Raw genomic sequence first — 144,179 nt, 5'->3', positions numbered from 1 at the left:
ACTTGACATAATCAAGAGCCGCTGCTCTGGGAGCTGGGGAAAAGAGTATAGCTGGCCTCTTCCACAGGAAATCTATTGAATTTTAAATGAATGGACACATGGCAAAGGGAAAATTCAGAACTTAATACAGAGTGCCAAGACCATATGAGGCATCTTGTTAGTGCTGCAAGAGACGCAGCAGTGAAACAGGATGTTATAATCTAGTGGATGGAAGAGACAATTACAAAAAGTGAAATGAGGATGTGAGGGGACAGAATGAGTGACAGAGAGGCTGGGAAGGAATTGGAGAGGCCAAGGGAACCAGCAGAGCTTTGAGTGAGGAACTGGCACATTAAAGAGTGTCTAAAGAAATGAGGATTCTAGCGAGATGCGCAGCCTGGTCTGTAGGCTAAGAGTCGAAGCTGTGAATTCAGCTGCAAATTTCATTTTAACCATACTCTACCAGTGTTCTTGGCTTCCTGCCCATCAAGTCTCAGTGTTCTTGTTTGCGTGATGGAAGGACCAGTGAGAAGAGAGGTTTACATGGAGTCATATATCAGTGATTTGTACACTCTGCAGACCCACTAAGTGCTTACTGCTGTTTATGTTTTAAAAATTCTAATGCCAGGTACATTCATTTTTTTATTTTATGTGTGTGTATGTAAGTGCACTGTGTATATACATGCCTGGGGCCTAGGATGTCAGAGGGTGCAGGATTCCCTAAAACTGGAGTTACTTGCTATCTTAGTTAGGATTTCTATTGCTGTAAAGAGACACCGTGACCACTGCAATTATTATAAAGGAAAACATTTAGTTGAGGCTGGCTTACGGTTCAAAGGTTAAGTTTATTATCATCATGGCAAGAAGCATGGCTGCATGCAGGCAGACATGGTGCTGGGGAGGTAGCTGAGAGTTCTCCATCTTGATTTGCAGGCAGCAGGAAGAGACAGTGAGCTACCAGGCCTGGCTTGAGCTTCTAAGAGTCAAAGCCCACCCCCAGTGACACACTTCCTCCAACAACACCACAAGCACTCCAACAAGATCACACTTCCTAATAGTGCCATTCCCCGGTAACCAACCATTTAAATACATGAGTCTATGGGGGCCTTTCCTGTTCAAGCCACCATACTTGTGGACTTCTGAAGGCTGCCATGTGGATGCTAGGAACTGAAGAACTCAGGTTCTCTGAAAGAGTAACAAGTGCTCTAAACCGTTGTACCATCTTTTCAGCTCCAAGCTACCCTGTGTATAAAATTTTTGGGTAATGACACTGTTCCAGAAAAACAAGGCAAACTTTTTCGTCAAGTGTAGTTCTGAGTGTGAAGATGTTGAATTCCAGAGGGACCTGTCACTATAAACTCTCTCACTGCTCCAGATGCTAATATCTCAGCAGGCATTGGTACAGCCTGACTTCCTTGGCATTTGGCTTAGTGAGAGGTGGGATGGGACTTGCATCATTTGAAATACAAGAAAGAGTGTAATAAGGCTTTGTAAAAGAGGTAAGAAAATGTCATGAGAGAGTAGAAGCAGCAGTGATCAATTTCACATAGAGATTTTATCTTTTTCTCATTTAGTTATTTTATTCACTTTACATCCTTGTAGCCTCTTTCCTCCTCCCCTCCCAGGCCCACCCTTTCTCCCTCCTCCCACTCCCCTTTTCCTCAGAAAAAGGGAGCTCCCTTTCCCATCCACCCCAACTCAACAAGTTGCATCAGGACTGAGTATGTCCTCTTCTCCTGTGTCCCATCAAGGCAGTCCTGCCAGGGGAAAGTGATTAAAAGCTAGCATTATTTAGAGACTTTAAAAAGAGGTGACGTTACATTGCATGTATAAAAATAGTTATCAAAGATGAGGCAAAACTTGTTTCTGATTCTAGAAATGCCACCACTTTACTGGTCCTGACATCTGGGCGAGTTATTTAACCTCCATAAACCTTAGCTTTCTTATCTATCAAACAGGGATAATATGGTACCTATTGCTTAGAGCTATAGTAGGATTTATGGAAGATAATCCATGTAAAGGGGCTTAGCCAGCACAATTCCAGACAGCTGGTTCAATAAATCACTGCTATTTGTCATTATTACTTAAAGACTTATTTTATTGTATTATTGTTGTTATTTTGAGACAGGGTCTCACTATGTAGCCTAGGCTGGCCTTGAGCTTGTGATCCTTTTGCCCCACCTTTAGAGTGGCAAGATGACAGGCATGTGCCACCATGCCTGGGTCAAGACTGTTTTATAGATTGTTTGTTTGTTCCAAGCGTTATCCTCCTAACATTGGCAAGGCTCGCAGATGCCCTTCGTCTTTGCTGAGGAAACTGAGACAAGGATTCCTCAGATAACAAGCAACTGGGGTGGGTCAGGCAGGACTTCATCTGTGATTCTGTCCTTCTGGGGACTCTCTCTTTCCTTCAAATGCAGTTTCAGAGGAACCTTGAGATGGGCAGCAGTAATAAACAAGCTGCTCTGTTTAAGCTGCCCTTTCTCCTCCTCAGGTCCCCATGGAACACAACTTAATGAAACGTGAGTGAACAGAGCCAAAAGGAATGGGTTTGGAGTTGCAGAAAACAGTGTAAGGAAGGGTTTGGCAATAGGTTGTGGGTTTTTTTGTGAGCTTCTGATTGGTTTCTTGTTTAACCCTTGGCTGGACCAACTTGTGAGAGGCAGCGTGGCTGTGCGTGAGCATGGAGGCCCTGGTCTTAGGGAGTAACTGTGCTCCTGAGGTTGCTGACTTTGGAATTTTTCTTTGAAATCTTCCTGGCTCCTTTCCTTCATCCACCTCACGAAGATAATCACATCATTTACCTATGGTTTGTTGTGAGATGTAAATCTGCTAACAAGCTTGTAGCATGACAAGTGCTCAGTAATCATTCACTGTAAATAATTTCATCTTTCTGGGCCTTGCTTTTCTCTTCAATGGAGTAAGAATAATAAGATGCTGAGAGGTTTTTTTTTTGTTTTTTTGTCATACTTAAATGGTGTAATACACAAAAAATGGTTGGCACATCACTTTAAATGAGAGTCACAATAACAATGGCAATGTGATAAGGACAATGGTGATGAAATTGATGAAACTGAAGTTTAGGGGTGATTTCACTTTTTCATTGGAACCCCAGCTTTCTCCATAAAAGCCAGTCCTCTGCTAGGTTTTCAGTTTCTTCTTCCCCGCCTGCTGCCCCTTCTACACATGAAAACCTTTCCTGTTTCTGACGTCAGTGCCTGGACCCTTCCAGAGGGAAGACTCATGTCTTCCAATTAGGCCAGTACCAATTGACCAGGGCCCTTCAGCAATCCTGGTGCCTTCCACATTAATTTGACATCTGCACTTCACCTTGAAAATATGCTAATTGCGTCAGGGATCTGAAGGCTGCCCCAAACACAGGTTTGCAAGTCTACAGTCTGGTAAGAATAATTGCAAATTTAACTCCCTTTGAGAAGATGTACAAAACCCTGACCACTCCCCTTAGTCCAGAAGAAATTAGAATCTCCGAAATCAAGTGAAATGAACCAAATGAAAGGAGAAAAGATTTCACTTTTAAGGAAAAATGCTCTCAGCTTTATTATGCAAAATCTCCTTGAAAAAGTTTGGTTCAGAGGCGATGATTTCTGTGCATTCATTTATGTGAGGTAATTAATTTTTCAGAATTAATACTGTGAAAAATAACTGGTCCAATTCTGTTTTCAGAGATGAGAGTCATTTAAAAATAGAATTAAAAATAAAGGAGAATGGTAGACTGAAAAAAAAAAAAAACAACCAAAAACAAAAACCAAACACAAAAACCCCCCACTGTTTTAGTATCAGCAGAGGGGTACTAAGCTGGGCCTGCACTATCATTGCATAAGAGAACACATGCTCTTAAATTTGAAAAATAACTTTATTGAGGTATGTTTTATGTATCATAAAAGTCTCCTATTTCGAGAGTACAATTCAATGGTTTTTAGTAACTTTATTGTTTAGTACAACCACCACCTTAAATCAGTTTTATATTACTTCCATTCTTCTAGAAAAATTCTCTCATGTTCACTTGCAATGAATCCCCATTCTTACCCCGGACATTGGCAGCTGCTTTCTCTGGAGATTTTCCTTGTGTAGACATTTTCTATAAATGGGCTCATATGGTACATGGCGTCTTGTATGTGGCTGCCATAACTTAGGGTAATGTTTCTCAAGTTCACTCATCACGTTCATGCTCTAGATTCTTTCTTGTGTTGTTGCATGGTCTTTCATTATATTGGCAAACCGCGTGTCGATCTTTCCACACACATATGGCTGCACAGATGATGGCATCTAGGTTGTGCCTCTGTTTTGCTTGTTCTGATAAAACCTAGTTTTTACAAGATGAAATGTGTTGGACAGTTGCATACCCTATTGGTTACCTTCTGAGCCCTAAAGACACAGGAGCTTGTGTAATGGAGTACAAGAACCATTCTGAAATGCCTATTAACCCCCCCCTTTTGTTAGTATATTGCATTATTGTGGCATTTTCATCCATGTGCATGACATGGAGCACACCAGTTCCCCTCCTCAGCTCCCCTCCTCACTGATGGCTCTATTTGAAGTCTCTGTCTTCCTCAGATGTCTCTGATCCACTCTGACACTTCGCTTCTGAAGATGAGCAAATTTTCTGCCCAGTTCAGGTTCACAACTAACAGAGGACATATTATTTTTAACAGGCAGTAGGGAAGGGAGCCTGGAAAACATTCTACAGTGTGATCCCGAGTATTAAACTCCCAGCTCTGCCCCCTCCTGCATACTCTGTTCAAAACCTCTCTTGTCAACATTCCCTTCTCAGCTCAATTGAGGCAACACATCCCAAGGGAATGGATGAAGGACCTCTAGCTAGTGCTACTCATTCCATGCCTTCTTGCCTACATTCTGAATGTAAGTGTGACATTATCATAAAGAGTACAAAAGCTGAGCAGGCTGCAGCTTCATAGTCTCCACTTTGTGGAAATATTACCCACGTTGCACAGATTGGGCAAGAGTATATTTAGGGCCCCAAATGGTTCCTACAGCTCTCAGACAACAAAATGTGGGAGGGAGGAATTGATTGAGAGTAGGGGAGGGGATGGGAGGCAGGGAAAAATAGGGAAGGAGGAGGGAGAGATTGAAAAGTCAAAGAACCAGAACTTATTCACTTCCAGATATTTGGATTTGCATAGCATGCGTCTCATTGATTCCATTTTCTCTTGAACAGCCAGCCTTTGCCAAGTGACTACAGCATGCTGAGTGCAGAATCCTTAACTGTTAGCTGGAGACACAGAGATAAAATTTATCCTCGTCTGTTTGATCATTAACAGTATTTACTGAGCAACAATTTGGTGCATGCATCCGAGGTACTAGAGATTTACAAGCGGTGCACGCCTGGTGGAACCAGCAGCCAATAGGGAGAGCGACAAAGGCAGGAAAACAAAGAGCTACACAAAACGTGGAGAAGGAGGGAGAAGCTGGGTGGGACGAAGGCACTGCTGAGGAGGAGTATAAGGAGGGGCTATTTTAGACCTCTCAGGTGACCGTTAAACTGAATCCTAGAGGAGAGGAAGGAAGAGGAAAGCAGTGGAGAGGAGAGCAGTCTAGGCAGGGACAAAAGCAAGGGCTCAAGGTGGGACGGGACAGCTTAGTTCCTGCCCTCAGGGATGTCAAGTGTTGCTGGGGAAGACAGACATGGCATCAAGCATAAACAATCTCGTTTTGGAAGTAAAGCACACAAAAGATTCACAGATATTCCGTGGCTAAAGAGACAGAGCTCCGAATGATTGTTTGCATGTAGCAGAAAAACAAAGGCTCAGTGACTGAGCTGGTAAATAAACTTTAGAATGGGCAGACGGATAGATGAGTGACAGGCTGACAGGGTGCAGGAATGAGTGAATGGGAAGGTGGACTTTCTGATAGGCAAAGGTGGTCAGTTACCACACACATTTTACAACCGAAGGGCTGTGTAAGAGTGAGCTCTCAGAACGAGGACAGAGGAGGTGGCCGAGAACATTTTCTATCTAGCCTTATGTGTGTTATTTCTCCTCCTTTAGGGGCCAGCTCCAAGTGATCTTTTGAATTCTAATTCGAGAAACCCTTCCTTACACAATTTAGGCATAAAACCAGAGCATCTTCCATTTCTATGACAGCTGCCTGGAGAGCAGAGAAAAATTAATGAACTGGCGCGAATGGCCTGTAGGTCAGATTTTCCACACAAATGACGCATGAAGTACTTGTATCTTTTAAGACGAGATTCTTGAGAAGCAGAGGAGGCAAGATATGTGACCTAAAGTCACCGAGGGAAAACTATCTTTAGCTACCAAGTCACTTAGAACCCAAACATACAACACACAAATATATTTGTTGCCTTTTTTTCTTCTTTAGAGCAAAACGTCCTCTTAGAGGATTAAAGAGAGACGGTGGAACTTACCTGGGCCTCAACCAGGTTGCAACACTGTCCAGTTATGCCATGTGGCAGTCCCGAAGGTTGTGTGCATTATGTAGCAGTGTCAAAGGTTAAAGTCAAATAGACATTACTATGAAAAAAAAATAGTCATACCATGCACAACTGGCCGGTTTCCAACCTGATGGAGTCTCTAGACATCAAGAGAATAAACAAGGGTGGTCCTGTTAGCCTGAACTTTTCCATTTCCTTCCAGAATTATTTACTTTTGTTCCAGGAGGAAATGAATACATTTCATCAATGTAGGAGCCCCAGAGAGCAAACACAATTTCCCAGAGCTCAGGCAGCGACTCCAGAAAAGGCCCTTAAGCTCCCTGCTCATGACCAGTAAAGTCCTTTTTTTGGTCTGATAGCATTAATAAAAATGACACATGGAGCCTTTGCTCAAGTGGCCAAGTGGGACATTCCTGGTTCTAACCTTTGTTTAAATCATTCTCCTGATATATTTTTCTTTCATTTCAAAGTGGAATTAACATACCTGGAGGCTACAGGGAGGCAGTTACCATAACAGGCCACAGCCCCAAATGGCTTTAATAAGCTCTCTGTGGGAAGAGAGCAATTGCTTTCCACCAGGCAGAGCCTTCTGGGTAGACTGTGCTGGTGGCTGGTCCTGACTGCAAAGAAGACACCAAACTGTGAAGTAAAGCAACGCTATAAAAGTTAAGCTTTTGTTTCTTTGAATGGCCATTCTTCATTCAGTGGTGTCATTGGGAAACACAGGAAAGTGTCTTTTCAATTCTTTCTGTACTGAAAACCCTGGAGTCACTTTAAAGAAATCTTACACTTATTACTATTGCATTATGTGTTTAACGAATCTATACCTTGAAATTATTATTTTGGTCTGTCATTTGGGCTTAGTGATATGTAACAGTGGAGTTAGTAGGCAGATAAATGTTTAAGGATGTCTCAGAATTTGTCTTTCTGCCAGGAATTTTCTGGAATCTAAAATCTTTTTTTTCTTACTCTCATTCTCTCTTGGTCTATATTAAGTTAGCTGCATATCTGATATTTCTTTAGCTCATGCCCTGTGAAAACTCTCATCATGTAGGAATTCTATATCCCTTGCCCAGATTCCTATAGCTGGCACAGTGCTGTTAGGCTTTATGTAAGTTTCTCTCGATTTCCAACTGCAGGGAAATGAACATTCCTAAAACACTACTCCATTTCCTGCTTTACACAAAATAAGGAGTCAGCACAATAGCTTAGCATGTCTGCGCCAAGCCTGGAAACCCAAGTTCAATCCCTGGGACCCACATGGTGGAAGGAGAGAACTGACATCTGCAATTTGTCCTTTGACCTAGACTTGTGTATGTCCTATGACCTAGCCATGGCACATACACACTCATAATACAATAAATAATTAAAAATGCAAGAGAAAACCAAAAGAAAAACAAAATTAAAATTTAACAAGTGAATCTTTACCTTTTTATCTTTTGTAAAGATGTTAACTCAGGTTCCATGAATGAATGGACAGTATGAAATTGGGTTTAACATTTGAGCCTTCTCTCTGTCTCTGTCTCTGTCTCTGTCGCCCCTCTCTGCTTCCTGACCACCATGATGTGTGCTAGGTTACTCCGCCACACTCTTCCTTCAATGAAGGATTTAAATCACAAAAATCATGAAGGAAAAAAAAATCATCTTTCTTTCTTTAAGTGTTTCAGTTATTAGGTCAGAGCAATGAGAAATTCTAAGGCAAAAATTGGTACCAGACAAGTAGGGTCATAGCTGTGACTTCCTGAAATATGGTTCAGAAGCCTTTGGAACTGAATTCGGTTGCCTGTTCTTTGATCACTTACCCCTGGTGATGTGGCCTTGCCAGGCCACAGAGGAAGAGGATCCAGGCAGTCCTGATGAGACTTGATAAGTTAGGGGCAGATGGCAGGGGTCTAGGGGAAGGAGATAGGAGGCAAGAGGGGAAGAGGGTAGGACTGGAGGAGTTGAGGGAGGGGGACACAGCTGGGATATAAAATGAATAAATTATAAACAACAACAACAAAAACCAAAAATGAAATTTGGAAGCATTTGGAGATACAAGCTAGAGAAGCCTTGAAAATGCTATAAGCTGAGCATCATGGGTGATTATGATAGGAACCGAGAGGCTAGATTGCCAATAGATGTGCGGGTCAGTAAAGGCTGTGCTCATGAGGTTTCTGATGGGAACAAGGACTTTATTGGGAAATGGACTAGAGAACACTCATTACATTCTGGTAAAACATTTGTTGACTTTTTGTTTAAGTCTCACGACTATGTGGGAGGTTGAGTTTAAAGGTGACAGGTTAATTAGTCTGGTATAGGCATTTCCAAGGCATTCTGGTTCTCAGGCTGTGGCATGCTTTACTGGCTATGTTTAGACAGCTTTACAATGAGCATCCAGAGTCAAAAGAAGAGTATAAAGACTTGAGAAGCTTGCAGTTTGGTTTGCAAAGCCTGTGTAAAGTGAGGGATAAGGGAGACATAGTTTCTGAAGAGATTAACACCATTAAACGAAAGCCAGGCACTTTGCATTGGCGCAGTAGGAAAGATGGCTGGAGGGCTTTTGAGGAATTGGCCAGATCCCCATGTGTTGCAGGCTCAGTGCTATGAAAATGTAAAATCATTTTGAGATTTTCCCATGAGAAGAGAGTGCCTCTGAGGCATCCTCCCCACCCAGGGCTGCACCAGCTGCTGTTTCCTCAGTATTGCTTCACTATGCTCAACTCTTCAGGTGCTCAGATGGCAGTGGTCTAAGGGGGTCGCGGGCAAACCTTGGTATTGCCCACACGATATTAATTTTCTAGTTACAGAAATTGTGGGGTCTCTGGAAACTTCCACCATATTTCAAAAGAAATCTTCAGAGGTTAGACAATGGGTTGATGGGTTAGAACCACTGTAGGCCTCCCTCAAAAGGGTGATCAAGAAAGCTGTGGGGGTGAGGCCTAAGCTTCAATAGAGGCCTCAGTATGTTGGAGATGACAGGAATGTCTTCAAAGGAGCTCTGTGAGCAAGAGTGGTGCCATCCCATGAGAGAGGTAATATGAACTACAAATGACAAGGCCGTAGGGTGGGGCTACCCTAGCTTGCGGAGGTTCATATCATCTTATGTGCCCTTCTAAGCTGATGATGGAGCTTCAGGATTTACCTGTCACTGCTGTCAGTCTGACTTTGGACTAATCTTTCATTGCTATCCAATCCATCTCTTTTGAAATGAGAATGTGTATACTATGCCACTGTATATTGAAAGTATACAGTTTATTTCTGTCTGTACTGAGGCACTCACAGCTATTGTTTGGTCTTGAGTTTCAGAGGAGACTTTGAACTTGGATTCTTAAACAGTGTTGAAACTGTTAAGACCGTAAAGACCTTTGCAAGTGGATTGGGTGCGTTTTGCTTTATGTGATAGGCATGAGCTTTTTCGATGCAGAGTGGAGCAGAGTGTTACGCGTTACAGAGATGTGTTTGGATGTCACATTGACTTGTGTCGGTCAGTCTTGGCTGTCAGCTCTATTAGACTGAGGTGTACCTAGCAGATTGGTAAAGCATACACCTGAGTGTGTCTGTGGGACATTGCCAGAGATAATGGAGTGAGGAAAGAAGACCTCTTCACATAGGTGGGGCCATGCCCTAGGCTTGGGGCCCAGAGGGAATAAAAGAAGAAGAAAGCTAAGGCAGCTAGTCCAGCCATTCACTGTCTGCTTCTTGGCTTCTGTAGTCTAACTATTCTGCTTTGTTATGCTTTCAACCACGAGGGCCCGAAACCTCTTAGGTCCTCAAAAAGATTCCAGTCCCCCTCACTAGCTTCATACTCCATTGGCTGTGTGAAGAGGAATTAAATTTATCAGAGTCTCAGTTTGTCCATACAAATAGGTATAATACTAATAGCTGTGTTTCAGATGAAATGCAGCCATGCATGTATAAATATATAAAGCTGAATTCTTGGCATTTCATGGTTAATGTGTAATCATTCATTTCATTGCTTATCTACTATCCTTTCTCCTGAACTCTTTTCTTTCTTTCCCTTATACTTTAAATTCATTCATTCAACTATAACTTCATTCAATTGCAACTTGTTAGAGAAAAAAAAATTAGAATTTTCCACCAAGTGAGAAATGTAAAACAAGTTATTTAGAAATTAAGGTGTTGGCAGGATATAGAATTTGTGTTCTTGTTAATTATTATTATTAGTTTTAAGACTTTTTTACTTTTTTTAAAATGTGTATGTGTGTTTTGACCACATGTATGTCTGTGTACCAGGTGTGCGCAGTGCCTGTGGATGTCAAAAGAAATTACAGGATCTCCTGTAACTGGAGTTACAGAAAGTTGTGAGTTGCCTTGTAGGTGCTGGGAATAGAACCTGGGTCTTCTGGAAGAGCAGCCAGTGTTCCTTTACCACTGAGTCGTCTCTACACTCTTGGTAATTATTGTGCTGTCTGTATGGAGAAAATGTATAAAGGCCAGCACAATCGTATTATGGAGCACACAGATCATGCTTAGACACAAGCAGTAGTGGTCTGAATAGGCAGGGCCTTTGTAGGCCCGTAGAGAATGGCCCTATTAGGAGGCGTGGCCTTGTTGGAGGAAGTGTGACACTGCGGGGAGGGCTTTGAGATTTCAGATGCTCAAGCCAGGCCCAGTCTCACTCTCTTTTCCTGCTGCCTTCAGGTCCGAATGCAGAACTTTCAGCTACTTCTTCTGTACTATGTCTGCCTGCACGCCACCATGCCTCCTGCCATGATGACAATGGACTAAACCCCTGAAACTGTAAGCTAGCCCTAATTAAACGTTTTCCTTTATAAGAGTTGGCCTGGTCATGGTGTCTCTTCACAGCAATAGAAACCCAGACTAAGACACCAGAAAAGAGTAGGCGGATCTGTAGGCAAGCTGTTAAGGATATGCTGTGATGTCAGGGGTTGAGATTTAGTATGCTGACTCAGAGTTGTCAGGCTTGCCTGTTCCAATTTCACGTTTTGTATTCCTTCCCAAAGCAGGATGTGCTGTTTTGTAAAACATTTGATCCTGCTGGCATCATTTTGGGGTTCCAAGAGTTCCCACTGACTCGGATACAACAGTACATTGTTTTCATTCTTCCTACCAGCCGGTGATCTTTGCGTCACAGGCCTGCTGAGTGTCCATCACAAAAGATGAATGACAAATGTGGAGAAGGGTATCATGGGAGGAGGGAAACAGATGATTTATGGTTTTTTATTTTAATATGATATATGTACCTGGTCTTCAGAAATTGTCATTTCCAACTCCCTTTACAGTGTTGTGATGATACAATAACCTACCTTCAACAACTTAATGAGTGTAAGTCATGTTTTTTTCTCTCATGAATCAACACATATTGTTCATTTCCTGATTTTCATAGCAATATCCCCTGATTTGCCCTGATTCTTTATGTATAGACACAAAACCACTTACAGCCATAACTGGACAGATGCCTATTACATGTTGGAGGAGCAAGAGAATATTGTCAGTATTAGAGAAATGATTTCAGTGCAGAGCCAAACAAGTTTGGTTGAACAAGTTATTTTACCTGATCCTGAGGTCTAGAATGGGTCCATATCCAAGAGCCTTTAATGTGAATGAGATCAGTGTGGTTGGGGCTTTGATGCTAGTTCTATTGCATGATCTGAAGTTGGTCTGCTCTTCTCTACACTATACCATCACAACGTACATTGCAGGGAACAGCCTTTCAATAGGTGGAACCTTTATCACGTAGTATTTCCTTTGTCACTCTCAAGGCAAGCGGTGACTGTCTTCACACACCAGCAGACTTTGTTTCATTGGGAGGGTCTGAGTCTTGTCAGCTCACCCAGGGACTGTCCATTCTTGGGAAAGGCATAGAGACGGAAGGGGAACAGCTTCCTCACTGTTCCACCTTAGGAGGGCAGGACTCATAGGTAGTTGTCACATGAGGCCCTTTGCAGCTTCATCCTCCTATGAAGACATGTCCCAGGGCACCTTGTCACCTCCCAATCCCACCCTCCCCCACTCTTCTCCACCCATGCCCCTCCCCCAGTCCTCTGATAGGGGAGGTCCTCCTCCCCTTCCATCTCACCCTAGCCTATCAGGTCTCATCAGGACTGGCTGCATTATCTCCCTCTCTGGCCTGGAAAGGCTGCACCTCCCCACCCCCAAGGAGAGGTGATCAAAGAGCCTTCCACTGAGGTCATGTCAGACATAACCCCTGCTCCTCTTACTAGGGAGCCCACTTGGAGACTGAACCGATGAGCTACCTCTGTACTGGGTTTTCAGGTCCTCTCCATGCATGGGTCCTTGGTTGGGGTATCAGTCTCTGCAGGGACCCCAGGGCCCAGTTTCTTTTGGCTTTGTTAGTCTCTTTTTGGAGCTCCTGTCTTCTCCAGGTCTTTCTGTCTTCCCCTTTTTTCATAAAACTCCATGCATTCTGTCCAAAGTTTGGCTATGAGTCTCAGCTTCTGCTTTGACATCCCGATTAGTAGAGTCTTTCAGAGAAAGGGTATGGCCCTTTTTGATGACTTTTTTTTTTTCTTTTTCTGTTTAGGGAGATGGGCACTCTAGGTTGACTTTGAACTTAAGATTTTTGTACTTTGCCTTTGGAATTCTGGGATTACTGATATGCCCAACTCTGGTGATTTTTTTTTTTAAATTTAAATTATTTGCACTCCTGTACTTTAGTAAAAAAAATAAATGAATATTTCATGAAAGGGAAAAAGAATGTGGACTGTGAAACTTGGAGTGTGATTTTGTCATGTACACACCTTAAAACACATTTGGATGACTACTAGGTATGTGGCCAGATAGGTACATTTGATGTGACCTATCTGGTAGCATCCATGTTTTACTGTGACATTGGAGGGTGGGAATGAGTAGGGGTGGGAGGCATGAATATGTGTGTGTGCATAATAGAATTCCTGTACTCTGTGTTGTACATGTGCTTTTGTTCTGTGTGTTTACTTGTGATCGACAAGTGGAGCTGTGAGTTTGGCAACACATGCGGTGTCTTCACCCTTCCCTTTACCTATTATATTTGTATATTTCAATTGCAGAGCTTAAATATTCTATAGCTCAGAATTGTTCCCATAGACAACAACATTTGAATTCAGAATTTAACTATACGGAATCATACTCCACTTCTGTTAGGCTGTCCTGATGGAGGTGAGACTTTGGGGAGGTCTCCACATGATCTGGAGGTGTGCGGAGACTTACCTTACAGATCAACATGCTTCTAAGATCTTACTGTTCCGTGTTAATCTCGTTCTCTCCTCTGCCTTCTGACTTTATTTTTTGCCCTCTAACAACAGAATCACTAGATTCCCATTTTAGCCTTTTATTGACTCACAAGCCCCAACTTTCATAATTTTCCAGGAGGATTAGAGGCTTGACAGCAATTAGGGACCCTTTGAAAACGCTGCAGCCGGCTTAAATGTATTTTCTCATGAATAATGCGTCCTGTTAATCTCATGAATAATGCGTCCTGTTAATTTGAGGGTCTGTTCTGCCCACAGCTTTGTACCTGGTTCACAGTGAACTGCTTCATGCCTCTGCAGGGAGGGGATCTTTGTGAAATGTTCTCATTAATCTCTTTAAGAAGGCTGCTTGCCACAGCATCACCGTACCTCACTGTGACCAACTACAGGGGCTTGGGATGGCACCTTTCCACGAGTTTTCCTTGCCCACATTGGGGGTGGAGATGGAATCTCTTGTCTTTGAGGTCTTTGTTTTTTACTTTAATAGCCAGACATATGGCAGGTCAACCCAAACTTATAGTGTGGTACAAAGCCTTTTCCATCAAATGCTGAGGTATCTGAAAGCTAGGCTCAAGAGTTCTTGTCTCTGGTTGCTAGGCACTGTTCATTCTTTGCCCAAGAAGAGGAAATATTGGACTTAGGGAAGGAGGAAGGAAAAAAGGAAAGGCTTAGAGATCATAAACACATTTCTCTATGCTATTTACTCTGAGTGCTTTACATGATAGCTGTACTTGATCCATTCACCAACTCCATTTCTAGGTTCTATCATCCCCCCCAGGTTACACTGAGCAAACAGGTACTGAAAGGTCACAGGCTTAGCCCAGCATCACTCAGTTTATTAATGGGGGGCGGGATGTAGTAGACCCAAGAAATCAACCTAGATGTGAGTTAGGCTTATTTTTCTCTTGTCTCTACAGGCTCTGCAGTCTTCTGCTTCTGTAGGTATGTGTTGCTATGCAGCACAGGAAAGACTGACTTCAATCAGTCCATGTCATTTATCATAACTACATGTTTCTTCTTTTCATTCTATATTAGTAAATATATTTCTGGTAGCAAATGTATATCACACCCCAGCTTCACTATACTGAAAGGGAATTCATGGGATTATAAATATTGCCATCCACGTGTAAGGTAAGGTTCATGTATGGCCGGGATTTCATCATGCTATCTGCAATCTGTCTATTCCACCTTCAAATATTGCTCTCTTCTTAGGTAATTCATTTTCAGGGGGGCTTTGGACAGAGCAGAGCTAAGATGGATTCAAGCAGCTCTGGAGACAGATTGTTGAAGCGCAGCAATTCCAGTGGCAAGGAGGAGGGGCTTCTCTCCCTGATGGTTCCTATGAAAGTCTTTGGTATCGTTCTCATGGTTTTGGCTTGGTGCACATGCACATTGAACTCATCATTGTGTGGGGTTGATGGTGTGTTCAGCCTAGCAGGGCTGGCCTTGTTTTCCTTCTGCTATAATGGCAGGTGAGGGGGTGTCCCTCAAACCATTGGGGCTGAGGGTGAGGAAACAGTGATCCCTAAAGACACAATGGGTAAAAGCAGCACGAGTCCGACCTCACTCAAACTCTTCCATGTCTTGTCTTTCTGCCTTAATGTGCACAAGCAAGGGTGGAGCTGCAGCTATTTTGACATAAGGAGATCTACACTATTTTTAATACTTGAGGGACTAGAAAACCACAAAGGTAAAAGCATGCTCATCACATACAGATTTCTCATGTTAACCCCCGCCAGTGTCTCCCCTTGGGCCAGAGATGAATGCATTTAATGACATCTTTATGCTATTAAAAAGAAGGTCTATTTGAATTTATGATGAGGAATAGAACTATAACTCTGGATGTATTCAGAGGGAAAAATCTTTGGGGGGTTCTGTTTATGATACAAGAAGAGATGGCTTAGCAGGAATCTGTTAAATGCAAACAAAACCAAATGAACAGAAATAGCTTGGGTTTGTTAAAGGAGAAATAAGTAATTTACAATATAAGAATAAGGAAGCATTTAAAAGCATATAATGTTTGCAATCAATTATTAATAAAAGAAAACTAAAAATATGAACAGTATTTTAGAAGTACCATCTCTCTTCTGATAGTCTACACATGCACCCTAGGGTGGGTCCTATAATTTAGGTTTAATCCCTTTTCCCCAGGCTCCATAGTTTCTCATTCCTTACCAGATAAAATTTCAAAAGTGTAGAGATTGAAAACAATGAAAGTATTATGGTACATTGAAGTAGAAGTTTCTGGTTTTTTTGAAGACTGAGTTTTGTCATGTGATGTTTTGCTGCATGCTGAACACATGATGTTTTGCCCAAGTTGGCTTGTGAGAGGGCATGTGATGTTTTGCTGTGAGTTCTCTCTTGCGAGGGACATTACTTTGGCCAGCTGAGAACATCCGTGCATAGACTCCAAGGAGAGGACATATACAGAGGCCCATGTGCAGTGAGACAATGCTTTTTGGATCAACATCGCTGTGCTGATCTTTGTGCTTTGACACTTGACTTCACAGAGAGAAATGTTCCAGAGAGCTTCTCTGGGCAAACCAAATGAGTCTTGTGGCTTTTGCTGACTTCGTGTTGCTGCATGGTGTTGGCCTTTGGGCCAGACTGCTGGTAACCTGATGACTGAGTCTGGTAATCCCTCAGGAGCCATTAACTTGAATCAGCAGGAAGTAGATAAAAGAGGACTACAGCCCTTTCCCTACTAGTCTCCTACCTAAGGTTGTGTGTGTGTGCGAGTTTTGGAAGGGAGGTGAAGGTGCTTAAGAACCCTAAATAAAGTAGGTTTGGTGAAAAAAAATCTAAGCCTAGAGTACATAGTTCCTATTTAACAAAGATGAAAACTATGCTAAACTGAAAAAGTTGTGAGTTTCCCTATGACGACTATAAATGGATTCTACTTATTGTTATAATGTAAGGTTTTCCTTGCTAAGTTTGATAGATTGTCTGTGAAACCTTAACGCCCATGTCAATTGCATGGGTCTTTTGTTAATATGCCAATTCTCAGGAATTCTGGGGTGGAGCCCAGAAATTTCTAAAAAAATCATTTTATTTAATCAACATATGCTTATAATGTGTTTTGATCAAATTTACCCCCCACTTCCTCCCTTCTAATTCCTCCCCCAAGGCCCTGTACATTCCCCTGTCCAAACTTTATGTGTCTTGCTCTCCTTTTCCTTGTTGATTTAATGCTGCTTGCATGAGCATGGGTGTGGGACCATGTACTGAAGCATGGTTAGCCTCTCAGGGCCAGCAGTTGCAAATAGCTCCTTAGAGAGGGGTGAGACTTCATGAAATCCTCCATTCCTGTTGGGATTTTGGTTGGCTTTATCTCATACAGATCATATGCATGCAGTGATAGCCACTGTGAGCTCATACATACAATGGCCCTGTCATGTCCAATAAGTACTACTTTGCTGTCGATGCCCATCACTGTCAGCTTTTACAGTCTTTTTAGTGCTTTTTCTGTTATTGTCTCTGAGCCTTACAAGGTGAGGGTTGGATATAGACATCATGTTTAGAGCCGAGCATCATGGTTTTTATTCTCTACACATTACATGCCCAAAGTTATGGGTCTCTGCCTTAATTGTCAAGCAATTAGAAGCTTCTTTGATGAGGGATAAGAGATGCACTAATCTATAGATATAAAGAAAAGAACTTAGGGGACAGTTTAATACTTTGTCAGCCTAGCAAAAATAATAGTTCTAGGTCTCACTTAGGGCCTGTGACCTAGCCAGCCAAGGATTTTTGGCTTAATTAAAAGTGCCAGGTATGGGTTCCATCATGTGGAATGGCTTTAAAAGGCCAAGCAGAAATTGGTTGGTTATTTCCATAATATTATTGCCACGATTGCACCATCAGGCATACCTTGTGTGTGGTTTGAATAGGTGTGGCCCCCATAAACTCATGTGCTTTGAATGCTTGGCCCATGGGGAGTACTAACTAACTACAATTAGTAGTTGTAGCCTTGTTGGAGTAGGTATGGTCTTGGTGGAGGAAGTATGTTCAAGCTCCACCCAGTGGATCAAAATGTAGACAGAACTCTCAGCTCTTCCTCTAGCACCATGTCTGCCTGGACAGTACCATGCTTCCCACCATGTTGATAATGGATGAAACTTCTCAAACTGTAAGCCAGTCCCAATTGAATGTTTTCCTTTCTAAGAGTTTCTATGCCCGTGCTGTCTCTTCACAGGAATGAGACCCTAACTAAGACACCTTGTCAGTCTGGTTGTTAATGTAGCTTGCAAGGTTGACTACTGGGTGGACTGTTGATGGCTTTTCTCCCTTGGTCACATACATGGAAGTTCCCAGCATGCCCCTTATACATGTGCGTGGATACATTTTAGAATGGCCCTACAGTAGGAGGTTTGTACGGGGCATTTTCAAAAGTCTTTATTGTTACTTATCCTTCCCCACAGTCCTTCCTCTACCCTGCTCTCCCATGCTCAGGTGATGCTCAGGTGCTGTACACAGACCTTTCCCTACCATCCTCTATGTTTTCACTCAGGGTCTCATTGACCTTGAATTTATCAAACCCACTCATGGCCTCTGCTCAGATACTTTTCTCCACTGCCATCCACTTCCCCCTTTACCCGTCAAATTCCTGCTACAGCTATAAGAGTAAATGGAATCAGTTTGATCATTGGTCTCCAAACTTGGCTAGTGAAAGTGGAAAGCTTTGAAACCTCAAAGCCTGGCGATTCTTAGTCAGCAGGCATCCAGGAACCTGCCTTTGATAGACAATTCAGCTGAGTTTGATTCACCAAACGTAGAAATCAATGAATGAGTGAGTTCATTTGTTTTTTTTTTTTTCAGCCACAGCTGTGATAACAAATAGCCTTGCAATCAAGCAGCTTTACACTCCAAAGTTTTATTTCTTTCTATCCAGTGTGGGTTAGAAGAATCAGAATGGAGGAGTCTCTGTTCCATGTAATTTATCAGGGTCCCAGGCTATCTCCAATGGTTCTGTCTATCACTAAGTTTCTACAGAATCTAGAATAAGAGTGTGGATTGAGCCTGGCAGGCAGGAGATGGCTCATCATGGCTTGTGAGAGCCATCTGCTAAATTTTTAGAAATTTTGTGAGTTGGTTATGAAATAAGATTATGAAAGTTAGATTATATGAATTTATAATTAAATAATATAAAAACAGAACATCAATTCTTATTTACATTACTTCATTTTGCTACTATCTTTACCTTTCAAGTTATTTCTAAATTTCTATTGCATCTCAACCCCACATTCAGTGACCTTATGTTGGTACATCAAATTTGGAAGACAAGCATGCGTATTTACACTACAGGATTTGGTAAACGCAGCATACAAGGAATTCTTTTGCTTGTGCCTTCTTCCAATGACCAATTTTAGGTGTCTAGACCTGGAAGTAGCATATACATCTTTGATTGGCCAAGACTCAGTCATATGACATCACCTAGAAGCACAGGTTTAGTAGACTCCTAAGAACCAGTTTGCAGCCCTGTCAGAAAAGAGAACTGTCATTGAAACAATTTCTCTTAAGGACAAGACTGTTAATAAATTGTGTGTGTGTGGCCATTTGTGAAAATTCACAAGACTCTTCTTGTACAATATTACAGTCAGGGTACATTATAAAATTCTAATCATGGCTTAATGTGTTTATTAGTATTTTTATTTATCATGTACAATGTTCCTGTAAAAATTTTTCTTTTCTCAAGGCCTGATATTGATCTTACATTCGTGAATCAAGGTACAGTATGCCAATGAGAACACCTGCCTTGGAGGATAAACATATTTAAATATCAACCTTTTACTCTGATTGGTTTTGAAAGTTGGACTGATTAGATACTGGTATTTTAAATCATAATTTCTAAAGAAGAAGCTGTCAAAATCAGTTATATAATTAATTTTCAAATATGTCATTCATCAGAATTTTCAGAGTTCTGGGATTGTAGCAACACATGTGTGCAAACTGAACTGAGTCTCAGATGGCCTCACACATACAATATTTAAGTATTCAACATAGATTGGATACTTTATAGTATTAATGTTCTGCACGTTGTATTGGTATGTTATTTCTATACGAAGTCTTATGTCCTCGTTTGGCTAATATTATAGGATGGAATTGAATCTTCCCCAAGTTCCTATGGAGGCAGTGAGCACAGTGAACACTAGTGAATAGAAACACAGATTTGAATTGCATGTAAAGCTTAAGTGAGACTGTGTTTCCCTAAATCCAAGTCTAGACCAAAACCTCGTTGTGCAGGGTACCCAGTGAGGCATGACGAGGTTCCGCCCAGTCAGAATGGCTGCCACCAAGAGGACAAAATCAACCAACGCTGACGAGGATGCAGAGGAGACGAAGGACCCTTGTATACCACTGGTGTGGATGGAAGTTCACCACTATTGACATCAGTGCGGACACTGCTCAGGAACGCTTACCTTAAAACTGCCATGGGATCTGTATGAAAATGTTATAATGAAATTCACTGTTGATAGATTTAATATGCATTAAATAAACACACACACAATTTTGATGACTGAACCTTGAATTGCTGAGTTCCCAATACGGTCATGCTGAGAGGGGAGGGCGAGTCACAGCTGTGTGGGTAACTGCTTAATGCAATAGTCATCCTGCCTATTAATAAACACAGAACACCAATTTGTTTCTTGGACATTGACGAAATGCTTTAATAGCCTTTCTCCTTGCAAAGGAGCTGGGAGAGAAGCTGTTTCACTCAATCATCACTGTTTCAAAGAACAGGTCTTATCAAATACAGTAGTTGAGACTATGAGTAAATGAGGATATTTCCTCCATGGAGAACTTACTAATTGTTGTGGAATGGCTTTTCACAGTAATTATCTGAATAACAAGGAAAGTTCTCTTTAAAAATTGGGAGCTTCCATTTTATCCCTGGTGGCAGCCATGGTGTGGAGGTTTGCAGATCTCCTGATGTAACTGGCCAAGAGCACCTGCGCTCATTCAGGTCCATGACAGCCGTGTGTCCAATTGATGTTTCCCGTCAGCTTCTTCCAGCCACAGAGTGAGTGTGGCAGAGGATACTGAGATAAAACCATTTCGAGAGAAGGGGATTCTCTGAGGTGACTTTGGTTTGGGGGCTTATTTTTAGTTTTGCCCCATCTTCAGAAGAGTTCATGCTGTCTAGGTAGCCTGAGGACCGCATCCCTCCCACTCGTCATTTGGGACCAGACTGTTCAGTGTTCTGGCCTCTCAGGCTCTCAGGCTCCTTCCTCATTTTCTCTCATATAGGTTTTCCTCTTCATAGCATCATTGAACATCTAGTCTTAGATTAACACATTCTTTTTTGATACAATTTAAATCTATTTAAACAGATATAAGCCACTTGATTACACATATTTCATTTTATTTTAAAAATGAAATTTATCTCTCCGGTAATTAACAACATAATGATGATATATATATATATATATATATATCCTCACATAATGTATATAAACAATGTATACACTGTATAATGTTTAAACCAGGTTAAACACATCTAATTTCACAACATTTACCCAGCCTGTGTGGTGAAAACATTGGAAATCATTTCTCACCTTTTGAAATACATTATCACTATCTGTCATCAGTCTACTGTGCACACCGGGACTTTTATTCCTATCTAACTGTAATTTATGATGGTTTTCATGCAGAATACCTTTAACCTGAGAATTTAAGAAGGACTTGCAAAAAAGCAATTTTAATAATTTTATTTAAAAATGCATAATTTATGATGCCCTTAAGAAAGATTAATGAAAAATGCCTAATTTTCCTTGTGGGTTTGTCCTATTATTTAGCTTTAATTTTTCCACATTTAAGGAAGCTGTTTTACCCTAAACCTGTTAAGTTTAATGAGTTTCCTTCAAGGACTGTCCCATTTAAGCTTTATTGATTGAAAATACATCTTCCCCAGAGGCCATGCTTTTCAAGAACTCACTTATCTGCTGTATGCTTTTACCATATCATAGCTGAGAATCAGTAGGTAAAATTTTACAAGGCATGGGCAATTTATCAGTTAGCAAATCTCTCTCTCACCTCATCTTTCTCTCTTGCTCACATACACATGCATGCACACATTTCTTTTTTATTAATTAAATTTTACGTACATATGTGACGCACACTGACAACGCTCATCCTCCGCTTCCGTACCACCTCTGCTTAACCCCTTTCTCATGCATCTCTCACATTCGTGTCTATTCATTTTGTTCGGTAACCCACTGAGATCAGCCAGAGCAGTCTGTATTTCAGAGAGTTTGGAGCTGCCCATTGGAGCTCGGTGGTTTCAGTCATGGGAACACAGCCAAAGGTAGTGGTTCTTTTTATCCCAGATTTTCATCGATAGCCAATAGTTCCAAAGTAAAGGCTAGGGTCCCATGAACCTCTTCTCCTTCCTTAACTCATGACTGATCTGCCAGTCTTGTGTGGGTCCAGATTGATGGTTTGATTGATACCATCTGGCAAAGTTTCTAGCATCAGTTGGTTATCTTGATTTGGGATGATATATAAGCCCGAGTAGCTGAGGAAAATTTTATTCCACCTTCCAAGTTCTGTGATTACAAGCATGTACCACACCACACTCAGTTTACCAGGCTCTGGGCATCAAACACACGGCTTAGTGTATGCCAGACAAGCTCTCTGCCAACTAAGCTACATCCATTTCCCTTCCACTGACTTATTTCAAACACAGACCCATGGGATCACGGGAATGGGTGCTGCTGTCATAACTTCCTGCACAAAAATTGGTTCATAGTGAGTAAGTTCTTGGCTGGGGTGTGTCCCTCTCTTGGGTGGTCTGCTAGGCATGTTTCTAACGAAGCTTGAAATTACCATGGCTCTGTTGATTCTTCTGGAGTCTTAGCAGCACAGTCCTGTGGATATTTAATAAGGAAGCAGTTCATTGCTGGCAATGTGTCTTGCTGTGAATTTTGTCAGGAGAAAAATTATCAGCAGTATAGTTATCTTAGCATTGTTGTCAGCTTGTAAATTTTTAGTGAATGAGTATCAATGTGTGTGTATATGTCTGTGTGTGTGTGTTGACACGTGATAGCTCTTCCTGTAGCTGCATCTCAATAAATATTAAGTTGATGACAACCATGATAGTCTATACATTATGTCAGAATTCATAAGCAGTACGTAGATGCATTGTGAAGTTTAATCCTACACGTTATTCGGAGAGGAACATGAAATCATTTCTAGCTCATAAATAAGGGGATTGATGAGCAGAGGTTAAACTAGCTAAGAGATGTTACAGTGCGTAAGAGAATGTAGGCTGGGAGCTGTGGTAGCACTTCTGTATGCTCATCAGCGTACATCACCTCTTCTTTGATGTGTTTTTGCTCGCATATTCACATGTTAAAATACTTAAATAAGTCTTCTATAACTTTGAATGACCAATAATCATCATAAAGTTTGAAAGGCTATCCTTCTTTGTGTGTGTGTGTCAGGATGCACACGGAGGTCAACGGATAACCTGGGGTGTCAGTCCTTGCCATCCGCCTTGCTTGGGACAGGGTCTCTTGTTCTCTGCTAAGAGCCAGCATGACAGGCCATCTTGTGAGCTTCCTGTGTCTGCCTTCTCTCTCCTCATGAGAGCACTGGTGTGTTACTACATCCTGCTTTCCTGTGAGTTCTGGGGATCCAAACTTGGGTCCTCAAGCTTGTGGTGCAAGCATTTATCGAGCCATCTCCCCAGCTCTCATTCTTTTTCTCTTGAAGGGTAAAGAAAAGCAATGTTTTTGTGAGTTTATAAAATGGCCAGGCAATGGTTAGTCATTTTCATATTTGTGATCTTGCTTGCTCTCTGTGATAACAGTGTAAGAACAAACAATTTCTATTGCTACAAACAGCAGGAGGTTTTCTAGAAATAAGCTTCCTTTTAGTGTTTTCTGAGAATGTTAAGAAGAAAGGACAAATTGTTGTGGAGGACTAAATTCTTGTCAATTTGTATAATGCAGGTAATTTTATCTGTTTTCTCATTTGATCCCTTTAATCTGACAAGGTAGGCAGGACGGGTCATAACAGCCTCAGCTTTGGAGACATGGAAGTGAAGTGTGAAAGAGGCGGTATCCACCCAAGGTCCCTGCCTACAGGTGGTAAGAAGCGACTCTGGCTAACTAACAAAGAAATGATTACTAGCATCAGGGTAATGAGTATCTGCAAGCTTCGTTGAGACTCAGAAAGGAGGGGCTTCTTCAAAACACCACAGGACCCAGTTCTCGTGATAGAAAGTGACTCACTGTCCCGGTAACATGTGTGGATGTCACAGCTGAAAGTGTAATTAATGTTCAACTCTTCTTTACATGTAAGACTTTGACTCTTAAACTCGTGTTTACTGAGTTTCAAAATGGAGAGCCATTCCCTTCCTTTCTCTCTTGAGGAGGATGCCAAATGTCAAGGTACCCCATTGAGTGTCTACAAATAATATAAATTTGTGCAAAGCAGCTTTATACTTTATGGTGAGTGCAAAGATATAGAAGCCTCCTGACGTGCCCCTCTGGGGATCTGTACTGTCCTGCAAGGTGGTAGATGGGCCAACCTAAGCCACTCTGGTGGTGGCAGCCTGCTTTGAATGGCTGCAACATTTTGGCACTACGCTGGGAAAGAAAGTAAACAGAAAGGTGAAGTCAAACTGCACAAAAAATGCCAAGCCCATATGCCATGCCTTGGAGACAGATCACTGAAACCTTGAGTGGCCGCCAGGGGATGGACAGGTATATATTGAAAGCTGTGCTTTATCAAGAAAATTTCCACAACGGTTTGCTTCTGACACCACAAACTCTTTCTCATTAATAATAGACTTTATTATTTGAACTTACTGCTATAAATTTCAAATATCAAATATTAAGCTGCTAATGAATTATTAGCTAGTCTCTAAATTATAAAAACCAAATATTTATTGACAGGGATTAAAGATAGGTGAAGTATGTAATTTCTTAGTCTAATCTAAATATAATGAAATAAGAAATACTGTAAGTCCATACCGCTTCCAAACTATGTTTTTTTTTGTGTTCTTATGCGATGTAGTCCCACATAGTTCAGGCAGGCCTTGACTTTACTGTGTACCTATGGATGACCTTGTACTCCTAATCTTCTTGCTTTCACCCCCCACATGCTTGGATTCTGGACATGTACCACTGTGATACTTGGCTCTACTTTAATCACATTCCTGATAAATTTTACTTCTTTGCTTCCCTCTCCAGTTTGCCATATGGCATATAATAAAATTGAAGGTGGCCCTGATGGCTTGCCAAATTTTGTACTTTGAGTGCGGATGTCATGAAGATAAAATGACATTACTCTGAAGTTTACCACCCAACTAGATACGTTCCAAGGCAGTAAGCAAAGCACTACTGCTCTTCTAAAAATTATGTCTTTTATTTCTTGAGAGTAATATAATTATATCATTCCCCCTAAGCCCTCCCATATGTTTCTTATTGCTCTCTTTTAAATTCATGACCTCTCTTTTCGTTAACTGTTGTTACACATAAATGTATACACACATATATATATATACGTACATACACATAAATACAACCTGTTCAGTTTGTAAAGTGTCATTTGTGTATATGTTTTCAGGACTGATCATTTGGTATTGAATCACTAATTGGTGTGCTTTTCCCTGGGGAAGACTTTCTCCCACTCATTTTGGTAAGACTTTACTTTGGTAAGCGTCCCATATTCCTAGGACACACAGTTTCACAGCAACCTCCTTGATCCTGTGGCTCTTACAGTCTTTCCATCTCCTCTTCCACAGTGACCCTTAAGTTTGGGAGCTATATTGCAGATGTATCTGTGGACTGGGCTTCACAAATCTGCATTTTGATTTCTATTATGGTCTCCATCTGTTGCAAAAAAAGTTTCCTTATTGAGGGATGAGGACTACCTCTACTAAAGGACACTCTATATGGGAAAAACTATTTAGAATGTAGTCAGGGATTACGCTGGCTTAGTAACGTGGTGGTTGTAGGTTCTCCTCCAAGATCCATGACTTCACCGGCCCTGGCAGTTGACTGTGTTTACAGTACCAGGCATGATTATTTCCCTCGCTGAGCAGGTCTTAAGTTCAACTAAAGAGCTGTTGGTTACCACCAAGGTATGCATGCCATTACTGTACCCTTAGAATTATGGTGACATGCTGGTCACTGTTATGGTTCATAACATCGTAGCTGACTAGGATGGTTGGTTGCTTCCTTCCTTTGGAAACTTGCATGGTGTCTTCTAGTCCCATGAAAGCTAGTTCTCTGGGAGGAAACCTTCAGGCCAGTTCCAGCTCAGTGGCCTCTGGGTCCTGTGAATGAAGTCCAGAGTGTCTTCAGCAATAGACACTTACCTCCCACCTCTAAGGGTCAACCAAAGGCAGTATCAATAGTCCATTTGTTTTTGGCATCTCTTGGACAACCTTGAGCAACAAACAACTGAGAAGAGGACCTCTCATAACTGGTGTTGCGGCTTTTGATAGGTAGTCTTTGGATCTCAGAGGGAACATTGTCAGTCCAGATGAGAACATTTCATTTAAACTTTATATGTGTACTTATACACTGGCCTACAAAACACTACGATTCTCACACTCCTCATTCAACTCTGGTCTCAACTGTAACATGGGATGGCAGCATGCAGAGCTACAAACTAGGACTATAAAAATTTTCAGTGAACTTAAGAGTCAGTTTTTTCATATGAGCATTCTAAATGTATAAAATGATCATGTGATTTTTACTCCAACATTGAACTGTGTATCTGCTTATAGCATATGGTTTATTTGTCCTGGAATAGTGCTTTTGGCCTGTGCAATTCTGTGAAAGAATCCTGCTTGTGAGTATCTACCCACTTACTGGGAGAATTGTAAAGTGCCTTCTTCAAGGGAAACACCCTTGGGTGGAGGAGGAGTCGGCCATGTGATTTATACACATGCTCCTGCCAATGATATAAATGTCCTCCTTTTTAATTTTTTTGATGGAAGCTTGCCCTGAGCAAAATTTGTTTCACATGACATTACACACTGTACTCGGGTTTGCAGCCATAATCTTGTCAGAGTAGATTATCACATGATTGGAGCAGTGAATAAATGAATGGGGGTTTAAACTTTTATGAAAAAGCACTTATATTGTGGAATAAGACTTTTTAATGGAGTGTAGGCATTAAACAGACCTTGTATTAGGCTCTGAAATTAATGGGTCACCGTATAGCTTTCTAGTTTTCATAGCTTGATAAGATTAATGCTTGCTTATATAGCAAATTCAATGGCTCATTTAATTTCATATGAATGTTTAAAGTCAAATTGCTTTTGGATTAAGTCTAAACTCATTATTCATTTTAATGTCTGAAAGAACTTTCATTTTTCTTTCATTTTATTTAATCAAGTGCATCGTCATTAAGTAAAGGCTAAAGACCCAGATAGCTAAAATAATGTGAAAAGGAAATTTATTAATTTACAGTGAAAAGGGACTTATTTGTTATAAAATTTGTTTAATCCTTTATGATGCTTATATATGGTGTTATTCAAGAGGAGAGAGAGATAGATAATTATAGACTTTTGGTTACCTGATATTCAAAGCTCAGTCAGATTTCTGTTGACTTTTATTTTCACAGGTTTCATTCATTGTCTTAAGTGTGCAAACTTGAGGCCTTGATCAAGTACCATGGAGGATTCACTATTGAAGAACATGACATTCCTGTTCTGAAAGGGCCAGGGTGTCTGACAGAACAATGAATGAGGAAGCTGTACGCTGAGCTCCAAGATCACTTCTGAAGTCCTGTTTCCACAGGCATATAATCCTTTGGCTTATAAGAAAAGAAGGCAATGTATTTGAATCTTTAAATTTACGTAGGTCATATTGATAAATTCATCATAACTAGAGAAGCAAGTACTAATCTGAGAACTCTTTTGATAAATACAAAGCACGTCATCTTCTGTCCTATCTTTTCATGCTGCACAGTAACCGTCATTATCCCCTGTTTGGAAACAGTGGTAGTAAGCATTTATTGAACATAGCTGTGTTTCCAGACTTGGCCAAGGGCTTTGAGGGCAAGGATGAACTGTGCTATCTTCATCATTGCTCTGATCAAGATTTTCTTGGTCATCACATTGTCTATAAAAGTGCTCAGCCTGTGGTAGGTGATCAATAAATATTTCTCAAGTGAGTTAATGACACAATGAGGGACAGAATAATGACTGAGTCTATGAATGCTCCGACTTCAGTTCATGAATTACTAAAGGTACTGGGTATTTTATTCTCATCTATAGATGAAACAAATCAGAAAAATTAAATGATTTTCTCAGTATACACTAATAAATGTTGAGTTTCCTATGCCCAAAATGCTTGAGACAAGCAGTATTTCAGATTTTTGTTTCTTTCCCATAGTTTGGAATATGTGTATTTACACATAGTGAAATGTTTTGGGATTGGAGCCAAGTCTAAGCAAAATTTATTAATTTATATCATGTGGACCATATGCTAGGCAGCTTTCTACCGCTGTAAGAAAAAACACCAAACGATCAACTTAGAAAGAGAAAGCCTTTACTGTGAGTTATAGTTTAGAGGTTGTACTCTATGCTCACTTAGCTGTCGCTTCGGTGAGGGATGCATGTTGGGGAGGCCAGGGAGCAAACAGAAAATGGGGTTGGGAGTTTGCAACGCCTTAACTATTTCTCACCAATCCTCTTCTATTAAAGGTTCTACCATCTCCCAATAGAGACAAAACTTTAACAGTTGGGCCTTTAAAAGATGTTCCAAGTCCAGATGTAGCCATACCACATAAGCTATGATTACAGCAACTACAATTACTCTTTGTAGGCTTAGACGTTTCAAACACCTACTTTAAGGTTCTTAAATACCTTTAACTCACTTCCAACCCCCCAACCTTAGGTAGAAGATTAATAGGGAAAGGGGCTATAGACCTCTTTTAGCTTCTTCCTGCTGATAAGGGTTGATGGGTTCTTTGGGGATTACCGAACCCAGCAGTCAGGATGCCAGTAGTCTGGTCCAACAGCAATGCAGCAGCAGAAGCAGCTAGACTGTATCCCAATGGCATGAGTCTGCCATGCCAAATCTGCCAAATCAGCCTGAGAGGTTCTCTGGAGGCTTTCTCTCTTTGAAATCCAGCTAAGGATCTGAACTGTTGCAAAACGTAGCAATGCAAAAGGGTAGCGATGCAGAAACCATCTCCCAGTCAGTGGGTTTCTATTTATCCCTTCTCAGAGTCCACCCAAGGACTTTTTCCAGCTCACAAAAACCATGCCCTGTGTACGAGGTAGCCTCTAGCTGACAAACATCAAGCTCCTTTCCCGAAAGGGCTGACCTCCTCCAGGGGAAAAATATTCCTACATCCCATATGTGGGACCAAAAAAAAAAATGTCTTGATGAGACTTAACAAGCTATGGGCAGATGGCAATAGTGGAGAATCACCCCTTTCAGTGGACTAGGGGAAAGGAATGAGGGGAAGAGGGAGGATAGGTGGGACCGGAGGAGTTGAGGGAGGGGCTTCAATCGGGATATATAATGAAAAAAATTAAAAAAAAAGAATAACAAAATACATTAAAAAGATAGTCACATGATACAATTGAGTTTCCAAAGAAACCAGAAACTTCCATTTCAACTTTGCACTTGAAATAAAAGGAGAGCAACAGAACCAGAAAATTTGAACACAGGGGTCTTTCCAGAGACACATACTCCAACCAAGTAGCATGCATGGAGATAACCTAGAACCCCTGCACAGATGTAGCCCATGGCAGTTCAGTGTCCAAGTGGGTTCCATAGTAATGGGAAGAGGGACTGCCTCTGACATAATCTGATTGGCCTGCTCTTTGATCACCTCCCCCTGAGGGGGGAGCAGCCTTACCAGGCCACAGAAGATGACAATGCAGCCACTCCTGATGTGATCTGAGAGACTAAGATCAGAAGGAAGGAGAGGGGGACCTCCCCTATCAGTGGACTTAGGGAGGGGCATGTGCGAAGAAGGGGGAGGGAAGGTGGGATTAGGAGGGGAGGAGGGAGAGGCTTATGGGGGGATACAAAGTGAATAAAGTAATAAAGTGTAATTAATAAACGTTAAAAAAGTTTTATGATGTGGGATTTTCTACTTGTGTCCTCATGTCAGCACTTCAAAAATCACTTTTGGATTTTGTACTTTGGATTTTCAAGTGATGGACATCACATGATTTCAGCCTGTGCAGGTAATGGAGTATGGCTGAGTTCATGACTTGGTCACTGTGTTACTGTGTTTTTTTTTTTTTTTTTTTTCTACACTGACACAAGTAGAGATGAAAATTTTACTATCACAGCAGTCCTCAACTGTATATTTCAGCTAGAATTCATACAACCTGATTTAGTTTCTTTGTTGCTGCAACAAGATATCTGGCAGAAGCAATTTCAGTAAGGAGGGGTGATTTTGGCTCAGGGTTTGAGGGTTTTGTGGTGGGGAAGCCATGGCTGCAGGAGTGTGTGGAAGCTTCTCACACTGTGTCTAGAGTCAGAAGCATGGAGAGGAAGGCTCCCGCCCAGCTTCTTTTCTTCATTGTGTTTGGGAATGGTGCCACCCAGTTTTAGGGCAGGTCTTTCATCGAAATTAACTTGGTCCAGAGCTCTCTCACAGGCATGCCCAGTTTTCTAGGTGATTATAGATATTGTCAAATCAACAATATTGACCATCATACTACCCACAGCCTAATTAAACCAGTATCTCTATAAAATTTGACCTGGGCTTGTGTGCTAAAAATATTCTCTATGATTCTTAGCATCAGCTAGGGTTTGGGTTCGCAACGACTATATCATGATAGGAATAGAGACAATGCCATTTGCAAAACTTCTAGCTTTAAAACCCTACTGACTAAGGAGTGTAATCTATTTCTTAATAAAATGCACTTCTGTGGAAAGCCAGATTCACTGAAAATAGTCTGCCTCTCTGATCCCATGACCTTTGTCTTGTGGAAAATGGGTTATTGGGAGCAAGCAGGAGCAAAACCAATAGTATATAGGTATAAAAATGCCATAATGAAACCAATTATTTTGTACACTGACAAAATACAGCAACAAAATAAAAAGGATTTAATGAGAGTTTCCAGAAAACACTGTAATATTCTCTCTCTCTGTCTCTCTTTCTCCCTCTCCTCCTTCTTTCTCACTTTCTCCCTCTCTTCCCTTTCTCCCTGATATCTTCTATCTTTCTTTATGTTAAAGGAAAACTATTATGCTATTCTGATATTAGGGAAAAGGAAATAAGTTTAACTTTAAACTCAAGGACAAGTGGGGCTTTAGAGACGTTGAACACATCAAAGAAGTAGATGTTTGAAAAATTAATAGGAAGAAATTTCACAGAAGAATAGATTCTTGCCAGATGGGTTTGGCAGTGCTTTTGTGAAAGGGCTAAGGACTTAGATATCAAGTGTAGAGGATGAGGAATATCATCACATATCAAGGGTGGGAAATTTTCTTTAAACTGGCTTAGTGGAATTCTTACTAAGGGACAACAGGGTCCAGGCTAGCTGAGAAGGAGGTTCAAAGGAGCAAAACTAAGATTGGTTGGGAAGAGTATTATGGCTTGCATGTTCCCACAGGCTTATGTGTTTGAACACTTGGCTTCTAGCTAGTGTCACTGTTGTCAGGGGTTGTAGGCCCTTTGGAATGTGGGACTAGCCATTCTAGCCTAATTAATGAGTCCTAGGTCCCAATGACAGATCCGGTCTCAAAGTTCAGAGTGGATGGGTCTTGAGTAATAGCACTCAGGGTGGATCTCTGACATTTACATGCACAACCAGACACACCCACACACATGCACACACATACACAATTTTGTTCAATTCCTTCCAAATAGCCAAATCCATAAATAACAGTTCTGAAAATTCCAGTATCCACCAACTGTCTTCTTCTAGTTCCTAACTATGCTAAAGCCACTGATGCAGGTACTTTGCTCTTGAAGACCTCCAAACTTCGACATGCCTGCTTACACAAACACACCCAGAAAGCTTGTGAATGCCGAGAGTCACTGAGCAAAATCCACGGGGAAGGGAATTTCAGTCTGGGATTAATGGCATATGCCACGCCACCACTGCCTGGCAGGATTTGGGATTTCTTACAAGTTTGACCCCAGACTATTAGTCTCAGTCTCACCTTATACTAACTACAAGCACATCTGTTCAGACCTCCTTCAGAACCACTAAATCAGAAAGTCTAGGGCAGGGTCCAACATCTATATTTTAGCAAGCCCCCTTGGCACACACTGATGCTTGCAGGTCACAGATAAAAGGAAACAGCCTTGGGTGTGCGTCCTAGAAAGATAAAGACAAATCCCATGGCCACACGTTTCTGAGCTCCAGCATCGCAGCTGTCATGCTATCACTGTGGGCTATTAAAGGGAGGGTAGACAAAGAAGCTGAGCTGAAAGAAGACCCCTGGAGCTCACCCGTATTCCCTTGTTCAGCATCTGAGGGCCATTTGTCTACAGGAAGTGCAGACCGAGTGTGTTCATGTCTACAGCTAGGCTGAGTTCAGTAGAGGATGCTGACTTAGAAATGGGATGGAATTTATGGGGGAAGATCATTACTAAATGCAGGAAAGATCAAGAATATAATGTAAAATGTAGCAACGAAACTGGTTATAGAGTGGCAAATCCTATATGGTGCTAATATAAATTTTTTGGTGGCAAAAAAAACTGGGAAGAAACTATGCGACATTTCTAATGAGAAGTCGAAGGCTTTTCTTCATTTTCCACATGAAAAGTGGCATGACGTGACTTTAGTTTTTTTTAAACCACGGGTAGATTGGCTTAGAGAAACATATTAGATAATGAATTATTCAGGGTGATTGCCTAGGCTGGGGGAGAGGCACACCTGTCTGAGATGCTTATAGACTTGATTAGATAACATTTGTCAGCTGCCTCAGCCGCAGGTAACTCCTGACGAGAATTGTATTTCCCTGTAGGTAGTGGAACCAAGCGATGTTCCGAATTTCATGGGGCTGTTAAAGAGGTTTGCAGAAGTGTCACACTTAAGAGACTGCGCGGTGGTTGTCAAGATAATCAGACTATTTGCAATCACTAGTTTCTGCTCTCTGACCCCCCCTTCCCTAAATGGTAATGTAAAATAGTTAAGAAGAAATGACACATTTGCATGCTATAAATAGATCGCTTGCAGTCAAAGCGTAATAGATGTGTCGTTTCCTTGATAAATTCCTGTGAATTCTTTCCCTGCCTCCACCCTTGTCTATCTTTGAGTTTAGCTCTTCAGTTGTGGGTATATCATAAGCCAGATTTTCCCTGCCAACATCTTGATTTCCTGTGCCAAACTGCTCATACACAGGTGACTCTCCATTTTGCCTAAAATGCCTTTTATTTTAGAAAACTTTTCTCTTTCTGTAATTCATCTTTGGGAACCGTTTTAATAACATATCTCCCACAAATACCATGTTATTTGTTATGTTAAGGCAGAAACATCTGTGATTTTGCTTTTAGTGTGTTTAGTGAAAAGGCAGGGCTTAAGTAACAGCATATGGAAAGAGTTTTTTTTTTATATTAATCACAGGTTATTTATTTTGTATTCCAGCCATAGCCCCCTCCCTCATTCCCTCCCAATCTTACCCTCCCTCCCTCATCTCCTTCTTGTCCCTTTCCAAGTCCACTGCTAGATGAGGTCCTCCTCCCCTTCCATCTGACCCTAGCTTATCAGGTATCTTCAGGACTGGTTGCCATGTCCTCCTCTGTGGCCTAGCAGGACTGCTCCTCCCTCCGGGTGGGTGGGGGGAGAGGTAAAGGAGCCAGTAGTTGAGTTCCTGTCAGAAATAGTTCTTGTTCCCCTTACTAGGAAACCCACTTGGATACTGAGTTACCATGGGCTACATCCGAGTAGGGGTTCTAGGTTATATTCATACATGGTCCTTGGTTGGAGAAACAGTCTCATCGAGGGCCCCCGTGTCCTGATATATTTTGTCCTTGTGGCTCTCCTGTTCTCTCCCGGTCATATTAACTTCCCTTTTTATCGTATGATTCCCTGCACTCTGCCGAAGGTTTGGTTTTGAGTCTCTGCATCTGCTTTGATACACTGCTAGGTAGAGTCTTTCAGAGGCCCTCTGTGGTAGGATTCTGTCCTGTTACTTGTTTGGAAAGAGTTTTAAAAGATAGAGCGATTGGGTTCAGATCCAGTTCTGAGCGGCCTGTGCCATGCTCCTGGCCTTCGTTAGGTGGAACTAGGGTTAACTTCCAAGGTATTGTCGCTTTAAATAAACAATGAGCAGAGTGTTTCTGCTCAGCATTAGGGTGTTCCTCATGAAAGTGAGTTTAAATTAAGAATATTTTAGTTATGGTGAGTGTGTATATGTATGTTAGAGAGAGAGGGAGAGGGAGACAGAGATAGAGATAGAGATAGATAGATAGATAGATAGATAGATAGATAGGGAGAGTGAGAAAGCGAGCAGGTGCTTGTGTGCCTCTGTGTACATGTGACAATTATATAACTTTTGGAGTCAGTTCTCTTCTTCCACTGTGGCTTCTGGGATAAAACTTATGACATCAAGTTTTCCTGGCACGTGCTTTTGTCTGCAGAACCATCTCACCAGCCCAATTTAACTGTTTTTTTTTTTCTTCTTTTTTTCTTGATGGAATTTAGGAAAGTAAGCCTTAAAGTCCACATTATTTTTCCTTTAGTACAGTTTTGCCATCCATGCTGGGAGAGGCTTTAAAATTTTTTCTTTATTATTATTCATTACAGTTTATTCACTTTGAATCCCGGCTGTAGCCTCCTCCTCATTTCCTCCCAGTCCTACCCTCCCTCCCTCTACCCACCCTATGTCCCTCCCCTAGTTCCCTGATAGGGAAGGTTCTGCTCCCCTACTATCTGACCCTAGCCTATCAGATCTCATCAGGACTGTCTGGATCCTCCTTCTCTGTGGGCTAATTAAGCCACCTCACCAGGGGGAGGTGATCAAAGAGCCCGCTATTGAGCCTGGGAGGGTTTTTTTTTTTCAGAAAGGACCCCAAATTTACTTTGAGGAGAGAGAAAGAAAGAGAACAAAGAGCTAGCTGCCTTTTGACCCCTCATTCTCTTTTCTTCCCTTCATTTTTTAAAAATCTCTTTACTTTCACACTGTTATGTCAATTATAAACGTGTCTATGTGTGAGAAGAAGCATCAGTAAGGGCCATCTCTACAGATTGAGAATTTAAAAAAAGAAAACATTGGTTGCTACATTTTCACTGTGAAATTTCAGCCTTGCAGAAGGGGTTGGGGACATTTGTGACAAAGACACATGAAAAGATATGCAGAAGCAGGGGTGCTGAACTCACATTAGCCAAGGAAATGATTCTACAGACAAGTCTGGGTAAAGGGCCCGAGAAAGTAGATCCAGTCTTCCTCCAGGAGTTGCCGCGCGGTGGATCGGACTCCCACTCCCCGTTGCTCTCCCGAGCTCCTTGCTCAGCTTCTTGAGTTGCCCATCTTCTTCCTGGTGTGAACCCAGCTGCAGAGCCGCCAACTCTGCCTTCAGCTTTGAAAGTGAGTGAAGAGGAGAATTAAGTAGCAATTCCAAGATGTAATAGCATTAAGAAATATTGCCTCAGACTAAAAGATTGCCCCCAGATTTTTCTCAAGTGCTGAGGAAATGAAAGCAGAAAATTGTTCTGTGCCATTTCTGGAGCTCACTGCTATTAGAGACAGATGATAAACCTCACCAAATTGGCACTCCATGCAACCGGCCGGAGCAGATAGACATCACTTGCCCTTTTTAAAACAGAGTTAACATGGCAACAAGCTGATTGCAGCTAAATCATACCCTCCCATTGAGCTCCCTTTGGGAGGCTGCTGGCTGAAGAGCATAAATATAAATATGCATGTGAACATGCCTTGTGCTTCTGTACTTAGATCCCTCCAAAAAGGAGCATGAAGGGCATAAGCAGCTTAACTTTCCTCCTTCCTGCTTCACTAGGATGTGAACTCAGATTGTCCGGATTCTTAGGGAGATTTTGGTTTTAGACTCTCTTAGCAAGGCACAGTGTGTTCTCGGAACGAAACCTAAGTTTAAATCTGAGCCTCACTGTTTATGTGTTAGCAAAGTAATTTAAGTAGGTACCTCCCTTCCCTGGCTTTTGAGAGATTAAGATTTGTTAAATTTTCAGTGTTACCATACTTCCATTTTGGTAAACTACAGTTTTTTTCTTTGATTGTTTGATTTTGTTTTTGATAGCTGGATTGCTTTAGTAAATGAGAGGGATTGAGAAAGGGCCAGAAGGGAAGAGCCTGGAGAGGGAAAACAGAGAGCATGTGTCATAATTAGTATTTACATTCCATGACCAAAAGCAACTTGGGAAGGAAAGGATTTATTCCATTTTATACTTCCAGGTAAGTCTTTCACAGAGAGAAATCAAGACAGGGACACAAGCAAGACTGGAAGTAGAGGCCATGGAAGGATGTTGCTCACTGGCTCATTCTCCCTGGCTTTCCGGATTTGCTTTTTTTATATATCTTAGGACCATCCATAGTTGCCTGGGCCCTCTCACTTAAACCATTAATCAAGAAAATGCCCCTTAGACTCACCTATAAGCAGTCTGAATAGAAGCATTTTCTCAGTTGAGTTCCCCCCAGAAAACTCCAGCTTGAGTCAAGTCGACAAAATTATATATATGGGCATTTCTTTTAGCTATGCAGCTTCAAGATGAAGCCTTCAGCTCAGTATCCAAGTGGGTACCCTAGTAAGGGGAACAGGGACTGTCTCTGACATGAACTCAGTGGCTAGCTCTTTGACCACCTCCCCTGGATGGGGAAGCAGCCTTGCCAGGCCACAGAGGAGGACAATGCAGCCATTTGGAATGAGACCGCATAAGCTAGGGTCAGATGGAAAGGGAGGAGGACCTCCCCTACCCATGGACTTGGACAGGGCCATAGGAGGAAATGAGGGAGGGAGACTGGAATTGGGAGGGGAGGTGGGAGGGAGCTACAGCTGGGACACAAAGTGAATAAACTGCAATTAATATAAAAAATAAAAATTAAAAAAAAGATGAGGCCTTGCTCTTTTGATTTTATATATAGTAGTTCTGAGAGTTACATATAAATTATTGTTTAAAGGTATCGGATCTTATATTCAGATCTATCTAAATTCCAGTATTTTTCTGTCTAGTTGGATTCCAAAAGAATATATGGTTTGAAAAACAAATGATTGTTAAGTAGTAGAATTGCTTTGTGAGGAAGCTTTTGTGCTTTGTAAAGTTGTGGATGGGGAAGTTTTGGTGTTGATCATGAACTATTCATTGCCATGTACTCATTTACCAGTATACATATTCATTTTATTATTTAGCTGTAAACTTTATGGACTTCAAAGAAGAACTCAATTTTCTCTAAAGGGCTGGCCACTGGGAGTTTGAGCATGCACCAGTGAGTATGTGGGCAACACAAACTGGACCTGGTGGGTTTTTTTTTCTTGATAGATTCCACTTGCCAAAGTTGAATCAAGATCAGGTAAATAAATTAAATAGTTCTAGATCCCCTGGAAATAGAAGCAGTCTTCAAAACTCTCCTATCCAAAAAAAAAAAAAAAAAAAAAAAAAAAAAAAAAAAAAAAAAAGCCCAGGGTCAGATGGCTTTAGTGCAGAATTCTGCCAGACCTTCAAAGAAGAGCTAATATCAACACACTTCAAACTATTCCACAAAATAGAAACAGAAGGAACTTTATCACACTCATTCTATGAGGCCACAGTTACCTTAATAGCGAAACTGCACAAAGACCCAACAAAGAAAGAGAATTTCAGACCAATTTCCCATATGAACATTGATGCAAAAATACTCAACAAAATACTCACAAACCAAATCCAAGAACATCTGAAAGATATTATTCACCATAACCAAGTAGGCTTCATCCCAGGCATGCAGGGATGGTTCAATATGATTATCTCCTTAGATGCTGAAAAAACATTTGATAAAATCCAACACCCATATATGTTTAAAGTCTTGGAGAGATCAGGGATACAAGGTACATACCCAAACACAATAAAGGCAACATACAGCAAGCCTATAGCCAACATCAAACTCAATGGAGAGAAACTTAAATCAATCCCACTGAAATCAGGGACAAGACAAGGCTGCCCACTGTCTCCATATCTCTTCAACATAGTACTTGAAGTCCTAGCTAGAGCAATAAGACAACTAAAGGAGATAAAGGGGATACAAATTGGAAAGGAAGAAGTCAAAGTATCATTATTCCAGATGATATGATAGTCTACATGGGTGACCCCCAAGAAATCTACCAGGGAACTCCTACAGCTGATAAACACCTTCAGCAAAGTAGCTGGATACAAAATTAACTCAAACAACAACAACAACAACAACAACAACACAGCAACCTTTCTGTATATAAAAGGCAAATGGGCTGAGAAAGAAATTAGGAAAACAGCCCTTCATAATAGCCTCAAAAAACATAAAGTATCTTGGTGTAACTCTAACCAAGAAAATGAAAGACTTATATGAAAAAACTTCAAGTCTCTGAAGAAAGAAAGTGAAGAAGATATCAGAAGATGGAAAGATCTTCCATGCTCATGGATTGGTAGAATTAACATAATAAAAATGGCCATCCTACCAAAAGCAATCTGCAGATTCAATGCAATTCCCATCAAAATACCAACACAATTCTTTATAGACCTTGAAAGAATAATTTTCAATTTCATATGGAAAAACAAAAAACCCAGAATAGTTAAAACAATCCTGTACAATAAAATATCTTCTGGAGGTATCTCTATTTCTGATCTCAAACTGTACTATAGAGTAACAGTAATAAAAACTGCATGGTACTGGAATAGAAACAGACTGGTGGATCAATGGAATCTAATTGAAGACCCAGAAATAAATCCATATAGCTACAGACACTTGGTTTTTGACAAAGGAGCCAAAAACCATACAATGGAAAAAAGACAGCATCTTTAAGAAATGGTGCTGGTATAACTGAATATCTAGATGTAGAAAAATGTAAATAGATCCACATTTATTATCCTGCACAAAACTAAAGTCCAAGTGGACCAAAGACCTCAACATAAAACCAGAAACACTAAATCTGTTAGAAGAAAAAGTGGGGAAGAGCCTTGATCTCATTGGTACAGGAGACAACTTCCCTAACAGAACACCATTAGCTCAGGCTCTAACATCAACAATTAATAAATGGGACCTCATGAAACTGAAAAATCTTCTGTAAAGCAAATGACACAGTCAACAGAACAAAATGACAGCCTACCAACTGGGAAAAGTTCTTCACCAACCCTATGTCTGACAGAGGGCTAATATCCAGAATATATAAAGAACTCAGGAAATTAAACATTAACAAACCAAATAATCCAATTAAAAATGGAGTACAGAGAATTCTCAACAGAGAACTATCTAATGGTGAAAAAACACTTAAATGTTCAGTGTCCTTAGTCATCAGAGAAATGCAAATCAAAATGACTCTGAGATTCCATCTTACACAGATCAGAATCGCTAAGATCAAAAAATGCAAGTGACAACATGTGCTGGAGATGTGGAGAAAGGGGAACCCTCCTCCACTGCTGGTGGAAAAGTAAACTTGTACAAACACTTTGGAAATCAATCTGGTGCTTTTTCAGAAAGCTAGGTATAGTGCTATTTCAGCTAACCACTCCTGTTCATATATCCAAAAAATGCCTACCATGCAAGGACCTTTGTTCAACTATGCTCATGGCAGTTTTATTCATAACAGCAAGAATCTGCAAACAACCTAGATGTCCCTCAACCAAAGAATGGATACAGAAATTGTATCCATTTATGCAATGGAATACTACTCAGCTATTAAAAACAAGAAAGTCATGAAATTTGCAGGCAAGTGGATTTAACTAGGAGAGATCATCATGAGTGAGGTAACCCAGAAGCAGAAAGACACACATGGTATATACTCACTTATAAGCAGATATTAACCATATAATATAGGATAAATGTACTAAAATCTACAGACCTAAAGAAGCTAAACAATAAGGAGGACCCTAGGGAGGACACTTAATTCTTATTTAGAAGAGCAAACAGGATAGATACCAGAAGCGGTTGAAGAAAGGAAACAGGAGATTTTACCACAGATGTCCTCTGAAAGACTCCACCCATCAGGGGATTGAAGCATATGCTGAGACTCACAGCCAAACTTTGGGCAGAGTGGAGGAAGTCTTATGGAAGAAGGGTGGTGGTGGGGAATAGAAGGACTCAGAGGGAATAGGAGCTCCACAAGGAGACCAACAAAGCCAACAAATCTGGGCCCAGGGGTTCCTGCAGAGACTGATGCATCAACCAAGGACCATGCATTGAGAGGACCTAGACCTCTGCTCAGGTATAGCCCTTAGGCATCACAGCCTCCAAGGGAGTCCCCTAATAAGGGGAATAGAGGCAGTCTCTGACATGAACTTGGTTACCTGCTCTTTGATCACTTGCCTCTGGTGGGGTGTCCTTACCAGGCTACAGAGGAAGAAGATCCAGGCAGTTGTGGTGAGACGTGATAGGCTGGGGTCAGATAGTAGTGGAGGAGGACTCCCTCTTTTCAGTGCACTAGGAAAGGAGGATGGAGGGAAGAGGGAAGGAGTTTGGGACTAGGAGGAAATAAGGGAGGGGGCTAGAATCAGCATACAAAGTGAATAAATTGTAAAATAATAATAATAAAATAAAAACTGAGCCTTCCCCCCTCCCTGGCCCCTGACAGAAGCCATCAACTATGAAGAGCTGCACCCCAGTGTTTTTATCATAGTTTTTAAGGACTCTGCTCAATAGCTCCCTGGCCAAACTGTTTCTTTTTTATTTCTTTCTCTCTCTCTCTTTTTTCAGGGGTTGTCATGGAAGCCTTCAGTGTCTCTCATTCTCAGTAATGAGTCTTCAGTCATCAATACCACTGCAAAAGAAGCTTCTTTTCCCATAACAGTCAGAGGCAGCATGGATCACGGACATCAAATGGCCTCCAGCAACACAACAACAACAACAACAACACAGCCTATGGAGGCAGAACAAGGACATCAACATGGCCTTTATGGCCTTCTGGTGACAGTACTGACCTGGATACCAACATGGCCTCCAACAGCATGGAAGTCTTTTGGGAAGACTTAATCCAGGAAAACAGACCATTCTTCATCTCAGATATCTTGCTGTTACTTAGAGTCAGGGTGATGGCACAGTTGGGTAGCATGTTCAGGGGCAGGATCTGTGAAAGCCCCAGGCTGCTGTACCCCACCCCACCCTTGGTGCCAGCCACTGCATTGGTACCCCAGGCACAACCATCATGCTTTCAGGTGCAACCAGCTCTCCTCCCTCTGTCAGGGTAAACAGTGTGAGTGGCAGGAAGAGTACCATCATCATTGTCGTCATCATCATCATCATCATCATCATCTTCACTGGGGGTCAAGCGGCAGTGACCTAGCTGGTGGCAATGAAGCAAAGTGGGCTGGTGGAGGCCTGAATCTCCAGCCCTACTCCTCAATGACATGCTCCTTTGTCTGCTGCAGCTGCCCGCCCGGAACTATTAGGCCACTGCATCGCTAGTTCTGCTTCTATCAATGTGTGCTGCTTTGCTCAATTCCATGAAATCACTTCTTGAAGCATCTTTCCATAAAGCCTGCCTTTTTAATTTGTTATGGAGACACGTGCACCCCGCAGGCTCATTCTTTGCCACTGTATCTCCCTCGGAAGCCTCCTGTGTCTCCGAGGCTTCTCAGAGAGGCCCTGCACCCAGTGGGCGCTGGCGGCTGCCACCATCTCTAAGATCCTTAAGAAACATGACAGTCACAAAAATGGTGTTCATGGCTAGCGCTAAGACAATGAATTTTTCTACCCTCCCTCCAGGAGCCCAAACCATGCTTGGGTACATCTTACTTTCTCCTACTCCTCGTGAGGAAGAGTATAACCCTATTTAGATCTTTCTGAACGTGTCTTATTCTCCTAACTCTTGTGCTAAGCCAATATTAAAATATTATTAAATTTTTTGAAGTATATTTAACCTTTACTACAAAAATCTCCAAATAGGAAACCATCACACACTGAAATTAGCCAGACCCCAAGTCTATACATCTCAGCAAACTGAAATTTTTACAGTTATAATAGCCATTCTGAAGCTGAGGAGCTTTACACTGGGCTTTACACTTTGACCATAGAACATATTTGTATGCATTTATCCACCACCAAAACAAAACAAAACAAAACAAATCCATGACAGAGTTACAACTAGCAAAACAATTGGCTGTGGCCGGCTATATCTCTCTTTTTCTTAACTCATGTGCTAAGCCTGCATTAAAATACTTTTTATAAAATTTCCAACTGTTTCATTATATTGGATGGTCTTGACATTCTTTTCATTTTCAAAACTACAAGTATTAGTGTGTCCCGTGTTGAGGTCCCTAAAAGTCTAGGTGAACTCAAGCTGCTGAAGGTAATAATGAAATCGTTTCTCTGTCCGCTCATGACTGACAGTTTTAGGAATTCTGAAATGCTGCAGCACAGTGCATACAGCTATACCTATGCGCACAAACCTTACGTTTAACATGGTAGGCAGTCCCTCAAGAAAACTGTGCGTGTGTATAACTGGGCTTTCCTCGGGACGAAGGGGACTGTTCCCACCATGGGCACACTCTCCCAGTTGGCATAAATCAAAATGTCTTAGATCTAATTTGCACTCCAATGGCACAATGGGAACAACGGACAGAAGGGAGCTCATTTTGTCATTTTCTTTTCAAATATCAAATTGTATTAAAGAAAACATTCTTTTCAGCCACCGGTGCAGATGGGAGGGATGAGTGACGGCTCGATGTCCTTTCTTTGATAAGTCTTCTCCCTTGGCAGCTTCTGGTGTACCTTTAGGAAGAAACTTCAATTCATCTTTTGCAGAGCGGATCTGTGCCTCAGAGCCAGTGGAGATACATTTAAAAGTGTCCGTCTAGCTTGAGATTCTCAGAGGAGCGGAAAGCAAAGATCAGAACAATGTCCTGAATGTTTGGAGAGCTCAGATGGGGGCCGAGCCACGGAATCTAACTGTCATCATCATGATCCCTTGCATTTAAGTTTCCGAAGTATGTCTTATATCTGTGTATTTGTGTTTGCTCCAGTCTTGACGATAACTAGAGGCTTGAAGAAGTGATGTAAAATACTAAAAATAAAGATGTATATGCAAGTTAGCTGGCTTAAAATTGCAAACGTGATGTCCTTAAGGAGCAGCTCATTGTAGTTTCTCAGTTTTCAACCACTCCCTTCTGGGTTATTGCACATATTTTAACATGACTTGCTGGCTACTACTAAACTATATTCGGAGGTCTTATTTTCTCCTTGGTTTCTCTGATAATTTAAGCACCCCACTGGCAAAGAATTTATTTTAGGGACATTTGATTGGAACTGCCTTCTTTCCTTATTGCATTTTTTTATTATTTAAAACAATCTTTAAAATGTAAATATATTTTCCTCTTATCCTTCCCCTCCTCCAAGTCCTCTCTGATCCTCTTACCCTCCCTACTCACACAACTTTAAGTTCTTTCTCAAAAAGCAAACAAAACCCCAATACAACAAACCCCTCCAAAACCAAGGAAGCAAAATAAAACCATACCCAAAAGAGAAAGAAAGAAAAAAGGAAGGAAAAAAACCACTCCAAAGCATAACCAAATAAAAGCACACATAAAAGCTGAGGAGTCCATTGCACATTGGTCAACTACTCTTGAACTTGAGGCCTGTCCTGGAGTGGTTGATATCCAAGATCACTCCATTGGAGAAAATGGACATTTTTTTCTCTCAGTAGACATAAATGACAATTCAGTGGTTAACCTTTAACTTAGTGGGTAGGTTTTCATTCACTTGCTCACTCACTCATTCATTTATTGATTATTTTAGAGACATAACAAAATAAAATGATATGTACTATGATAAGATAAAACAAAAGCATCACAATGAAGTTGTACAAGACACACCAACAGAAAGAAAAGAGCCTAAGAGAAGGCACAGAAATCAGAGAACTGCTCTTTCTGCCACTTGGGGATCCTACAGAAACCCTAGACTGGAAGCTATAATATGAGTGCAGGAGGACCCGAGGCAGACCTGCTCAGGACCTGTGCAGGATGTGTGCCAGTCTCTGTGAGTTCGTATGAGTTTTGTTCATGTTGATTTAGAGGTCCTCGTTCTTTTGATGTCCTCTATCCCCTCTGGCTTTTACAATCTTACCACCTCCTCTTCCGTGAGAGGGAAGCACTGAGCACTGAGAAGAGGGATTTGAGGAAGACTTCCTATTTAGGGCTGAGTGTTCCAAGGTCTCTCACTCTCTGTATAATATCTGTTTATACTTATTATTTTTTAATTGCCAAAATCACGTCTCTTGGATAGTCTTCCTAGTTACCTGAAACTATTTTCCTTGACGGTTGTATCTTCAGCATACCTGCTCTCTACCTAAAAACCATTTTATTGTCTACTTCTGTGGGTTCAGGTGAGATAGTGTGAAATTTGTCTTTCTATACCTGGCTTATTTCACTTAATGCAGTGTTGCCCGGGATTCTCCATGTGGAAATGGCAGGATTTTCATTTTGTTTCAGTAATATCCCATTGTATGCATATGCCACATGCTCTTTATCCATTGTTTGATACCGTGTCTTGCTATTGTGAATATAAATAATCTGGGAATTGAAGACTGTTCTTGGCTTCTGTTCATTTCTTAGGCATATATGTTTAGCAATATTTAGCAGTGGGAGTGCTGGAACATAAACATATTTACAAGAAACCTCAGCACTGTCTTCTTTCATTTTCATCAATGGTATGCAAACATTCTCCTTTCTCTCCACTCTCATATGCACATTATCTTTTGTCTTTTTGATAATAGCCTCTCTTACTGGCCTGAGTCAATATATCCTAGACATTTTGATTTTCATTTCTTTAATGATTAGTGATTTTGAACATTTCTACCTGAACCTGTTGGTTATTTGTGTATCTTCTTTAAAAAAAAATGTTCATTCATATATTTTTCCCCATTTAGAAAGTCAGATGCTTTCTTGCTATTGAGTGTTTGAGTTTTTTCTTTTAAATGTATTTTGTATATTATGCTTTTATTTGACATGGCTGTTTTCTTCTGTTCTGTAGGTTGTCTCTTGTTTGATCATTTCTTTGGATATGCAGAAGATTTAAAATCTGATTTAATCTCATATGTCTATTTTTGTTTTTGTTGCTTGTGTCCATGAGTACACATCCAAAAATCATCTCCCAAAACAAAACAAACACCCCCAAACAAAACCATGCACATACTAGAGTCAGTGAGCACCCTTTGTTTGTTTTACTATAGTAGTTTTGCACTTTCAGGTCTTACATTTAAATCTTTAATCTATTTGAGTAGTTGTGGTCAATCTTGAAAACAATGGTCTTCTGCATGGATAACCAGTTGTCCTGCATTTTATATTTATCATTGTGAGCCTAGCCTTTAACGGCTGAGTCGTTTCTCTAGCACCTCCCCGCCTTTCTTTTTTGGGTTTTCAAGACAGGGTTTCTCTGCATAGCCTTAGCTGTCATGGATTTCATTTGTAGACCAGGCTGGCCTCAAACTCACAGAGATCCGCCTGCCTCTGCCTCCCTGAGTGCTGGAATTACAGGGGTGTGCCACCAAGCCCTGCTTGTTCTGCATTTTATAATTATACTGAGGGGGCTTTTCTAACAGAGGCTGATGGTTTAGAGGCTCACTGTATTAAGTGGTATTGAGTCACCTGTGGTGGCACCAGCTGCCTGGTGACTACTCTGGTAGCAGGTCAGTGGTGGAGATTTTACTATGTCATCTTTATCAGATAAACTCCAGGATATCTGACATATCCTCTTGCAGATAGTTGTAAGTCACCATGTGTTTTTTGGGACTCGAACTCAGGACATCTAGAAGAGCAGAGCAGCTGGTGCTCTCAACCCCTGAGCTGTCTCTCTAGCTCCAGGTCATCTTTGTCAGATGACCGTGGCTGTATCTTACTGAGGACAGGGCTTCTGCTGGATCTTGTCCGTTTTCTCAGCTCTGTTTTTTCGGTTCGTTCTGTGAGGTGTAGTTTATCCTTCTGAGAAGTTCTTCTGAAAGTGTAATTGCTGCTGCACGCAATCAGGAGAACTGACTGGACTGGAGAACAGCAGGTTCTGCATGTTGCCATCTGCCTATCCTTATTTGACCTGCTCTACAAAGACTGAGCTCCACTCCAGCTCTTGAATGGAACCTCCCAGCTAATTCATTTCCGCAGTGATTTTTGTGCTCTCTAAGTGTGTCTGGCCTTACACTTCATGCTTTGTCATGTGACAACTGGCAATTAAAAGATATAGAATTAAGTTAATTTATTTCAAACTCCTAATTTCATGAAAAGTTCCTCCAGGGTGGGCTCACTCTCTATCCTTTCTCCTTCTCCTCCCTCTGTTATAACTTTGTATGAGACTGAGTACAGCAAAAACCAGAAGGTCAGAAAATACGTGTTTTTAAAAATCACCTAGTGCTTTGTGGCTTAACAAACAGTTGTACTAAGCTGATGTCACTCTGTGTTGGAGTTATTGTTGTTTGGGTTTATAGCTTACCGAAGATCCTAAGATAAGCAGATAGGATTGGGCATGAACTCCAGAGCTAACAACCTTGTACTTGACCTTGGAAAATGTTCTCTTGATTAGCCGGAGGAACAAGCCAGCTTACTAGTCTCATTAGCCGGTGAGCAGAATAAAAACAGACAAACAAAACAACCGAAGAGACTCTTTCATCCCAGTCTATCACAAACTAACTCATGCTGTACTTTCCCTACAGGTGAGAGAGTGGCTGAGGCACCTGGATGAACCACTGTGGTACAGAGAGAGGCTCTGGCAGACGCTGCCTGGGTTATTTTCATTGTGAACTGAGGAGTGAGGCAGAGCTCTTCCCTCTGCCACTTGCTACTTTCACATGGGAGGATGAAGCCGCATGGAGGCTGGCAGAGGCGCTTACTGTTTCTCCGGGATACCTGGCATCCACGGTCCCTGCTGCATTTTGGAAATTCTTTACTTTGTAAGCACAGCAGCTTTCCACTACTGCATCAGACAGTTTTCATCACTACGACGATGCCCCAGAGGATATTATCTTGGTTCATAGTTTCAGGGGTTTCCATCAGGGTTGTCCAGATCTGTCTATTTCAGGCCTGTTGTAAGACAGAGCTTCATTGTACAGGCTTTCACAGTGGAGGAAAGCCAGCCACCTCACAGTAGCCAGTAAGAAGGGACCTAGAAGAAGTTGCCAGGGGAGAACATCTTTCGAAAGAGCGCTCGTCCCCCGCCAATGACCTACTTTCTGCAACTAGACTCCCAAAGTTTCTGCTACCTCCCATTAGTTATGAATCTACAGTTGATGGAGTGATCCACTCATGAGCAGGCTCTCACAATCTAGTGGATTCTCAAATGTTCCACTTCTAAGTACTGCTATCTGGGCCACTACGCCTTTAATCTCAGAACATTTTTTAACAACTCCACATTTGGCTAAGGCCGAGGATCTGGCTTGCTTCTATGTATGTGGACCTATCTGCATTGCCCCCGTGGCACGCCTGGGTTGGCTACCCAGAGGCTATTTAAGCTGTGGGCTGGCTTTCCCCGGGGTCCGAGGATTGTTCAACGTTCCTGAATAAACTGCATTGAAAAAAAAATTAAATTTTATTTTATTAATTACACTTTATTCACTTTGTATCCCCCCATAAGCCCCTTCCTCCTCCCCTCCTGCTCTCACCCTCCCCCCTCCCTTCTTCACACATGCCCCTCCCCAAGTCACTGATAGGGGAGGTCCCCCTCTCCTTCCTTCTGATCTTAGTCTATACATAAATAAATCTTTAAAATAAATTCAAATTGTTCTAAATGTCTTTGATCTGAACTCAAGTGATGTGTGACTCAGATTTGAATTAAAAAAACCATGATATTAAAAAAAAAACAACCAATGAAAAGCCAATCCCACAAAGAACGTCTTTCAGTAATGAGTGTTAGGGGGCAGCCTCAGCATGGCCCATGTGCAGAGTTGTCAGTTCTAGGGTCCAGCCTCAGGTTGCTCCAGAGTCTGCAGGGCTGTTTTAGTTTTCAGCCGCAGTGCTGAGGATATCAGCATTTTAAAAAGATTTTGAAAATTTATTTGGTTTTGTTTTACTTGTGTAGGTGTGTTCTCCTGCATGTATGTCTGTGCACCCTGTGTGTGCAGTGCCTGCCGAGGCCATATCCTCTGGAACTGAATTACAGATGTTTGTGATCTCCAATACGGATCCTGGGAACTGAACTTGGGCCCATCTGGAATGGCAGTTGGTGCTCTTACCCGTTGAGCCATTCCTCCAGCCTCAATAGCAGTTACTTTAATGAGGTTCTGTTTACTGAACTTAGCAGATTTTCCTTTGTTCTCCACTTGGAACATTTTTGCCTTTTCTAAGACTTACTAATCTTTCATATTTTATTCAGATTTTATCATGTCATCTTTCACATTTATGTCTGCAACTTTCCTCAAATTAATACTGCCTACTGCATGAAATGTGATTCAGTATGCATTTTCTTGTTTTTATATGAGCATCCAGTTGACCATATCTGCTAGTTTTCCTCTTGTGGAATTTCTGTGGCCTCCTGGTCCATGTATGTATAGGTTAGTTACCTCGGAGTCTTTCTATTCTGTTGCATTTGTCTTTTTGTTTACGCTTTAACCAGTATCACCCAGCTTGGTATAGGTCTTACTGTCGAGTTGTGTGTGTTTTCAAGCTCTGTTGTGCCCCAAATAAAAATCTTCTAAGAAACTCCTTTTGTGGCCATACCATATGGATCCATTTTGCTTGCTACTGAGAACCTTGGCAGAGGAATTAAGTGTTCTTTAAACCAAGCCTATACTTAATCAAGATCTCAAGTCCATATATTTGCTTGAAATGATCATTGGAATAAGATGAGTGAATCTAAAATTATCTAATGAAAGAGATGGTGTTTTCTAGGAAAGCTTGTGGGCTATCACTGGTGGGTAAACAAAGTTTTGTGTGTGTGTGTGTCTGTACATGTGCACATGTTTTCAACTCCATTTTATTCAAATGTTGAGACTTAGAGAAGTTGTTCAGCATGATGGTGAATTCACATGAATGCTTGACATCACCCTCATCTAGATGATGAAAGGGTTATATATTTAAAATATTCTCATACATCAGGTGTTTGAAATGATCAATGTCTGCTTCTCTATTGCTTCCACCCCATGGCCCTATGTATCCGATGTAACACTACACTAAAAAGTCAATCAAGCTAGGGAATCAAGGCCAAGACAAACCAATAGTTTAGTTGGTGGAAATCTTTTCGTCAATTGGAATTGGTTACTCATTTGCAGCGTCTGGTTAGGACTAATAGAAGGCCAACTTGCCATGCACATTGGGGAAAAAGTGAATCTCTCTTTACAATTATGTCCAAGATCAGTTATTTTCAAAAGATTCTAGAGAGTGATAACGTTCTTTTGCAAGCAGCAGGGCTGACACAGCGAGGAGGCCATGCAGTGCACAGTACCATTGACTCTTGTTCCAAATGGAGTTGTCAACTCAAGTCGTAGTTTGCACCATGTCATTTAAATCACAAGGTATGACCATGACCAGCGGACTCATTCACCAAAGTCAATTTCATTTTTTACTCATTTGTGAAAATCAGGTCTTCTGTTCTCCCAAGTACTCATTACTTGTGTTGCAGGCACCTGGAAAAGAGCTGTGATGAATACAGACATTGATGCCCCTGATGATGAGAGGCAGGCATCTGTGTCTTCACCATGAGCAGATCAACACCTCTCCTTACTCTGGTTTTTGTTGACTCCTAAGGATACCCTGTTTATTTGGCTTTGCCTTCTCTCTCTGCAGAACGCCTGGCTGGTACCTCACAGCAGCTTACATGTGATTTTATCTCAAACCATCAGAGGGCCAAGGAAGACTAATAACTTAATCTTTGGTGAAATATGTTTTTTTTTGTTTTTTTTTTTGTTTCCTGTATCTTTGTATTTTCTGCGTATCCCCAGCTGACAGCATTTTAATTAAAAGGTGAAGTGAGAGAACACAGGGAAGTCTGTGGAGGGGCATGCTTGCTTTTTGTTTAATCCTTTTGTATCAAACAATGCTGTAAGCCTTGTGGTAAGCAAGTAGAGGATTATAAGTGAGGAAAATCCAGAAACAAATCAGGTTAAAAACCCACAGAATAGCTTCCATATTTGAATTTCAAGAGAAGACATAGAATTTGTGAACGAAATTGGGCCTGTAAGATGCTTCAGTGGGAGAAGGCAGTTTCTGTAAAGCCCGTCAGCCTTTATCCCTAGAACCCACGTAGAGACGGAAGGAGAGAACTGACACCACAAAGTTGTTTTCTGACCTTCACATTCTGTATTTCTTGTTTTGTTTTGGGGGATTTCTCTGTGTAGTCTTGGCTGGCCTGGACTCACTTTGTAGACCAGGCTAGCCTTGAACTCACAACAATCCGCCTGCCTCTGCTTCCAAGTGCTAAGAATAAAGGTGTGCACCACCATGTCCAGCTTCACATTCTGTATTTCTGTACCATGATGCACACACCAAATCCTGTTGTAGGAAGTTATTAATATTTACTATTGTTTTATCTTCTGGTAATGCTGCTGTTAATTCTCAGCAGCTGTATAACCAAATCACCACACAGAGACTGGGTTTTTAGTTAACCTAGAACGCAATACTGGGCAATGTTTACTCTCTCCCAAACCTCCAAGCCCCCAGTTTCCTAACATTTAGACTTCCCACATTATACTTGCTTTTTGTGAAATCTTAGGTCTGGTTCATGCTCCAAGTCCTCCAAGCTCTCTCCCCCAGCTCTGCTTTCCTAGCTCTCCTCTCGTTCCTATCCTCTGGCTCCTCCCATTGCACAACATTGTAAATAGTTGCTTTGTTTTGTTGTGTTTACAGAAGAGTTGAGACAGGATGCTTATAATGAGTATCACAGTGCAATATCCGGATTGAAACCAGAGAGTTGGGGGTGGGGAAATCAGCATTTGAATTAACAAGGGTCAGGCGTATACATTTTAAAAGAACGTTATACCAACAATATCCACATGCACACACATAAACAGACACACACACACCTCAGCATCAAACACATTAAAATTCTTTTTTAAAAAAAGAAGTGAAAAGACTTTCATTTATGAATCAAATATCTATCACAATCATACTGAAATAGAATGCATACATGTACATATATACATACATGTATGTCATAACATGCAAATATACATGAGTGTTTTAATGTATAATGAAAGACTGCCAGGAGCCTATCTAGACGGGGAGACCCCGCTTCCCAAGGAACAGCGAGACCAGCCTTCGGATGCAAGCCGCAAGAGGTTTATTTTGATACACGGGTACCCGGGGCGACCAAGCCTATCGGAGGACTTGCGAGCCTCTCGGTTGGGGTGACGGGTTTTTATAGGGCTCGGGAGCAGGAGGCGCGGTTACAGAAGCGAGAAGCATAGTTACAGGGGTCTGATTGGGTGGTTTGAACAAAGCCGTAGTTAAGTCACGTACCCAGAACAGGGAAGGCGGGAAGGCAGATTGTGAGCAGGGTCACGTACCCGGAACCGGGAAGGCGGGAAGGCAGATTGTGAGCAGGGTCAGCATTATGCTAGGACTTTATTCTTTCAATAATACACAGTTAGGCATACTTTTAGAATCACAGACTCTCCATAGTTTCTTGTCTAAATTAAATATGAATTCTAAATGTAAATGTAAGGGAGTTAAATAAAAACATAAACAAATTTCACTAACAAAAGCTCAGTTCCACTAACCACTCAGTCTATCTTTCTCAAGAATCCACATTTTGAAAATCATTTCCTGAGTGTTCTTAACACATTGGTGCCTGTAGGACTACAGCTGGGGAGGAGCGCTTCTCTTTGTTCTTCCGTCTTGTGAGTCCTTGTGTTCAGTACTACAGAAAAACAGACAGTTCGCGGGATAGCTAGAGGAATTCATTCCCATCTTTGCCACCACAACTTACCCACTTTTATCGGCTTCTTACTGTGTCACTAGTGGTTTTTTTTTGACATTTCTTCTGATCCTTTTTTACAAGGATAGAAAGAAACACAGGAACCATGTGCATTCTTCCAGGACCACGTCTGATGGAGTTTTGCCAGTTTTTTTTTTTTTTTTCTTTTTCGTGCTACAGGGTCACTATAGCCTTCTTTAGACCAAAGTTATTTTCCAAGGTTGGCTCAGTTCACAAATGATCTTTGAAAACAAACAGACGGAAGGTAGAAGACATAAGAGCTCTACTAACATGGAAAGCTTCTCTGGGCTTGACCACCTTCTGTGTTGGACAGCTTGTTATTCGCAAGGACTCATGCTTTTGGTTTTTCTACATCCTGGTTACAGTTCAGATACTTGATCTTGCTATCCAGGAACATATTTGTGTTTCCATTTTTTTTTTTTGAAAAATGAGTAAACAAAATATTGATTAAAAAAGAGGTAAGGTTTACAAAGTGAGTTTTGTTTCCGGCCGTCACAAATCCTATTTTACTTTAAAAGTTAAAATTGTATTTTATTGTTAATTTTTTTTTGTGTATGGGTGTTTTGCCTGTGTGTGTGTGTGTGTGTGTGTGTGTGTGTGTGTGTAGTGCCCCCAGAAGCTGGAACAGGGCATTGGATCCCCTGGGACTGAAGTCGGTGATAATTCTACAACACCATGTGGACATTGGGGATTGACCCCTGGTTCTCTGGAAGAGCACCCCGTGCTCTTAACTCTTAACTCTTAAGCCATTGTTCCAGTCCCTTCGCAAATTTCAAATGTTTATGAATTGGCATAGCTCTACAGAAGATGTTCTTGAATGTCTGTGTTACCCAGATTTGTGGGAAATAGAGTTGAGATGGCCATGTGGATTTCCTTTAAATTTAACTTTTCCTTTGAGGCAGAAATCTCTGAACTGTAGCCACCAAAGAGTGCATTGAAGGAGACAAAGATGTGTAAAAAGACTCACTGGCAGTAGAGTTGAGTAGAGAAACTTTGTCTTGGGTTCTTGTTACCTTATTTTTGGGTTGCAGTGTACGGGTCATTTGTCTGTTTGTTACAGATTAATTTTATGGCCAGGCCTTCTCTACTGTGCATTCTTTAGTTTTTCAGGATTCTTCCTGATTCTGGCTTTTGGACAAGATTTTCAAATGGAGGTATGGGCACAGAACTAGAAACCAGAAAGAGGGAGAAGGCAAATAATAGTCTTTTTTTTTAAAGCTTTATTTATTTATTATGTATACAGTGTTCTGCCTGCATGTATGCCTGCAGGCCAGAAAAGGGCACCAGATCTCATAGATGATTATGAGCAACGATGTGGTTGCTGGGAATTGAATTTAGGACCTCTAGAAAAGCAGCCAGTGCTCTTTACCTATGAGCCATCTCTCAGTCCCACAAATGATACTTTTCCTTTCTCTCTGGTTTGAGAATGGTCTTCGCTACCAGGGACATCAGTTTCATGATTAAGCTTCTGCTCATTGGGATGCTGAGGTTGTAATTTTAGTCCGATCACTTCTTCTCTGACTCTGTCCTCAGGCACATTCCTATTGTTGATGTCCGCCTTAGCTCACTATCTCCTATTGGGTTTCTCAGTCCCTTCATTACTCACCCAAACAATTCCTGGTGCTAATTTCCCCTGGACACACCTTATTTCTATTCTCTGGTTGACCCACAACGTGTAGAATCTCACATATTTTCACTATTTTTCCTTCCCTAAGAGCACACTGCTTGTTGACTGTGCTCTGCCTGTCAACATCAGATTCTTTAGTCACTTTGAAGCTTTTGTAAGTGATACCTAATGACCTGTAGAACACATTTATTTCTCAAACATGAGGCAGGTAAGGAACATAGCATTTGGATTATAATTCTGCAGGGCTGGAGAGGTGGCTCAGTGGTTAAGAGAACTCATTGCTCTTGCAGAGGGTCCTAGTTCAATTCCCAACACTGACATGGGTGGTTCACAACCATCTGTAACTCCTGTTACAGATATAGTGTCTTCTTTTGACATCTGCACAAATGTGGTACATCTACATACATGCAGGACAAACACATAAAATAATATGTCTAGTAAAAAATAAATACCGTTCTAGTAAGTATACAAACATATATATGACTCCTAGCTTTCTTAGATGAAAAAAAAAGTAAACATTCCCATCAAGAATTGTGTTACTGTGTTAGCAAATTTTGAAAAGGTCCAACCAAAATAGTGATCCCCCCACCCGACTAGATGTTGAATGGGGCCCCTTTACTTTTACTCAGTGGCAATATTTATTGTCTTAATCCAAATAGGTCAGAACTAATTTTAAGGTGAAATTTGAAATACAGAAAACAGAAGCCGATTTAAGTTCAATATACAAGCTGACTCTGACATCAGCTTTTTTTCTTCCTGGAGTGGGGGTAATTACAGACTACTGTGCTCTGACTAATAGGTGGGCACTTGATTCTGGTGAGAAGTACTTGAGAGAAGGTACAAGAAAAACTTCAACCTTGAGATTTAAAAGCACTCATTGCTCCATCTAAATTCTGAAAAAGATGTTGGCAGCTTAAGATGGGCTCCTTGAGTCTTAGAACACATATTCCTATTTTAGTAACAATAAAACAATTTCCAAATATTGTGAAAAATCCAGAATCCTGAACTTTCCTTATTGGTATACAAATTCTAGGAAGGGTTATGAATCTATAGCTTCACACACACACACATACATACACACACACACACACACACACACACACACACAAACGCATACATGCGCACATGCATGCACACACCACCACCACCACCACCACCACCACAACAACAACAACAAAAAGAATGAAATAATAGGAATCAACAAACATCACTCATTGATATCTCTCAACATCAATGGTCTTAATTTCCCAGTAGAAAGTTATAGACAAACAGAATGGATATGAAAACAGGATCCATCCTGCAAGAAATATACCTTAAGTAAGATAGACATTACTTCTAGGTAAAGGACAGAAAACAAGTGAATCAAAGAAGTAAGCTGGTGTGGTCATTTATTAAAATTTTCTCAGATATTAAACTGACAAAATACTCTTCAGATTGAAACTAAGCAGAAGATATAAAGACGCACACTACATACTCATCAAAGGAAAACTCCATGAAGAGGGCAATTATTGATACCTATTCATTCACCCAAGCTCATAAAAGGAACACTACCCCATCTTAAATTCACATATTGACCTTTACACACTTTAATACACCATTCTTGCTAATAGTCAGGTCATCCAGACAAAAAACTAAGTGAAGAAATTCTGGAGATAATTGACTTTATAAACCAAATGGACCTAACAGATATTTACAGAACATTTCACCCAAACACAAAAGAATATATTTTCTTCTCAGCACCTCAAAGAACTTTCTCCAAAATTGGTCACATACTCGAATACAAAGCAAGTCTAAACAGATACAGGAAAACTGAAATAACAGCTCACATCCTACCTGACCACCACGGATTAAAGCTGGACTTCAACAACAACAGAAACAACAGAAAGCTTAAAAATTCATGGAAACCGAACAACTCTCTACTGAATGAAAAATAGGTCAAGACAGAAATTAAGAAAGGAATTAAGATTTTTCTAGAATCCAGTGAAAATGGATACACATCATGTTCAAACTTATGGAACACAATGAAGGCTGTTCTGGGAGGCAGGTTCATAGCATTAAGTGCCTACATAGAAGAAAAATGTCAAGGAGTTCTTTGAGTAGTAACTTAACAACGCACCTGAAATCTCTAAAACAAAAAGATGAAATTACACCCAAGAGGGGTAGATAGCAAGAAGTAACCAAACTCAAGGCTGAAATCAATAAAACAGAAACAACACAGCAAAAACATAGTATGAAGAATCAATGAAACAAAAAGTTGGTTCTTTGAGAAAAAATCAGTAAGATTGACAAACTCTTATCCAAATTAACTAAAAGGCAGAGAAAACAGATCAAAATTAACAAAATTAGAAATGGAAAGGAGGACATAACAACAGACACTGAGGAAATCCAGAGCATCATAAGGGCATACTTTAAAAACTGTATTCTACTAATTGGAAACTCTAAAAGAAATGGTCAATTTTCTTGATAGATACCACTTGCCAAAGTTAATTCAAGATCAGATAAGCAATTTAAAGAGACCTGAAGCCCCTAATGAAATAGAAGCAGTCATTAAAGCCCACCACCATCCAAGCCGAGGGACAGAAGGTTTAGCACAGCACTTTATCTGATTTTCAATGCCAATACTTCTCAAATTATTACACAAAATAGAAACAGAAGGAACATGGCCAAATTCACTTTTTTGAGGCCACAGTTACTCCTGATATTCCAAGCAAATAAGGACCCAACAAAGAAAGAGAATTATAGATCAATATTCCTTATGAACATAGATGCAAAAATTCTCAATAAATACTTGCAAACCGAATCCAAGAACACGTCAAAAAGGTCATCCACCATGATCAAGTATGTTTCACTCCAGAAATGCAGAGATGGTTCAACATACAAAAATCCATCAATGTAATCCACCAAGTAAACAAATGGAAGGGAAAAACCCACATGATCATATCAATAGATACAGAAAAGGACTTTGATAAAAACAACACATCTGCATGATAACAGTCTTGGAGAGATCAAGAATACAAGGAACAAATCTTAGCATAATAAAGGCAGTTTAAAGCAAATTTATAGCCAATCTCTACTTAAATGGAGAGAAACTTAAAGCAATTTCACTAAAATGAGAACAAGACAAGATTGTCCATTTTCTCCATATCTCTTCAATATAGCACTTGGATTCTTAGCTACACCAATAAGACAATTGAAGGAGATCAAAGCGATACAAATAGGAAAGGAAGAAGTCAAAGTATCATTATTTGCATATGATATAATAGTATACATAAGTGACCCCCAAAATTAGACCAGGAAACTCCTACAGTTGATAAACACTTTTAACAAAGTAGCTGGATACAAAAATTCTTTTTTATTTTATTTTATTTAGATATACTTTTCTTCTCTCTTTTTACCCCATGAGGCCTTATTTCTTGTGTTTTCTTGGGTGTGGTTTTACTTCTTTTGGTTGGAGTTTTCCTTTCGAGTATCTTCCATAAGGCTGGGTTTGTGCACAGATATTTAAGTTTGGTTTTATCATGGAATATCTTGCTTTATCCATCTATGCTGATTGAAAGTTTTGCTGGTATAGTAGTCTGGGCTTACATCTGTGTTCTTTTAAGGTCTGCATGACCTCTGTCCAGGCCCTTCTGGCTTTCATAGTCTCTGTTGAGAAGTCAGGTATGATTCTGATAGTTCTGTGTTTATATGTTACTTGGCCTTTTTTCTTTGCAGCTTTTAAAACTTTTTTTTTCCTCTGTACATTTACTATTTTGATTATTTTTGTGGCATGAAAATTTTCTTTTCTGGTCTAATCTATTTGGTGTTCTGCAGGCCTCTTGTATGTTTATAGGCATCTTTAGGTTGGGAATTTTTTTTCAAAATAAGTATTATGTTTATTTTTAGTCACTGGTGAATCCTACACTTGAAATAATACTGCATAGTAAAACTAGCTATGCATTCCTTGAAGATATAAATTGCTACATTTTATTTATTTATTTTTTATAACTTCCAGTTTATTGATTTTGTATCCCAGTTGTAGTGCCCTCCTTCATGCCCTCCCAGTCTCACCCTCCCTCCCTCATCTTCTTCTATGCCCCTCCCCAAGTCCACTGATAGGGGAGGTCCTCCTCCCCTTCCCTCTGACCCTAGCCTATCAGGTCTCATCAGGAGTGGCTGCATTGCCTTCCTCTGTGGCCTGGTAAGGCTGCTACCCCATCAGGGGGAGTTGATCAAAGAGCCAGTCACTGAGTACATGTCAGAAACAGTCCCTATTCCCATTACTAGGGAACCCACTTGGAGACTGAGCTGACCATGGGCTACATCTGTGCAGGGGTTCTAGGTTATCTCCATGCATGGTCCTTGGTTGGAGGTTGGGAAAATTTTATTCTATGATTTTGTTGAAAATATTTTCTGGGCCTTGGAACTGGGTATCTTCTCTTTCTTCTATCCCTGTTTTTCTTAGGTTTCGTCTTTTTCATAGTATCCTTGATTTCTTGGATGTTTTCTGTTGGAAGTTTTTAGGTTTAACATTTTCTTTGACAGATGTATCAGTTTCTTTGATTGTATCTTCTACACCTGAAATTCTTTCCCCATCTCTTATATTCAGTGGGTGATGCTTACCTTTGCAGTGTCTGTTTTCCATCTCCAGGATTTCCTCAGTGTGTGTGTGTGTGTGTGTGTGTGTGTGTATTGTTTCTATTTCTGTTTTCAGGTCTTGAACTATTTTATTCATTTCCTTCACCTGTTTTTTTTTTTTTTTTTTTTTTTTTTTTTTTGTGTGTTTTCCTGTATTTCTTTAAGTGATTTATTCATTTCTTCTTTAAGGGCCTCTATGTGTTTGATTGTATTTTCCCGTATTTCTTTAAGAGATTTGTTCATTTTCTTTTTAAATGTCTCACTCATCGTCAGAAGCATAGATTTAAAACACCTTTTTCTTTTTTTTCAGTTGTGTTAAGGTATCCTGGGCTGCTTTCAGTGGGATAACTGGGTTCTGGAGGTGCCATATTGCCCTGGCATAGTATTCTGATGCTGGTCTTCAGCCATCTGTTTGTCTCTGATGTTGGCTGGTTGTTCCTGGTTGTTCCTTCTGGATTTCTCAAGGGTGCAGGAAGAGTCCTGGGCAGGAGGTTGGATGTTCCTGGAGCAGCCCTCCCCGGGATGGAGTGTGTTTGGTTTTGGACTGGCTGCTGGATCTTAGGGAATAGACCGCAGTGAGAGGATGAGATAAACTCCATTTTGTCCTCATTTTAGGACCAGGCCTGACTTTATAACAAACGTCACCAGTCCCAGGAACTAGGCCATAGATCTCCAATTCCAGGAACAAGACCATAAAACCCCCTACCCAAGGAACAGCCTGTATATAACCACAATAATACGAAAATATCTTGTCTCAGGATTAGGTATTCGTGGCAAGTAGCCTTAGCTCATTCTGTAGTTAAACATCCATGGCACAGCCCACCGACCACCTGGACACAAGCCTATGAGGAATTGAACTTTGTAACTTCCTCAGCTTCCACCAATGAGATTTTAGATTACCTAACCCTTGCTAGAATTCCCCTAGTTTCCTATAAAAGCGCCTGCGTCCCTTTGTCTAGGGTCACTGTTTTGTGAAATGGTTTGACCCCTGCATTCAAGTTTTCTCGAAATAAAACACTCTTTGCCCGTTGCCTATGTGAGTGGTGATCTCCATGTGGTGATTTAGGACTTAACACAGTTCTCCTCAGATGGCTCTGTCCCAATCAGACCCAAAGACAGCAGATTGGAGTGGGAGTCTCCAGCCTATAGGGTCCAGAGGACCCGCAGGTCTCCTAAGGAACCCAGGAGCCCTCCTCTTGCTGGAACTCCAGAGTCAGCAGTCCTGACACTCGGTAGCTCACTCCGTGGTCTCTGAGCTCATGATGCCCAGACACCATGTGGGCTGGGAACCTGTATGCTCCTGAGGTTTGGCTGGTCTCCTAATGGCAGATGGTAGAGCTATGGACCAGAGGCTGGGACAGTTTCCATGGATCCAGGGAGTCGGTAGCCAGAGGCTGGGACTTTGAGCCCCTGTTACCAGGGAGCTTTCCTTGGTAAGATAGGAAAAGCCAGGAGGGTAGCAGGCTGGAACGGAGCGTCCTGGAATCGGGAGTTTTCCCAGGAATGGCGGCATTAGTCGGGTGGCGAGAGGCTGGAGCCATTTGTTCCCAGTACTCGTGGGCTCTCCTCTCACCCAAGAAACACAGACACTGGCGTTTTGGGGTTTTGAAGCACAGCCTCTCACTCGCTTGGCAGTCACTTACCGTCCTGCCACTCGGAAACTGTGTGCGCTTGGTGTGGCCATCTTGGCTCCTCCTCCCTGAATTTTTGTAAATCCAGAGAAATACATACTGGAAAAAAAAAAAAAAGACATCTTCAATAAACGGTGCTGGTCAAACTGGATGAATGCACATAGAGCCGTGCCTTCACCCTGCACAAAATTCCACTCCAAACGGACCAAAGACCTCAGCATAAAACCAGATATTCTGAACCCGAGAAATCAGGGGGTACCCGTGAGCTCACTGGCGCAAGGAGGGACTTTCTGAGCAGAACGTCATTAGCACAGGGAATTAATTTATTTTAAAATTGTTGAAACACATGGTGGGTTGAGGCTTGCTAGAACGGGATATAGGGTAACTAACCTGTAACAATTTTCCTTTTTCTATCAAATACATAACATCTACATTTCTCAGTAGCTATGTAATCCTTTCCCTCTAATGTCCTATGATTGCAATGAGTGCCTATTTAACATACGCTGTTTCCTCTTTTCATTACATTTCGTGACTATGTTCCTGTCTCTTGGTCACAGTGGCTAGTGTGTTATTTTATTTTTTTCAGGTGATGTTGCGCAATGAAACCCTATTTTGAGCGTGCAGTGACATTTATTCCATTCCTTTCTGTGATACCACTCACAGAGTTGTAGTATTAGGGACAGGCATCCCTGCTGCTCAAATCACTGTTAGCAAACTCCCCTTCCACATCCATCACAAACTAATATCAGGCTTCTCTCCTCTGGCTTCATTTGGCATGAGAAATTTATAAACATAGCTGCGTCTGAGGTCTGAATACCAGACAGCGGGATATGTTTGAAGAACCCGATAGACTCACCAAAGCCAAATTTCCTTGCTATTACAAAGCAAGTGTTGTCTGTTTAGGTTTATTATATACAATTAAGAGCTGTCTGAACATCACTTCTGTTGCCAAAATGTGTCTCTGACAATCCATGTTCTGTGTAGAATACCATTTAATTTTGTATGTTAGAGACGTTTTGGTATTCAGGGATTGTCAGCCCTTTGGTTTAAGGAAGTTTGACGGGTTACTGTGGACTTCATTGTTCAAATGAAAAGTTCAGAATAGAGAGTATAATGGAATTTGAAATCTATTCTATCTGCTTTTGAATACCGTCTAACCATTATATTAAATCCAAGGTGGACAGAACAGAGCTGGTGCTGTGTGCAATTTTTCTTACTTTGAAGCCAGCTACATGGAGAATTTTTATGTTTTGTTTTCGAAAAGTAGGTAGATTATATTCTTGGTTCATCTCTGTTTTGCAGAGGTAAAATTAGAGGCCTCAGCCTCCTGCTGGCAGAACAAGCTCTCAATTTCTCACTGTCGAAATTCAATCTGATTTCTATCTTTTTCACTAAAAAGCTGTCAACAGCAAATAAGCATTCCCCATCAAAGACCCCCGCTCATTTCTGAGGTATACAAATTCTTGCCATGGGAAAGGATTCAAGTAATTTAAATTGTTTCTGACTTTTAATTTCTTTCCCGGGAAATGGAAAATGATATCAGCATGGACTCTAACCGCAGGACAAGAAGAAAAGATGTGCATGGTACTGTTCTGTGTGACATCCCCAGGACCTTTGAGCCTGAGGACAGCGTGTTCACAACGTACCAAACAGGGCTTCCACCCACATTTTCATTTGCGGCTAGCCTCCTGATCAGAACTGCAGCTGCCTCCTCCAAAGGTGAGCCAATAAAAGGAACTTGCTTTCAAAAGCAGTCTTGGTATAGGGGTATATATTGCCAGCATAAAAAGAGGAACTGCCTTTGAAATAAAATATATTTTTCTTTCTTAGAATTCTTTTGAGTTTAGTTTGGGAAATGGCCTTTTCTTTGGAGACAGATGAAATTGTAGTTGCCTTACTGTGCTACAAAAAGCCATTTAACATGGCGTCTCTTTCTTTACTATCTCACTTTAATTTCCCTGGGTTTGTTTGTTCAAGGGAAGTGTTTAATAGCGTGTATTGTTTTATAGCTATGCCTTTATGATGAGCATATGAGTTGCTTTGGTTTCGGAACCTCTTTAAATAGACTTGTAAAATTGTGAGCCTTTTGCTTTTAAACTGTAAATTGCACTATCTTTCATTCTCTCCTGCCAGTTCATGCAAGCATTCAGAATCTCAAGATTTGGATTAGAAGGATAGGCATGGTGCACACATGCATATGGATGAGCCACCTATCGCTGTGAAAAGCATCTCCCCTTCTGTGCAAATGCATTTGACAGCATTCAGAAAAACGTAGTTCTTGAGTAGATTTAGAGTCAGCCAGAATCCTTATCAAGATGGTTGTCAGAAGACTTCCAGGATTTAAAAAGTTCTCATACCCTCCTTAGCAGCACTATGATTAGTCAAGGTCCCCCTTAAAATGACGATACTTAAAAATTCATCTGGAAATTGAAAATTGTATCTCATCAGTACACACAGCTAACAGAATAAGATGCGACCTCACTCTGTTGTTTGATTGTGTGTGTGATGAGATAATTCTCTATTTATTCAATATATATTTTTTCAAAACATGGTCTTGCTATGTAGCTATAGATATCTTGAAACTCATTAGGTAGACTGGCTTTATTGAAGTATGGTTAGTATATGGAAACGAGATATAATTTATATGACTTGATGTGTTTGGTCCCATGGTATCATCACTATAATCTTTTCTTTTTTTGGCAAGATCTCTCTCCCTGGCTGGCCTGGATCTTCTTATGTAGACCAGGTTGGCCTTGAACTTCCAGATATCAACCTACCTCTGCCTCCACAGTGCTGGATTAAAGATGAATGCCACTATGCCAGGCTCAATATAATTTTTGAATACTTAACTCATAGATTTGTGCTAGTGAGTTAAATATTATACATGAAATAAGCCTGAATCTTATCTTACATTTTTGGGCTATGAAAGACAACATTACAGATGGAATATATTATCTATATCTATGCTGATGTATGTATGTATGAATCTATATCTATCTATCTATCTATCTATCTATCTATCTATCTCCCTCTATCAATCTATATATTAATTTATTTTGAGCTTACAATATGATTACATAATTTCTCTGTTCTCTCTCCTCCTTCCAAATCCTCCCATATGCTACTCTATCTGTCTTTCAAATACGTGGCTCTGTTTTTATTAATTGTTGTTACACACATGTATTTGTAAATGTAGCCTGCTCAGTCTGTATAATGTTAAATATACGTGTGTTTTGGGAGCTGACTGTTTGATACTGGATAACCGGCTTGTGCACTCTTCTATGGGTAAGACTGTTTCTCCTGCTCTAGCATTCCTTAGTTGCCTGTCATTGTTTGTGTAGGGTTGAGACCTTAAGGGTTTTTCCTTTTCAAAAAGTTTAAAAAAAAAAGGTTTTCTTTTTTGACATGTCTGCTGGTGTTGACTTTGTTCAGCTCATGTTAGGTAGGCATGTTGGTGAGGCTTTATAATGTAGCAAATTCCCTGATCCTCTGGCTCTTACAGTCTTTTATCTCTTCATCCATGGTATTCCTGGAGCTTTAGGTGTGAGAACCATTTTGTAGGTGTATCACTGGGACTGGGCTTCACAGCGGTGCATTTTGATTAGCTGTGTTCTTCTGTAATGTAACCACGGAGAAGGAAGGCACATTACAACGATGTATAACAAGCCTGGCTAACTCTCAGCTGGCGTTAGTCATGTGATCAAACTACCCATTTGAGGTTCTCAGGTAGACAGTTAGGACAGCACATCAGGTTCATGCAAGAATGGAGGGACAAGAGGGAGAGTGAAGAAGGCTCCCCTTTTCTGTCCTGATAGGTTTGGCAGTGACCCCCAGTTGTATGCTCCTCTGAAAATAAGTTATCCTGCAGTTAGCCAGACCCTTCTTCTTACAAGTCAATTCAGTGAGCCCTGGTTTTAAATGGTTGGTGCCTTTGGATTTCATCCACACAACTAGAACCAGTCAGGAGGCTTTTGGGAAAACTAATTTGTCTTAGTGTCATCTTGTTTGAGAAATATTGCATTAGACTTTGTAGATCACGACCCTGAGATTGGAGTCTCCAGCAGTCTCCTTCAGACATGGTTTTTAAGTGGGCCTTTAAAGAAGAAGAGAAGTCCTGCACATGCAGAGCGCCATGTGAATAATCCTGAGGAGGCAGCTGCAGCATACATACTCTGAGAAGGGACGGTAAGAAATGGGTTAATTTAACTGTTTTTGTTCATTTGCACACCTACCTTCATTTTTCTGCCCTGTTCTACACTCTGCAAAGTTGACCCTTGAAAAATGCATCGCTCAGACGACATATTTGGACCGCCTTAACCAGCACAACACACTAGCAATGTACAGGCGTATGCCGCTGAAAATAGCTGGCAGCACTCTTTCTGACTTCTCTCAGTCCTGATGATCTAATTCCAGCAAGAACCGCATCCTGCCAGGTCTTCTGTAGACGGCTCGTCCATGACTTCAGTTCTCATTGAGTTCCTGGAACATCCTGTCTTTGGCTTTGGGGGCTATTAATACCTTCATGTTATTATAGTTTCTTGTTGCCCTACTTTCTTTGATTTGTTCCTAACATTTTGTTTACACTACCATAAGTGTTCCCTAAATTAAAGAATCTTCTCCATAACAGTATGAGATAGATTTTGCTTCATGCAGGGAGTATGACTCAGGCACATGGGTTCTAAGGGTTTACAGCTGAGGGCATCTCTCTCTCTCTCTCTCTCTCTTTACATTTTTTATTATTATCATTTATTACAATTTATTCAATATGTATCCCGGCTGTGGCCTGCTGCCTCGTCTCGTTTCCTCCCAATTCCACCCTGTCTCCCTCTTCTTCCCCCTATGCCCCTCCCCTAGTCCACTGATAGGGGAGGTCCTCCTCCCCTTCTATTTGACCCTAGCCTATCAGGTCTCATCAGGACTGGTTGCAATGTCTTCAATGGTCTGGCAAGGCTGCACCCTCCCAGGGGGAGGTGATCAGAGAGCCTGTCACTGGGTTCATGCCAGAGAAAATCCCTGCTCACCTTATTAGGGAACAACCACACTTGGAGACTGAGTCTATGAGCTACATCTGTGCAGGGGACTAGGTTATGTCCATGCATCGTCCTTGATTGGGGTTTCAGTCTCTGCAGGGCTCCCAGGGCTCAGTTTTTTTTCTCTGTTGGTCTCCTTTTGGAGCTCCTGTCTTTCCAGGTCTTTCTATCTCCCCCCCTTTCAAAAATTTCCATGCCCTCTGCCCAAAGTTTACCTATGAGTCTCAGCCTCTGTTTCAATATCTCAATAAGTAAAGTCTTTCAGAAGGAGGACACATCTCTTAAGTTTAATAAAAGAACTGCCTTTCTTTCTGCATTCAAGATTTTTGAGTCTCACATGCTGTGGACTAGAGAGAGAAAGCGGAACTTTGGAGAACCTTAGTAGCTGCTACACTTGTGATTATATATAAGGGTGGCCAAAGTCAAGCCTGAAAGGTTGGAGGAAGATTTTTCACATCCCCTGATTCCTGTATCCCCTTCCTACTTATTAGGCTATTTCAGACTCATGGGTTGTTACTGTGGCTAGACTAAAGAATTTCCAAAACTTACACTAAAATTACATTCGTTTCTAAGCTAGTAGCTGGCACATTTAATGTATGGTTCCATGATAGAGTATATGTGGGTTATGATGAATTAGTAAGTTAATCCTTTCCCCAGAGTAAAAATCTCATAAAACAAGATCCTTACTGATAATAAGTTTGCTAGGATATAGTATCTCAATATCTCTCTCTCTTGTGAGATACACCACAAGAAATTTGTTGCCATTCCTTGGTAAACTATTGAAGTTTGCAAATAATTACCTATGGATTCATGGTTATCCTATAATAACAACAGAATACTTTCTTGTATTCTACTCTGCCCTCCTGAGAAAAAGAAAAAGCAATTAAGATACAGCCGACGTGCAGGGAATCATAGAAACCCCAGCCTGCTGTGGATGCATTTCAGCAATGCAAAGGGATGATCAGTGAGTCAGGTTAAAGAGCTAGCACCTTGGAACAAAAAGACTAAGATATTTATAACTACAGATGTTGCTTCTCATTTAAGGTATGTAAAAGGCCTCATTTTCCTCCCAGTGTATTCCTTGGCCTCTATTGCCAAGGAATACAAACTGCACACAAACCAATGTTCATGTAACAGGAGCTATGTAATTTTTTCCTTTTTTGTGTTTATATACACATATCTGTGGGTGCCTCTGGAGTTCAGAAGAGGTGAATTACAGGTGATGTGGACTCTCTCACATGGGTGCTGGAAAATGGAACTTGATCCTTTGCAAAAGACACAAATGTTTTCATCCACTGAGCCCCCTCTCCAGTGAATTCTGACTGTCAGTTTGATTGGCTTGAGAAGTGCCTAGGAGACTAGTAAAGCAACCTCTGGTGTGTGTGTCCATAGACTCTGAATGTGGACAGCACCCTACCACAGACTGGGACCCAGACGGGATCAGAGCTCAAAAGGAGAATACCTACCAGCACAGTCCCTCCTCTGTCTTGACCCCCTCCTCTCCTTTTCTCTCCTCTCCCATCTTTTCATCTCCAGGATGCTATAAGATGACCAGCTACATTCTCTTTACTTTCTCAACTGGACTAGAATCTCTGAAAAACATAAACCTTAATAACAGCACACTCCTGCCCATTGCTCTCTTCAGACACTGGTCACAGCGATGAAGTCTGAATACAGTTTACATGTGGAGTGTAACGTTGGCAGGTGTGGTCGTAGTGAGTAGTCTAGTGTCTGACATCCAGCGGATTCTCCGCATGGATTCATGGAAAGGGGAAACTGGACCATCTCTTTTCTCCAGGACACTCACAGGTACTTTCCTTTCAACCTCTTCATCTCTGCAGCATGACAAGGGGGCTAAGAGGTCCTAAAGATGCTGATACACCCCTCTGCCCTTCCATCTCACATGATTTAGCTGACATTGTGTTCATCAATTTCTCTTACGCTTCTCGTTAAACAAGATACTCGTATTTACAAGAGAGTGTTGGAAAAGTCCAATAATGTGTGGTATGGAGAAATACAGGCAAGAATCATTAAAATGATTTGTTATTCTTGCCTCCATGTGAGATCATTCATGAAAAATATGCCTTGTACTTTCTGTATTAGGAGAAATTGGCAAATGTTTCTCTATGTCTGGGGGGAAATGATTGGGTTTTTGGACAAGAAATTTAACTGTTCAGAATGACCCCAAGACCATGGACTTTTCTCACTTAATGTGTAACAAATATGAATTAAAGTTGGCTTAAAATTTATGACAAATGTGTGGAGGTCAGAGGACAACTTTCAGGAACTGAGCTCAGGTCATCAGCTTTGGTGGCAAGTGCTTTTACCTGCTGAGCCATCTAAGCAGTGCTAAACATGAAAGTTAAAGTTGGCTTTGATGGGACGTAATAAAACTTTGAGCACCTTGATTTAAGTAAGTCTTCATTTCAGGGGCAAAAATTTCAAGTCAGATTTATGAAAAGATACACAAATGAGGAAAAAAAAAACCCCACCAAGAATGAGGAGATGAAGCCTTCACTCCCTAAATGCTCCATTGAGGGTTCTCATCCCTAAAATGTGTACATGCACGTACAGGGCTACATAGGAGCCTGTGTTATAGAACAGATTGAAATGTCTTGCATTAGCTTTTGGTACTCAACATGTATTTTAGAGATTATAATCCAGTCTCTCCTCAAATTTGATCTGATTGAGTGGTGAATTCAGGTGGCTAATTCTGCTAGTCATGTATGTGAGGGTGTGGGATTTACACAGGAGACCATCCTTTTTTTTTCCAGTGTAGCCTTTCAGCTCATAGATGATGCTTCCCACTGCTTATCTGAGAAACCATGGGAACATATATTTTCAGTCTAAGGGAAGGTGGAGTGCCTTATCTTAGGAAAATTCCTGAGAAATCCCGGGCTCTTAGGTTGAAAGCACAAGAGATAAACACTGTTGCTCCTGTAGAAATCAATACCCAGGCATTGTTCTGTCCTCAAGAATGAGACAGCTCTGTTCTGAGGGGAGAGGTGTGATCATATGATAGTTTGTGCTGAACCTCATCTGGCCAGCAATTGTGAAGGAAGCAACTTGATAACCCCAGGTGACTGTGACAATGAAACCCACCAGGGACTTGAAAATGAGAATGTCAGAACATCACTTTTATTTTATTTTTAAAGACAGAGTATAAAGGGTTTAAAGAAAATATTGTCCTGAAATGATGGGATGTTTTCAAAATCCATTCTTTTGCTGTTAAGAGAGTCCAAGACTTGGTCTGCCTGACACACTGGGGTTTCAAACGCTTCTTGAATATTGGATTGTGTGTGAGTCAGAAATGCCCCATAAGTGGTACAGATAATGATGGGCCTGCTCCAGGGGGAGGGAAGTGACAACTGCTGTGTTGGTCCCTGACTGTGCTAGGTTCCCCGTGATTTTCATAATAAGTCTCTCCCATTTAGGGGATAGAGGCACTTTGTCGTGACTAAAAAGGAGTGGATCACGGTTCCTTGTCTCAAGTCCACCATCTGGAAGGTCACCCAGGGAAAGAGAGCAATCTGTCCAGTTGCCCCTTGGATAGTTGTCTATTGAGATGTCACTGATCTGAGCAGCTCTGTCAGGACTGAATGGGTCACTCCCATGTCAACCAGGAATTTAAAAGACTTTGTATCTTCCTTTAATGTTGCTGTGGGATCCTAATGTCTCTGTGGAGTGGAGCCCTGGCCCTGTCAGTCTTTGCCTCATCCTTTTTTCCTCTTCCAGTTTGACATTCATCCTTCCAGTGTCTTTTTTGCCTACAATAAACACATTGGTCCTTCTCTAGCCTCTTCTTGTTCTCAGTGTTTTTGGCTTCTCTTCTCTGAGATCTCTTCTATTAGTCTCCTCGAGCATGGCCACTACCACCAGGGCCAATCTCTTGTTCTCCTTTTTTTCTACAGTTGCAGTTACTGTAAACCTTTGAGCAATCTCCAATAATTGGGACCTATTCATGCCCTCAAACCCTTCTAATTTCTGAAGTTTCTTTCTAATGTCTGGTGAAGACTATATAACAAAAGCAATGCTTGGTAGCTTGCTGGTTTTCTGGTTCATCTGGATCTATGGGGTCAACATCTGGTAAGTTTCACAGAGGAATCCAGAGGAGGATTCTTGGGGCTCTTGTATAACCTTGCTCACTTTAGACAGATTGGTAGATTTTCTAGAAGCTGACTTCAATCCTCCAAAAATGGCCCAGTAAGAATTGTTTAGGGCCTTCTTATCTTGGTCAGTGTTGGAGTCCCAAACAGGTCATGCAGAGGAGAAAATCCACTCTATTTTGGTTGCATCGCCCTCCAGCCATCCTCTACTTGGCCCGTGGGCGGCTTTCCCTCTTTCAAGCCAGATCCTGTTTTTCTCCTCTGCCATATAGAGGGTGGCCAGCAGCTGCTTTCAGTCTTCCAAGGTCAGATGGAAGCCTGAGAAAGCCTGGGAATGATGTGTTCTGAGTTTTCCAGTTATGCAGATCATTGGATGAAAAGAGCATGTAAGGGGCAGAAGGGGACTCTTTGTGTCTCAGGCATGAAGGGGGTCCTTCCTTAGAAGAAGGATGGGTTCCTGCCTCTGCCGCAAAGGAATTCTTCCAAGAGCCTCCATAGCCAGAGCCATTCCACTGTATGTGATGGGTAGAGGAGGCCCAGGGTAGAAGAGACCATCTCCCTCCACCACTGTGGCTGGGCAAAGTATTTTCTCCATCCTGGTTGTGACCAGGGACCACACTGGGGCATGTGGAGGGAGAAAGTTAAATTTCTCCAGTGAGACTGAGAGAACAGGAGGAGGTTTGGGTTTCTCAGGTGATCTGCCCAATCCAAGAGGATTTGGGCCTCCAGCAAGAGGGCATAGGTCTTAAGGCGGGATTTTGGGTCTTCCATCAGAGAAAGCCACCAGTCAATAAAGGGACACTGGCCAATATGGCTAGGGTCTCCAGTCACCATGTTCCAGACAACTTGAGCCATCTCGGGTTCCAGAAATCCTTCACTGGGCCACCTGACTCCAAAAGAGGGCCAACGGAGTCACAGAAGGTCTGGAGTTCGTTGGGTGAGCAATGGACGCCAGCTCTATCCCCATGCACAAAACTCTCCCTGAGGTGTTTAACACGCGCCTCAATGGTGTCTTGGGACTGCTCACTCTCCCTCCCATTTTAGGTCTATTCCCCCAACCAACAGAACTGACAGAAGCACACAGAGAGGCACACAGACAAACAGCAGAGACAACCAGAGGTGGCCACTATGCAGACGTAACCAGGGGTTAGGTGACATCCCACATGGATCTAGCACACTGGAATTAGACCACACCCAGCTTTCTCTAAGTGTCCTATTCAGAAGGGGCCATACGCAGGCGTAGCACCAGAGGTAATAGACTCAGGAGACTTTCTATATAATTTTCCACTTTAGCGCAGAAGTGACGGGAGCCTCTGGGGTGGTAGGCCTAGAGGCAGGAGAAGTTTATGAGACTCAGGAGTGTCATAGAGAGTGGACCCCCTAGGCGCTATCCATTTTCTGCACTGTTGACCTGGAGGAGATCCAAGCCCTCCAAGTGTCCTAGTGTCTCAGTCTCTGGGAATCTTGTTGGAGCCTCCAGAATGTCGCAAAGTCAGTCTACCAGAGGTTAGCACATGTACACCTTCAAAGCTGAAAGGAAAGTCTTTATTGCTGGCCAGTGATTGCAAGGGGAACTTGCCCAAACCTTGCATACCTGGGCCTAATAGTTCTTTGTGTTTTATACACAGGGACCATACCCTGGTTGTCACACTTCATTAGCAAGAAACATAACTATAGGAGCCAAAAAGCAAGGTGACTTCTTCTTTGTTACTATTTTGGCAAGTGTTGGGACCTATGTGCTGGGTTTTAAGATCAAAATGGTGCCTCTATCAGCCATGCTAAGGTCTGGGGCCTGGTTATAACGTTTCCAAGGGTCCTCACACATTTCCTACACCCTCCCCCCCACATACTCTCTCTCTTTTGAAAAGGGCCTATTATCTAGTTGGGAGAAATAAATACAACAGTGTAAAAATCTAACAAATAGTAATGAATGCTACAATGCTAATTAATAGAGAGAGTGTGACAAAGTGGCTGAGCACTTCCTTCTGTGGACAAGAGAAGCCTTGCTGAGAAGGTAATCAAATGAGCACTAAATGACAAGAAGGAACTGGCCCTGTAGAGAGCAGAGAAAGACAAGTTTAACCGGGGAAACAGCTAGTGATAAACAGGACTCTCCTGGGTGGGAGCGTGTGGTCAGTTGAAATCAGCTTAAAGAACCAGGTAACGCTGAAATACGTCAGCCAGGTCGATCCTTTGGACATTATTCTTGAATTCTTTGCTTTGAGGAGAGGTGTTTGCCATAGGGCCTCTATAGCCCTGGCTGCCCTGGAATTTGAGATATAGATCAGGCTGGCCTTGAACTCACAGAGACCTGCCTTGCTCTGGCATAAAACACAAAACATAGAGACTCCAGGTACTCCATTCTGTTTTCTCCTGGTCATATCTCTTAAGGCTTCAACGAGAAAAGACGATTAGCATATCACCATTGATTAACTTGATGGTTTTATTCCGAGTGCCCAGGCTTACTTGTGCTCGTTTAATTGTGTGTGTGTGGTAGTTGATAGTCATTTCGTGTTGCCCTTTTATAGCCATATCTTTGCCACTCCTACTCTTACACTGTTAATCATTTCACTGTGAAGTTGTCCCAGATTTGTTTTCAGTGATGAGAAGTAGTGCTCAGCCTTGACACCATATACACAGGAACAACAACAACAAAAAATGGACTCAGCAGGATGTGTATATACATATATGCATATATTTTATATGCATACAAATATATAATATATACATACATACCTATGCATGTAACAATAATAATCAAAGAAAAATTTACTATCAACTTGAGAGTGGGGTTCGTGAGGGGTTTGGGGGAGTGTAGCTGGGGAGGGTTCTGGCGAGAGGAAAGGAACAGGGAAATGATGGACTTCTGTTTCAACTGAAGCATATTAATAAAATCAGGTCAAATAAAAATTATAAAAACAAGGCTCCAAATTTGCATTTCTGACACATTCTCATCTTTGCAAAGCTCTCTGGAGAGCGAAGCTGGTGCGGGGTTGCTCGTGTCTGCCTTGCTGGGCTTCCACGTCCTGTGCTTTTTCTGTCTGCTGCAGAACCCCACCTGGCCACGTCTTTAATACTTGTGCTTATGGAAGGATCCTGGGTTTCATGGACAATGAAACAATAAGTGCAGCTGGTTGGAGATGGTAATCTAGTTAGTCACACGGCGCTGAACTCAAGCGAATGGGAAATGGGACCTGGAATGTGTGTGCCTGCTGACAGCCTCAGGGGCATTGTCACTGAGAACTTGTTGGATTGCTTCTCATTTCTGGGTATTAGAGAGCTAATTGACAATGCAGGGAGCGCGGAATGGCGTGTGCATCCGATGCGCACTTTGTACCTTTCAATTTATTTAATCCTTCATGTCATTCAACACAGGAGTGAGATGTCTCCCCGTTTTGCATATGCAAATACGAGATTCAGAGAAATAAAAAGATTCACTTAACACTAATTGCAGCACGAGTCACTAGAAGTGTCAAGGTTTAAGCGGGTCTTGTGTGCAACTTCATTCTTTGTTTCCTCCCCCCCCCCCCCCCCAAGCCATGGCAGCTCTTCCATTTTTTGAGCCTTTTCCTTACTGTCTGTATGTGATGATCAGGTCCCTTCTAGTCTCAGAGAGAAACTCAACTTTAAAGGAAAAAAGGGACTTAAGAGGTGGTGAAAATATTAGCCTCAGATGTAGCTGTCGCAAAAGCCAGCCTTCCGTATCCCTAAATAGTGCAGATCTATTCCAGGCCGGTTTGTAACTCAGAAAGCTTCCCAAACACTATTGATCCACCCACTTTCTAAGAATATGTCGTTTCAGAAAAGAGGTGGGATTGGCTTTGGGATGATAATTTGGACACAATTTCTGTGTCCCAAAATGAGGCTTAAGGTGATGACGGGGGCCTGTGATCTGCCATGCTGAAGTCAAGAAATGCATTTAACCTCTCCAAACACTAACTGGAAAAGAGGTGGCCCCTGGAGCAAAGTATTAAGGTGTTACTATCATAAACGGCACAAATACCAAATAGTAAGAAACAAGAGACCACTATAATTAACAGGAATCAGTAAGATAGGTGATAACAAATCTCAATTACCAACTCAGTGCAACTATCTGTTTAAACTGATTTTTAAAAAGTTTTATGACTATGAGTGTTTTCCCTTCGTGGTTGTCAGTATAGTACGTGTGTGCCTGATCCTCACAAGAGCCAGAAGAAGGATTTGGATCCTATCCCATGGAACTGGAGTTCCAGAGGGCTGTGAGCTGTTATGTGGGTGCTTGGACTTGAACCCAGTTCCTCTGGAAGAGCTGCAAGGGCTTTTAACCATAAGAACCATCTCTTCAGCCCCAACTTGATGTAACAGAATAATCATGGAAATTAATCTCTGGCTATGTCTTTTTTGTTTGTTTGTTTTTTTGTTTTAGTTTTGTTTTCTGGGTATGTCTTTAAGGGATTAGTAGGATTAGGTTAATTAATGCAGGAAGACCCACCTTAAATATGGTGATACCATTCCTTGGGCTGGGTCCTAGACTGCATAAAAAGGAGAAAGTGAACGGAGCACAAACATCCCTCGCTCTCTGCTTAGCTGCTGGGACACAGAGTAACCGGCTGTCTCATGTTCCTTCAGCAATGGCTTTCCCACAACAGTGGAGGGCAAGCCCAAAGCGACCTCCTCCCCTTTTTGAGACAGAGCCTCTCTGTGTAGCCTTGGGTGTTCTGAAACTCACTCTGTAGAACAGGCTGGCCTTGAACTCAGAGATTTGTTTGCCTCTGCCTCCTGAGTGCTGGGAATAAAGGCATGTGCCCCCCTCCCCATCTGCCTAAGTCTTTCTTAAGATCCTTTTCTTAGTTATTTTGTTGTGTAATGAGAAAAGCTAACCACTGGATTACCCATCCATTCTTCCCCGGCTCCTTCTTCCTTTCCTCCCTTCTTCCATGCATCTTTTCTGTTTTTGTCTCTATAATGTGTGCACACATTCTTAGAGTTTATTTCCTTAGGTTCTTCTTTGTTTATATTAGTTACTTTTCCCACTGCTGTGACAAAGTACCCATCAGATGCAGCTTCAGGGAGGAAGGCTTAATTTAGTTCCTGGTTTTGTAGGGAGTCAGTCTATCAACGTAGGGAAGGCATAGTGACAGGAACTGCTTTGCGTCAGTGGTCACAGGAATGTCTGGTGAAGGCAGTGGTTTACACCATGGCTGATCAGGAAGCAAGGACGAACCAGCAGCAGGTATAAATAAACCTTGGAAGTCACCCTAGTGACCCTCTTCCATCAGCCAAGCCCCATCTCCTAAAGACTTCACAGCCTTCAAAATATTGTCGCAAGTACTCACAATATGAGCCTGGGGACTACATCAGACTCAAATCCTAACACTGAGAGATAAGTAATAGGAGTTCATCATTCCCCCTTTACAGAGGAGTGCACTGAGAGCCAGACAATGAAATGATTGCTTCTTTTCTCCACAAGGACTTGTTCAGGAGAGAAAAATAGTCAGAGCTGGCAAGGTTCAGTGATATTTATAACTCTAAACAAGAGAGGGATTTTCATTTGTTCTCACGAGAAATCAAACCTGGGACTTTGACCTCATTAGCACTGAGCTACTAGATCTTTGGAACTACAAGGCAGTGAGTGGAAGAGAGAATTAATGCACACTCCAAATACATAATGTGTTTGTAGATTGAGAAGGCCCAGGGGCAGATGAGGTTTGTTCCATGCGTACAATATGAGCCATGTGTCATTAGGAGCCCTTGGAGAGGATTTATAAAGAAACTCACGGTGTAGTTTGAAGGGAGACCCTGTTCTTTATTCCCTGTCAACTGTTTTTAACATTGAGGAAATTGATGCTGAGTCTTAAAAAGCTATAAATGTGGTGGAGGCAAGGTTGAATGGGACCTGTGGTCATCTGGAGGGCTGATAAATCACGAGCGCCATTAACCTGGCTCTCCTTGACGAAAGGTGTGTCATGCTGGGTGCAGGTAACAAGCCACCACAGCTTAGTGTGATTATGAATTTGGGGTTTCACAAGCTGCACAGAATTATCTGCAGCTTTAAGAGATGTCTAGGTCCAAGACCCAGGTTGTAACAAAATGCAGCATCACATTAACAAAACAAAACAAAACAAAACAAAACAAACGTGTGGTTATTTTTTTCTCAATTTCTGATTACATTTATATTCTCACTTTGAACATGTATTTAGGACACACTTCATGTCTATGGCCATAGTACCCCAAATGTGTCCACTCTCAGAAGTTAGGCAAGTTGAATAGGAGACACAGTTCAAGCATTACTTGCCGTGTTTCTGTGTTTGTCAAGTACTCAGGTGGGAATGTAAGGAAGTAGCATGTGATTCTTGCCTCCACAGCCTTGATAACCTGCACCAGGCTGGGTGAAACAGTGGAACAAGAAGCTATGCAATTGGGTAGGTGTTAGCCTGACTCTGTAGTATATCAACTGCTTCGTTGCTCAAAGACTCTGGCCTCGGTTTCTTTACTTTTAAATAGCAGCATATTTATGCAGAATAAAATTGAAAAGGCAAATCCATCCATCTATCTATCTATCTATCTATCTATCTATCTATCTATCTATCTATCTATCTATCTATCTATCTAATGATTTATTCACATTGTATCCCATTTGTAGCTGCCTCCCTTGTCTCCTACCAGTCCTACCTTCCCTCACTCTTCCTCCCCAATCATTCCCCATAGTCCACTGATAGAGGAAGGCTTCCTCCCCTTACTGTCTGACCCTAGCCTATTAGGTCCCATCAGGACTGTATGGATCTTCTTCCTCTGTGGGCTGGTTAGGTCACCCCACCAGGGAGAAGTGATAAAGGAGCAGGCAACAGAGTTCATGTCAGAGACTGTCTCTTCTCCCCTTACTAGAGGACCCACATGAGACTGTGGACTACATCTGAGCAGGGTTCTAGGTCCTGTCTATGCATAGTCTTTGGTTGAGTCATCAGTCTCTGCAGTTCCCCATGGGCCTAGTATTTTTGGCTTTGTTGGACTCCTCGTGGAGTTCCTGTTCCCTCCAGGTCCTTCTATCTCCCCTTTCTTCCATAAGACTCCCTGTGCTCTGTCCAAAACTTGGCTGTGAGTCTCTGCATCTGCTTTGATCCCCTGCTGGGTATAGTGAAAAGGCAATTTCTTAACTTTTTATAACTTTCTTCTCCTTCCTTCCTTCTTCCCTTCTTTCCAACTCAAGAGGTGAAAGCAAAATTTGCCTCTTGGGAGCAGCTGTACTGTTCAGACTCTTCTATGTTCTCCCTCTAGTAGGACTCACCAGTGAGTAGGGGGTTCTGGGTGCAATACAAACATAAGCATTTTTGAACAAGAAAACTATTTCTCTGTAAAGGCTAAGAATCAACTTAAATATAGGGAACCCTGGTACATGTGTTGTATGTGTTTGTGTGTGTGAAGGTGCTTGTGCATGTGTGTGCTCATGAACGCATATGGACACCACAAGACAATCCAACTGTCTTTCAAGTGCCATCCACCCTGTTTTTATGAGACAGGCTCCCTCACTGGTCTAGAACTCACCAAGTAGATAGGCTAGGTCGGCCAGCCAGCAAGCATCAGGTATCTGCTTTGCCCTATATCTCCGGAACTTGGGTTACAAAGATGCATCATCATAACCTATTAAAAACGTAGATTCTGGGGATCAAATCCAAGTTCTTATGTTTGCAATCCAAGCCCTGTCTTGACCAAAGTACCCACTGGCCCCTGATGTACATGCTTTTTAAGTTTAGGCAAAATATTGGAATCCTGAAACTCTACTAGCCTAGATATACAGCAGAACTGCACCAAGGAGCTTGTTAAAATAGGAAAAATTCACCAGTGCAGTGGTGCATGCCTGTAATCCCAGCACTCCCGGAGGCAGAGGCAGGTAAATCTCTATGAGTTTGAGGCCAGCCTGGTCTACAAAGCAAGTCCAGGTCAGGCAAGGCTACAGAGAAAATCCTTTTCTTGAAAAACCAGAAGAGAGAGAGAGTGAGAGAAAGAGGGAGGAGGTGGGAGAGAGGAAGAAGCTTCTCATGCAGGAAATCCGAGTTGGTCTTTAAAGATGTGGTGGGTCGCAGTGGTTATACATAAACTACAACGCCTTTTAGATTTTGTCTCACTGGGTTACTCCAACTCTGCCACTTGCTCACACACTTCAGATAGGAAGTTCCTGATGCTGAGCAACATTAGGATACGTTGCATAGGTTGCAAACAGAGAAGTGGGAAGAGCTCATGTTAGACTCAAATGTTTTTCATTCCGGAGTTCACAATCATTTAGTAAACTGGGTTTCAAAAGGAGTTGTACGTGAGCCAACATTGTGTTTCTGCGACAAAATGCCCAAGACAATGAACCAGGGAGAAAAGCTTTGGGGGGGTTTCAGACACAGTGACTTGGCTCTGTTGTTTTTGGGCTGTGGCAAAGCAGAACATGGTGAAACAAAACCCATGGCAGTTGGGAAGCAGATGTGTGTGTGTGTATGTGTGTGTGTGTGTGTGTGTGTGTGTGTGTGTGTAGGGTTTCAATATCCATTTGAAAGGTATTCTTCCAATGACATAATGTTATTGTATAGGGCCCCATCTCTTAAAGTGTCATCATTTCCAGGTACTGCCATAGACTAGTATCTAAGACTTTAGCATATGGGCCTTGGGGAGACATTTAAGATCCATATGCTAACAGGTCGTGGTCATGAGACTTATCATTTTTCTATCCCTAGAGACACATCTTCTAGACAAGGAAAGCTGGTATCATTTCTGAATCCCTGGAAGATGTAGTCTGTGGTCCATGGGAAGTTCTTTATACATCTCAAAATTCATAGAATAAGAAGTTTGCCCGGAATTTATTTCAGGATATGTGGCTCTGCCAGCTGATGGCACTCAAAGCAGAAAGCGGGGCCTTTGGGCTGAACATGCAGCTGAAGGCTAAAGTGGGGGTCGGTTTTAGTCAGGGCAGAGGTGAGTGGGCTGGTGTGGCTCCTCCGGCCATCCTTATTATTTGGATGATTATTAAATGCACTGCCCTTTTTATTTGAATTTTTCTTCCCTTTGCCACAGAAGAGAGATATTTATCTCCTAATAAGATCTTAAAGCTGAGTGTCAGGTTTTGCCTTCTAAATGTCACTTCAGTGTGACTATCATGAACCACATTATATTTCACTGTATGTGTGAGAGAAGCAAAGCTTCCTAGAGACCTAGACTTGAGAATAAAAGGCTTGGGAGATGGTTCTCACTACCATGTCTCTTTCGTTCACTTTGTAGGTAGGAAGGTCAAGAAAGACATAGATCCAGGGAGAAGATGGCTGGAAGAGAAGTTGGCAGCTCTTCATGGAGAAATTGTGATGTTGCCCCATGAAAGTATGATTTATCCATTAGATTTGCCAAAACACTGAGATAGACTAGAGAAGGGGATGAGGGAACAAAAGGTTAGTGGGAGTTAATATGATCAAAGTATATTCTACGGTGATATAAAATGATAACTATCACTTGTACATTTAATGTATGAGGGTGACTATTGGAGTTAGATGCCAACCGAGGCTCTTCCATCTGCCAGCTTTGTGACTTTCTACTCCTCATGATTTGGTGGGGTAAGGAAGACCACATTCTTTTTCTTTACACTGAAATTGCAAGTATTTAATAAGTAAAATTGTTTTATACATTCTAAAATAACTTAGAAATGCTTGAGAACATTTAAGTATGAAAATAATGACAATAATCAATATTATCGCTATAATTGCACTAAAATGTACCCATAGGAAAGTTGAAGATGAATGAAATATAAGTAATAATTAGCCCTTAGTGAAATTGTTGATGCACATTTCTGGAATTTTTCTTTTCTAGATTTTTCTAGAAAAAAAAATAAACTTTCTATAGAGTAAGTTTCCCAAAAAAACATTTAAACTCTAGTTTGCCTGTGGAATGTTTGTTAAGTAAACCTCAGTGAAGTAATAAGCAGTTTATAAATATGTTTTCTTAAAAATAAACAATGAAAATTTGAAAATAAAGACCATTTCTCTGTCTTAATTATCTCCATTATCTTTCTTCCCAGCAAAAAAATAAAAATAAAAAATTTAAAGAATCACCTATATATTTATGTTTCCTGATGACTCTAGATTCATTCAAGTCTGACTTTCCTCCATTCTTTTTTTAATTAATTACACTTTATTCACTTTGTATCCCCCTGTGGTTCCCTCCCTCCTCCCCTCCTAAGCCCTCCCTTCCTCCCCCTTCTGCATGCATGCCCCTCCCCAAGTCCACTGAGAGGGGACGTCTTCTTTTCATTCTTTCTGCTCCTAGTCTATTAGGTCTCATCAGGAGTGGCTGCATTGTCTTCTTCTCTGGCCTGGTAAGTCTGCTCCCCCCTCAGGTGGTGATTAAAGAGCAGGCCAATCAGTTCATGTCAGAGACAGTCCCTGTTCCTATTACAATGGAACCCACTTGGATACTGAACTGCCATGGGCTACATCTGTGCAGGGGTTCTAGGTTATCTCCATGCATGGTCCTTGGTTAGAGTTATCAGTCTCAGGAAAGACCCCTGTGCTCAGATTTTTTGGTTGTGTTGCTCTCCTTGTGGAGCTCCTGTCCTCTCCAGATCTTACTGTTTCCCACTTCTTTCTTATGATTCCCTGCACTCTGCCCAAAGGTTGGCCATAAGTCTCATCATCTGCTCTGGTAGTGAAGGCAAGCCACATTCTTTTTTATTTTATTTTATTTTATCTTATTTTATTTTATTTTATTAATTACACTTTATTCACTTTGTATCCCCCATAAGTCCCTCCCTCCTCCCCTCCCAATCCCACCCTCCCTCCCTTTTCTTCACGAATGCCCCTCTCCAAGTCCACTGATAGGGGAGGTCTCCTCTCCTTCCTCCTGTTCTTAGTCTATCAGTTCACATCAGGAGTGGCTGCATTGTCATTTTCTGTGGCCTGGTAAGGCTGCTCCCCCCTCAGAGGGAAGTAATCAAAAAACAAGCCAATCAGATTATGTCAGAGGCAGTCCCTCTTCCCATTACTATGTAACCCACTTGGACACTAAACTGCCATGGGCTACATCTGTGCAGGGGTTCTAGGTTATTTCATGACTAGTACTTGGTTGGAGTATGTGTCTCTGGGAAGACCCCTGTGTTTAAATTTTCTGGTTCTGTTGCTCTCCTTGTGGAGTTCCTATCCTCTCCAGCTCTTATTATTTCCTACTTCTTACATAAGATTCCCTGCACTCTGCGCAACAGTTGGCCATAAGTCTCAGCATCTTCTTATATAGTCTGCAGGGCAGAACCTTTCAGAGGACCTCTGTAGCAAGTTCCTAGGTTGTTTCCTGTTTTCTTCTTCTTCTGATGTCCATCCTCTTTGCCTTTCGGGATGGGGATTGAGCGTTTTAGTCAGGGTCCTCTCTCTTGATTAGTTTCTTTAGTTGTACAGATTTTAGTAGGTTTATCCTATATTATATGTCTATATGAGTGAGTATATACCGTGTGTGTCTCAGGATGATTCTTTCCAGGTCCCACCATTTACCTGCAAATTTCATGATTTCCTTATTTTTCATTGCTGAGTAATACTTCATCGTGTAGATGTACCACAATTTCTGCGTTCATTCTTCAGTTGAGGGGCATCTGGACTGTTTCCAGCTTCTGGCTCTTACAAATAAAGCTGCTACAAACATGGTTGAGCAAATGTCCTTATTGTTGAGCCTCTTTTGGATATATGCCTAGGAGTGATATGGCTGGATCTTGAGGAAGTGCTATTCCTAGTTGTCTGAGAAAGTGCCAGATTGATTTCCAGAGTTGTTGTACAAGTTTACATTCCCACCAGCAGTGGAGGAGGGTTCCCCTTTCTTCACAACCTCTCCAGCACGTGCTGTCACTTGAGTTTTTCATCTTGCAGGCCGAACTCTTAAATGCAACACTTTGACTGTGCCCAGAACATGCTAGTTCCCTGCTTGCACAGCTCCATTGTCCTGGGCTGGTTTCTGTGAAAAGGAGCAGATAAGCAGCATTCTGGTTTCTGTTGAGACTTTTTAACTGGCAGAGAGACATGCAGGTGTGGAAATTGTAGTACTGAGGAAATTTGTCCCATCAGGCAGAGACTGAAGAAACTGTGCGGTTTGGGCCTATGTTGTGAGACATTGAGAGGGAAGTGGAGGCTTGAATGAGAGAGAAGAGTAAGGCCAATAGAAGCAAACTGAGGGCAGGGCTTAGCGAAGCCTTACTGGGCACTTGTATAGTTCTCTTGGATGGTATTCATAAAGAGCTGTAGAAAGGGGAGAGAAAATGACCTGCTCTTCCCAACTGGAGTCAGACTAAATATTTCCACCTGTTTGATATTAATTTTTGGTGCTCTTGTTTCATGTTTGGCCTGGGACCTGGATCCCCTTGGAATCTAATTTGAATTTAGAGATACTTTTTCTAGTCTTATCCCATGGCTTTGTCTGGAGTAAGTCACCCATTTCTACACCTTGCTCCCTTTGCTCTTTTTCTTCACAGATGTGGCTTGTTCACATCTTCCCTGGCTGTTCTAATGAAGCTCTGCCTTCTGGAATCAACAGCCCTGCTTCTTCAGACTGGGATCCATCAATGAAATTAAGTCAGCTCCCTGTAAGGAAGCACTAGGGGAAATACTTTTTTTTTCCAGCCAAGAAATATTTGTTGTGGTCACTGAACTTTATAATCAAAACCAACTTAAAGGGCCTCAGCGTGGTTCCAGTGGTATAAACGTTGGAAATCGAGAAACTCAAATTTGCTTTTGTCTCTTTATTCATGTTATCAACACTGAAGAGAAACAGGCTAACGTTGGAGAAATAAAATGAAATAATTAATCAGTTGCAGGACTGACTAAGATAAAAGCAAGCAGGCCCATTGGAGATAATGGTTATTTGTTTGCAATAAACATGGATGGAGAACAATTCATGGCTTGCTGTCACAGTCAACTGAAAGGAAGCAAATCAGACGCCTAAGAGGCCGGGGAGGGCCATAAACTCTGCAGGTCCAGGCAGCAGGGAGGGAGGGTGGGGCTGGATTTACTCTGTATCGAGGAAGTGAAATAATGTATGTGAATGTTAGGAGTTTGAAGTGGAAAGTGCTGCCGAGAACAATGCAAAGGCTTTTATAATCTGGTGGGTAAGGCCTCAGAGAATCACAGAAGGAGACCTACTGTATGCAGCGTGCCTTTATGTAAGAAATCTCACGGGACCCTTACAGAGTATGAAGTCCAATTCCTCTGCTGTCTCCCAAGTGCTGGCATTACAGGCATGTGGTGATGGAGACCAAACCCAGGGCTTCATGCATGCTAGGCAAGTGTTCTAGCCACTGAACTACTTAACACATTTCCAACCCTGCCCCCTGTCCCCCATGTCCTCCGTACTGTTTCCTTTCCCCCATCTTGGTTTCAGTTGAGCTGTTAACTTTGTATCCGCCTGAGTGTCCCGTCAACAGGTCAGGGTCAACATATGTAGAAATCACTGGGGTGTTCTCCTCCAACTGTCATAGTTTGTCTTTCTTTTTTAATCAGAAATTTGAGCCTTTGATTTTCCTACCTTTTTATTGACTCCATGTTCTAAATAGTTTTCAGTGACAACTCCAAAATGTTAATTCATTTTAAATAACCATCTAAATTCATTTCATTTCAACTTTGGTTCAGGTTAATGCTCCTTACTTCCACCAAAAATTCTATAGCTTCTTCTTCACTGGTTCCTGCCTTCTATGTTTTCTCCTCTAATCTTCTACCACATTGCTGGCCCGAAACTTATGTTTGCCTCGGCCTCTTGAGGCCTAGAGTTATAGGTACATGGCATCACACCTACCACAAATTCCTTTAAAAATTTTTTTTTAATTTAATTTTATTTTGTATGTGTGTTGTGTGTTTGGTCTGCTTGCATGTCTGTGTAACACTTGCATGCAGTGTGTAAGGAGGCCAGAAGAGGGTAGTATCTGCTTCCCCTGGGACTGGATACTTAGCGATGGTTGTATGAGCTGTTATGTGGATATTGGGAATGGAACCCAAGTCCTATGGAAGAGGGGTCACTGCTCTTAAGCAAAAGCAACACCCCTGTGGCCTAGCCTCTGCAATTCTTTAACAGCTTAAAGGTTCAGGTAAAATACTCATACTGTTCACAGCTCTTCTATCAGTACAAAGTCCCAATTTATTTCTAATATCAGAGATCAGACCTCTACTCTTGCCTGATGCGTCTAAAACAAAAAGGGGGAACTGTAGAGAGCTGCGGAATGCTATGCCTTAAAGATGGAGCTGGTTTCCACCTTCCACCTTCCCGATGGTGAGTGCTCTCTGTCACGAACAATTCCACATTTGGCTAAGGCTGAGGATCTGGCTTGCTTCCATGTATGTGGACCTATCTGCATTGCCCACGTGGCACGCCTGGGTTGGCTACCCAGAGGCTATTTAAGCTGTGGGCTGGCTTTCCCCAGGGTCCGAGGATTGTTCAAGGTTCCTGAATAAACTGCATTGAAAAAAAAAAAAAAAAGAAAGTTTTAGAAAATGTAAGAATGTCAGACCTTCTCATCTGCCCTCCCCCTCCCATAACATAAAATAAATTCAGAATCCTTAACATATGAAATCTTTTTGGGAAACATCTTTTCATGACATGTTACTTCTTCCTATCTTCTCACGTAGAGGTATTTGAAGAAACTGTATTCTTTGCAGGGTGATCATGCTTTCATTCTCATTTGGTGCTGATGCCATAGCTCCTTGTATGCCTGCCTGTTATTTTAGTTTACCTGCTCCACGACTAGTTAGCTCTGGTTTGTCCTTTAAAAGCCTCTGCAGATATATTTTCCTTCACCAGCTTCCTTTCTTTTCTCCCTTCTCCACATCTTTTCTTCTCTCTTGAGACAGAGTCTTGTTATATAGCCAGGCTGGCCTGAGTTAGCCATCTCCTGTTTCAGCATCCCTGTGCTCAGACTAGAGGAATATATTCCTAGTTCTATGAGGAATTTTATTAAAAAATACTTTTAAAGGCTTGTTTTACCTTTATCTACATGCCTGTGTGTGTGCTGGTGTGTGTATGTATGTGTGTTTGTGTATGCACACATGCATGCAAGTGCCAATGGAAACCAGAAGAAGATGTCAAATCCCGTGGAGCTGGAGGTACGAGTCGTGGGGAGCCACCTAGTCTGGGTGCCTGGAACGAGTTGTGTATCCTGGAGAAAGCAGCAAGTGAGCTGAGCCTCTGAGACACCTTTTCAGTCTCTATTCAGCGTTTTTACATATGAATTTTTGTCCTTCTAAGTTGCAAATAGCACATGGTATAAGAATATGTCTTTTTAACCAATGTTGAATCTGGTTTCTGAAACACAGCAGACTGCTGATAGATATTTTTGGTTGGTGTTGTCATAGTTGGAAATCAGTGTGCAGGAGGCTTGTCAGAAGTTCTTTAGAAGGCTGTTTGGACAGAAGAGGAGCTTGATTGTCTGCCAGACTCATAAAAACCCCATCCATACCATGCATGTGTGTGTGTGAAGACCAAGCCATGATCAGTGGCTGTGATACCAGACTTGGTTGTCCTTGGCTGTGAGTGTGATCTTGGGTGAGAGGTATGTTTTCCACTAAGGGTCCCCGAGAAGAGGGATAATAGCCAAGGCAGCCAGCCACTACATATCCAACAGCTGGGGAATGAGTCTTTCATTTCTGAAGGGAGATTTTTGAGTTGCCTGTAATCTTTGTTTTAATATAATTAATTTAACTGCAACTTTATGCAATTTAATTTTTAATTAGAGTAGTGTTTAACAATCTGCTCCCCAAACATCTGACAATCTAACAGTTAGTTCTTAGTAGCAATGAGGCAGTGCCAACTCACAACTGGGCATGTCTGCTCAGTTCTGCTTGTACTCTAGAGATTTCTAGTTCATGTGAGACCCATAAGTTTTTAAAAAATTAATTAATTAATTCACTTTACATTCTGGTCTTAACCCTATCCTCTTCACCTCCCAGTTCCACCCTTCCTCCCTCTCTCCCATCCCCCTTCTCTCTTCTTCAGCAAAGGGGAGCCCCCCCCTTCCCATCTCATCAAGTCCCAGCTCATCAAGTTGTATCAGAGCCGAGTGTATCCCCTTGCCCTGTGGCCTGGCAAGGCAGTCCCTCCAGGAGTAAATAATCAAGAAGCTGGCAAGAGAGTCCATGTCAGAGAGAACCCACGCTCCCCTTATTTGGGAACCCATACGAGACCTGAGCTGCCTATTAAGTACATCTTTCTAGGGGGCCTATGCTATGTCCAGTCCATGCAATGTCATTGCTTGGTGCTTTAGTCTCAGCGGGCCTCTCTTGGCCCTGGTTAGTTGGCTCTGTTGGTCTTTTCTTGTGAAGCTCCTATCATCCCCCAAGTCCTTTTCTCCTTCCCTTTCTTTCCTTCCTCCCACTTTTCCACAAGGCTCCCTATGCCTCACCCAATGTTTGGTTGTGAGTCTCAATATCTGTTTTGAGGCACTGCTGTGTAGAGCCTCGCAGAGGACAACTCTGCTTGTTAATAGTATCAGGAGTTGGTTCTCTCTCATAGGGTGGGTCTTGGGATGGGCCAGGCATTGGTTGGACCTTTCCGCTGTCTCTGTTATATCTACTCTATCTTTATCCTTGCATATCTTGTAGGCAGGGTGAATTTTGACTCAAAGTTTTTGTGGGTGGGTTGATGTTCCCCTCCCTCAGCTAGAAGACTTGTGTAGTTGGTCTCTGTGGCCCCTGCTACCAGGAGTCTCTGCTAGAATCACTCTCATCTACCCCCAGGTGCCTACTCTGATTTAGGACTTAAACTTTCAGAGAGATCCCCTTGGCTGCAATTTCTCTCTCTCTATGGGTCTTTTGTCCTCCTGTCCCCACTCTCTCCAGGTCTCATCTCCACTCCCCATAGGTTTTTTTAAACTACAGTAAGAAGATTGCTTTTATCCTGATACTGGATTACACACCAATATTTTTTTGCAGTACCACTGGAAAAATTATTTTTCCTTTATGTAAAACTTTAATTTTTTAAAAATAGCCCCTTTCCTCTCTGGAAAGGTGAGATTTGCATGTACACAGTACGTGTCATTGTGTATGGCAGGTGCACTTCTCAACAAACACACATTCTAGGCCACTAGCTCTACTAGTGAAAATATAACCGAGGAATTGATTTCCACTTTTTTAAAATAGTCTATCCCAATCTGATTGGCCTGCTCTTTGATCACCTCACCCTGAGGGGGGAGCAGCCTTACCAGGCCACAGAAGATGACAATGCAGCCACTTCTGGTGAGAACTGATAGACTAGGATCAGAAAGAAGGAGAGGAAGACCTCCCCTATCAGTGGACTTGGGGAGGAGCATGCATGCAGAAAGGGAAAGAAGGGTGGTATCGGGAGGGGAAGAGGGAGGGGCTTATGGGGGGATACAAAATGAATAAAGTGTAATTAATAATAATAATAATAATAAAAATAAAAAAAAACAGATCAAGGGCTGACCTTGACCTTTGCCCTGCCAGTTAAAATAATAAAAAAAAAATAGTCTATCCCCTTCATATTCTCTGCAAATAGATTCATGGTGGCACCAATTTAATCAGAAATCTGTTGGGCCAGGAAGAAACTGTACAAACATTTTGGTGGGGATAACCATCCTAGCGAGCCATGTAGCGATCTACTCTTTGTCTTCCCCACCCCTGCACTTGCTCCTGTCCCTCTGCTTCACAGGGACTTAGGTCTGAACCAATAAGGCTTATTGTTGAGACAGCACGTAAAGATGATGAGTGTTGCATAGGGACATACATAGTTGTGATTCTCAGAATTCGTGGAATCCTAAAGCTATGACTTTCCACTATGTTCCATTCGTATCATTCCGTGCTAGATACAGCTTGTCTGCCGTGAGCCACTTTAAACCGCAATAACAATATAAATGAGATTAGGCTCTTATCGGGTTTTTAGGAAAAGGAACAAGGTGGTTAAGCCAAGGTCAGGTTTGCTTTTAGAGAAGGAGAAAAGGGTCTGTGTTTGCCCTTTCCCACAACCTGTCTAATTTTCATTACACTTTAGAAAGTAGCCATAAGACCTTTCATGCTCATGCTTTGGTAGGCAAACCCTAGCTGGCTTCTTTCTTCATGGTTCAGCCCTTCTTTTCATCTTTCTAAATACAAAGGAGATTTATTAGTTGATCCTGAAGGCTACCACTCTGCCTTGAACATGGTAGATACTCATCAGAAAAACTCATCCAGTTAACTAAAAGGAAAAAAAATCAAACCGAAAAAATTCTATATTTGTACCAGCTAAATATAATACCTATATTCTAGCACATTTTCATCTAGGCTTTTTTTATAGGCACAAGCTTAAGAGTTGGGATGTAATAATATTTTACCTTAAGTTACTTACCATCTTATATAGAAAATCAGAGAAGAAAAAGATTGGTTCTGCCTTAACTTAGTGACTTAAACACAAAAAAATCTGTTTGGAAAAGCTTGGGTAATGAAATGTTCAAAACGTATTGAACATATAGCTTCTGGTAGACAATGTGGTAGGGACATAAACTTTAGTCATTTGCAAGGCACCTATGTATCCCTATGGAGAACAAAGATTCCTGTTCATATTTTATTTCCTATGAAATGACTAATGTTGTCTAAAATGTGTTCTGTTTAGTTAAGAATATACTTTTAAAGGATCAAAGAGAAAAGCTCACTTAAAAAGTTCCAACCAAGGGTCTAGCTAATAAAAAATAAACAGGCAAATAATCCCTGAAGACTGTCCAGCCTGGGCAAAGAAATTTTAACACAATATCCAGCTGATCAATTTGGAGGGAAACACGTCAGCTAGTGGGGGGTGAATGTTAGTGACTTGGTTGTCATGGAAACTTTTCTTACAGACCAGGAAAAAGGCATTCATGAGGAAACATGCAATGTGGATAAATAGCCCATTTCTCCATGATCTTTTCTCTCCGTTGATCATAAGTCAACATCCTACTGGGGCCGGGAGTAGGGAGAAATGCAGGCATTCCACTCATGCAGAGGAAGGAAATATTCCCCTCTGTGCAGAGAAAGACCCAAGGGACATAGTTTGAATAAGAAGTGTGCAGATGAAAGTTACAAAGTCAAGGTAATAAATTTATTTTATTTTTTTATCTATTTAAAAAAACTTTCTTTAAAAAATAATTCCTTGCACGATGTTAAAAAGGCTTATTTTCGATTGCTCATGAATGCTGGGTGGGGAAGATTGATATTGATATGAAACCTTGGATGGTATTTGAAGGGCCGACTCCAGGCACATCAGAGCACATCTTGAAAGAAATGAAGTATGTGACCTCCTTAACCTTATTAGGAAAAGGCAGCGTTGAGCAGGGACAGTAAGATGATCAGATTTTTCAAGGTGTCTCTAGATAATACATAGTTGTAAGGTTAAGACTTGTTCTAGTTTGGTTATTAAATATATATATCTCTGTCTTAAAATATTTATATTTGCTGAAAACAAATGAGTTGACATAGCAATAAACAAGAGTTAAAATATAAACTGCAATAATACATGCCAGTCTCTGTTCTTCATAATTCAGTTTTGATATTTATGTTTTAAAATCTTTCTTCTAAATTAGAAGTTTTTCATCATTCTGGATGGTACCTTAAACGTACTTGAGAGAAGTACTTTTATGGTGTTCAGTTTATAAATGTTACTGATTGGAACTTTATATATTAAGCTCTGTTACATATTAGAAAACAATGTTTATTTAATGAGTAACTGGATGAATAGACCACTACTGTATTTATTTATTTTTTCTGTTTTGAGAAATAAACAATTATTTTATAAGAACAAGATCTATCATGCAGTTTTTCTCCTAGTGACAGCTTTCAAAGATGCAGGAATAATCAAGATGAGACCTCCTTAGTGATAAATCAACCTAGAATGGTGTGATGATTAATACTGGTTGTCAACTTGACAGGATCTAGAATGCCTGAAGACAAGTCTATGGGCATGCCCGTTATGAATTGTCTAAATTAGGTTAATTGAAGAGGAAAGACTCAGTAAATGTGAGTGGTGTCATTTTACAGGCTATGTATCCAGGCTGGATAAAAAAGACAAAGCAAATGTTGAATACAAGCATTTGTCACTCTGTACTTCCTGACTGTAGATAAAGTGTGTAGCTCCTGGTACTATATTTTCACCACCACGATAGAATGTGTTCCTTGTCAAGGTGAGCTAAAATAAGTCTTTTATTATTTGTTTTTTTTTTTCAGATATTCTGTTGCAGCAACAAGAAAAGTAGCTAATACAGAAAATGGTATCAGAAGTGGGGTTCCTGCACTCTGCGTAACGTTTGACTATGAGTCTTAGTATCTCCTTTGATACCCTGGAGGGTAGAGTCTTTCAGAGGTTGTCTGTGGAAGGCTCCTGTGCTGTTCCTTGTCTTCTACTTCTGGTGTCTATCCTGTTTGTCCTTCTGAATGAGGATTAAGCATCTTCCAGGGTCCTCCTTGTTGTTTAGCTTCTTTAGGGTTAGAGGTTTTAGTATGTTTATCCTACATTATATGGCTAATATCCACTTATAAGTGGGTATATACCATGTGTGTCTTTCTGCTTTGGATTATCTCACTCAGGATGATGTTTTCTAGTTTCCACCATTTGCCAGCGAATTTCATGATTTTCTTGTTTTTAATTGCTGAGAAGTATTCCATTGTGTAAATGTACCATACTTTCTGTATCCATTCCTCCATTGAGGGACATCTAGGTTTTTTTTTTTTTTTTCCAGATTCTGATTATTATGAATAGAGCTGCTACTAACATGGTAGAGCAAATGTACTTATGGAAGAAGAGGGAGATAGAAAGACCTGGAGGGGACAGGAACTCTACCAGGAGAACAACAGAGCCAAAATACCTGGGCCCCAGGGAGCCAGCAGAGACCAATACTCCAACTAAGGGCCATTCATTGAGAGGACCTAGATCACCTGTTCAAAGGAAGCCCATTAGCTGCTCAGTTTTCAAGTGGGTATCTTAGTAAGGAGAGCAGGGGCTGTTTCTGACATAAACTCAGTGGCAGGCTCTCTGATCACCTCCCCCCGGGAGGTGCAGCCTTGCCAGGCCACAGAGTAAGATGATGCAGCCAGCCTTGATGAGACCTGATAAACTAAGGTCAAATAGAAGGGGAGGAGGTCCTCCTCGTCAGAGGACTAGGGGAGGGGCATAGGGGGAGAAAAGGGAGGGTAGGTGGGACTGGGAAGAGACAAGGGAGGGGGTTACAGCAGGTGAATAAATTGTAATAAATAAATATATAAATTGAATATATATATGTACATATATATATATTAAGAAAGAAGTGGGGTTCCCAGTATACTAATCCCACCATGTGGTTCTTGGGCCTTTAGAAGAATTTGCATCTTTGGCCTAGAAAAACATCAAAATGTTAAAAAAAAAAAGCCTTAGAGTTTAAAGGGCTGTTCTAGTGGGAGTTTAAAAAACCAGAAAGCTGAGAGAAATGTAGACAGAGGGTATGGGGACACTCATCTACTGGATGCTTTTGAAGTATCTTTTTTTTTAAAATTATCATTTATTACAATTTATTCAATTTGTATCCTAGCTGTGGCCCCCTCCCTCATCTCTTCCCAATCTTAGCTTCCCTCTCTCTTCTCCCCCATGCCCCTCCCCTAGTCCACTGACAGAGGAGGTCCTCCTTCTCTTCTATCTGACCTTAGTCTGTCAGGTCTCATCAGGACTGTCTGCATTGTTTTCCTCTATGGCCTAGCAAGGCTACACCCCCTCCCCGAGGGGGGAATGATCAGAGAGCCTGCCACTGAGTTCATGCCAGAGAAAGCCCCTGCTCCCCTTACAAGGGACCACACTTGGAGACTGAGTCTATCTGAGCTGGGGTTTTAGGTCTTCTCCATGCATTATCCTTGGTTGGGGTTATCATTGTCTTCAGGGCCCCCAGGGCTCAGTTTTATTTATTTATTTTTGGCTCTGTTGATTTCCTTTTGGAGCTCCTGTCCCCTCCAGATCTATCTCCCCCTTCTTTCATAAGATTCCCTGCACTCTGCCTAAATTTTGGCTGTAAGTCTCATCTTCTGCTTCAATACCTCCAATAGTAGAGTCTTTTAGAGGCTGTCTGTGGTAGGCTCCTGTCCTGTTCCATGTCTTCTGCTTCTGATCACGTCTGTCCTTCTGAATGAGGAGTGAGCATCTTCCCTATGGTTTTGCTTGTTTAGCTTCCTTTGGAGCATAGATTTTAGTATGTTTATCTTATATTATACAGCTAATATCCACTTATTAGTGAGTATATACCATGTATATCTTTCTGCTTAAGGGTTACCTCACTCAAGATGATCTTTTCTAGTTCCCACCATGCTTTTGAAGTACCTTAAAAATTCATTAAGTTGGAGGTAAAGAGATGGCTTAGTAGTTAAGAGTACTTGCTGTTCTTCTAAAGGACCCAAGTTTGGTTCCATCACCTAAGTTGAGTGGCTCATACTTCATGTCATTGTTCATCATTAAATAAAGTCATGACAAGAACCCAAACCTGGGGCCAGGAGCTGATGCAGAGGCCATGGAGGGTTGTTGCTTACTGGCTTGCTCATCACGGTGTTCTCAGCCTGCTTTCTATAAAATTCAGAACCACCAGCCCAGGGATGGCACCAACCACAACGGCCTGGGTACAACTGTGTACAACTCTGTTTTCTTATGGCCTCCAGAAGCATCTGTACACACGCACGCGCGTGTGCACACACACACACACACACGCACACACACCCACACACACTCACACAAATCATAAAAATCTATGTAGAATTAAGTGAGCATGTAGAAAAACCTTGCTTTGGGGAATAAGAAGAATTTTGACAATTGGAGTTTAGTGGGTTCCACAAAAGGAAATCATATTATTATTTTTCACTTGTTTATTTCTAGAATGTCTAAGAATGTTTAGCATTTTTCCTATGTCTATGTCTAAGTTTATGTCTATGTCTATGTCTAAGTATTTGTTGAAGGCATGCATGGCTGCTGTGTTGAAGATTCTGTTAATCTTTTTCAGTTGATAAAAGTTACTTTGAAATAATTAAAAAAATTAAAAAAAGTTACTTTGATTCATTTCTACTGTTTTTGTTTGTGACTCACAGTTTATGAAATGGGCAACCATGATTTTAAGACCATTTTCTTAGCTCTTAGCCTCAAAATAAGGTAGTACTAGCTGGCTTTCATGACTCAAGTCTATACCTCAAGTTTCTGAAAAATGAATTCTAAGAGGAGATAATACACAGCTATGAAGGTAACTGAGAGGGAAATGGATGAAGAAAATATTTGTATTAATTGCTGTGATGAAGCACTGTGAATAAAAGAATGTTGGGGAGGTTTATTTGGCTCATACTTCATGTCATTGTTCATCATTAAATAAAGTCATGACAAGATCCCAAACCTGGGGCCAGGAGCTGATGCAGAGGCCATGGAGGGTTGTTGCTTACTGGCTTGCTCATCACGGTGTTCTCAGCCTGCTTTCTATAAAATTCAGAACCACCAGCCCAGGGATGGCACCAACCACAATGGCCTGGGTCCCCCTCCGTCAATCACTAATTAAGGAGGTGCCTTACAGTCCAATCTTATGGAGGCATTCTCTCAATTGAGGTTCTTTCCTTTCAGATTAACTCTAGCTGTGTCAAGCTGGGGTGAAACCAGCCAGCACAATATTGTCTTAAGATGAACAGATGTGAGTGGAGAAGACAATCCTATGAGGTTCTACAAAGAAAAATGACTTCTTTCAGATTCGCTAAAGAATAATTGACAAATAAGAGTTACACATATTCAAGGAGTGCAAGGTGATGAAGACTGGACATTTTACATTAAATGATTCCGACAATCAAAATAATTGACACATCTTTCCACGTGGTTACCTCATGTGTGTGTATCATGAGGATACTAACTAGCACTTAGATTTCAAGCACATAGTTTAGCATTAGATATAATAACAGTGTTGTACGTTAGATCCCCAGAATTTATTTATAAAAGGCTAAACTATTTAGTACAAATACAGTGATAGATTTATTTTTTACTCCTACATGAAGAAAGACAATCATCTAACTAAAATACTGTATTTAAACTGTGGGAGGCCAAACAGTCTAGAAAATATGGGTGTGAGAAACTCCCGTTGGTTTTAGTACACTGAAAGTACTCCTATGGTCATTAGAAATATTTTTCTTGCTTATTAAGTGAGCACTATGAGATTGCTTTTTGCTACGTAGAAAATCTATTCTCTATCAGTATGATTAACAATATAATTAGATATACTGACAGCACTTGAATTAACACCCAACTTTTGGCTTTCTATAATGAAAGATTTATCTACAGAAGATAATAAATGACAATTCCTGGCAGCAATGGCAGAGATGGTGAGTGTGCTATGACAAAGTATATATATATATATATATATATATATATATATATATATATATATATTTTTTTTTTTTTTTTTGCAAATCTAAAGAAGAAATGCCTTTGTGAGATAACATGACCATCAAGACCAGTCATTATTGGAAATCTTTACCATAAAAAATGCTGATGTTGTATTATTTTGGGTGGCGAGGAAGTTGCTTCTATAGTGGAATATTTTGACTGCAGAGTACTTCAGTAGTTATTTTATTTTATCATCTTGATGAATCCTCTTGTGGAAGCAAACTTTCTCAGTGTACATTCTAAATTTGCTATTTAAAAACACAATTTGTTTTTTCAATTATAAAAACAACACTTGATCATTATAGAAAGTAAAGAAAAAACATCCTAAGCACCTCGGGCCAATGACTACTTTCAGATTTCTAAACTTTAACCTACTTTGATCACATAAGTTAGACATGTTTGAGAAAAAATTTAGAAAAAAATCAGAAAGACAAAAATTATGAACATGGATACAGAAATACTCAGTAAAATACTCTCAAACCAAATCCAAGAACACATCAAAAATATCATCCACCATGATCAAGTAGGCTTCATCCCAGAAATGTAGGGATGGTCTAACATACAAAAATCCACCTACCACATAAGCAAACTGAAAGAAAAACCCACATGATTATTTCACTTGATGCTAAAAAAGCCTTTGGCAAAATCCAACACCTTGTCATGATAAAAGTCTTAGAGAGGTCAGGAATACAAAGTGCATACCTGAACACAGTAAAGGCAATATATTATCAATCCAACAGCCAACATTAAATTAAATGTAGAGAAACTTTAGGAAATTCCTCTAAAATCAGGGATAAGACAAGGCTGTCCACTCTCTCCTCACCTATTCACTATAGTACTTGAAGTTTTAGCCAGAGCAACATGACAGCTAAAGGAGATGAAGGGGATACAAATTGGAAAGGAACATGTCAAAGTATGGTTATTTGGAGATGATATAGTATGCATAAGTGACCCAAAATTCTATCAGGGTACTCCTACAGCTGATAAACACCTTCAGAAAACTGGCAGAATACAAGAGTAACTTAAAAAATCATTACCTCTTTGTAAACAAATGATAAGTGGAATGAGAAAAACAAAATCAGGGAAACAACACTTATGGACACCTGATTTTTGACAAAGAAGCCAAAGCTCTACAATGGAAAAAAGAAAGCATCTTCAACAAATGGTCTAACTGGATGCATACATGTAGAAGAATGTAAGTAGATACATATGTATCACCCTACATAAAACTCAAGTCCAAGTAGATCAAAAACCTCAACATAAAACAACATACACTAAAACTAATAGAAGAAAACGGGGGAAGAGCCTTGAACACATTGGCACAGAAAACAACTTCCTCAACAGAGCACCAACAGCTCAAGCACTAAGATCAATAATTAATAAACTGGACCTCAGGAAACTGAAAAGCTTCTGTTAGGCAAACAACAACAACAACAACAACACCACACACACACACAAACCAAAAAAAACACTGTTAAAAGAAAAGAAATGGAAGCCTGCATAATAGGAAAATATTTTTACCAACTCCACATCTGACAGAAGGCTGGTATCCAAAATATATAAAGAACTCAAAAATATAGACACCAACAAACCCAATAACCAAATTAAAAATGGGGTACAGATCTAAATAGAGAATTCTCAAAAGAGGAATCTCTAATGGCAGAGAAACACTTAAAGAAATGTTTGACATCCTTAGTCATCAGGGAAATGCAAATCAAAATGACCCTGAGATTCCATCTTAGACCCATCAGAATGGCTAAGATCAAAAATTCAAATAACAACATATGCTAACAAAGATATGGAGCAAGCAGAATATTCCTCCATTGCTTGTGGGAGTGCAAACTTGTACGACTACTTGGAAATCAATCTGATGGTTTCTCAGAAAACTGGGGATTGATCTACCTCAAGACCCAGCCATACCACTCCTGGGCATATACCCAAAAGAAGTGCCACTGTACCACAAGGACACTTGCTCAACTATGTTCATAGCAGCTTTACTTATAGAAGCCAGAAACTGGAAACAACCGAGATGTCACTCAACAACAGAATGGATAAAGAAAATGTGATACATTTACACAACAGAGCATTACCCATCCATTAAAAAAAATGACATGACGAAGTTTGCAGGCAAATGGATGGAACTAGAAAAGATCATCATGAGTGAGGTAATCCAGACCCAGAAAACCAAACATGGTATGTACTCACTTATAAGTGCACATTAGTTATAAAGTACAGAATAACCTTGCTACAAACCACAAATCCAAGAAGCTAAATAACAAGGAGGGCCCAAGGTGGGATGCTTGAATCTCACTAAGAAGGGGAAATAGATTAGACATTGAGGGTAGATAGAAGAAGGGGACTGAGTGTAAGAAGGGGATGGGGATGGGACTGGGAAGGATGAGATTGGGGGAGGACAGAGGGAGAGAGTACTGTGAGAAACAACTGGAATGAAGGGGCCTCTCTGGGAAGAACTAAAAAGTTAGGACAATGGAAACTCCCAGGAATCTATGAGGGTGACTCTAGCGAAGACTCCTAGCAATAGGGGTTAAGGAGTCTGAACTGGCTATCTCCTGTAACCAGGCAACACTTCCAGTGGAGGGAATGGGACACCAACCCAGCCACAAAACCTTAGACTCACAATTTGTTCTGCTCACAAGATGTGCAGGGGTAAAAGATGGAGCAGAATCTGAGGGAAAGGACAACCAGTGACTGGAATAGCTTGACACCAATGCCATAAGAGGGAGCCCACCCCTGACACTATTAATGCCATGAGAGGGAGCCCACCCCTGACACTATTAATGCCATGAGAGGGAGCCCACCCCTGACACTATTAATGCCATGAGAGGGAGCCCACCCCTGACACTATTAATGCCATGAGAGGGAGCCCACCCCTGACACTATTAATGGTACTCTGCTATACTTGCAGACAGGAGCCCAGCATAACTGTCATTGGAGAGCCTTCATCCTTCAACTGATGGAAACAGATGCAGAAATTCACAGCCAAACATCAGGTGGAGCTTGGAGAATCCTGTGTCATAGGGGGAGGAAGAATTGAAGGAGACACAGGGGTCAAGGATACCACACGATAACCTACAATACCAAATAACCTGGGCCCATAGGGGCTTATAGGGACTGAACTGCCAACCATAGAGCATGGGTGGGCTGGACCTAGGCCCTCTGCACATATGTCACTGTTGTGCAGCTTGGTCTTCATGTGGAAATCCTAAAGCAGGAAGAGGGGCTGTCTCTGACTACACTGTCTGTCCTTGGATTCATTTCCTCTAGGTGGGCTGCCTTTTCTCTCCTCAATAGAAGATCTGTCTAGTCTTACTGCGACTTGCTACGCCAAGGCAGGTTGATATCCATGGAAGGCCACCCTTTTCTGAGGAGAAGGGAAGGAGGAGTATATTGGAAGGAAGAGATGAGGTGAAAGGAAGGAAGTAGGAAGAGAGGACAGAGGGGAAGCTGCCATTAGGATGTAAAGTAAATAAATAGTTAATGAAAAAAGAAAAAGAGAAAATTAAATATCTCATAGTTTTACCATTAAGACATGACTCTTTTTTATATATTGGCCTTAGTCTTTATCTAGAACATATATGCCCATGCATATATGTTATATATTATATTTAAGATATACTTTCTATTTTTAACAAAAGGGTTGTATTAATTGGATTACACTTTATTGTCAATTACTTATTTTCAGAATTCTAGATTAATAAAGTACTTTTACAATATCATTTTACTGAAAGTACAGAAGTCCATCATGCTAAAATTTATTTCATGAATTAACATTTTTTTGATACTTTAAACTTTTAAAATTTAATGCTGATTGACACATAATTTTTACATATTTAGGAGACAAATGTTATATTTGATGCATATATATCTTGAGTAGTGACCAGCTCAGGGTAATTCATATATCATCACCATAACCTTTGATCTTTATGATAAATACATTCACCATTCTCTCATCTATTTTGAGATATAAATTATTGTTAATTATGTTTATTTTGGTATGAAAGGACTTCAATATTTATTATTCTTGTTCAGCTGTGATCAAATACCCATCAGCTATCACTTCCTTGCACTCTCCTGTGTTAATTTTTAGTTTGATATAATAATAGGTTTATTTACCATAGATAGTAGATCAAGATATCAAAGAAATGATTTCTTCCAAGACCCTCTTGTTGAACTAATAAGTTTACTTAAAAAATTTTAAAGGCCTTATTTTATTATTTTTAATTGTATGTTTGTGTCTGTAGGTGCACATGAGTGCAAGTGTCTGAAAAGACCAGAGGCATTAGATCCCCTGACACTGGAGTGACAGGTGGCTGTGAGCCATACAATATGGGTGTTGAAAATTGGCTCCTCTGGAACAGCAGTAAGTGTTTTTGACCACAGAAAACTTCTCCAGCCTTTAAGGTTTATTTTTATCACGTACTCACTTCTGCACAGATGTACACGTGTTTGCTTGCATACGCCAGAGAAGGACCTCAGGCTTCATTTCTTAGAAGATGTACATCATTTTTTTTTTGAGACAGGGTCTCTCTTTATCCTGGAACTCTAGAAGTAGACTAGGCTGGCTGGCTGGCCAGTGAGTCCCAGACATCCTCTGTCTCTCCTTTCCCAGCACTGGGATTTCAAGTGCACTTCACCATGTCGGGCTTTTAAAATACATGTCCTGGGATAGAATTCAGGTTGCTGTGCCTTCATTGACTGATTGATATAGTTCCTTGTACCCCAGAATAAACTTTTTTGGGTTACTTATCTGAGTGAAGGGTTACTTACAGGGAGAGGGATGATTCAAAGGCAGCTGCGTCACTGAAACTTCCCCCCAGCACAGGTGATGACTCAGGAAAGCTGCATCATGATGTCCCAATCCCCAGCCAGTCATCAACCTCCTATACCATCAAGCTTATTCGGAGCTGGGGAGAGCAGGAGGGAATGGTGATTAGAACCTTTTATAAATTAATTTACTATTATTATTATTTTAGCTTTTAGGAACTTTCCTTCCATTTTTTTCCCTCTGCTCAGGTCTGCAGAGCTCAGGACCACTCAGTGGTGGCTCCAACTTGGTGGCCTGCGCTGTGGGAGTTGCTGACCAGTCCTCAGTGGCTGGCTGGGCACTCCAGTCTTCAGTAGGGAACTGCTGGATGGGCACGGAGGGCACCTGCACACCCTCAGACCTGTCTGCCACCTTGGGCTGAATGGCATTGAACTCAGGAGCCACTCCAGTTCCTGGCTGCTTCACACCTGGGACCTTCACTAACCAGATCCAGGGAGTGGCCTTCAGGGAGCCATGGCTTCTGGTAGTGACTGATGCCAGGGCTGACCACCAGCCCCTCATGGAGGCCTCTTACGTCAACCTGCCCACCATCACTCCGTGCAACACAGATACCCCTTTGCGCTATTTGGACATTGCCGTCCTTGCAACAACAAGGGTGCTCACTCAGTGGGTCTGATGTGGTGGATGTTGGCTCAGGAAGTACCACGCATGCGTGGCACTATCTCCCGTGAGCACCCTTGGGAGGTTATACCTGATCTTTACTTCTACAGAGACCCAGAGGAGATTGAGAAGGAGGACCAGTCTGCTGCTGAGAAGGCCTTGACCAAGGAGGAATTCCAGGGTGAATGAAATTTTAGGCAAGGGTCTGGTGACTTTGCCTGACTTTCCTCTGGGAAAGGACGTAAACAGACTCTATCACCATTGACCTAGGTATCAGATATATTGTTTTGCCTCTTTCATTGCTGTGAATGACAATATTCTGATCTAATTAAATTAAATGTGGTCCACAGGTCACATTTATCCAAGGGTATCTGTGAATGTAGCCCAACACATTTGTAGCTAGATCACAAGACAGTGTCATATTGCAATGACATATTGGAGGCTATCACAGCTATTCTGCTTTATAATGCCTAATGATTATGTCACTCTAGGGGAAATCAATTCATCACAGCAAACTTTTTCCTCAGCCATTGATAACCACTATTTTGTTTTCAACTTCTATGCAATAATCTTGTGAAGATTCCATGTATGCATATGATTGCACAGTGCTTCCCTTTCTGTGCCTGATGATTTCACTGAACTTCAGGTCCATCCATGAAGCCTCCCACAAACTATCCTTGCTATAGTTTTACATCAATTCCTACTGATATCAGTGGAAATTGGTGTTGCGAAGGCACCCCTGAAGACATTCTAGATTCTGAACATCTCAGAAGAAAGAAATGGACAGATACATAGATACTAACAAGCAAAGAGGATTAAGAGAGGATACCCTTCCAAGGAAGGAAGTAGAGTGGAAAAGGGAGAATATTTAGAAGCCCAATGGCTCTATGATTCTAAGAGTCTCACAGGTGGCTAGCTCCCAAAGCCCAATTACCAATGGCTTCTGTTGTATTCCTTCTAGGAATATGTAAAGAAACACATATTCTTCCAAGATATAGAAGACACCAACAGACCAAAGAGGGGATGTTCACAGCAGCATGGGTGACTCAGTGGCAGCCCCACCCAGGGGAAGTCCCCTGGTCAGCTTAGGATACTATACTTCTAAAAGTCCCAACTCAACAGTTGGTTATGGCTAACTGTTGGGCAGTGTGCATGGAATCTTATGTAAGGAGTGGGAAATAGTAAGATCTGGAGAGGATAGGAACTCCACAAGGAGAGCAACAGAACCAGAAATTTGAACACAGGGGTCTTCCCAGAGACTCATACTCCAACCAAGTACCATGCATGGAGATAACCTAGAACCCCTGCACAGATGTAGCCCATGGCAGTTTAGTGTCCAAGTGGGTTACATAGTAATGGGAAGAGGGACTGCCTCTGACATAATCTGTTGGCCTGCTCTTTGATCACCTCCCCCTAAGGGGGGGGAGGAGCCTTACTAGGCCACAGAAGATGACAGTGCAGCCACTCTTGATGAGATCTGATAGACTAAGATCAGAAGGAAGGAGAGGAAGACCTCCTCTATCAGTGGACTTGGGGAGGGGCATACATAAAGAAGGGGAGGTAGGGTGGGATCGGGAGGGGCTTATGGGGGGATTCAAAGTGAATAAAGCGTAATTAATAAAAAAGTTCCAACTCTTAGCCTACTGTTTAACCTCTTATGCAACTTCAAGGAAAGGAGGAGCCACCCCCTCCCCCGAAAGGATCTCTGGAAGTTTCTAGTACCCACAGGTCTCCCTTCTCTCTCCTCAGGGGAATGTTCATAGGCTTGCTCTTGTGAGCATCTCAAGTGTGGGTGATCACAGATGCTCTGTTTCAGGACAATAGTGGTCATGTCCAACCCAGAGGAAGCAGCTACATGACAATGGCAGAAGCACGGACATGACTAAACCATAAAGGTTCTGTCCAAAGAGCAAAGTAGGTTTTCATCCTACACTGCCCTTCTTATTGTAAATCATGTTTTATAACATACCAGTAACAACAAATAAATAAGAAATTTTGTGCTGGTCATTTATTTTTTTAATTCTGTAAATTTAGTGTTAATATGTTGTGTTATAATGTTAAAATGAAAGGAACTCTTTTAAAAAAATAGGAAACCACTTAATTAACATGATGTTTTCACTTCCTGGTTGTTTGAATCAAATAACTTTGAGGTTGGAAGAGCATATTGGAAATCCTTAAATCACTTAAAATAATTTAGACCTGCTATTAAATTTGTATCACAAGTGAGTAGTTAATGCAGAGTTAGCAAGTTTGTCACTACTTTTTAATTAAGTATAAGTTGATTGTAAAGAGAAAAATATTGAGCATTTGAGACATATACCTAATGGCCATATAATTAGATTAAACTTACATAAGCAAGGAATACCCAGTTTAAGTCTTGGTATATTAGCTAACTAAGAATGTAGAGATATTTTCTTCACATTTATCAAAACAGCCTACAGCAAAATAATTAAGGAATCACATTTAAAAATGGTGGTATTTAATAGATAGAGTAATTGATATCCATCTTCATACTAATAGCTCATTAAACTGCAAAACTACTACACAGAAGAGAGTTTATCAATAAAAATTACATTGCATATTTTTACTTGCATATTGCTGGATACTCACATGCATCTTCATTTATTAAAGTTAAATAATGATTTTCTTTGCTTTGCTGGTAATTAAATAGCCACAACAGTCACTTGATCTCAATTATTTTGAGGTAGTTAACAATCAGTTCATAAAAATAAGAAGTATGATAAGATCAGAAACAATAAATTCTAACTTGCTACATTGAAATAAGAGAATTACATGAATAAAGGTCATTTGTGGATAGTTAAGATTAGATAAAATTCTGATATATTGTCAAAATTTTCTGCTTTGGGGATATCATGGTTAGTTGAGAGAAGATAGTCTCATTAGAAAATTTGCAGAAAACACTGGCTGGTTGGAGAATACCCTTAGGAAAGGGAACATTTCTAGTTGATCCATAATATCTACCAGATACTGACTTATGATAACTTCATAAGGGAAAAGTAATACTATTTTGTCTTATTGGTTTTTGTTTTGAGTTTTGTCTTTTATTTTTATGCTCTTTTCTAGTTTTTCTTTTATTTTTGAGATTATAATATAATTACATCTATTTTCCCTTTCCTTTTCCTTCCTCCAAATCCTCTTGTATTCCCCTCCTTCCTCTCTTTCAAATTCATGGCCTTTTTCTTTAATTGTTGTTACATCAACATATGTATGTATATATCCTTAACTATGATCTGCTCAGTCTGTATAATGTTACTTGTATATATGTTTTCAGTGATGACTATTTGGTATTGGACAAACAATTGGTGTGCTTTTTCCCTGGGGAAGACTTTCTTCTGCTCTCAGCATTCCTTAACTGCCTGTAGTTCTTTGTGTAGGACTGAAATTTTATGGGCTTTCCATCACCCACTTTAGTATGTCTATTATTGTCTTGTTCAGCTCATGCTGATGCAATCATATTGTTGAGACTTCATGGGTAACTTCTAATGTTCCTAGGAGTTACAATCTCACAGGAAATCTCTGGCTCTTAAAATCTTTCCACTCTCCTCTTCGGCAATGTTACCTGAGCCTTAGGTGCAGGAACTCTCTTTTAGATGTATCCATTGGGACTGGGCTTCATAACTACACATTTTCTGTCCTGGTCTGTTGCCAAAAGAAGTGAAGACTACATTTGTCTGTGAGTATGAGGACTCTTAGGGTTTTCCTGCCATGCTGGTTGTTTTTGTGGTTCATAGGCATCGTAGCTGGGTAGCCTATTGGCAGCTTCTCTGCTTTGGAAGATTACATGGCACCTCTGGTACCGTGAAAGCTAATCCTCATGGAAGAGGCATCCAGGACAGTTCCATCTCAGGGACCTCTGAGTGCTGGGTCTGTTGTGTGTGGTGTCTTCTGCAACAAGGACTTACTTTCCACCTATGGGGTGAAACCAAGAGCAACACCAATAGCTGTATGTTTTGAAAAAGTCTCGAGTAACCCTGACTTTTTTTTTTTTTTTTTTTTTGCAAATGAATGACAAAGAAAAAGAACATTAAGTTTGGTGGGTATAAAGTTGGGGAGAATCTGGAAGGAATTGAAGTAGGGGAAAACAGGATCAAAATAAATTGTATGTTAAAATTTTTCAAATAAAGAGTAATGTTAATACTCTTTATTATTATTATTAAGTCAGAGCATCATTACTTGGAATAAATGCGGTCACCTCATTAGTAGTTCTTGGATATACCTGGCTACTTCAGAATTCTAATAAAATAAAAATAAAGCAAAAAGAGAGAGAAAACAATAACAACCCCAGAAAAACTCTTAGAATTAATAGATTCAAGGAAATACTACATCACCTTGTTTTCTAATGAAAAATCAAACCACCTGCTTGAGCACAAAATTAGAGTCATTAACAACAAAAATAGGAGAATCAAAGCTAAACATGTACAACAGAAAATCTTTTATTATTATGAAATGTTACTTTAGTTTTGTGTGTGTGTGTATGTGTACACTCATGCATGTGCTGTGTGGTGGCATAAACCAAATTTATATTATACATCACAGCCTAAACTTGAAGGGGCTACTGAGATGATACTTCCATGGATAAAGGTGCTTGCCATCAAATCTGCTGACAAAGTTTGATCCCAGGACCCATATGATGGGAAGAGAGAACCAACTGCTGCTACTTGTCCTCTGACCTTCCATCATGGAATGTCATGCATGTGCATCCTGAACCCTGCCTGACAGACAGCAAAGTAATCAGTGTAAAATTTTATTTTGTTGTTGTTTGAGCTGGCAATGGTGGCAAATACCCATTTTTCCAGCTTTTAAGAAGCTGAGGTGGGAGGATCTCTGACACTCTGAGGCTAGCCTAGGCTACATAGTGAGTTCTAGGCCAGAATTAAAATACCTAGTAAAATAAAATAAATAAAAATCCCAGTTTGTGCTTAATGTTGTCATGTTAAAAGTTAAATTAAGATAGAAAAGGACCTTAAATAGACCTGTAACTCCTAAGGAAATAGAAGCAGTCATTAAGTTATTAAAAGTCTCTCAACCAAAAAAACAAAAACAAAAACAAAACAAATAAACAAAATGAAGTAAAAAACCAATGCAAAAACCCAGGACAAAATAGTTTTAGCATAGAATTCTACCAGGCTTTCAAGGAAGAGTTCATACCAATACTCCTCAAATTATTCTACACAATAAAAACAGAAGAAACATTGCTAAACACATTCTGTGAGGCCACAGTCACCCTGCTACCCAAACCACACAAAGCTTCAACAAAGAAAAAGAATTATAGACCAATTTTCCTTATGAATATATATATATATATATATATATAAGAATACTCAACAAAACATTTGAAAGCCAAATCCAAGAACATATAAAAAAATCATCTGTCATTATTAAGTTGGCCTCATCCCAGGGATGCTGGAATGTTCAATATATGAAAATCAGTTAATGTAGTCCAACATACAAACACAGTGAAAGGAAAAAAAAACATACAATCATCTTATTAGATTCTCAAAAATTTTGACAAAATTCAGCACCCCATCATGGTAAAAGTCTTGGAGAGATCAGGGATACAAGGTACAAACCAAAACACAATAAAGGCAATATAGAGCAAGCTGATAGCCAATATCAAATTAAATGGAGAGAAACTTAAGGCAATTTCACTATAATCAGGGGCAAGACAAGGTGCATGCTCTTTTCAGATCTATTCAATATAGTACTTGAAGTTTTTTTTTTTTAAATGACACACACACATTTTATTATTAAAAAATACTTGCAAATAAATAAAAACATCATGCAGCAAAATTAATCAGACACAAAGTCTATGCAACTTAACTAACTTATATAGCGTTACAATTGGCATTCCAAGAGGCTTTTCATTTTTAGACTTTGAGTTTTTAATGTTTTTTTTTTTCAATGCAGTTTATTCAGGAACCTTGAACAATCATCAGACCCTGGGGAAAGCCAGCCCACAGCTTAAATAGCCTCTGGGTAGCCAACCCCAGTGTGCCATGTGGGCAATGCAGATAGGTCCACATACATGGAAGCAAGCCAGATCCTCAGCCTTAGCCAAATGTGGAATTGTTCGTGACAGAGAGCACTCACCATCGGGAAGGTGGAAGGCGGAAACCAGCTCCATCTTTAAGGTGCAGCATTCCGCAGCTCTCTACAGTTCCCCCTTTTTGTTTTAGACGCATCAGGCAAGAGTAGAGGTCTGATCTCTGATATTAGAAATAAATTGGGACTTTGTACTGATGTTCATTTAGGTGTCATCCACCCAAAGAGCATCAGACCCGTCCAATACCTTTTTCTCAGAGGTGGGACCTGGGGTATCAACCCGCATGCAATCAGACATGCTCTTCTCTGGGTCCAAAGCGGCTGACCCTGAGTGCAGTGCTTAGCCTTGCATCCTGAGCGTAACATTTTAGCTTTTTATGGTATCCAACCATGCTTGGGGAGACTAGTACTTGAAGTTTTAGCTAGAGCAGTAAGACAACTAAAGGAGATCAAGGGGGTACAACTTGGAAAGGAAGAAGTCAAATTATTATTTGTAGATGATATGATAGTATACATAAGTGACCCCAAAAGTTCTACCAGGGAACTCCTTCAGCTGATAAACACCTTCAGTAAAGTTTTGGATACAAGACTAACTAAAAAAATCAAACAAACAAAACCAAAAAACCCCAATCAATAGCCACTTATATACAAATGATAATGGACTGAGAAAAAAAAATCAGGGACAAACCATGTTTACAATAGCCAAACAATATAAAATATTCTGGCATTACCCTAACCAAACAAGTGATGGACTTGTATGACAAAAACTTCAAATCTTTGAAGAAAGAAACTGAGGAAGATATCAGAAGATGGAACAATCTCCCATGCGATCAGTAGGATTAACTTTAAGAATAGCCATCATAACAAAAGCACTCTACAGATTCAACACATTCCCATCAAAACTTCAACACACACCCAAAAAAATCACAGAATAGCTTAAAAAAATCCCGTACATTAAAAGAACTTCTGAAGGTATCACCATTCCTGATTTTAATCTGTACTACAGAGCTATAATAAAAACCTCATGATATAGCATAAAAACAGACATATTGATCAAGACTCAAATACAAGTCCACACACTAATGGACAGCTGTTTTTTTTTTTTTTAAATAAAAAGTCAAAGACACAATGGAAAAAAGAAAACATTTTCAACAAATGGTGCTAATCTAATTAGATGTTTTCTTGTAGAAGAATGCAAATAGATCCATATTTATCACCTTGCATAAAATCAAGTCCAAGTGGATCAAAGACCTCAACATAAAACCAGACACACTGAACCTGATAGAAGAGAAAATAGTGAATATCGCTGAACACAACAGCATAGGAGACAACTTCTGAAACAGAACACCAATAGTACAGGAACTATGATCAACAAATAATAAATGGGACCTCATGAAACTGAAAAGCTTCTGTAAAGCAAAGGGCACCATGAGTGGGACAAAACAGCAACCCACAGAATGGCAAAATATTATCACCAACTCCACATTAGATAAAAGGATAATATCCAAAATATATAAAGAACTCAAGAAAGTAGTCATCAACAAATCAAATAATCCAATTAAAAGTGGGGCACAGATCTAAATAGAGAATTCTCAATAGAGGAATCTCAAATATCTGAGAAACATTTAAAGAAATATTCAACATCCTTAGTCATCAGGGAAATATAAATACAAACCACTTTGAGATTTCATTTTCCACTAATGACATTCAGGGAGGCAGAGGCAGGCAGATCATTATGAGTTCAAGGCCAGCCTGGTCTATAAAGTGAGTCCATAATAGCCAAGGCTACACAGAGAAACTCTGTTTCGAAAAAACCAAACCAAACCAAACCAAACCAAACCAAACCAAACCAAACCAAACTAAACCAAACCAAAATCCACAAATGACAGCTCATGCTGGTGAGAATGTAGAGCAAGGGGAACACTCTTCCATTTCTGGTGAGTATGTCTCAAGGTTTCTATTCCTGTGAAGAGACATGACCACAGCACTTTTATAAAAGAAAACATTAAATTCAGGCTGGCTTACAGTTTAGAGGTTTAGTTCATTATTGTCATGATGGGAAGTATGATGGCACACAGGCAGACGTGGTGCTGGAGAAGGAGCTGAAAGTTCTACATCTGGATTGGCAAAAAACAAAAACAAACAAACAAATAAACAAACAAAAACGAGGAAGAAGTGAGATACACTTCTTCCATCAAGGCTGCACCTACTCCAACAAGGCCACACCTCCTAATAGTGCCACTCCTTATGAACCTATAGGGGACATTTTCTTTCAAACCACAGAGTGCAAACTTGTACAGTCACTATGGAAACCAATATGGCTGTTCCTCAGGAAATTGAGAATTGATCTACCTCAAGACCCAGCTATACTACTCTTGGGCATATGCCCAAGAGATCATCCTGCCACAAAGATACTTGCTCAACCATGTTCATAGTGGTTTTATTCACAATATCCGGAAACGGAAAACAACCTAGATATCCGTCAACTGAAAAATGAATAAAGAAAAAAAAAGTGGTACATTTATATTATGAGAGTATTACTCAGCTGTTAAAAAGTGACATGAAATTTGCAGAACCAACGGATAGAGGTAGGAAAAAAAATCATCCTGAGTGAAACAACCCATACCCAGAATGACAAACATATTCTCACTTATAAGTGGATATTAGCTCTTAAGTAAAGAATAATTGTGCTTCCATCCACAGACCTAAATGGGCTCTGTAACAAGGAGGGCTCTAGGGAGGACACATGGATGTTGAGTAGGTGAAATAGATTATAAAAGTGAACTGGAGATAAGAACAGGAGGGACCAGGTAGGAACAGAGGGACCAAGAAAGAAAGTATGAGGATAAATAACTGGAATTATGAGGCATTTGGAGGTGGGGGGTGATGTCAAAACCTAGTACCGTGGGAACTTCCTGGAATCTATGAGGGTGACCCGTGGACTGTCTTGTGTGGATGCAGCAGCTGTCAATAAAGATCTGATTGGCCAATCAGCTGGGCAGATGGACAGGAAGTAGAAGGCAGGACTTCTTGTTAGGGAGACAAAGGTTCCGGGAAGGGAAGAGAGAAAAGCAATTTTGCTAGGAGTCTCTCGGGAAGGCACATGTGGGCTTGAGCCTCGTGGCTGGATGAGGCAAGATGGGTGGGTTGACTTAGGTAAGCTAGTTGAGACTCTGCCCGGCTAAGGCCTTAAGTTTTGAAAAATTGAAAGGTCTTACAGTCTTTGTTTTTATGGTTTAAAGGCTGCCCTGGGGCTTAGGTTTTTTTCTTCACCAGGAGACAACAGTGACCCTGGTAGGACTCTTGGTAATGGAGAATACGGAGCCGCAGCCAGCTATCTTGCGGTGGGACAGGGACACCAACCCAGTCACGAGTCCTTCGACCCACAACCTGTGGCTAGGGGATGTTCTGGGGCAAGGGTGGCTCAGAGCTTGTGGGAGTGGCCAACAAATGACTGGTCTAATTTAAGGCACATGCCACAGGAGGGAGCCCATGCCTGACACTGCCTGGGTGGTCGGAAGCCACCTAGAAAGCTGGATGGCCCAGAGACCTAGGATAGAACCAAACATAACTGGCAAAAAAAAAAAAAAAAAAAAAAAAAGTCAATAAAATGATTCCTAATGATATTTGGCTATACTCATACATGGATGCCCAGTTGTCCCCAGAGAGGCTTCCTTCAGCGGCTGAGGGGGACAGATACAGAGGCTCACAGCCAAACTTTAGGCAGAGCTTGGGGAAGCACTTAGAAGAGGGGAAGAATTGTAGGAGCCAAGAGGACGCCATGAGAACATGGCCCACAGAATCTATTAAGCAGGTCTCCAAGGGGCTCACAGAGACTGAAGTGACAGTCACAGACCCTGTATGGGTCTGACTTCTGGATATACCTTATAGTTGTGTGGCTTGGTGTTCTTTTGGGGCTCCTAACAGTGGGAGTGGGGTGTCTCTGACTCTTTTGCCTGCTGTTGGGACCTTTTCTCTTGTATTGGGTTGCCTAGTCCATCCTTGGTATGAAGGGTTGTCACTAGCCTTATTGCACCTTGTTATGCTGTGTCCAGGTGGTGTCCCTGGGAGGTGTGCCCTTTTCTGAAAGGAAGCAAAGGAAGAGTCCATCAAAGCAAAAGAGGGGGGACAGAACTGGGAGGGGTACAAAGAGGTGAGGCTCTGGTCTGGAAGTCTTATGTGAGAAAATAAAAAAAAGTTAAAAAAATGTTTGATATTAAAAAAAAATAAGAGATCACATCAAAAATTTACCGAAATAGTGGCAGTAGAGGAAAGTCTCTGAGAGACAGGAAGCAGTGCTTTGATGGTCCCAGTTTACTGCCTGGAGACAGCATGCTGGCCACCGCAGAGGAGGAGAAAGCTCCTGAGCAGCCAGGAGCCTGTGCCGAGAAGACTGACGTTCTCAGGACGTGAGAGCTCTACAGACAGAGACACTCAGAGTGGAGAGCACTTCCGCAGTGCTTACATGGGTGCTTGTCAGTGTGTGTGTGTGTGTGTGTGTGTGTGTGCGTGTGTGTGTGCGTGTGTGTGTATGTGTGTGTGTGTGTGTGTGTGTGCAGAAGGGGGCCTGTCTTCCATGAGAGCACACGGCTTCACCCCGATCGCATGCTTTTGAGGGAGGCCACTTGAGGACTGGTGCTGTCACCTTTTCCTGACCGCTCTGAGGCGGACTCATTAGGGAGACGGAGCAGGTCGCCAGAGATAAGAAGGCGGCGGACACCAGTATCGAATGTTGGAGAGCAAGCAAATAAGATAAGGACTGCAGCTTGTCAGGCTGCTAGCAGGAAACAGATTGCACTCTCAAATGGGGTGATCTGAGGTGAGGAGTCTTAATAAAGAGACTGTTAGCCAAAGTGTAGGTAGGCGGAAGGGACCCCTACCGCATGGTGCCTTGTAAAAGCCAGGAATCGAGGAGGGTGACGATGCAATTGGTTACCAGCGTCAAGGGCCGGAAGAGGAGCGGTTATCAGAACCCCGCACAAGGAAGCTTTGTGGGGACCAGCTGAAGGAGCCCTAAAGGAGTCTATTTTTAAAAACTAAATTTTCAGTCGACACGTTAACTGAACCTTATTTGGGGTGTAGTGTGGTACTCAGGGCATACACAGGACGAATAAGGGTCAGGTTGGGGCAGCTGGCAGATGCACCACTCAAACACTGTTATTTCCAAATCTTAGCTGGTAGCCTTTTGAAATGCACATTTGGTTATTAGCTGGAGTTATCCTTCGCTGCTGTCACACGTCAGTAGTTTTATCAACTGCAATCCTGTGCTGGTTAGTCATTCCCTCTCCACCTTCCCGGCCTTCTCCTCCCCAGCCGCTGCAGCCATTGTCCTGTGAGACAAACTCTCTTCCTTGCCTGGATCAGTGTGGCATTTATCTTTCTGCACCTGTTTATTTCACTTGATGGCCTTCAGGCTCATCCATGTCATGGAAGATGAAAATTTCAAATTCTGCATGTTTTCCCCGATGAAAGGCCTTGACCGGTACCTAACACGACCCTCTCTCTATTTCCCACTTTATTTTCATTTGGTGTCTGCTTTGCCCTGACTGAGCCCAGTTGGAAACAAGGTAGTGAGCTGACAATTCACTTAGATCAGGATCTACAGACAGGGCAGCTCGGAGGAGACACGGAGTGGATCAGAAGGGAGCAAGCTTGTGGTGATCTTCCTGCCTGCCTCCCGTGTGCTGGGATTACAAATGAAGTCGCCCATGCCAGCTCAATGTCCAAGAGGGTCCCCCAATAGCAGGAACAGGGACGGTCTCTGACATGAACTCATGGCCTGGCTCTTTGATCACCTCCACCTGAGGAGGGAACAGCCTTACTAGTCCACAGAGGAAGACAATGAAGCCAGTCCTGATGAGACCTGATAGACTAGGGTCAGATGGAAGGGGAGGAGGACCTCCCCTACCATTGGACTGAGGGAGGGGCATAGGAAAAAAAGAGGGAGGAAGGGTAGGATTGGGAGGGGAAGGCTATAGCTGGGATACAAAGTGAATAAACTGTAATTAACAAAAAAACGAAAAACAAATGGGCAGCATCATATTCCATCTCCAATTTGATATTGTATACCGTGTAGAATTTAAGATTATGCTAAATATGTTTCTCTTGCTTAAGAAATATTCTCAGCTCTATTTATTTTCATTTTAGTTTGCATGCATGGCTCTTTGGCCTCAGTGGTGTCTGAGCACCACATGCATACAGTGGTTCTGATGGCCAGCAGGGAGCTCCAGATACCCTGATATTGGAGTTACAGACATTTGTGAGCCTCCATGTAGGTGCTGAATATCAAACCAGGGCAGTCAGAACTCTAAGAGCGTGGGCCAGCTCTCCAGCCCCTTTCAGTACTATTTTAAAAGAGCAAAACATAGAAAGAATAATCTTTTTCAACTTTTTGATTTTTTTGAGAAGGTCTGTTTCTTTCTTTGAAGTTATATTGTTTGAAATAAATTTTTGTTTACTAAAAAGCCACAAATATCATAATATGGGACACAAGTCCCATACTAGCAGATTAACCTGAATGACAGAGCAGTAAAATCTGGAAAGCCAAGGTTCTCAGAAGAAGGTGAAATTATAATCTCAAGGATATTGATTAGAGGAAGGAGCCTGTCAAGTCCAGGATGGCTTCCGCCACTTTCCTTTCAACAGACAGAAGCTCACGGAGAAGAAATCAATCAGTTTAAAGTAAAAACGGGGCTGGAGAGTTGACTCAGCAGTTAAGAACACTTCTGCTCTTGACCTGTTCCCACCGCCTGTATCTGGCGGCACCTTACAACTGCCTGTAACTCCAGCTGCAGTGGATGTGACGCCCCCTTGTGGCCTCCCTGGGAACTTGCATGTATGTGATGTACACGCAAACATCCGGTCACACACACATACACATGCACAAAAATACAAGAAATCTTTAAAAAAGCGTGAGACAACAACAACAACAAATCCTTAAAAAATGGAAAGAAAAAAAGAAAAGAAGAAAAACAAAACAAAAACAAACAGACAAAGAAGCCTGAAACCATGCAAAGCCCCAACAACCCAGAGCTTTGACTTTCACGGCTTGTGTTAACTGTCTGCAGTGCTTAATCCTGATTGCCGACCTGACAGGCTTAGGATGGACCGCGATACAAGCCGCACCTGTGAGAGATTACCTAGGGTAGGAGAGCCTGGTCTCTGTCTCTGAGGAAGTGTCTATATTAGGGTCATGTAGGTGGAAGGACCCACCCTGGCCGTGGGCAGCGCCGTGCCCTGGGCTTGGTCCTGGCCAACACATCCAGTTGCCTCCAGCCCCTGCCACCAAGACTTCCCTGCTGGAATGGGCTGTGCTAAGCTGCGAGCCCACGATAGCCCCTTTCTCCCTTAAGTTGTTTTGGTCAGGACACTTACGACATCAATAGGAAAAGCAACATTCTCCAGATCATTTCAATTACTAAAATAGGGTTAGCAGGCAAAACTGTGAGACAAAAGCAGCTTTTCCTGCTTCTGGGAAATTCGTCTTTCACAAAATATGCACTCCTACATGCCAAGAGACATCAGCGTTTCACTGGCCTAGGAACAGCTTTATCTTCATGCACACACATAGACTTACTGGAAGAGCTGAAGTAGCCTGATTCTTGATTCTGCAGATGTTAATCACCATGGTCCTAGATGTTGTAACCCGTCTAAAGATTTGTGATCCTTAACAGTTCGTTTAACACTTTATTTTCTACTAAAATATTGATAATTATGTATTTGGCTACTCAAATTATTTTATTTTTGAATATGCTACTTCTGGGTGTGTGAAATGCTATTTAAGTAAAGGCTTTCCCCCATAATATTCCAAGGGCTAGAAATTCAATCTTATGTATTTAAAATTAAATCTTCAAACCCAACACAACGGTTATTTTCTCATATGCTTTATTAAAAGTGATAAAAACGGATAAAATTTTGCAATGAATCGTGCTTATTTCCTACAAAATATCAAGCTTCCATTTCATTAAATATGGAGTTATTTTAAAAAAGAGAGAAATAATATGATAGTATTGAAAGAAAGGAAATAAAATTCTTAGGAAGATCTCAAAAAAAGTATTACTAGATGAGATTTGAATAAGACTGATCAAATGCTGGAATGGATGCTTTTTTTGTGATTGCCCACATTGTCTGGAAACTGTTCAGCAGAACAAAGGGTTTTATGGATGAAAGACTGGAATGAAGAAACATGAATGTCAACCCAGGCTCTGAGAGACAGTCTGCTAATGAAATATTCTAAAAGTCATTTTCAAGGTGGTTGAAAGTTCTCACTGATGTGCACCAATGCTTTTGATAATTTTTTTTAATATATCAAATAATTACGGAAGTGTTGGCTCTGGGGACAGAGAAAATAACATTGCACCCAAATATTGTGAAAAGGCTGGTGTTTCGTACTGCCTTTCTGTGATTGGAAATGCGCAGACTTATGATAAAAAAAATATCCTGGTAGTAAGTTTCTTGCATCTTACAGGTAGAAAAATAACTTTTTTTCTTCCATTTGGTTATGATAATTAACTCTGATCTATGATTTACTACCTTAATGGTTAGGTCTTTGTGTGAAGTCTAAAAAGGAGATTATTATCTATAAAAGTTGAACTTTCCTCAAACATCTTTGAATGAACTTTGCTAGTGAATGTAAGAAGTAATGACTTCCTCTCTAAGCTCCTCTGCTCTGCTCTGTTAATACACATATCTTCTGGAGACACGTCCTCCACCCAGCACCATGAACACACACAGACACACACACACACACACACAATACATGCTTTTACATGGGTTTATAGTTTGATGGGACTTTGTGTTCAGATGCCCTTAGGATCTATCTGCATCAGATTTTGTGATTTCAATTTCAGACATACAAGGATGCCAATGACCGCCTTTCAGGAAAGCCGATGATGATGTCTCATGCAGAGAAGCCCTTAATTAAGAGTAACAAGGGTTCTACAACATGAGCCAGCTAATGGAAGAATGGCTCATTAGTATTTTAAATTAATAAACAGTCTATATCACATTGACCACAGGACATCTACCTTCTGCTCTGTCATGGTCTCAGAGAATTGACTGAGTTACAATGATCAGATTAGCATGTCAAACTCTGTCAGTTTGGATCTGGATCTGGTTTGGTATAAAAGGCAAATAGTATCTGGTAGGTAGACTCTATTTTCATGGTATTTTATATTTTCATAATTGAAGATTTAATTCCATGTATTACTAATACAAACACAGGTAAGAATCTTGTGTATTTAAGGCTTTTGGGGGATCAGTGTGCTCTTCCTTTCAAACCCTAGCCATTTTGGTGGAGCTTGTGATGCACTGTCACCAAAGCATTTCACCCTGCAGCCCTTGAAGCTTCCGCTGATGCTCTTTCGGGCAGTCTCTTTGCACCTGTTCCTACAGTGTACGTGTCAATACTGTCGTAGCACATGGACACTTACAAGTATCTTTGTGTTGCTCATAGTATCCAGGGAGATCTTCTGGATCAGGGAAAAGTTCTTACTCATTTTACTCAGTCTGTCAATACTGCTTTTCTTTTAACTTCCCGAAGGTAAACAAGAATGGACAACTAGGATCTCTACCGTTTGTAAGGAAGTTGAAAGAAAATGGAGTCCAATAGATAATCTAAAAAACAAAAACAAAAACAAACAAACAAACAAAAAAACATGGTGAAATCAGAAGCTCTGTGCACCATGGGTGTGGGTCAGCTGCTATGGGAGACAGTATGCCAGTTTCTCAAACAGTTAAACATGATATTAGCATATGATCCAGCACTCCATCCTGTGTATATATGCAAAAATTTGGAAGCAGAACCCCAAAGATATGTTAAAACAATGTTGATAACAACATTGTTCGAAGCAAGCAAAAGATGGGGACACCTAAATGTCCATCACTCAATAAATGGGTAGAAGAAATGAAATATAGAATGACCAAATTTATAGACAGACATCAGAAAAGTGGAGCAAATGAGGTGCCCTTTAATGAAGTCTTAGTTTTGTAAGATAAAGAATGTCTTGGAGATCTGATGACATGAATGCACTCACCAATACCAAGCGGCACAACTGAAAAAGGCTAGTGTGATCTGGGTGTGCTAGCTCATGCCTGTGGGCTGAGGCAGGAGGATGGTTGTGGTTGAGGGCAAGCATGTTACCAAGGGTACACACATACCCAGATCTGTCTCAAAAGACTGAAAAATACATTTTATGTTATGTGTGCTCTATTATGATAAAACTGAAATGAAAACGATTTCATCATTATACAGATCACAAATAATATCAACTCCTCATGAAGATATTTTTTTTAATTTTATTTTTCTTATTAGTTACATTTTGTTAACTCTGTGTCCCAGCTGTATCCTGCTCCCACATTCCCTCCCCAACCCCACACTCCCTTCATGAAGATATTTTTATATTTATAACTTTAATTACAAAATATCAGGTTGTTATTTTAAATAGAAATCATGTAGTTGCTTAGAGACCTCTACATGCTAACGACTGGTTAACATCATCATATAACTTTCATACCACCTGACACAGATTCGCCTATTGTATACACAACTATTTCATATTGCCTGGTGTTGGGAGAAAGGATAAAAAATGAATACCAAGGATTGAATATCCAAATATACTGTGGAATCTTTTACTCAGCAAAGCCATTGCTCATAACCTGCTAAAGGGGCTGACCCCACCCTTGTGTAGAATCAGGCGTTCTGGAACTGTGCCAAGGTTACCCTTAGTTGAAAATTAACTCAAGAAATTCACATCACTGACACTGACTTGAAAAAAAAATTAGTGACCTTATTAGCAACATGCATGCTTAGTTAGATGCGTTTCCTGCCATCGCTATTAAATGCCCACCTGGAAATTTGTATCTTGAAATATATTTATCTAAAAATTTGGGTAACCTGGAAAATCCAACCCCCCCATAACATTTTAGCATCAATGCAAACTTTAAAAATTTTACTTTATTAATATCTGTTCAGTTCCACTTTACTGCCTCATATGTTATTGAGGGAAGCTCAGCGAAGTATAGTTGAAAGAGTCTCCCAAGCAAGGCAAGGATATTAAGAAATTTTGGTGTGTGCTGTCAATTGAATAGTGATTGAGGTATATACCAAGAGGTGTGGACCTATAGAGAGAACCAAGACTGGCAAAATCACTATATTGGAGGAGATCAACACCACCATACCCAGCACTTATAGGTCCAGTGGCTTTTATCAGCCACACACTTCCTTATGGCCATTCAATTTTAACTGAATGAACCCTCTCGACAGCTCTGCATATTGTCACCATTCCCCAACAGCACAACTTGTATTATCGCCAAAGGAGATTCTGAGGCAAGTCTTTGTGCGCTAAGTGTTTAATTTGGGAACTGATGCCAGTTTTCTATCCTGTGTGAGGGAGAGTAGATGAAAGACAGAGAAAGGAAGTCAATCAAATATAGGTCTTCTGCTTCATGGGCATGCACTTTGGGCAACCAAGGTCCAAGGACCACCGGTGATCCACCAGACAGTGTAAAACAGTGTCTTGAAGAACGAGGGTGCAATGGATTTCATCACGGAAGTACCATGCCTTCAGAGTTGAGGGTTACTTCAGTGCCACTATTACCACGTGCTACAGTGGTACCCTGTGCTAAAGGCATCACCAGGCAGAGAGACACAGGAAGCAATCCTTGATATGCGGGAGGCTACAGGTAGCATTCGAGCAAGCTCAGCACCTGTTTCACGGAGTTTGGGCTAAAGGCAGGTATTTCAGAGCACGAACCCAGAATGCAGGAGGTGGATGAGGCAGGTAGAGAAATGGTTCTCAACCAGTGGGTCACGACCCCTGCAGGACCCCTCTATCTCCAAAAAATTTTTTTACATTACAGTTCATAACGGCAGCAAAATTACAGTTATGAAGTAGCAATGAAAATATTTTATGGCTAGGGGTATTGAAAGGTTACAGCGTTTGGAAGATGCAGAAAAAAAAGACGTGTCACAATAATTAGAGGACCCGTTCTCCTGGCACTGTGCTTCTATCTGTCTCTTGCCTTTGCTCACGAATGGCATTTACTCCCTACACATGGCTGCTAACCCAGTGCCCAAGCCAGGCAAGGCAGTCCGTGAATACGTGCACGTACTGGCAGCTGGTTTATGCATGTTTCCTTTTCCATAGGGCACCCTTAGAGCTACGTCGTCCTTGGTAGGATTAAAATGGTTTTTTTTTTTAAGCTAGGGAAAGTACTAAAACCGGCATAATGTCTAAAAACAATCTATAAATATTTGTCCTTATGCCCACAGATAAGTGTAGTTAGTCTTCACTCCTCTTCAAGGAAACTCCTCTTCGCAGCAAACCGCTTCAGGAACCCACAACCAATCAATATGCAGAGTTATGGAGCGCAGTCCTGATGGATAGCTTGCAAAACACTCCTGTATCTAACCGCTGCTCAATAACGTTGCAGAGGAGGGGTGTCGTTCCCCGTTTGGCAGGGTCCTGGATCTCGGCTTCTGGGCAGAGAACGGGGGTTCTGTTTCTCTCAGGGGCAGCTAGAGTGCTTTAAGATGAGGCCTGAGTGCGCTAAGCCAGCGTGTGGAGAAGGTTTTCCATAGTGTTACAGTTCAGTTCTTTTAACTCGAGATCGCCTGTGGCAGTGGAAGCTTGGTCGTTCCAAAGCCTGTGGCGACACCGAAGTGTTACAGCTCTCGGATAAGCTGCTTTGCTAAGCATGGCAGAGGTGCCCGCGCCGGGTAAGCTTGCAGCCGAGACACAGGCCTGGTGGGTCCAGCAGGCCAGAAGGCAGGCCTGGTGAGACAGCCTGGTGGAGGGTAAATGACGAATCTCAGATGGTCTTGATGTGAGAAAGCAAGTACCTTTGTTCGTGTGAAATCAACGTGTATAAACCCTGGGCAGAGGAAGGGGTGGAGGGTGAATGTGTTTGATTCGGGGGTGCCAGGGGTCACAGATACTTAATGGTCCTACAACAAGAAGGAAAATATGGTACTTAATTATCCTACGAGGGAAGGGGGATCTCCAAGTACAACGGAAGGTCGCTGCTGGACTGAGAGCCTTAGCAGGGTGGGGTGTTTCTAGCAATTCCTAGATGCTTGCTCGAACAGTTTCCTTATCAGGGAAGGGTCTGGCCTGTAGTTGGCCATGAGGGCTATGTGACACTCTTTACAAGTCCTGGGGGTCACCCATATCAGGGGAGACTAATAGAACCCCTTGGAGAAAAAGGAGTCTATCACCATAGACTGAGCGCAAGTAATTGGCTATCCAGAAACGACAGACTTCAACCTTATCCAGCAGAGTCTCACAGAGGGGGTGGAAAAATTGTAAGAGCCAGAGGACCAGGCATTTAGCTGTGAGATTGTAATCTCCTAGTAACATCAGAAATTATACCCATGAAGTCTCACCAACATCAAGGAGGACACCAATGAACATGCCAACCTGCACGAGGAAAAGCCCACAAGTCCTCAACCATGGACAAAGAACTCTAGGCAGCTGAGTAAAGCTTGGCTCAGATGAGGTGGCCCTCCCCAGAGAAGAGCAAACCAATCCATTGTCCAGTGCCAAATGATCAGCTCTGAAAACATCCATATAAGCAACATTGTGTGAACTCAACCTTTAAAATATAAATACACATGTGCACACAGTAACAAAGGAGAGGTCATGAATGTGAAGAAAGTGGGGGAGGGGCACATGGGAAGGTTTGGGGAGAGGAAAGGGAAGAAAGAAATGATATAATTAAAATACAGTCTCAAAAATGAACGCTACAATTTCAAAAATAAACAACAATAAAAAGTACATGGTTTTGGACCAGGGAACAACTAGAAATGTTAAAGAGGAAATTCTATGGCTGAAGATAGTTGGCTGCTTTCTGATAACTTCTTGAATTTCTTTTTACATCTTGAATATTTAAAATGAATTAATTACTATTATCTGTAGTAGTTAGTTCTCATCTAGACTATATTGGTGAGGACAACTGTTATTCATTCACTCCTTCATTCAGTCATCAAAGGTTCTTGATGAGCATGTGCTACATTCTAGGCTGGGCTAACAATTCATGGCCACTGTTTTCTTTGTTTAAGGATTAAACTTAATGTAAAAATAAAATGTGATACAATACCTGCCAGAGTTACAGACTCTACAGAAACTGACGTGCTGTCGTGAGTGCAGAGTGCAAGCTGGGGCTTCCTGTCTCTGAGCTTGTAGACTGGCAGGGCACATGTGCAAGATAACTGTCATGCAAATCACGGCATGCTGACATTTATCACCAACAACTGTCGAATGATGTCAAATGATAGGCTGGGTTGTACATGGAAACAGCAGACATCTGCATAGCAGATTCTTGGAAGTGTCCTCATTTTCAGAGACTGTGCTTTACTGAGTAATGAGGTATAACATGGAGGCTTTAAAAAAACCTCTCAATAAACACTTTTGTTTCTACAATATGGAGAGAATTCTAGTGAGAAAACATTCATATTTTTGACATCTCACAAATACACTCTAGGGAATGATTTCCAAAGGTAGGAAAATGTAAGCAAGAATTCAGCTCTCCCTCTCTTTGCCTCTGTTTTTCTTTCTTTCTTTCTTTCTTTCTTTCTTTCTTTCTTTCTTTCTTTCTTTCTTTCTTTCTTTCCATCTAGTTTTTTCTATATCTGTCTCTGTCTTGCTCTCTTACTTTCTCTACCTCTCCTTTTACAATGTGACAAACAGGCTCCTTCTGTTTTTTCTATTACTCAGCCTGGAACATTTGTTAGTCAGATGATCATGTGGCTGATTATGTGACCAGTGTTATAACCCACTCACAGGCCATCTTACTTATTCCAGGGATCATCCAGCATTCCTGTCAGCCTCTGCCTTCTCCAGTTTTCTTATGACTGATTCTTGAGGTTTGGCCATAGTCCTTCACAGCTGATTGCTGTGTTATTTCGCATGTGCTGTTTTCTTGTCTGTCTTTTGTTACTCAATCTCTGGAATAGAAGCCCTGTAAGACAGAAGGTTTTGCATTTCCAATTTGGATAAAGGTAGATACTCTATAATGAGCAAATAGTTCATAAATGTTTGTTGAATGAACAACAAAAACTACACAAGCTAAATGTCCCCAGTAGATTTCAGTCACACACATTAGGCAGACTGTAAAGAAATGATATCCAACCTCTAAAATGGCACTTAGGAATAAAAACATGTGTCTTCTAGCATGGCAATATGTTCATAGCACCGAAAGTGCAGTTTACAAAGCAAGCAGGCTTTTCATTGTTCAGTATTTCTCTCTCAGCTTACATATATGCACATGAAAAAGGAAAATATGTTAATGATAGTTATTTGTGATTAGAGGAAACTTAGTTTATTATTCTATTTTTCTTTTTTTAATTAAATTTTTATTTTTATTTTTTAATAGTGACTTTAAAACCTTGTATTTAGTGATTCAAACTTTAGTCATATTTTACCAATAATTTTTATAATTCTATAAATGACTTTGTAACAACTGCAGTAAATATATATATTTTAATTTTTTATTAATTACACTTTATTCACTTTGTATCCCCCCTGTAGCTCCCTCCCTCCTCCCTTCCCAATCCCTCCTTTTCTCCCTTCTCCACGCATGCCTCTCCCCAAGTCCACTGATAGGGGAGGTCTTTTCCTTTCTTCTGATCCTAGTCTATTAGGTCTCATCAGGAGTGGCTGCATTGTCTTCCTCTGTGACCTGGTAAGGCTACTCCTCCCTCAGGAGGAGGTGATCAAAGAGCAGGCCAATCAGTTCATGTCAGAGACAGTCCCTGTTCTCATTACTATGGAACCTACTTGGACACTGAACTGCCATGGGCTACATGTGTGCAGGGGTTCTAGGTTACCTCCATGCATGGTACTTGGTTGGAGTATTAGTCTCAGGAAAGACCCCTGTGCTCAGATTTTTTGGTTCAGTCACTCTCCTTGTGGAACTTCTGTCCTCTCCAGAGCTTACTATTTCCCACTTCTTTCATAAGATTCCACGCACTCTGCCCAACAGTTGGACATAAGTTTCAGCATCTGCTTTGATAGTCTTTAGGGCAGAGCCTTTCAGAAGCCCTCTGTGGCAGGCTCCTAATTTGTTCCCTGTTTTCTCCTTCTTCTGATGTCCATCAAGCAACAAGTCAAGTAATCCAATTAAAACATGGGGAACAGAGCTAAACAGAGAATTCTCGATAGAGGAATATCGAATGGCAGAGAAACACTTAAAGAAATGCTCAATGTCATTAATCATCAGGGAAATGCAAATCAAAATGACCCTGAGATTTCACCTTACACCCATCAGAATGGCTAAGATAAAAAACTCAAGTAAATTTTTATTTTTTATATTGATTAGAGTTTATTAACTCTGTATCCCAGCTGTATCCTGCTCCCTCATTCCCTCCCAATCCCACTCTCTCTCCCTCATCTCCTCCCTGCCCCTCTCTAAGTCCACTGATAGGGGAGGTCCTCCTCCCCTTCCATCTGACCCTGGTTTATCAGGTATCTTCAGGACTGGCTGCAATGTCCTCCTCTGTGGCCTAGCAAGGCTGCTCCTCCCCCTCAGGGGTGGGGAGGTCAAAGAGCCAGCCACTGAGTTCATGTCAGAGACAGTCCCTGTTCCCCTTACCAGTGAACCCACTTGGATACTGAACTGCCAGGGGCTCCATCTGAGCGGAGGTTATTCTATTTTTCTAAAAGTATTTTAAATTTGAAACCATATACTATAGTTTTATGTGAAAAAAATTTAAAAATATGAAAAACCTAAAAATCTAATATATACATACATACATGCCTATATATATGTGTGTGTGTGTGTGTGTGTGTATACACATATCTGTATGTATATGCATAGACAGATTAGACGTTGGGCTGAGACTTGCCATCCCCGGTGACTAGACTTCAACATTACTGCACTGTTTGTTACTTGTCGCACAGTGTTGGCATTCAAGCAATTGCTTATTTAATGCTAAATTTAAGAATTAGGTGCAGATTATATGTACAAAAATATCTACAGAATAGGATTATTATAGTAGGCACCATTTTAGCATCCTAAACACACTTAAAACGTAACCCAATATGCATTTTCAAACAAACAGTTATTTCATGTAGATGGGGATCTTTGTCTTCTGATTTTAATGTGGCTTTTGAGTTTGGCTGCCTTCTGTCCTCTTCTGTCTGCCAAATTCAGCATCAGTCCCCGCGCTTATGAAAATAGCCCGTTTATCCCTTTTCCCTCCACAAGCCTGAGATCCCCAGATATACTCACAACATGGTCTGGTGTGACTGCCTCGAAACTCGAGAAGGGTAAATTTTTATGAAAATAATACTGTATTTAAATGATCTTCCCTGGGCAATCTTTCAATATTCCCCTCAATATGGATCAACTGTGCTTTCCCAAGAAAGATTAAAAATACATTTTAAACTTCTTTAAACTTTTCCTTAAATCTTAAATTAAATGCTTAGCTCTCTTTAAATGTGTGACACCATCCATCACAATTTTATATTTAGACACATAATAATGTATAATCTCAGCTTGCTGTCCACTTGTAAAAATGGGAATAGACTTGGAGAAATAAGCAATTTCCCAACAGAAAATTGGAAATTCTGCCAACCAATTCCAGGTGACCTGCCATCAATCAGTGTTAAATTCTCTGGGGCTATTGTTGAAGGGTATTGCTATTAGTGAAGGCCTTCACCTGGTGACTAATGGTATATAACAAATACATTGAAGAACTATAGAAACCCCCAGAATCTGTAATTGTCTGCTAACTTTCAGCAGAGACCTTTCCTGGCAATTGGGAAATAAAGTGAGATTTTTATAACCTCCTTGCAGCTTTCTTATTAAAATATCTGTTTTTAGAGAAATAGGTGAAATGATTATGCCGTGCAATTAAATTAAATTAGCTGACAAAATATTTCTTTGTGACTAAACCGTTTAAGGCAGGCGTTTGGAAATACGTGGCGTCAGTTGGAATATGTGCAAATGTGACAGCCATTCTGATTCTGAAGTTAGTAAGGAGCCCAAGTTTTCAGTGAAGTCTCCTTGTTTGATCTTATTAAGCAATTATGATTAATGTCTGAAACGCACTGTTCCGTGGTTGTAATTTCCTTGTTTGCAGGAGTAAGTACATTAGGAATTCATTAAAAATGCAAACTCTTCGGGTAGCTGAAGACTACAAATGGAATCGGAACTTCGTGGAGGATAGGAAGCGTTTTTCATTAAGAAGACTATGACCAGGGTGAACCAACAGCTGGCGGATAAACCATGATGGATTTCTAGTCTGAAACGGAGGGCTAGACAAATGGGTTTGTCCATTGATGTCAAAAATAAAATCCATTTTGATGTGAAAATCTAACTGCAAAGGCAAAGCTGCTGTTCCTCCGAGTCTTAACCCCCAAGGCGGAAGCAGGTAATAGCGAAAGCTCGGAAGAGTGGCTGACGGAGGTGGGGAGACACGAATCCAGGCGGCTACAACCCTGCCGCTCTCCAGAAGCAGTTTGTCTTACAGTAGTGAAAATAGTAAAATCAATCAATTGATTGCCTGATCAATCAGTCCTGCGCTCCTGAAGCACCGGTCTCACCGGGTGGGTCTGAGGATTAGAGGAAACAGGGAACATAAAGCGCCGATCTCGTATTTGTTCCGTCTGGGAAGTGTCACTTCAAGTGATGCCCTAGAATTAGCTGTGTGGTGTCAATCAATTGACCTTTGTGTGCTTAGCGTGGAGTGGCTCAGTGGAGAGTGGCATCCATCCGCCCATCTCTTGGGAAGGGTGTGTCCAGCCACAAGGAGGCTGGGATGGCAAAAGGGTTCAGTGCAGGCTGAGATGAAAAACACGCATGGTCCTCTTTTCCCTGCAATCACCTGGCTGTACCATGAAAAATAATGAGAAACACAGTGCTGGGGGTTGAAGTGATGATTTCGATAGAGAAGCTAATATGTAATTTGAATTAAAAGTGGAGTTGGAAGCATTAAAAAAAAAAAACAACATAAAAATGATATGCCTCCTGTCCCTGCCCCCCAAACCCAACACATGATATCTTTGCTTACTGTTAATATGAGCATAAAACATCTGGTATATTTGGTTTACATTTTGGAAGCTTCACATGAGCCCTGAAAATATTATAGGATTAGATATGATACTCTTTAGGATTTAGGGCGATTAAATTTAGGGAATTTAATCACCTGTAACTCTGATACATTTCTTCTTTGTTACTGAAAGGTGTAAGAAGAATGACCACAAGATTATTATAGAACAGGCAACTGTGGGGATCGACCAAGTGCGTGCTGTGTGCGCACTGTCACTATCAGAATTTTATTCTGCAGAGTGAGTTTTCCTAACTGTCTTGGACTGTTACAAGAAAATACCATGTACAGAGAAGCATAAGTTACAGGCACTTATTTCTCATAGTCTGAAGGCCAGATGTCAGCACGATTGCATCGTTTTGTTGTCTGTTTGAGACAGGCTTGCTAGGTAGGCCAGATTGGCCTTAGATTCATGGTCTTCCTGCTCAGTTTCCTTAGTGCGGGTTGGCTTACTTCCTGGCTCTCAGGTGACTGCCTTCTGGCTGCAATCCCACATGATGGATAAAACAAGTTGTGATATCTGCTCCTTCTTTAAAAAACAAGTTTTCCTTAGTTTTTATTTCATGCTTTAAGATTTATTTTTATGTGTATAAATGTTTTGCCTGCAAGTCTGTATGTGCACTGTTGGCATGCTTGGTCCTCCTGGATGTCAGAGAAAAGAATGCATCAGAGTCTCTGAAACTGGAGTTACGGATGATTGTGAGCCACCATGTAGGTGGTGGGAGTAGAACTTAAGTCCCTAGAAGAGTAGCCAGTGTTCTTACCCACTGAGCCATCATTCCAGCCCCTGCTCCTATTTTTATAAAGGCGTTAATCCCCTCATGGCCTCATCTTAACCTAATTTTACCCAGCGAGGTCAAATTCGAACACCAATATTGGGAGTTAGAACTTTGACATGAAATTTGGAGGTTGTATTTAGTTAGTTCCTAAGGTTTTGGAAGGCATACTGTTACAACCTAATCATGACAGGAATGTAGAACAAAGGTTCTGGAAGTGTAGGATCAAGAGCATTTTATTACTATCTCAGAGACTGAGCTAGTCAAGAAGCAATAAAAGGAATAGAACAGGATATGATGAAGATGGAAACCATTGTCATAGAGAGTGTGCTTCAGTGCAAAGGGTTGGATGAGGATGAAGATCTGTTAAACAGCCCCAGCTCATGTTCTGCTCTTGGATGCGTCTGTTCAACTCTCTACAGCTCAGTTTTCTCACATGAACAATGAGAAACATGAGCATTTTGCCCACCTCTCAGAAACAAAATTGTATCATGTATGTGAAATAACAGATAAGTGGAAATAATTATCTGTTTATATTAGTTTCCTATTGTTGCCATGACACATTTCTATAACTTACTGGCTGAAAGTAGGACAGCCATTATCTTATAGATCTGGAGGTCAGAAGTCCACAATGAGTTTTACTGAACTGAAACTAAGGGCCATGTTCCTTCTGGAAGTCCTTGGGACAACTTCCTCAACTTCTGTAGCTTCTAGACATTGACAATATGCTCAGGGTTTTTGGCTCTGATTCACTCCATCTCTTACCTCCACTGTCAGAGGTCATTCTCAAACCTTGATACTGTTCCCTCCCTTTAAAAAAAACCCTGTGATTACATCAAGCCTACCCAGTCAATCCAGGTTAATCTTCCCATCTCTAGGCCCTTAACATAATCACAATGGACAGTTCTTTCGACACCCACAGTTAGCAAAGATTAAGATGTGCAAACCTTTGCAGGGCAGGGTAGGATGATGGTTAATATAGGGCTTGTCAAGTTGACAAGATCCAGAATCACTGAAGAGGCAAGCCTCCGGACATGTGTATGAGGGGTTATCTAGATTAAGCTAACTGAGGTGAGAAAGTGCTCCCTTAACTGTGTGGCACTATCCATAGGCCGGGATCCTAGATCTAATAAGAAAGAGATGAGCTGGCACTAATGCTTATCACTCTGTGCTTCCTGACTATGGATGCAATCTGTACAGCTGCCTTGAACACCAGCTGCCATGACCTCTTTGCTGTGATGGACTGTATTTCCTCAACTAAAGTGAAAGGTGAAATAAACCCTTCTTTAAATTGATTCTTGTTCGGTGTTTTGTCACAGCAAGAAGACAAGTAAATGACAGAGGCTGGGAACTTTGTCTTACTAACACATGATCCCATGGGATCATCTAAGTGGTTACCAAAGCAAACTATAAAGAGAACTAGAAGTTACCAGAAATCCTTAGAAGCATGAGACATTAAATTATTTCACATAACTATTTTTTTTTCCAAAATTAACTTGCCTTTTGAGGAAAAGAAATAGATCCACACCAGTAGGTCCAGGTTGTATGGATTCATCACAAGCATGGTTTAGGGTTTCTTTCTGGCATTAGAAACACAGCAGCACATCTTATGCTTTCTCTAAAACTGCTGTGCAAAGATTACCATTAAATGCTTACTTTGTTGACCAGATCACATCACATGTACTAACAAGAAAGGAGACAGTTAAGAAACAACACTATTTTTTTTCCAGTGCTACTTTTTACATGTTTGTTCATTTGTCTAGCTTTAGTACCAGAAGGCTGCATGTTCAGGTCTATGGATAAAAGGATCTGTGTGTCCAAGTGTTCAGAGAAAGGCTTCTGTTCTTTTTGGGTTTTGTTGCTGTTGTTGCTTTTTTATGGATGGGGCAATCTTTAAACCTGAGGTACTTTTGGTAGGGTTATCAAGGGGCAACAAAGTGAATCACATATGCAATTTAACATGAAAATCCAACAGGTCTGTAGAATAAGCAACTCTGAGGGAATACACTAGTGGCCATCTTTAGGTGTGGGTTCAGAGTATGCTGTGCTTATTCTCCCCTGAGGATGCAGACATTGCATCCCAAAGTGGTAGTCTTGGTTTGGAGGTACAACATCATGGATGATACCTGGGGGGAGAGGGTGAGCGATTCACACTGCATCCTCAGTTTGTTTCCTAAAGACTAATCTCCCTGGGAACCCAATGAGGAGTGGAGAAACAAAATCAGATTTCAGGGCTTCTGAGTGTTTCCGTTCTGTTCCCTATGAGACTAAATGTAAAGGAGGCCGCCTTTGAGATGAGGAGCTTCCAAGTTAAAAAGGAGAGATTGAGAATGGTGGTCTGAACAAAAGTGACCCCCATAGGTCCCTAGGGAGTGGCATTATTAGGAGTTACAACTTTGTTGGAATAGGTGTAGCCTTCTTGGAGGAAGTGTGTCACAGGAGGTGGGGGGCTTTGAGGTTTCATAAGCTCAAGCCAGGCCCAGTGTTGCTCTCTCTTCCTGCTGCATGCCCATCCGGATATAGAACTCTCAACTACTTCTGCAGCACCAAGTCTGCCTGCAAGCTGCCATGCTTCTGGCCATGATGATAATGCACTAAACCTCTGAACCTGTAAGCCAGCTCCAATTAAGTGTCTTCTTTTATGAGTTGCTGTGGAACTCTTATATAAGCAACAGAAACCCTAAGAGAGAGTATGATGATGGGAACTTAGAGAGTGTCCATTGTTGGATGCTCTGGAAGGTTTGTATCAATGTAGGCAGCCTGTGGAGCTTGTCAGGTGCTTGGGCTCATTCTGAGTGTAGGAAACCTTATCCCCATAGGTTTCTATCTTCTCAAATCTAAGACCGCTCTGTCCACACGGCCTTAGTATCTTGTAGTTACTACTGGCCTTCTCGAGTACAACCATAACCCAATAGCCCTTTGATCACCACCCCTCCCCTAGTCTCCAAGAATTCTGTCTGTCTAGAATTCACTCTCTTCTTTTATATCTTACTTTCTTAATTACCTTAAGTGTGGTCAGTGTGTGACTTCCACTAGAAAGGGTTTCTGAGGACCCAGTATGATGTATAGCACCTAGACTTCTATCCTAACCATCAAAGTGCTTCTGATGGTAATTTGCATTTGTTTAGCTCTTGACCAACTTGACTGTGTTTAGTTGTCTCCTACACCAATTGGACTGTGAGTGATTGAATAACAAAGAGTGTGACATCCCCTTTCATATTATATTTATTACCCAGTATTAGGTCTAGCACACAGTAGGTACCTAATAACAATGTAAGTAATGGAAAAATAAAATGAATACATGAAACCAATTCCAGGCTGAAGGCGTGCTGCTTAAATATAACTGCAACCCTTTAGAATCATGCCAGTTACCACTGATGCTATCATGACGACACTCATTACTGCTTAAAATTGATTAACTCTTATTCGTTTTCTAACTAGGGGAAGCCTAGTTAGGTAATCATGTTGGCTGTTACAAAATATACTAAAATTATTTTCATCACTCTTGATTTTCAAGAGCAATAGTTGTCTGGAATGTTTATTTTGAAAACATCTCATACCACATGTTATTAATGATACCAATGTCTATCTTGCATTGGACGCTTATGTGTCAGGTACCATGTGAAGTACACTGGGGAAGGATTTAATTCTTGGAACCATCTGCTTCCATTTACAGAAGAGCTAGGATTAGAGAAGTGAAGTCACTTGCTTTCTGTTGCAAAGCCAGGGGCAAACGCTAGCTGGTAATCTCTCTCAAAGCCATGGTTTTTAACCATCATGAAACCATGCCAGATTTGGTTATCTCAAATGCCTAAAATGCTCTGTTCACAATTTTTATTTATGATATGCACTTAAACGAAGAAAAAATAAAGGAAGAGAGACAAGTAGCCAATTGGGACAAGATCATGCAGAACTAAATCAACACTCACATCATAAGGTCCCCCAGAAGGACAGTCAAGGTGATTTAAGGGATGGCTAGCCCTGGGTGAGAGCAACGCTCTTTCTTGATTTTTGTCTTTATCTTTGTTTCTGTCTTTGGGCTTTCATGCCTATTGCTTCTACCTTCTGGAACTCTGTTGCCGTAGATCCTTAAGCGGCTGGATTATTGTCATTCTTTGTGCCTGAGGCATAGCAGATGACCAATAAATAGTTTCTGAATAACAGAAAGGAGCAGAGGTAGATGAGTTGCTGTCTTACTTAGTACCACTTTTCTCCTGCCTTGCTTCTAGCTCTCTCTACTACTTCCTTGTGAGATATTACTGCTGTTAAGCATGTGTCTCCCTCATTACATCTGCAGACGAGGGAAAGAGGAGGTGAATTGCTATTGTCTGAGTGTCTCCTATGTACCAGATTTTTGCATATTATTGTCTCTTAAATCCTCCAAACATCCTTTCATGGCAGCTTGCAGACATAGAATTTCAAGCTAGAGAAGCTAATGGTATAGGTATAGCTACTAAATCACAGAACCAGCATCCCAGCCCTGCATTATCGGGTCCCGGAAGCCATCTCCTTCCCACTACACCCTTGTCATCTGTAGGAATAAAATCATCAGGGCAAGTGTCTGTGGAAGAGGACAGACGGATGTTAGAAATGTTAACATTGATGTTTGAGTTTGGTGGCCCTCACAAATCCCTCCTTTCGTGGTCTGTCTCCTTCCCTATCCTGGGATAAGGTGGACTAGGATAATTAGTGTGGACAGATCTACCTTGGTAGACTTTTAAGAGAGTGAGAAGCAGAGTAGTATTATAATAGTAAATTAACGATTTCAGCAAAGCAGAAGTTTGTTTTCAATTTTCTTTGTTAGTAAAATTAGTGAGACAGTAACAAAGATATAGACACAGGGACATAGGTCAACCAGATGCCCCACAATAGGCTTTAGAGGCCAAAGAAATTTGGAAAAAGATTGAGAATATGAAGCTGTTTTTACTCCCCATAGTTGTCTGGGCTACCATAAACAGAGCGACACCTGTGACACCTTCCTGATCTTGTATTGCATTGTCCTTGAACTCCTTAGCAGGTAGTGATATGGGAAGAGCAGAAATCCTGGGTTTCAGAGTCAGGCAGACAAGCATTTAAATACCAGACAGATCTTATACTCAACTGATTGACAATTCCTTTTTTTTTTTTTGCATGTAAATATGTGAATGCAGGCACCCATGTGTATGCAAGGGCAGATGCACATATGTGCTCATGTGTGTATAGGTTCAAGGTTGACATCAGGTGTCTTCTTAGATTACTCTCCATCTTAGCACTGAAACATGATCCCTTGCCAATCTTAAAGTTTCCCTCTTTGACTAGTCTGGCCAAGGGACTGCCTCTTTTGCCTTGAGACCCTACAGGTGGGCAACACACCTACGTAGCTCTTATATGGGTCGTGAGGCTCCAAACTGTGGTGCTCATGCTTGCTTGCATGGCAAGCGCTTTGCCCACTGATCTATGTCCCCAGCCTTGACATTTAGACCTTTAGGCTAAGATCTCCCAGTGTCAATGTCCTTAATAAGAAATAGTAATTCTAGATTCATGCGAGCTAACTTTAGGAATGCTACAAAATGCTTTGCACAGAGAACCTGCTTCATGAGATGAGCTACAGATACAGGTACTGCTAATATTAATAGCAGCAGCACTAGCTCACTGTAATGATACAGTTATAAAAAATAACGGTGCGTTGCTTTGTACGTATCATGTAAGTCATTCAATAAAATTAATTGTAATTTGTTTTTCATAAGATGGTAAGGTAACCAAAGAAAAATGATTTACTAGAATTGTGTACTATTTATGTACTTTATCTTAAAGTAGACATTATTCCTCTAATAGATACTTAGTGTCTTTATGGATTGTCCTGTCTTCCTGTATTTGTTTGAATAATTACATTGCAACCTAGGCTTCGAGGAACCTGATTAAAAAATCACCAGTAATACCGTTTCTTCTGTGCTCTCCATGTTATTTAATAAAGTGTGAAAAACAATTATATATGTTAATAAAAAGCTGGCTGCTTAAGCAGCTGAGCAGTTGGTATCACTGACTAATTTTTTTTTCTCACCTGACCTGGATTTTGATATAATCAGTGGGCATGCTTGTGACAGTAAACAATTGAGCTCTTCTTTTGGATACCTGAAAATGAGGAAATATGAAGAAAGGGAAAAGTGACAAGATCCAAAGGCGTCACGGAAGCAGGTGTTGCACATCAGCCCCTCCCTCTGCCTGAGTCTTCCGTCCTTTGCCTGCCTGGATTCTGGTTTCTACCTCGGTGGCTTTCTGAAGCAGGCATTTGGGATCACACAAGTGCCTATGCTAGTAATACTTACCAGGCATTTGAGAAAACCATTTATCAGAATCGGGGTGCTTCTAAAGTGGAGTTTCCCAGTGGAGATGCTTAGATTTGTTCTAATGACAAAGAAGAATGTTTTTAAATTAATCAAGTAATAGCCAAACTTTTGCCTTGGTAAGAAAATTACACACTCAATTTAGAAATCAGATGAAGGCTACATGTAGAGCTGGATCGATGTGACTGTTGTCAAAGAGTTTTGGAAAAGAATAATTAATGACCCACAGAAAATTGTATCCCACCAGAGGCTTCTTTTATTGCTAAAAAACTGTGAAAGACTACGGTAGTGAGTTTTTCCTCAAAATGAATTTTAAATTTTGTTTTAAAAATTATTTGTTTTTTCACTTTACATCCCAGTCGTAGGCCCTCCCTTCTCTCCTCCTGGCTCCACCTCTCTTCCCTCTTTCCCCCATGTTCCCTCCCCTGCTCCTCAGAAAAGGAGAGCCCCCTCCCCACCAACCCACCTGAGCAATCAAGTCTCATCAGGGCTGAGTGCATTCTCTTCCCCTGTGGCCTGGTGAGGCAGCCCCACCAGGGGGAAGTGATCAAAGAGCAGACAACAGAGTCCTTGTCAGAGACAAACCCCACTCCACTTTAGTAGGGAAGCCACATGAAGCCCGAGCTGCCCATTGGCTACATCTGTGTAGGGGGCTAGGTCCAGTTGATGCGGAGTCCTTGGGTGGTGCTTCAGTCTCGGCAAGCTCCTTTGAGCCCTGGTTAGTTGGTTCTGTTGGTCTTCTAATGGAGCTCCTGTCCCCTCCACGTCCTTCTCTCCTTCCCCCCACTTTTCTGTAAGACTCCCTCTGCTTTGCCCAGTGTTTGGCTGTGAGTTTCAGCATCTGTTTCAATCCACTGCTGAGTGGAGCCTCTTAGAGAACAGCTGTGCTAGACTTCTGTCTACAAGCATAGCAGAGTATTGTTAATAGTGTCAGGGTACAGAGTTAATAAAATGTAACTGATAAAAAAAATAAAAAATAAAAAAAAAGAAATATAGAGACTTTATATATCTGTAGATCTAGATAATAAAGGACTGTGGAGTAGCTTCTGCGGGAACTGGGGAGTCATGGAAGGTTTCTGAGTGAAAGAATACTTGGGTGATAGTCATCCTGCTTTAGAGTGTGACCATACAGATAGTAGTTAGGATCTATTGCAATGCTCTAGGCCTGAGCATGTGCAGGGGTATCAACATGATGAACTGTGTAGCACAAGAGAGAGAGAGAAGAATAGGATTTGGCTTTCATATCAGACCTGAGAGCCTGCCAAAACTTTTCTATCTTGATAACCTTAGCAGAGAGTGGGAGACAAAACACCACTATAAATTATGGAGCCAAGCCCTAAGTCTCTGCTTGTTATAAAACAGTAATAAAACAGAATATTTATTGAAAAAAAAAATAGTGTCAGGGGCTGGCTGTCTTCCAAGGGGTTGGTGTCAGGTTGGGCCAGGCATTGGTTGAATAGTCCACAATCTCCACTCTAGCACATCTTATAGGCAGGGTAATCGCAAAGTGAATTTTACTCTATTTAAAAAGGTACAATCACTATGAGATTATATAATCTCTGTAATACCTATTCTCCATTGATCATCTATCAACTGTACACCTTAAAATGTGGAGGTCAATATAGAGCACTCTCATTTTGTAATTTAACTCATCTTTGAAATTCCTATTTTAGATAGACGTGATGTTGAGTCAAGGCTTTAAAGATTGCTTGATCGCTCCAGGCCTGTTTAATTGGCTTGATAATTTCATTAGTAAGTTTTCTCGCTAAGACAAAGATTCTCATTAGCGATTGATCAGAGTGAAGTAGATCTGGCCCAGCAATGCACTCAAGTGATGCCGTAACAGCATCACTGGAGAGTTTCTTACAAATTCAAAATCTTATGCTTTATGCCCACCCCATACCCAGGAACTCTACTTGCTACTAAGCAAGGAGATGTATAAAACAGTCCTATAAAAGGCAAGCTTTTTCATAGTAGTTTTATTCCTGAAAATCTATAATTGAAAAACAACCTAAATGTCCACCAATAAGTGTATGGGCCTTGAAAATTTCATGTTTTTCAACATTGACTGTTGGAAATAAAAAGGAAAAGATTCCTGATGTACACAGCAATACAAATCCACCTCAAAATGGTGAAGCAAAATGTACCAGACACAAAAATGTACACACTGAATAATATTCCATGCACATGAGATTCTAGAATAGGTTCAGCTAGCCAACAAATAAAAATTGAAGCAGTGTTTGACTCAGGGTGAGGGTTAGCCAGAGAGGGCGACTGGGAAATTTCTAGAATAAGAAGAAAAATTGTGAAAACACATCTGTACATACTTAAAACATAGGCATTTGGATTCAATGGAAACAACAATAGAGAACTAAGAAAGTAAATCAGGCCTCCTAGTCACTGTGTCATGAATCCATGTGAGATCTGTGTGCAGGGACGTCACATGATTTTAGAAGCTATTCTTCACATGAACAATAATCCTCAGAAGCAAGTAATACTTCTTTGTTTTAAAGTCTGCCCATTAGTCACCTGAACGTCGTCAGCCAACCCCTCTAGGTGTACCTAGATCCATGTGCAGTTGACTACCCAGAGGACAGAGACCTGGGGGCGGGGCTTCTGTGGAAACCAGTGTATCAGTGCTATACAAAGGGAAAGGCTTCATCCCTAAACACCACTATGAGAAGACTTCGGGCACGACAAGAGGCTGTGCTGTCTATCTTGCAGTTGGTCTTTATCCAACCTATGGTAGATAGTGTATTCTCATATGTTTAGTTGTCTAAGTCATAGAGAACCCAAGTCCCAAATGAAAAAACATGAATCAACTATTTGATATTGGGAACAAAATGAAGCTAGAGATACCAGTTCATATCCAAACACACTTGCTGAGAAAATGGAGCATTAGCTAATATTATCTAGCGTCTAAAATCCAAGGGGAAATTTGATTTTAAAATTTTCTTAAACAGAAAATTTTAGAGCAGGCGATTTTGAATGCCTGCTTCATTTCCCAGTAGTTATTGCTATTAGGATTGTCACGTTGGGTACAGCAAGCTCTAGCTGAACGCCTACTGTCTGCTCAGTAGGATCTTCAAAGTGATGATAGATAGGTGTCGACATGACATCTTAGGGATGCAGGTAAATAGCATCTTATACTGTGGAAGTCATAATAGAGAGAGCCACTGAATTAGGCAAATTCACTATTTCATGCTTGGTCCTAAATCCAAATGCCAATCAAATAATCTTTCACTGAATTACACAGGTGTAGACTCTACTTTTAGAGAATTTGTAATCTGTTTGCTACATGCTCACGCTCAAAAGCTAAGGCTTAGACACAATCTGAACAAAGAGAACAGGGGCAAAAAACCCGACTTAATATTTGAGCATCCACAGTGTGCCCAACAGCTTCCTATGTTTAATTTTCTTAACTGTATGAGGGATGGGGTTGTTATTTCCATAGTTGACACATTTGAGACTAAGAAGGTTCCCATGACATACCCAACTTTGTAATGGTGGAAGAACTTAGGTATGTTGGTCTCAAGGGCTTTCCATGACATGGGGCTGGATCGATTAAAATCTTTTTAGAAAGTGATTTCAGCAAGAAAACACTCAACAGGCCAAACTAATTGATTGCCTTCCCTTGTTTTCAGTAAGGAAACAGGATTGAAAATCACTTTAGTGACACTGGGAGTTGGCATGATCCACAATCAGAGAAAGAGGAAAGCAGAGGGGAAGGCAGGGAGAGAGTGAGGACCATTCATCTGTTTGTTCACTATTACTGACACAGAGCTTCTAATCAAGCATTTAATTCTTTACTTTTTGCCACTCTGAAAAAGGCTTTTCATTTTAATTTGCCTCCTAGGTATTTTATGCCAGGCAATTATTCTATCAGAAGGTTTTTGAAGTCTAAGAAAGTGAGTGCTTGGTTCTTAAAGCAACATTCTCTTGAAAGCATAATCGAGGCTAAATAATAAAATCTTGAGTGTACTGGCTGGGTTTTCTTCACATCCAGGTTTCTTCCGTTACTGTTGGTGTATGTATTCCTGGTAAGCAAGGGAAAGAACTAGAGCCTCATGAGCAAGCAATCTCCTCTGATCCAGGAGCTAAGACATGCTTCCTAACAATATCATACCCGCTTGACAAACATAAAACCCCTTTGTTTTCTTGGTTACCTGCTCTTTGTTGAATTTCTATCTGGTAATGAGATCACTTAGAGCTCAGGGCACTAGAAGGACTGAGATATGTCCCTGAAGTGCTTAGCAGAGATCTCTGAGGCAGGAGATACAGTGATGGAAACCTAGGATGGAATCTAGGATTTCCAAGAACATTTGGACTCACCTGTGTGAACAGGTGAGTCCTGTTGAACAATTGGCTAGGTGGCACAGCCTTTTGCCATGCCTGTGGTCTTTTCATGGTCTTGTTTAGAAAGCCAGCGGCATTTTACAGCTCTGTTGTACGCAGGTTTCTACAGATGTCTCCTGGATTCTCCTCCTCTGATACTTTAATCGGACATGGACCTGGCACACCTGGGAAGGGATTTTAATGATTCTGAAATTTAGGTGACTCATCAGCAGACTTCAGGGAATAATCTATAGGATCAGGATACAGATGTAGCCAATGAAATACAGGAGCCCTGGAAGGGAAACAGATGAGTTGGCTCATACTGTACAAGAAGAGACAGCATAATAGAACACATGTGATATGAATGCAGAGCCAAGGGCGATTCACATGGAAGAAGATGGTCATCAAGGGAAGGTAGGAGGATGGGGGTGGTGGATTGGAACAGGAGAATGTCATATTTATGTGGGTTTGCTATAAGGAAAACAATTTCTTTGTATTCTAACTTAAAAAATGAATAAAAAAACCCAAAAGAGGCAGGCAAGGCAAACAGTCTGAAGTGGACCTGTCTTGATGCTGCTGGCTGTGACCTGTGAGGTCTACATGGCATGTCCGTTGGCTCTCCAGCTCATAGCCATGAAGAAAACAAGATTTTAACCCTGCAGCCTAGGGAGAAGAATTCTGCTATCAAGTGAAGGAACTCCGAGCAGAATATCCCTTGGAACCCCAGAAAGAAACACAGGTCTGCTGAACCTCCGATTTCTGCCATCTGAGACCCTAACCGTAAGTACCAGTGAAGTTGTCCTATTTCTTATCTGTAGAATGATAACATAATAAACAAGAACTGTCTGTGGTTATTTGTCGTGGCAGCAGCAGGAAATTAACGCAAAGCTCTCACAATAGGGCTGGAGCAGTCTCTGTATGGTGTTTTCACACACTCCTTTACATTTTAGAACAAGGTACTACAGAGTTCAGGAAAAGGCACTCAGTGTTTTTTGTTTGTTTGTTTGTTCAAGTGCAGAGGTTTACATAATAAATATACACGGACTGGAAATGTTATCAGATGGCCTTAACTATGTTTATCGTCCTCAGTTCCAGTGTCATCCCCTGCACAGACACTCAAGGGCTCCTTCTTTGAGGACATTGGTGTTTCAACAAGTGCAGTAGTTGCTGGTCCCATTGCTGTGACAAAACACCCAACTTGAGGAGGGCAAAGTCCCTGATTGGCAGGAGTGACAATATGAGATGGTTGGCTACAGTGCAACTACAGTGAGGAAGCAGAGGTGAACCCAAGTGCTCCCAAGCTTTTCTGTTCCCTTTGCTCTCTTAGTTTGGCCAAATAGCCCACAAGCAGGGTGGATCTTCCATCCTCAGCTAAATATCCCTGGAAATGCTCTCACAGACACACCTAGAAGTGTCCATTCAAGCTGACACTGGAGAAGATCATTATTCAACTTACCCAATGAAACAAATAAAAGGCAATGCAGACAATAAACAGAAGGCATTGCATGAATTTCATAGAATATTGTGACAAGTGATTACTAAGCAGGTAGCTTGAAACAACAGACATTTATTGGTTCGAGGCACTGGAGGCTGAAAGATCAAAGGCAAGTTGTCGTCAGAGCGTGGTATAGCTGATGGCTCCAGCACTGTTTGTTTTTCTTGCTTCATCTTGGCTTCCAGTAGACTTGGAGAGTCTGTGGCATCCCTTGACTTAGAGATGCATTGCTCCAATCTTTGTCCTCTTGTCAAATGGCTTCCTCTTTACATGTCTCCACTTGACCTCCTTTGTGTGTTTATGCATAAATTCCTCTCATCTTATATAGACACTGGCCATGGAGTCAGTCTGTGTCCTATGGTAACCAACTTACCTTCACTTGACAAAGTACCTTGGCAAAGACTCTTCACAAATAAGGTCACATTCCGAGGTTATAGGTGAACAGCAATTTAGGGAGACCCTATCAATCTAGTCTAGACATGGTATTTGTCTCCTATGCTAGTTCTGGAAAGAAAAATGTACTACTAAAGAACATTTTCAGTGTCTACATTCACTGTGTTCTTTAGTTAAACACGAAGAAAGAAGTCTGTGTGGTACCAATGCACATTGTATGAGTTTTACCTGTTAAGCTTAACTGATGTGTTTCACATTGTTCTTAGGAAAGAGAACAATAACCATGCCTCCTTATGCCACGAAAAGTGACAGTGACTAGTTTTGAGCTAGACAACACTGGATTTTTGGGAGTCATCTACCTCCTAGAGCTTATAAGAACTCTTGCAAGACAGTTGTTCTCTGCTGTAATTGATAATAATAACATACACATACATACACACACACATACAAATACACATATATACCACACACATGTACATACGAACACATATACATACATTACACACACCACATATACATACACACACACACACACACGCACACACACACACGGGGAAGAGAGAGAGGAGAAAGAATATTTTGGCCTGATTGATCTTCATGTGAGGTGGAGAATGAAGGAAATTTCTAATAACAAAAGATTGATGAGGTATTTTCCTGCTAATAGGATGTACTTAACATTTGGCTCATGGTCAAAATTCAATTCGCAGTTTATTTTTATTGTGGAAAACTAGCCATAACTCAGTATATTGTATATTCCCACATGCTTCATTTATGCGGATGCTGTTACTTTCCACTCTTGCTTTACGATGTGAGATTGAAACACATAATGGAAGCAGACTTTTCACTGTCTCTGGCTAACCAACCCTTGCGTATTTTCTCGGCCTTCCCATGACAAATGAATCCAAAGGAGATTAGCATGTTTTCATCAGCTTCAGTTATTGCAGTTATTTCCTTGTGCTCCCATGTACACTTTGCCAAATGTTTCAAATTGCCCTTTGAAAGTAACAAAGGTAACATTGAAAACATTTATTCGTGCCCTCTTGGTTTTGGTTTGTCCTCTCTAACAGCTGTGCTAGCCTGGAGGAATGCCGTGTGCCCTGCAGGAAGGCTACTGTCTGTTCTGGGTGTGTGGCCTGCTTCTCTACCTTTCTGCTTTGTTCAGCATAGTCACTGTCAGTCTTGTTCCTTTTCTGTTCTGCCTTTGCCTAATCGGGTCAGAAGGAGCTCTAATGAGATTTTTTTTTCTTGGCGTTAGGTCCTCTGCTTCATTTCCTTTTCAGAGATGCTGCGTTTCCAGCCTTTGTAGCAGCCCTGTAGATAGGGGTTAAAGGAACTCCTTCATCTCAGAGTCTGGGCATGTCTTCTTTGTTCTCCCTATCTCTAGCCTTGTGTGTCTAAAATCCATCCCCCAAACTTTCTCCCCCAAAATCTGAGAAATCAGATTCTGTAACTCCTGTTGTCATGGACATGACTTGCGAATCCTTCAAGAATTGCCCCGGCTTATCACTCCGATTTCACCGGTGAGGCTTTCTCTCCGACCTCATCCTATGCTGGAGAAAGATGAGGCAGTTACCTGCAGCTCCTCAGTTGTTTTACATTCCCTCTTACCTTTACCTTGGTCCCCCCTTTTTTTCTGTCTGGCACATTATTTCTTTTCCTCTGTGTATCTGTAGACATTTGCTATTTGTTCACATTAGCTTGAAAGCCACAGCTTCTAGGTACTGTGGTTTGAATGCCACATAAGGCTGATGTTTTTGAACACCTGGTCCTTAGCTGGTGGTGCTGCCTGAGGGGGGGGGGCTGCTGGAGGAAGCAGACAATAGGGGGTGGGCCTCGAGGTCTTAAGCTTCACTTTTGTCTTCTCTGCATCCTGATTGTGGGTACAGTGTGACCGTAAGCCTCATGTTCTAGGGCCATGTCTTTCCTGACGCGATGAACTGTGCACCTTCCCCTCTTAAGTTCCTTCTTGACAGGTATTCCACACAGCCGTATGGAAAATGACAATCACGTAAGGAATGTGCTCCCACCTTTGAGGGCTTTGTCCAGAACACTTCAGTGTTAACATCACCTTAAACTGCCTGGGTAGTGAGTGTAACTGAGTATCACTGTTGGGGTGCTGACAGGATTTCCTCCCCAAAAGTCTGTGTATGATGTTGGCGTGATGGCCCCTTTCAACAGTAGGGTCTAGTAGGGGACTAATGGAAGTTCTCAGGACTTGGAAGTCCCTTCTCTAGAATTAATAGAGATATTTCTTTCATGAGCAGATTGTTATAAAAGGAGCAAGTCTGGCGGCTCCAACTATTTTCTTTGGTTCCTTGTCTCAAGAGAGTTGCTTTTGTTGTTGTTTTGTTTTAAATACTGCAAGAGATCATGAGTTAGTACTAAACAGAATCCTGCCCTCCCAGATAGAATCCTTCTTACATGCACTCCTGTCAAAATACCAGTAGGCTCCCATGAGAGGCTACACTATGGAGCTACCCAATTCTGGTCCTTTAGCTTCCAAAACTGTGAGCTAAATAAACCTCCTTTCTTTATAAAGCTAGCATGTCTCTAGTATTTTGTCATAGCAATACAAAATAGTCTAATGTAATCCCAAAAATCTGTTAACTTATTTTATCTCCCTAAGGCTAATTGTAAATCTGGGTATGTTGTGCTCCCAGCAAGGCACAGAGAACCCAAGAAGTGCTTATCCAGTAAATGCAGGATTGTGTAAACAATGACTTTTCTATTTGACAGGCATTGCAATGTCTCCTATTTTGTCTTTCATTTATAACCTTCTACAGCATACGCACGGATGAAATTCAGGGATAATCCTACGTATGCACTTCAGAGATTGCTGGTACAATTTTGACCCCAGGCAAAACAGGCCTGTTGTAAATTCATTTCAGATGTCAGAACACCGGTGTTAACAGACCATCTGTCTGTGATCACTGTGGACGCACAGCCCTTCATTTGCAGGTCTCATCACTTTGGCAGGGTAGTTCATTTGGTTTCCAGGAGCCAGGTATAAATTCCCAGTCGGTGCTGTCATCAGTGAGCAGGAGTCGCTTCAGGTGCATTTGAATGGAAGGCTGGCTGGGCTGGGCTCATCTAGTGCTTGCTCTGTAAACGGCCAGGGCTTGGGATGTGTTGGTGGACCAGGCAAAGGAGGCTCTGCTGGCAAAGGAGGCTCTGCTGTCCTTCTCACCACGAGGGAAGCCTGGAACCGTGTTACTCAGCCTTCACTGGTGATTCCCTCTACATTCTGGGAAGGTGCAGATTTTGACTCTTTTCTTCTGTGAGGACCATGACTCAGCATTTCTAACAAGCTGCCAAGTGATTCTGAGCATCCCGCTTAAAAAAAGCAAGTCTAGGGTCTGATGCTCTTTGGGTGGATGACACCTAAATGAACATCAGTACAAAGTCCCAATTTATTTCTAATATCAGAGATCAGACCTCTACTCTTGCCTGATGCATCTAAAACAAAAAGGGGGAACTGTAGAGAGCTGTGTAATGCCGCGCCTTAAAGATGGAGCTGGTTTCTGCCTTCCACCGTCTCTGTCACGAACAACTCCGCATTTGGCTAAGGCTGAGGATCTGGCTTGCTTCCATGTATGTGGACCTATCTGCATTGCCCACGTGGCACGCTGGGGTTGGCTACCCAGAGGCTATATAAGCTGTGGGCTGGCTTTCCCCAGGGTCCGATGATTGTTCAAGGTTCCTGAATAAACTGCATTGAAAAAAAAAAAAGCAAGTCTATATTTTCTTAAATGCAGAAAATAAGAGACTCACTTTTTTTTTCCTTTTTTCTTTTTACCAGACTTTTGACTTGAGAAGTTAGTCTAGGGAGATACAGATCGGAACCTGAGAGACTAAGCTTTTGGCCTTAGTAGTCGCTGTGACAGAGTTGAGGAGCGCTGAAAGTTGTTGCATAATTCAGGTCTTCAGGAGGGAGGCATTTACACATTTGTTACTCTCTGTTTATCCAGCTTCTGAAGATGCCTAATATTAAGACCACATAAAAGATGGTTGTGGAGGTTAATTTTAGGGGTTGTATTAGTTACTTTCCTGTTGCTGTGATAAAACATCATAGTTATGGACATTTCAGAATTTATTTGGGCTTACAGTTCCAGGGGACTAGGGTTCATCACGGGTAGGAAGCACGGTAGTAAGCAGCAGGTGTGGTGGCTGGAGAAGAAAATGGAACCCTTATGTTCTCAACTACAAGCTGGGAGCAGAGAGAGAAGCTATACAGTCTCAAAGCTAGCCCCTAGTGATATATACCCTCTACCAATGCTGCACTACCTAAACCTGTCTAAACAGCATCGCTAACTGGAAACCAAGTTTTCAAATACCTGAGCCTAAGGGGATACTTCTTACTCAAACCACCACAGGGGTCAGCTAGACTGCACAGAAGGAAAGCTATCTGGTATGTGAAGCATTGTTTCTGGTGTGTCTGCGTGGGTATCTATGGAGGATGTAAGTTTAAGAGAGGGGACACTGTGAGGGAAGATTCATGTTCAACGTGTGTAGACTCTACCTACTCAAGTGAGGTAACCCAGATAGACCAAGTGAATAAGCACAAATGTCTTAGGTTTTTATTGCTGTGATGAGACACTATGACCATGGCAACTCTTATGAAGGAAAACATTTAATTAGGGGTGGCTTCCAGGTTCAGAGGTTTAGTCCATTATCATCATGGTGGGAAGCATGACAGCATGTGGGCAGACATGATGCTGGAGAAGGAGCCGAGATTTCTACATCTGGATCAGTAGGCAGAGGGGGTGACACTGGGCTTGGCTTGAGCATCTGAAAACTCAAAGACCACCTCCAGTAACACACTACCACCAACAAGGCCATGCCTCCTAAAGTGCCACTTCCTCTTATTTGAAACACCATGACAAGAAAGGCAGATTCTTTCTTTCTTCTAAAGGTAGACCCCTTTCATCTGCCTTAGGCAGCAGAATCCCAAGATCTTGGTCCTTTGGATTCTAAACTTTGTCCCACCGGTATCATGAAGCTCTAGGACCTTCAGCATGGGACCAAGAATCACATCATTGGCTTTCTTGATTCTGTGGTTTTCTGACTTGGATGGAGCCACAGGTCCATTTCTCTGAATCTTCAGCTTTCTGTGAGTCACTGTGGGACATCTTGGCTTCTATAATCATGTTAATTTTCCCAATCAATCATTCAACCAATCAATCAGTCTTCTCTATCTTAGTCTATCATCTCTTTTCTCTTTCTTAGTGTTTGTCTCTCTGAAGAAGTGTAACCACCATGCACATTATTTTCTTCTCTTACTGAAGAAGAAGAAAAACCCTCCTTTTCCACTGATAAAAAAATGTTCTCTGTAAGCCCTTCCCTCCACCCTAGCATGTAAGCTTTTGTATTACACGTTAGCTTTGGATTGCTCCATGGCTTATTGTTTTCTCTTGGCGACACACCAATACTGCTCCTTCATGAAAACAGAAGCAATTTGTCCCCTTTTCCTTCAGATTTTCAAAGTTGTGGTGGAAGAAGTAAACCAGCCCCCATCTTTCTGCCAGTGAGAGCAAAATGACCTATGCTGCTTTGCTCCAACTTTTGACTTTGTTGTCCTTTTTAGCATTGTCCTTTTTAGTCTTTTCTGAGACTGACATTCAACCAAGGACCATGTATGGATATAACCTAGAACCTCCACTCAGATGTAGCCTGTGGTAGCTCAGTAACCAATTGGTTTCCCAAAGTGAGGGGCACAGGGACTATTTCTAACAGGAACTCAATGACTGGCTCTTTGGTCTCCCCACCCCCGAAGGGAGGAGCAGTCCTGTTAGGCCACAGAGGAGAGCTTTGCAGCCAGTCCTGAAGATACCTGATAAAACAGGATCAGATGAATGGGGAGGAGGTCCCCCCTATCAGTGGACTTGGAAAGGGGCACGGTGGAGATGAGGGAGGGAGGGAGGGACTGGGAGGGAATGAGGGATCGGGACATGGCTGGGATACAGAGTTAACAAAATGTAACTGATAAAAATAAATAAATAAAAAAAAAGTTTAAATGAAAAAAAAAAAAAAAGAATTGTTCTGACTGCTCTTAAGGAAGCTAGGAGATTTATGATCTTCAATTTTCCAATAGGTCATTAGGAAGCATGATTAAGATCAGAAGGAAGGAGAGGAGGACCTCTCCTATCAGTGGACGTGAGGAGGAGCATGCATGCAGAAAGGGAAGGAAAGGTGGGATCGGGAGGGGGGAGGGAGGGGCTTATGGGGGATACAAAATGAATAAAGTGTAATTAATAATAATAATAATAATAATAATAATAATAAAATAGTATCAGGAAGACACAGGTAAAAAAAATTCTACAATGGCTAGAACGGATGCTGGTGTATTTCTACCTTATTTCATGGGTGGTTTCTCAAACTATCAGCCGTCTGTCCACTACCTATCATATGTCTTCTATCTATACAACTTTCATCTATTCTCCTATCATCTATCTATCTACCTACCTATCATCTATCTGTCCATGTATTATCTATCTATCTATCTATCTATCTATCTATCCATCATCTATCTGTCCATCTATTATTTATCTATCTATCTATCTATCTATCTATCTAACTAACTATCTAGCTATCATCTCTACCAGCTTCCTATAAATCATCTATCTATAATAATTTATATCTCATTGAGATAGCTAATCAAAGTAGCTTTACTTGATATCTAGCATTTAATTCCGACCTTAATACCTCTATCTGTATGAAAATGAGTATTTGTTTTTATGAAGTTTTTTATAGCTGGTCTATGATACAATCATATTTTTTCCCTCTTTTGTTGTTAGGTGTTCAGAGCTTATCTCAAAATAAAGTGGGTCTCCTAGATCTAATGGTCTGATTGGGGACATATATTTAACACTCTGATCTTCATAGTAAGGACTCACCACTTACCAGCTATATCTCATGGTACAGAACTATGTACCTTGTTGTATAATTAACTATTAAAAAAACAACAGTAACCAGGTGAGATGCGGGCATATTTGCCTCTCACCATCCTCCAACCGACACTTATGCAAACCTTTTAGAAATACAAAGAAAAACAAAACAAAACGAAACAAACAAACAAAAAAAACACCAGACAAACATTCAGAAAAACAAACCACTTAAGGTTATGTAACCGGCACTGGTTAACAAGTATCAAATCTTAAGTTTGTTCTTGTAGTAAATGCTTTATCTATTAGGCTGTAGTTCCCAAAGCATCTGCATCAACCCTACATCTTTCTTTCTAAAGGTGCGAGTCTTCAGAGCCCAAGCAGGGTCTTCATGCTGTAGTATCACATTAAAATTGTAATAAGGAAGTTACGCTGAGTGGAGACAGCTCCCTCTGTTTCTGGTTTTGTCAGAAGATTGGAGTACATTTTGGAGAGCGACTGTCTCCTTCATGTTCTCT

Source organism: Meriones unguiculatus, chromosome 10, assembly GCF_030254825.1.
Source record: "Meriones unguiculatus strain TT.TT164.6M chromosome 10, Bangor_MerUng_6.1, whole genome shotgun sequence".
Lineage (NCBI taxonomy): Eukaryota > Metazoa > Chordata > Mammalia > Rodentia > Muridae > Meriones > Meriones unguiculatus.
Note: the sequence above shows the minus strand (reverse complement) of the source record.